This window comes from Vigna unguiculata, chromosome 6 (assembly GCF_004118075.2).
Source record: "Vigna unguiculata cultivar IT97K-499-35 chromosome 6, ASM411807v1, whole genome shotgun sequence".
Classification (NCBI taxonomy): Eukaryota; Viridiplantae; Streptophyta; class Magnoliopsida; order Fabales; family Fabaceae; genus Vigna; species Vigna unguiculata.
In genome coordinates, this window is record NC_040284.1 from 32,499,570 (window position 1) to 32,623,380 (window position 123,811).

The 123,811-nt window shown below is 32.6% G+C and overlaps 18 protein-coding genes and 1 non-coding gene across 23 annotated transcripts; 4 read left to right on the forward strand and 15 right to left on the reverse strand.

Annotated features, from left to right (window-relative positions):
* Window positions 1-1,322: 1,322 nt before the first annotated feature.
* On the reverse strand, window positions 1,323-2,007 carry LOC114189033 (pathogenesis-related protein 1-like). Its single transcript, XM_028077731.1, has one exon. It carries the CDS (start codon window positions 1,981-1,983, stop codon window positions 1,492-1,494), a length of 492 nt encoding a protein of 163 aa, XP_027933532.1. The 5' UTR covers window positions 1,984-2,007; the 3' UTR covers window positions 1,323-1,491.
* Window positions 2,008-8,392: 6,385 nt separating this feature from the next.
* LOC114189050 (basic form of pathogenesis-related protein 1-like) lies at window positions 8,393-9,140 on the reverse strand. Its single transcript, XM_028077747.1, has one exon. The coding sequence runs from the start codon at window positions 9,111-9,113 to the stop codon at window positions 8,622-8,624; it is 492 nt and encodes a 163-aa protein (XP_027933548.1). The 5' UTR covers window positions 9,114-9,140; the 3' UTR covers window positions 8,393-8,621.
* Window positions 9,141-12,212: 3,072 nt separating this feature from the next.
* LOC114188869 (basic form of pathogenesis-related protein 1-like) lies at window positions 12,213-12,890 on the reverse strand. Its single transcript, XM_028077525.1, has one exon. It carries the CDS (start codon window positions 12,837-12,839, stop codon window positions 12,381-12,383), a length of 459 nt encoding a protein of 152 aa, XP_027933326.1. The 5' UTR covers window positions 12,840-12,890; the 3' UTR covers window positions 12,213-12,380.
* Window positions 12,891-19,151: 6,261 nt separating this feature from the next.
* On the reverse strand, window positions 19,152-20,879 carry LOC114188626. Its single transcript, XM_028077193.1, has one exon. The coding sequence runs from the start codon at window positions 20,877-20,879 to the stop codon at window positions 19,152-19,154; it is 1,728 nt and encodes a 575-aa protein (XP_027932994.1).
* A 3,765-nt stretch (window positions 20,880-24,644) lies between these two features.
* On the reverse strand, window positions 24,645-25,327 carry LOC114187358 (basic form of pathogenesis-related protein 1-like). Its single transcript, XM_028075596.1, has one exon. It carries the CDS (start codon window positions 25,272-25,274, stop codon window positions 24,795-24,797), a length of 480 nt encoding a protein of 159 aa, XP_027931397.1. The 5' UTR covers window positions 25,275-25,327; the 3' UTR covers window positions 24,645-24,794.
* Window positions 25,328-27,873: 2,546 nt separating this feature from the next.
* LOC114188799 (probable pectin methylesterase CGR3) lies at window positions 27,874-33,023 on the reverse strand. Of its 2 annotated transcripts, none has more exons than XM_028077445.1 (7): window positions 32,879-33,023; window positions 31,941-32,087; window positions 31,666-31,705; window positions 30,765-30,806; window positions 29,144-29,518; window positions 28,841-28,896; window positions 27,874-28,365 (listed from the first exon to the last, which is right to left on the reverse strand). In XM_028077445.1, exons 2-7 carry the CDS (start codon window positions 32,061-32,063, stop codon window positions 28,213-28,215), a joined length of 789 nt encoding a protein of 262 aa, XP_027933246.1. In that variant the 5' UTR covers window positions 32,064-32,087; window positions 32,879-33,023; the 3' UTR covers window positions 27,874-28,212. The 2 variants fall into 2 exon arrangements, with proteins under 2 accessions (XP_027933246.1, XP_027933247.1); XM_028077446.1 differs by having other exon boundaries at window positions 32,755-32,890.
* A 3,983-nt stretch (window positions 33,024-37,006) lies between these two features.
* On the forward strand, window positions 37,007-40,729 carry LOC114186738 (DUF21 domain-containing protein At2g14520-like). The gene is made up of 11 exons (XM_028074726.1): window positions 37,007-37,444; window positions 37,824-37,900; window positions 38,037-38,120; window positions 38,414-38,527; window positions 38,657-38,743; window positions 39,040-39,179; window positions 39,265-39,352; window positions 39,563-39,636; window positions 39,715-39,839; window positions 40,016-40,287; window positions 40,375-40,729. The coding sequence occupies exons 1-11, from the start codon at window positions 37,267-37,269 to the stop codon at window positions 40,417-40,419; spliced, it is 1,284 nt and encodes a 427-aa protein (XP_027930527.1). The 5' UTR covers window positions 37,007-37,266; the 3' UTR covers window positions 40,420-40,729.
* Window positions 40,730-42,349: 1,620 nt separating this feature from the next.
* On the forward strand, window positions 42,350-45,099 carry LOC114189195 (DUF21 domain-containing protein At2g14520-like). 2 transcript variants are annotated; one of them, XM_028077909.1, is made up of 11 exons: window positions 42,350-42,527; window positions 42,631-42,707; window positions 42,800-42,883; window positions 43,192-43,305; window positions 43,426-43,512; window positions 43,754-43,893; window positions 43,981-44,068; window positions 44,266-44,339; window positions 44,457-44,594; window positions 44,720-44,975; window positions 45,055-45,099. In XM_028077909.1, the coding sequence occupies exons 1-11, from the start codon at window positions 42,350-42,352 to the stop codon at window positions 45,097-45,099; spliced, it is 1,281 nt and encodes a 426-aa protein (XP_027933710.1). The 2 variants fall into 2 exon arrangements, with proteins under 2 accessions (XP_027933710.1, XP_027933711.1); XM_028077910.1 differs by having other exon boundaries at window positions 44,457-44,581; window positions 44,722-44,975.
* Window positions 45,100-45,676: 577 nt separating this feature from the next.
* On the reverse strand, window positions 45,677-49,353 carry LOC114188186 (pre-mRNA-splicing factor 38B). Its single transcript, XM_028076741.1, is given in 6 exon segments — window positions 45,677-46,130; window positions 46,133-46,407; window positions 46,512-46,908; window positions 48,480-48,656; window positions 48,887-48,960; window positions 49,143-49,353. Coding segments are annotated over 5 exon segments (900 nt in total). The 5' UTR covers window positions 48,897-48,960; window positions 49,143-49,353; the 3' UTR covers window positions 45,677-46,089.
* A 1,774-nt stretch (window positions 49,354-51,127) lies between these two features.
* On the reverse strand, window positions 51,128-58,119 carry LOC114188185 (squalene monooxygenase-like). Of its 2 annotated transcripts, none has more exons than XM_028076740.1 (9): window positions 58,020-58,119; window positions 54,028-54,295; window positions 53,485-53,596; window positions 53,155-53,329; window positions 52,892-53,060; window positions 52,375-52,596; window positions 52,023-52,298; window positions 51,600-51,878; window positions 51,128-51,456 (listed from the first exon to the last, which is right to left on the reverse strand). In XM_028076740.1, exons 2-9 carry the CDS (start codon window positions 54,268-54,270, stop codon window positions 51,343-51,345), a joined length of 1,590 nt encoding a protein of 529 aa, XP_027932541.1. In that variant the 5' UTR covers window positions 54,271-54,295; window positions 58,020-58,119; the 3' UTR covers window positions 51,128-51,342. The 2 variants fall into 2 exon arrangements, with proteins under 2 accessions (XP_027932541.1, XP_027932540.1); XM_028076739.1 differs by lacking the exon at window positions 58,020-58,119 and adding an exon at window positions 54,391-54,448.
* An 818-nt stretch (window positions 58,120-58,937) lies between these two features.
* Window positions 58,938-61,977, forward strand: LOC114187452. The gene is made up of 10 exons (XM_028075714.1): window positions 58,938-59,211; window positions 59,286-59,350; window positions 59,452-59,513; window positions 59,635-60,531; window positions 60,618-60,696; window positions 60,794-60,883; window positions 60,978-61,091; window positions 61,169-61,252; window positions 61,342-61,472; window positions 61,564-61,977. The coding sequence occupies exons 1-10, from the start codon at window positions 59,055-59,057 to the stop codon at window positions 61,754-61,756; spliced, it is 1,872 nt and encodes a 623-aa protein (XP_027931515.1). The 5' UTR covers window positions 58,938-59,054; the 3' UTR covers window positions 61,757-61,977.
* A 2,406-nt stretch (window positions 61,978-64,383) lies between these two features.
* LOC114186986 (proline iminopeptidase) lies at window positions 64,384-68,487 on the reverse strand. Its single transcript, XM_028075082.1, has 11 exons — window positions 68,234-68,487; window positions 67,816-68,018; window positions 67,358-67,456; window positions 67,175-67,285; window positions 67,018-67,080; window positions 66,718-66,811; window positions 66,383-66,480; window positions 65,795-65,896; window positions 65,083-65,196; window positions 64,939-65,013; window positions 64,384-64,712 (listed from the first exon to the last, which is right to left on the reverse strand). The coding sequence occupies exons 1-11, from the start codon at window positions 68,340-68,342 to the stop codon at window positions 64,608-64,610; spliced, it is 1,173 nt and encodes a 390-aa protein (XP_027930883.1). The 5' UTR covers window positions 68,343-68,487; the 3' UTR covers window positions 64,384-64,607.
* Window positions 68,488-68,953: 466 nt separating this feature from the next.
* Window positions 68,954-72,510, reverse strand: LOC114188266 (receptor-like protein kinase 7). Its single transcript, XM_028076854.1, has 2 exons — window positions 69,828-72,510; window positions 68,954-69,750 (listed from the first exon to the last, which is right to left on the reverse strand). The coding sequence occupies exons 1-2, from the start codon at window positions 72,367-72,369 to the stop codon at window positions 69,401-69,403; spliced, it is 2,892 nt and encodes a 963-aa protein (XP_027932655.1). The 5' UTR covers window positions 72,370-72,510; the 3' UTR covers window positions 68,954-69,400.
* Window positions 72,511-82,884: 10,374 nt separating this feature from the next.
* Window positions 82,885-84,561, reverse strand: LOC114189047. Its single transcript, XM_028077744.1, has 3 exons — window positions 84,394-84,561; window positions 83,957-84,295; window positions 82,885-83,862 (listed from the first exon to the last, which is right to left on the reverse strand). Exons 1-3 carry the CDS (start codon window positions 84,478-84,480, stop codon window positions 83,050-83,052), a joined length of 1,239 nt encoding a protein of 412 aa, XP_027933545.1. The 5' UTR covers window positions 84,481-84,561; the 3' UTR covers window positions 82,885-83,049.
* Window positions 84,562-84,825: 264 nt separating this feature from the next.
* TRNAV-AAC lies at window positions 84,826-84,899 on the reverse strand. The gene has a single exon. It is a non-coding gene; the product is annotated as a tRNA-Val (tRNA).
* Window positions 84,900-88,557: 3,658 nt separating this feature from the next.
* On the reverse strand, window positions 88,558-91,312 carry LOC114186947 (transcription factor bHLH25-like). 2 transcript variants are annotated; one of them, XM_028075031.1, is made up of 5 exons: window positions 91,113-91,312; window positions 90,814-90,892; window positions 90,114-90,662; window positions 89,108-89,479; window positions 88,558-89,025 (listed from the first exon to the last, which is right to left on the reverse strand). In XM_028075031.1, exons 2-5 carry the CDS (start codon window positions 90,862-90,864, stop codon window positions 88,957-88,959), a joined length of 1,041 nt encoding a protein of 346 aa, XP_027930832.1. In that variant the 5' UTR covers window positions 90,865-90,892; window positions 91,113-91,312; the 3' UTR covers window positions 88,558-88,956. The 2 variants fall into 2 exon arrangements, with proteins under 2 accessions (XP_027930832.1, XP_027930831.1); XM_028075030.1 differs by having other exon boundaries at window positions 90,989-91,244.
* A 4,450-nt stretch (window positions 91,313-95,762) lies between these two features.
* On the forward strand, window positions 95,763-99,000 carry LOC114187762 (soluble inorganic pyrophosphatase 6, chloroplastic). Its single transcript, XM_028076118.1, has 6 exons — window positions 95,763-96,085; window positions 96,772-96,932; window positions 97,274-97,374; window positions 97,470-97,651; window positions 98,105-98,203; window positions 98,583-99,000. Exons 1-6 carry the CDS (start codon window positions 95,855-95,857, stop codon window positions 98,673-98,675), a joined length of 867 nt encoding a protein of 288 aa, XP_027931919.1. The 5' UTR covers window positions 95,763-95,854; the 3' UTR covers window positions 98,676-99,000.
* A 229-nt stretch (window positions 99,001-99,229) lies between these two features.
* LOC114187761 (probable sphingolipid transporter spinster homolog 2) lies at window positions 99,230-107,301 on the reverse strand. The gene is made up of 16 exons (XM_028076117.1): window positions 106,973-107,301; window positions 106,582-106,713; window positions 106,068-106,169; window positions 105,542-105,646; window positions 105,357-105,432; window positions 104,583-104,657; window positions 104,057-104,159; window positions 103,919-103,981; window positions 102,940-103,021; window positions 102,693-102,790; window positions 102,432-102,508; window positions 102,213-102,326; window positions 101,083-101,202; window positions 100,471-100,599; window positions 99,948-100,026; window positions 99,230-99,517 (listed from the first exon to the last, which is right to left on the reverse strand). Exons 1-16 carry the CDS (start codon window positions 107,026-107,028, stop codon window positions 99,375-99,377), a joined length of 1,554 nt encoding a protein of 517 aa, XP_027931918.1. The 5' UTR covers window positions 107,029-107,301; the 3' UTR covers window positions 99,230-99,374.
* A 2,800-nt stretch (window positions 107,302-110,101) lies between these two features.
* Window positions 110,102-112,707, reverse strand: LOC114186539 (peptide methionine sulfoxide reductase B5-like). Its single transcript, XM_028074474.1, has 3 exons — window positions 112,326-112,707; window positions 110,927-111,083; window positions 110,102-110,544 (listed from the first exon to the last, which is right to left on the reverse strand). Exons 1-3 carry the CDS (start codon window positions 112,607-112,609, stop codon window positions 110,389-110,391), a joined length of 597 nt encoding a protein of 198 aa, XP_027930275.1. The 5' UTR covers window positions 112,610-112,707; the 3' UTR covers window positions 110,102-110,388.
* Between the last annotated feature and the right edge of the window lie 11,104 nt (window positions 112,708-123,811).

Consider the following 123,811-nt stretch of genomic DNA (forward strand, 5'->3'; position numbering starts at 1 on the left):
AAGTATGTATTCTATATAATAATAATAATAATAATAATAATAATATTATTATTATTATATTTCCGTTTAAATAAAAATTCAAAAATAAGTAAAAGACATCTCTCAATTATAGTGAAACCACATATCATTCACAAGATATTTTTATCTTTCTTTTAAAAACAGCTGGCAAGCAAAAAGCTATGCGTCTATGAAATGGTAAAAAGAATAATAGTATTTTAATTTTTTTTTATCTGTTTTTAATTCATCATTTTATTTACTTTTAAATTATCACATCTCATCGTTAAAAATAAATAGTTCATCTCATCGTTAAAAATAAATAGTTGAAATGATAAATTAAAAATAATTAAAATATCTTTATATATTAAAAAAATTAAATTATAAAGAGACGATTAATCTTCATTTCTCTCTTCTTCTTTTTACCTTTATTTCTTCTCATCACATGTTGTATTTATCATTTTTTTTCCGATTTATCTCTCTCCTCTTTCTAAAATGATGTGGATGTTTGAAATTTTCCCTTTATAATAATAACATTTTCATCTCAAAAGTTTTTTCCCAAATCATTTCAAGAATTACATTTTTGTAATATGAAAACAATATTTTCAAACTTTAATAGTTTTTAAGAAATAGTTTATTTTTATTTTTTCAGCTAGTACTTTTTTAACCCAATGTTTATATTTTGAAAAATATAGCTAAGAACAATTATTATGTAGAACATGTTCTATATGAATTGGCATATATTTTTTTTTCTCTGTCTCGCATTTAGATTTTTAAAATAATTCTATTTATTAGGATTTTCATTCATTTTCTTTTATAATTATTATTGTTAAATTAAAAATATTATTTTTTAATTTTAAGTTTCTAAGAGATAGTTTTTTGTTATTTTTTCAACTATTACTTTTTTAACCAAATGTTTATATTTTAAAAAATATATCTAAGACTAATTATTACATTATACTAAAACTAAATTACTTACTTTCATTAGTTTAATTAAATCATTCAAAGTTGACTTTTTAAGAAACCAGCCACCCTTTTATTAAATGAGACCACTTCATTTTCATTCATTTATTTTTCATATGAATTTTTCACTTCTCACGTCCCAACCAAACAAGTGTTAGTTTCGTAATTCCTATGTTAATCACATAATATAATATATATATATATATATATATATATATATATATATATATATATATATATATATAAAAATAAAAAAGCGAGTGATTTTTTCCATGCTTGCGCACCTGAAGGAAAAATGCAGTACCCGATATGAATGTTCAAATGTAAGAAAATAAAATAAAAAGATAGATAGAAGCACACCCTCATTATTATAACACTTTTATTATTATTATTATTTCAATACAAGTTACTCCATGAATTTAATAATAAGGTGGACACGAACACCTTAAATTCATGCACGATGGATGCAGTAGTACTTGCATGTTATAGTGATTTATTCGAAAGTGGTAGCTTTTATCTTAGAGAAGTAAATGCTTAGTAGGGTCTTTGACCTTGATAGTTGCCAGGGGGATCATAGTTGCAACCGATGAAAGTGCCTCCATTGTTGCATCTTACTTTCGCACATCCAACGCGCACAGAGTTTTTCCAAACAACCTGAGTGTAGTGTCTGCACTCTCCACCCACACAAGTGTTGGAACCGTAGTCATACTTTGGTTTCTCATCCACCCACAATTTCACTGCATCTTTCCCACTTAGGTCACCACTGCTTCCTGCAAGATTTTCCCCATATTTCCCATCACCACCAGAGTGGATCAGATTGCAGTCACCTCTGCGTTGGTTTGCGTAGTTTTGTGCGAAAGCAGCAACTGTGTTGTCCCAAACAATGTTCGGAACACCAACCTGCGACCTTGCGGCGTTGTGTTCGTTCAAGTAGTCAGCTTCTGAGTCTTGACCGTAGGCTACATCACCCACGCTCACAAACCCTAACACACACAACATCAGAAATGAGATCTTGCACAACTCCATTTTGTTTGATGAATCAGCTTGGAGCTCTTGCGAGGTATTTATAGGGTTTTAACATGGAATTTTTTGGATAGGAAGGTTCAGTAAGCAAGCATATGTGGTAGAATTTTCAAAATGGAAATGCGTGGATGACCAAGAAACTAAATTACTTGCTGCTGAGGTTGTGGTCTATGTTTTTTTTTTAATCACACAATAAAAAATATATTAATCGGAAACATTTGAGTTGTTCTAACAAAAATATAGGCTCAAAAACACTAATATTTAACACAAAGAAGCTGAGGATAGAAATGTAAAGGAGCTGATTTCGTACAAAGGTTTCGGCCTAACTATTATTAATGGATTACACTACGGACACTCTGCTTAACACCATTTTTTATTGAAAATAATAAGTTGAACAGAGAAATAAGTTGAATAGAATTATCTTTAGAGTGTGTTTGGATAGAGTAGTTTAATGACGCAATTCATTTTTTTGAAGAATTTATATTTCTTTGTAATGAAATACTTTGTTTGAATAGAGAAATTAAAAAGCATTTAAAATGCAAGCATTTTTTTTGAAGGATTTCAATTAGCTAAATTAGTAGAAATTCAAATACCTTCAAAATAGATGGAATTTGAAATTCTCCTCTCTCAACCTCACATTCTAGACGATCCGGACGGGCACGACGACTCGGACGTACCCGACGACTCGGACGGGCCCGATGACCTGAACGTGCCCGACAACCCAAACAGGCCCGATGACCCAGACAGGTCTGACGACCCAAACGGGCCCGACGATCCAGACGGGCCCGATGATCTGGACAGGCCTAACCTAGACGGACCAAACAACCTGGACGAGCCCGACGACCTGGATAGACCCGACGACCCAAACGAGCCTAACGACCCAAACTAGCCCTTCCAAATCATTGGGCCCGACAACTCGAACGAGCCCGACGACCCGAAAGTGCGGGACAACGCGAACAGGCCCGACGACACGAGCGAGCCCGACGACCCGAACGGGAACGATGACCCGAACGGTCCCGACGATCCAAGTGGGCCCGACGACTCGTACGGGCCAGACTATCCGGACGGTCCCGACGACCCGGACAAACCTGACGGTTTGAATGGACTCGTACGAGTTGTTAGGCCCGTCTAGATCGTCGAGCCTGTCCGGGTCGTCGGACGTGTCCAAGTCGTTGGGCCCATCCAAGTTGTCGGGCCTGTCCGGGTCCTCAGACCCATCCTAGTCGTTAGACCCGTCCAGGTCTTCGGGCCCGTCTGGGTGTACGAGCTAGTCTGGGTCGTCGAACCTGTCCGAGTATTCCGCCCCGTCCGGATTGTCGGGCTCGTCCAGCTCGTTGGGCCTGTCCATGTCTTTGGGCCCGTCTAGGTCGTCAGGCCCATCTTGATCGTCGGGCCCGTTCAGGTCGTCAGACCCGTCTAGAGCATTGGGCCAATGACCTAGACGGGTTGGACCGGGCCCTATTGACGAACTTGACGGCACATTCGTGCAGTATGGGTCGTCAGGTCTTTAGATCATCGGGCCACCCAGCCTGTCTGGGCTTCCCAGTCGGTCCAGCTCGGGTGGGTCTTCGGGTCTAACCAATCTGGTTGCATAGTTGAGTCTGCCCGACCCATCTGGGTTGTCGAGCATGTTTCTAAATTTATCATGAACTCAAAACATAATTAAGCGTAAAATAAATATTATTAAAATTAAATTTATCTCACAATGAATTCAATTTTTTTTCCAAACAAGAAATTGAATGTCAGGTATTTTAATTTCCTCATCCAAACAAGTTATTTAAAAAATTAATAAAATTTAATTACAAACAATTCAAATACAAAACATTTCAATTTCTAAGCATTGTTGAAATGATCTATCCAAACACATAATTAACATCGTTGTGGAATTACATAAACATGTTTTTTATATCTATCAGTCTTTCACTACATGTGTATCAGTTGAACGGGAAAATCACAAATGTTAATTAAAGAAAAGTTAATAAAGGATGGTGGATATATATGATGGTAGATGATAAATATACACTAAATTGTTATAAATAAGTTTTATTAAAACTTTCATTTTACACTAAATAAAATAATAAATAGTTTAAATTTTACAATAAGATCATACAGGTTTACAAGATATCAAATTTATTCTTATAAAATAAATTATGTTTGCAAATTTTTTTGTGAAAATATTAAAATAATACACATACTTGAAGCTATCCACAATTTGGAATTACTTAACTAAATTTAATTATATACTAAGTTCTCTATTTTAATATATATATATATATATATATATATATATATATATATATATATATATATATATATATATATAATATGGAAAAAAAATCGTTATCAAGACAATGGATGGATGGAAAAATATCCACTGTAGTATAATTTTCTCGATATATATGAAAAAAAAATCGTTATCAAGACAATGGATGGAAAAATATCCACTCTAGTCTAATTTTCTCGAGATATATAGATATATACTAAAAATACAAATTTCATTACAATAATAACATTAAATAAACATTATATATCATATTTAAAAATTTAAACTTGTTAAAAAATAAATTTTAAGTACAACTCAATCTTAGTATAAGATGAGGTTTGCAATTTGTCTTATGTATAGTAGATGTAAATATTCAACAAAACTCTTTATAGTTTAATATGGTGAGTATTAAGACAAATATATTTACAAATTTATGTAGAAATACAAAAAAATACACTTGTTTTTATTTCTATAAAGATAAAGTGTTGTGAAAGAATAGTTTGAAAACTATCATGTAGGTGAACTTATTAGAAAGGAGTAAAAGCCACGAAGATCAAAATTAAACATCAAACAAAACATTATTGGTAAACTTAAATGAAATGCTAATAAGAACTCTTTGTAACAAGGTCTGACTATTCTAAAATGTTTTATAAATCTAAAAATTTGAACAAATATATAGAGAACATGAAGGTTGAAAACTATTCTTTTGAGTCATTATATGTATGAACTCTTTAAATATGGAATGATTTACTAATTATAATCTATAATCATAATGGTATTAAACTGTTCATTTGTAGTGTAAATTGTAATCGAACATCATAGTGATATTAAAATACATTGCTCATGTCAATGTAATATGGTACTCATTATATATGATAAAAAACAAATTTATGTATAATAAAAATATATTTATTTATTAAATATTTAATATTATATATGAATCAGTTCATGCTGGTAAAAAAATAAAATAAAATGCATTACCCGTATACACACGAAAAATAATATTTTAGTGTCTGAAAGACTGAAATAGTATTACAGTATCGTTGTTCTGCAAAACTTAACACGTATAATAGCGTGGTGATGTGTGCTTGTTTTTGAGTATGACAAGTTCTCAATTGAAATTAGGTTCGGATTAAGTCAACAATGTTTAATTAGCTTTAGTGGTGTTGAGTCTATATACTACTTCCACAACGTTCATTAAACGTGTGTTAGGACGATAGCTTTGTATTTTGTAGGTGTAGTTTTTCTATTACCTTTTGTTGTAGCTATGTAACTAAAATTTTAATCAATATTTCTTTACTCTGGTACATATTTTTTGCAAGACATAAATTTGACCGAGTCAGCAAAACTTTTCATAATTAATTAACTGTATTACAAATTTATTTTTAAAAAAATGTGATTTTTTTCCCTTAATAAAAACAAAAAAGATTATCTAAATTTTTAAGTTTTTGTGGTCTATACGTACCTATTTTGTATTATTAGATGAGTCGACATTTTTAGTCTAAATAAAATTGGAATATTAGTTTATTTCACATTATAAGATAGGGAAAAGTAAAATAACCATAAAAATGAATGAGTTTTCTCTACATTTGTCATTGTTTCCACTATGTATGGGATTTGAATGTGATTGGATGACATAATGTGGACTATGATGTGCGGTGGTCACCATGACCATGGCCATACAATAATGATAATAGCGCCGTGTAAAAGAAGGTCCATGGAAACAAAAGTTAGAAGATTTCTAAGATGCATCCCTTCTGGTTAGTAAAATTGGTGATGCATGTGCCAAACCCTAGTTAGCTACAAAATAATAATATTATTATTTTTTATGGAAAAGTCTTTGGAATTTTTATAGAAAATTACTACAAGCAATTGTAGCAACGAAAAAACATGCAAAGACGACCTGTGATTCATTAAACACGACCAACTTGTTAGATAAAACTTAGACTGAATTTTCTTCTCTTGAAAGGAAATTTTTGGCTTTAATTTTGTCACTCAGCTTCAATCAAGGCGGGTCAAATGTTTTGATGATGAATTTAACAGGAAAGAAAAGTTAATCCGTGCAACACCATTTTTCTGCTCTTTTTTTTCCCTTTGTCAATGGATATGCACCACAAATAAATTTCCCCATATTTTCTAATACAAGAAGAGGATATCAAATAATTATTATTAGAATTTTAATCGTGTACATGAATGGAATAACTTTTTGTATTTGATCATATATACAAATTAGTATAATTTTCTTATTCTTTCAATAAACCAAACCGATGTCAAAATTTAAAATAGAAAATTTGAATTAAATTTTCAGAGTGCACTGTTGAATGTTTCAATGAAAAATTTGGTAGAAAATTCAATGAGGAGAAACATATAGTAAACCACAAGTACGTTATCAGACAAATCAATCTTTAACGTCTGATGATATGGTATAATTAATCTTTATATTATTGGGAAGATATAATTAAGATATATAGGAAGACTTAAGGAAAAGATAAAATAAATAAATATAATTTTAGAAAACTTAGGGGATGAGCAGAAGGATTTTTTTTTTTCAGAATTCGATAATTCTAAATTATTAATTTTAGAAATAACTAGTATTTTAGTCGAAAAGAAAAAACATTTACATAAGTTTCATAAAAATCATAGAAAAGATGTTTTCACTATATTTGATATCTCCTATACTTGGTCCGAAAAAAGTGGGTAAGGTCGACTTGTTCCACATGAAAAACACAAATTAATTTATTTGTCGATTCATTTTACATGATATTTATGTGGATCGGTCCTGTTCGCATAAAAAAAAATCATTTGTTTTATAATTTTTTCTTTCAGGTAATATGTAAATATTTGAGTATAAGATTTTAATAACATTATTTTTTTATTAAATTTGTAAAAATAATAAATTCTATAAACTTATTTTGTAATATAAGTAATATTCACAATTTTATAATTTTTAATTTTTAACTAAAAGCTTTTTAGAAATTTTATAGCAAATGTATATAATTAAAACAAATGAAAACTAAATTTCAAATAAGTTATCAAATAGAATTAATAACTTGTTAAGATTTTTATCAAAAATAAATTTAATTAATAATAAATATATTTAATACTCATCTAAGTGAACACATCATAAACTACAAATATATTTTGAGAAAAAGTATATATGTTTTGAGTGTAGGGATCAAATGTTCACTTAAACAATTTTTAAGTTCTTCACATCTTCTGTTCTGTTGTCCATTCAGTGTATGTTCATATAATGATCGATATGTACTTTTTAAAGGTACTATGATCTTAAAGTCAGTGTAAAATCTTTCAATTAAAATAATAAAGATTGTAATTAATTTGATATAAAAATTCCAATAACCTATATGTATAATTTTTCTTATGTACTTGTGATTAGGATCAACTTAATTATAGTCAAATCATTTTTAATCAACCTTGTCCTATATATATATTTGCCCACGCAGACAACAAATATTAAAAATAGGTCTAAGTGGACGAGCGAACCAAAATAATTAACTTATTTTATCTTATTAATATCAAAGTAAGAACCAACATAAAAGAATTAGCGGTCCACATAATCTACATGTAGTGATATTCCTAAACCGAAAGACAAGTTAAACTCAAAAAAAGATAATTTGACTATAAGATTGAGGGCTTCCGTTCATAACCTATCTTTTTTGCTCTATTAAAGTACGATGTGTTCGATCCTTCTCATTTTACTGTTTTATCTTAATTAATTATTTCTTGTGTTACCCTCTAGAATGTTTATTTTCTTTTTATGAATATAAATTGTACATCTTTATGAGATATAAATCTAATTTTGATAAAGTAGATTAATATTTTATAGTTTTCTTTCTTTATTTTTATATAATTCTTCTTTTTCTTTTATGTAATAGGTTTGTTTTGTTACCCTGACTAATGAGTGGACAAGGAAGGGAAGATAATATAATTATTAATCTATTAACATTAATTATTAATATGACATGTGAATAATAAATATTTTGGAATAACATTATTAGTTTTTTTTAAAATATTAATTCTAAAGTTTCAGTTTTTTGGAATAACTAATATTTAAGTTGGACAGAAGTATTCACATAAATTTTAATCATTTCATTAATATGTTTCTCCAAACATACCATGCCATTAATTAAATTCAAAGAGAAAAGAAATTAAAGAAAAAACACAAGCAAACAAAAGAAATCAAATACTCGCAACACTGAAGACAAGCATTATTAACTACGTGAGTTACAAACTCACATATGAATTCTGCTACAATGAAAAACATGACGAGATCAATGAAAATTCATATAGATCACAGTGATGTTATACTTCATAGTCTTAATATGTAATAGATCTGATGTAACAGCTACGATGGAGGAAGTTAATAGGGTCTTTCGCCGACATAGTTGCCGGGAGGAGAATAGTTGCAGGTGACGAAGGTGCCTCCATTGTTGCAACTTACTTTGGCACATCCAAGATACACCGATTTTCTCCAAACAACCTGAGTGTAGTGCAGACACTCCCCACCAATACAAGAGTTGGAAGTGTAGTCGTAGAAGGGTTTCTCATCCACCCACAATTTCACCGCCTCTGCAACACTCATCTCACCGGAGCTCATTGCAATATTCTCCCCGTAGATGCCACCGCCACCTGAATGAATCAGTTGGCAATCTTTACGCTCATTAGCATAGTTCTTTGCAAAAGCAGCAACTGTGTCATTCCAAACTATGTTCTCGACACCAACCTCTGATCGTGCAGTGTTTTGTGCATTCAGATAATCTGCCGCTGAATCTTGAGCGTTGGCAACATCACCCACAATCGCCAACCCCAACACACTCAGTACACAAAACCAAACCTTAATGCATAGCCCCATTTTGTTTGATTGCAGAAAGTAATACTGAGAGAGAGGTGTTTGATGAATACGATCAAGGCTCTGGTGAGGTATTTATAGGGCTTAATGGAAGGTTGGTTGTTAAAAAAGGTGGAGCTAAAGAAAACTACAATTTTCAAAGTCATCTCGGTTTACTGGAAAAGTAGATAACTAGCTTACGAGCAACTAAACCTTTTTTCTTTTGTTTTTAATTATATTTTAAAGGATTTAATTAATTCTTCATAACCATAATCGAAACTTCAACTTTACTACAAACACATCTTCTCTTCATAATCAATTTTCAACACTCAAATATTGTGACATTTTTTTATAGGTTAACGTAACATAAAATTAAAAAATTTAAGACTTACATTAAATCTTTAATTATGAAAAGAATATTTATCTTAATTACATGTATATTTATATGAATGACTAAATAAAACATCAAGTAAAATATGAATTTTGCAAAATGTTACATTGACTTCATAAGTTGTTTTATTTAATAAATAATTAAATATTTACATTAATTTTATTTATTACTTAATTTTAAAAGGACCTTTCATATTAATAACTTATGTTCTCATGGGTCTAGATATGCACAAAACACAATCCACAAGAAACATTCTTTAACCTCAAGTTCTCCTGCATTTCGAAATGTATTAAGCTTTCTTACACGAATCATTAAGATCTTACACAAACAACCAAGATGTTCTCTCCAATCCGGGTACATCTAGGGTCATAGTGTTAGGATCCTACAGTGACACCCCAACACTCTAGTCAAATGTGTGTAAACTAGCAATTAATACATAACGAGTTGTGTAAATATTATCTCTGAATAATGTTATTTATAATATTCTCATAGACTTTTACCTATGGACCTAGATTACATAGGTCAGGACATAGATAATCTCAAGATTTTACTAACATGATTTATTTACTTAATCCTTGTTTAATCGTATTAATCTTATTATACATGATCTAGATATTTTGATATTACTATCGCCAAATATAATATCGTACTACATTGACAACATTATTTCGGACTCATGTAATACAACTTGATATATTTATTTTTTTACCAACAATAAATAAATGAATATAAAAATAAAGTATTTGGAATGATAAAAAAAAATGTGTAAGGTATCACTCCATAGTACAAGTATTGATGGGTCCGGAATTTCCCACCATTAGCTCCTATTTATGTACAAAGACATAACTAAATGCTTGTTGATGAATAACATATCCGATATTCAAAAGTCAGCTTGAAAACAAATTGGAAATTATCACAGCCACATATGCTAGTAATGATGAACTGTATAAAGCAACTTAATGTACCAATGTTTTTATAAATATATCAATAATATTTTTATTTAATATTAACTATGGTATTTATTAAATATACTAAATTTAATTGAATCTGACATAAATTTTTAACATGTTTATATAAAGGATACTTGAACGTATTATAACCGTTAATTGCATTTATTCTAAACTTCACAATAGCAATAGCAGTTGCATCTATAATAACTTTAATGACATTTAACGAAGTATTAACTACTTTACAATAATATTCACATTTTAAAGGTGCCGAATAAAATTATATATTTTTAACAAAAAGAAATTTTTTTATTCTTTTAATTCAAGATATTATTTAAAACTTGATTATTTGTTATATTAGTATATTATAACGGTAAGGTCTTATGATTTATCATATGACTCATACAACGCATGTGGATATTCTTAGAATTACAAATTTTTATACTATTCTCAGTGAATTTGCACTATGGATCTTGAGAATAAATATTCATATTAGTTTTAGTATTTAATTAATCATTTTATACTATCAGTAACAATAAAATTACGATATACATAAAATTTTATCAGTATATATGTCAATACCTATAATTAATTGTTAGTTACAAATAAAAAAAAATTGATTATATATATATGTGTGTGTGTGTGTGTATATATATATATCTGTAAAGTGACTTTAATGAACTCTTATTCTTGCATGCATCAACGTCATTAAGTTCATTTTGAAGGTTTACGAACATAAAAAAAAAAAAACCTTTTTAAATTGTATTTTATATTATTGAATTTTAATTAGTTTTATTACTTTTTAATAACAATGAAGGTGTAATGTTATATAAAGTGTTTAACGAAATTAAGTAATTACTAAGCATATTTTGTACATTAATTATGTAAGAAAACAATATTGGAAAATCAACTTTTTTTTTATACTGACCATTTAAAACGCTAAATGGGGGCTAAGCGATAAAACACCCCACACTCACCGAAGATGTTTGATTTAAACCATAAGTTCTGCTGTGAGGGTAGGTGCATATACATTTATGTGAATGACTAAATAAAACATTAATTAAAATATGAATTTTGTAAAATCTTTACATTGGAGTAAAGATTAATACGTTGTTTATATTTAATAAATTATTAAATATTCACATTAATTATATTTATTACTTAATTATAAAGAGACATTTCACATTAAATATTTACATTAATTATATTTATTACTTAATTGTAAAGGGACATTTCACATTAAATATTCACATTAATTATATTTATAGGACTTAATGGAAGGTTGGTTGTTAGAAAAGGTGGAACTAAAGAAAACTACAAATTTCAGTCATCTCGATTGACTGGAAAAGTAAATAACTAGAGCTTACGAAGCAACTAAACCTTTTTTGTTTTTAATTATATTTTAAAGGAAATATTTAATGCCAAAGAAACGTTGCCATTACTGTTTAATGCTGACAATTACAAGATGTTATAAAAGAAAATGTTTTTTTAACATCATCTGCGTTGACAATTTACTTTTAAGAATACTTTATTAAAAAGATTAATTTTTATCGAGTGTGCACCATATTTTAATTATCATTATTGTCAAAATGCATCAAATTTGTATCACTTGAATGGAAGTGATTGTTTCTCTGATACATGCTCCCTGCACCAGACCCCATTAATCAAATATTCTTTTGAAAAACAATGCCATCAACTTCTTACTTCAAAGCAAGAAACCCAAAACCAAAAACATGCACACACCCCAAATAACAAAGTATAATAGCAAAAATAAGAAAACTAATATAATTACGATTGTACTGGTAAATGTCTTCATATGATAGCTAAATATATTTGAATGTTACACATGGTGATTTCCAAACAAAGACATAAAAACAGGAAACTCTACCAGGTACCAGATATTTTATTTTTTATTAGTGATAAGAAAGAGAATGAATAAGGTCGTTCTCCTTCCTAGTTCCCCGGTGGAGAATAGCTACAGATGACAAACATCAGACCATTGTTGTTACAGTTAACTATTGCGCACCCGAGATGAATACAATTGCGGCACACAATCTGAGCATAATGCCTACACTCACCGTGAACACAACTATTGGAACCAGGATCATAGTTAGGCTTTTCAGTGAGCCAGTATTTCACATAATCTGAACCCTTCGTGCCGTACCCTTCTGCGAGATTCTCGCCATAGGGTCCCATAGAGTGTTCAAGCTTGCATTCAGGGATCCTGGAATTGGCATAGCTTTGAGCATAGGCTTCAAGGGTGTGGTTCCATGACATTGGACCAACGCCAACCTCGGCTCGAGCCTGGTTGTGCACCTCAAGGAAGTCTTGTGGAGTGCTCTGAGCCAGGCTCGGTGTTGTTGTACACACCAAGAGAACAATGGATAGGATCACATGGCATGGGGACATCATTATTTTTGTTGTTCTTTGTTTCGGAGAATGAATGTGAGTGAAGGAGGTGTTGTTTAAAGAGGTATTTATAGGAGAGTGGAGCACTTGAGGCCACACAAACCAAAACAAAATTATGTTTTTTAATCAAATGGGTGGATTCACTGCATGTCCAAGCATGTCTAGGGCCACACTGTTTGGGTCATGTAATGATACTCTAAAGTCAAATATACATCTGTAAACAAGCAATTAATGTATTAAAAAATACATAAATATTATCTCATTAACAATTAGTTTATAGTATTATTATGGATTTTTTTTTCTTGTGGTCTAGATTACATAGGTCAAGACCTAAATAATCTCAATATTTAACTAAAATTACTTGTTTACTTAATCTTTGATTAGTTGTTTTAATCCTATTACGAGAAATCAATATGACCTAGATATATGGTATTATTACTGCTAAGATAATGTTATATTACATTAAAAACTTTATTTCAGCATCATATACAACTTGGTATTTTTATTTTTCTTTATCTACAATAAATAAATAAATAAATATAAAAAGTAAAGTACTTAGAATGCTCTACTCTACATAAAATGTATAAGGTACCATTGTATTGATGGTTCTGGTATTTCTCAACATTAACTAGAGTTTGTCAAATTAGTTCAACCCAAAAGATTTGGTCCTGACGCACATGGATTGGGATCAAAAACATCCACAGAACCAAAAAACCTCCAATTAAAAAAATTGATAGGGTCAAAAAATTCACAAAAACCTTCTGGGTTAAGACCAACTCATAAACTTTCTTTTTAAACATAAAAAATATATATTTTTTAAATAGATTATTAAACTTTCTTCACATTGTACTTGGTCTCTTTCTTTTTCCTTCAATACAGTTAAGGTTAAAATACTTCATTGGTCCACGCTTTTTACCAAAATCTCAAATAGGTTCTAAGATTTTTTTAGTCTCAATTAGATTCACATTTTTATAAATGTGTACCAATTAGGTTCATTCCGTTAGTACGATGTTAACGGGGTTAAGGATGTGGCACATGTCAATTCCTCATTTTTTATTTATTTTTTATTTTTTAAATTTTTTTGAAAATTATTTATGTCACGTGTCACGTCAATATTGTGCCACGTGTCAATTCAGTATGACGACACATGTCAAGTCATTATCTAAATCTCAATTTGGTCCATATATTTGTTATTTTGATTCCATTTCATTTCATAATTTTTTTAAACTTTTCTAATTTCATCCCTCTAAATTGAGACCAAATTTAACTTTTATATAAATGTTATAGTGATATTTTTATTAAATATTTTAATAATATTAAGTTTATTTAAATTTATATTTTACATTAAACTTTACCTATATTTTGTTTTAAAGTTTTAAATATATTTCTTTGAACTTGTTACAAAATTGTTTTAAATAATTTATATACTTATTAAAGTTGGTTTAAAAATAAAAATTTTATAAATGAGAAACTGACACGTAGCGCATTCTTAACACCGTTAACACCATACTAACGGAATGACTTAATTGTTAGGCATCTTAAAAAATATGGACCTAATTGAAACTAAAAAATAATCTTAGGACCTATTTGAGATTTTGACACACAAACATGGACCAATGAATTATTTTAACCTACATTTAAATAAAGTAAGAGCTTTAATCACGCTTTTTAAATAAATACCATCAGTGAGGTGGATGTTGTGTAGGGACGTGGCTTAAATTTTTTAAAAAAATTTAAATTGTTAATATATATTATATTAGTGAAAATTAAGTTAGGTAAATTTTTATTTCTTTTATAAAATATAACATTTAGTGTTGATAAATAATAAAACATAAAATTAAATACAACAAAAAATAAACAATTTTTTTAGATATTTTTTATGTTTTTTTTTATTATCTTTTTGGTTACTCACACCATTCTCACTCACATGTTTTTTTGGTTTATGAAAAAAATAGGAAGTTGGACATAAACTCACACTTTCTATTCTTATTTCTCATATATATTTTTATATTGTTGAAAATAAAAAGTAACTCACTTGAATACTAATTTAATAGATAGTATTTTTTATCTTATGATAATTTAATATATAATTTAATAAATATTTTTCTGTATATTTATTATTTTATAAATTTAAAAAAAATTATATTATATATATATATATATATATATATATATTTTAATTATGATTTAATTATCATATATTTTAATATGTAGTCTCTCAATTTTTATTAAATTTTAATAAATTATTTGGTGAAATCCACGAATTTGGGAGCATCAAAAGTTGTGTAGAAGTCTTCGTCTATTTCTATTTCTCCTTCGAATAAACTTAACCAAGGAAAAAGTTCTCGTAGAAATCATCAGCTATTTCTATTTTCCCTACAACTAAAGGTAACCACGGAAGACACTGAGTTTCTGCCATAACATTTTCTTTATCCTCGTATGAGGTTATTGTATTTCTTGTTGTCTTTGTTTTATTTTTTCGTGGTATTTCTCTAGCCGCGTTCTTTAAATAAATACACCATAACACTTTCTTACTCCTCGTCTAAGGTTGTTGTATTTCTTGTTGTCTTTGTTTTGTTTTTTTCTCTATGAATGTTGTGGAATTTTCTCTAATCGCGTTCTTTAAATAAACACTAGCTTTTAGATCCCTTCAACGAACGGTAACGTGTACACATAACATAAGATGAACAAAAGTATTGTACTAGATCTTGATAAGAAAATTAAATCATCATCATTTATATTATATGTCGAAACTAAAATACATATAAGACTCTCAAATATCAATGTCCATTAAAATTAAATTAGGTTTCTATAATTTTACATAACCTCAAAACTTTATATTGATATCAGAAATAATTTATTCATAATGAAGGTTTATATCGATATTTTTCATATGCAATTAATCCACAAAGTAACTTAATGTAATTTTGATAAATATACCTTATAATAAAAATAAAACTTAAAATAAAAATGTATGTATACTTTTTCTTATTAAATGTTGTAAGTTTGACCTTTTTAATAAGATACACACTTGATTTCCTATTTGGTTGTTAACAAAATTATATATTTTTAATAAAAAAACAATGTTTTATTTTTATAGTTCAGGGTATTTAAAACTTGAGTTTTTCGGTTAATCAAAGAAACAAAGCGAAGAAGAGCTTTAAAGCTCCAAGACTTTAGTTTTGATGATGTCCCAGGGAAGAATAATCACATGTAGTAGTATCATAGTTAAAATCGTTGTGTGATTGAGTCTAAAGATGTTGTGAGTCAAGCTAGATGTCTTAATACCATATTAATCACAACAAAATTGATTTGAAGTATCCTTTGCACGAAAGGAATACTAAACTCTGATAAACTGTTATATTAATCAATTAGAGCTTCTAATGTAATCAATTGTGTAAGTCTGCTCAATGGGCAATGAATTCAATATCGAATTAATCGAATTACATTAAAATGATGTAATCAATTAATTGCGACAAAAACATAGTTTTAAGAACCCAATGTCTCTCTAAATTGAACAAACCTAATTTTCATAATTCTAAAAGTGAAAAAGAGAGATCAGAGAGTTCTTGGAACGTTCTTGAGTGAACACTAATCAATTTCAACTACTTCATCAAGATTTGTTCAAAGATTGATTGGTGGGATGATGTTCTTGCTGGGCTTAGGATGATCATGTAAATTCAGCTTGATTTACAGGTGTATCCGTTCCTTAGCCTATTTTATTGATTTACATTTTTATGTAGGTGTTGATGTTCTTGATGCAATTGTGTGTAGCATTGCATTAAGAAGTAATTGTTGATAGGATTATCAAGATCTTGATATCTTAGGATTTAGAATTATTGATGAGTACTTGTAATTCTTGTAAAACCCTTTGATATAGTGGAAACCTTCTAGCTCGAGTTGTTAGAAGAAGACTGGATGTAGATTTGTGTAGACTCGAACCAGTATAAAATCTGTACCTGATCGATACTATTTCGGTGCGGAACCAGACGATCTCAAGAACCCTCTGTGTCGAACCTCCTCCTGGTCCTCCCTGGACTCCTCCTGGATCTCCCTATCGTCTGCACTCCGGGGGTGGGGGTACCTGCAGGCACTCCGACGCTCAAGTTAGAGAGTGATCGATATGGGTAGTGATAGGTTAATCAGAAAAGCGTACCTTTACCTGTTCACTTAGGCCTTAATTTATACTAATTTCTTAATGGACCTGTTATTATTATTTGCGGGCCGTTCGTATTCGAGGATCGATTCTTTCCCTTTCCGACTGAGGTTGCACGCATCAGTTCTTTCCTTATTGGCTGAGATTGTTCTTCTGTGTCTTTGTTAAAGATCAGCTCTTTCCATTCTGAGTTTTGTCCGTCTGTACCTCTCAAATATCAACTCCTTCCTTTTTGGGGTTTGGCCGTCTGTACTTCTCAAATATCAACTCCTTCCTTTTTTGGGGTTTTGCCATCTGTACTTCTCAAATATCAACTCCTTCCTTTTTTGGGGTAATGACGTCTGTACTTCGCAAATATCAACTCCTTCCTTTTTGGGGTTTGTCCGTCTGTACTTCTCAAATATCAACTCCTTCCTTTTCTGGGGTTTTGCCGTCTGTACTTCTCAAATATCAACTCCTTCCTTTTTTGGGGTAATGCCGTCTGTACTTCACAAATATCAACTCCTTCCTTTTTGGGGTTTGCCCGTCTGTACTTCGCCAAATATTAACTCCTTCCTTTTTGACTGAGATTGCACGCTGCTCCTCTGTACCTCTGCGCCATAATCATATGTTCCATCTGTCACTCCCTTGGGCCGGGATGCACTCGGCCAAAAGGGGCCGAGATATATCTGGCCATCACACTTATTGGGCCCTCTGTGTTGTGTTGGAGAAAAGGTGAAAAGCAGTTACCCCAGTGACTGGGCCACAACGAATGTGCCTCGTACTTGGGCCGGGGTGATCTCGGCCATTTCTGTTTTATTGGGCCGGGATGTACCCGGCCATACACCAACACCAGCCCCCCCCCAGTCTCGTAGTGAACGAAGTGAAACAAGAGGCTGAAATGTGTAAAATCGAGTATAAAGGAAAGAAAGAGTGTGGTTGGCCGAGATGTACCGGGCCATTCCTGGACGGGATATACCCGGCCATTCCTGGCTAGGATGTGTTTGTGACGCTGCCAACATGTGTCTTGGTCGAGATGTACCTGATCTTTTCTGGCCGTGATGTACCCGGCCATTCCTGGCTGGGATGTGGTTGTGATGCTGCCAACATGTGTCTTGGCCGAGAGGTACCTGGCCTTTCCTGGCCGAGATGTGGCTGGCCTTTTGCCCTACGAGGTTAGTAAGTCCGCTTTGGTGTGTTGTTATGTGTCATCTTTGTCATATTTATTTTATCAATATGGGGGGATCATCTAGGGCGATGAAGCTTCCTTTCCCATTTATATAGATATGAGGGGATCATCTAGGGCGATGAAGCTTCCTTTCTCATTGATACAGATATGAGGGGATCATCTGGTTTGATGAAGCTTCCTTTCCCATTGATATAGATATGGAGGGATCATCTAGTTTGATGAAGCTTCCTTTCCCATTGATATAGATATGTGGGGATCATCTAGTTTGACGAAGCTTCCTTTCCCACAGAGAGAATGCTAAGAAAGTATTTGATTGATGCACTTGATTTAAATGTCTGCGTGCTTCAGCGATGGAAAATGTAAGCGTAGAGTAATAATAATGAAAAATTATGCTTTATTTATTGCTACGATGCCTCATTAAAACCTTCTTGACCAAAACCATCCTTAGGTTAAAAAAGATCAAGGTAGGAAAGAGTACACCACTTATTATGCAATCAATCCACAAATCGTTCGTAAGAAGTCTGAAAATAAAAAATAAGCATTTAACAAACTAATTGTAATACTTCAGATGTGAGGCGTTCCAGGTTGTTGGAACAGAGACACCTGATAGGTGTTTCCATCTGTATGTGTATTTATCCACAACTTCCTTAACACAGAGTGGCCCTATTCCCAGTTGGGAGAGAACTTCCCCTCGTGTTTCCGGGCAGCACTTGCCATTCGCCACACTAGATTTCCCCGGTGAAAAGACTTGGGTTTGATTTTGGTATTGTAGCGGTTTTGGGCTCTCAACTTCGTGTAATGGTCTTTCTCTCAAGCTGTCTGCGTAGCATATGCGCGCAGTTGGCTGGTCCACATGTACAGTGACTATGTCTCCCGAAGTTGACGGAAATTTTATAGCTAAGTGATATGTGGATATCACCGCACCAAGTATGTTCAACGAAGGTCTCCCTAGCAAAATATTATAAGAGGTGTCAGCGTCAACAATAAGGTATCAAATTTTTACCGTTCGCGTCGTTCTCCCTACTCCGAATTTGGTGAACAAATCAATGTAGCCCTTTGTATTCACTCGCTCCCCTGAGAAGCCCACGATCGGTTCTGAGTACTGTTGGATTTTCCCTTCTAGAATTCTCAACTTTCTGAAAGTGCCCCAGTATAGGATGTCCACCGAACTACCTGGGTGGGTTTTCCTTACTGTGAAGTCCTTGATCTCTACTGATATCACCATTGGGTCGTCATGCTGAGGGTCAATCGCTTGGAAATCATCATCTCGGAACGTGATGGGTGGCATATGCCGCCTGGGACATACTGTTACGGCATTGACGCTCTGAATTGCTCGTACGTATTTCTTTCTTGCGGACGTAGTGGCTCCACCTCCTGCAAAGCCTCCTGAAATATAGTTGATCACCCCTCTCAATGGCTTCTCCCTCACATCTTGTTCATCATCTTCCTCGGGCTCAACCCTCCTTCTAGTGCCTTCCTCTCGCATCTCCTGGTACCTTGACGTTCTTTGTGGTCGCTCCTCATATCTACCTTTTCGCTCTTCTTTGGAAGAGAATTCCCCTTCCTCCCGTTTGACAAATCTATTTAGGTGTCCTGCTTGTATAAGCTCTTCGATTTTATCTTTCAGGGCAAAACAATCCTCCGTTGTGTGCCTATAATTCTGATGATACTGACAATGCTTAGTGGTATCCGCGTTTGGGGGAGTCGGGACCCTTTGAGGGGTTGTTATTAGGTCGGCATTCAAGGCCTCCTCCAAAATTCTCACTCTATTAGACACGAGGGGTGTGTACCTGTTGTACTTTGGTTGTCTAGAGTCCTTGAACCTACTGTCAGGTCGCGGCGCTAACACCCTTTCTCTGTCGATGTATTTCTTTTCCCGAGTGTCTGATTGGGTCGTACTGCGAAACTCCTTTAATTCTTCCATCTGCATAAATTTGGTTGCCCTGGTTCGGAGCTCGTCCAAATTGCTCACGGGCTTCTTGCACAGACTGTCAACGAATGGGCCAGGCTTTAACGCTGTTATAAGGTGGTGCATGGCGACCTCAGGATTTAGATTAGAGATATTCAACGATATCTTTCCGAAACGCTCCATAAACTTTCGCAGAGATTCTCCCTTCTCCTGTCGTATATTTACTAACGCCAGAGAAGTGAGATGGTGTGGCTTACTGGTGGCGAACTGAATGCCGAAACGGGTGACCAACGTATCGAAACAATCAATAGAGTTAGGTGGTAATCGTGTGAACCAGTTGAGTGCCGGACCCTTCAGGGACGTTGGAAACACACGACAAAGAATTGCGTCCTCTGAAGTGTACAACCCTGCTTGGGTGGTGAATACGTCCACGTGCTCCTCTGGATCAGTAGTGCCATCGTATTGGCTCATAGTCAATCCCTTCCAGCGTGCAGGAAGTTCTACCTCCATGATCCCGTCCACGAAGGGGTGGCGTCTGGCTGTTCTGGGTCTCGCTCCTGTTTGGTTGGTGGTTGTCTGTACCTTGAATCCATCTCGTCCTGTGCCGCCCTCTCCTTCTCCATTACTGTGAGATTCTTCCCTTTGTTGGAAATTTTGCTCAAGTTGCCTTCGCAACCGCTGGTTCTCCTCTCTCAGGGCATTTATCTCTTCTTCGTTCTTGCGTCTCAATTCCTCCAACTGGCGGTTCATCTCTCGTTGCATCTCCGCTGCTATTGTATTTTGATCGACTGCTGCTCTTGTCGACACCATCCTTCTTGAGAATTGTCTGGCCCCACGGTGGGCGCCAATTGTACCTGATCGGTACTATTTCGGTGCGGAACCAGACGATCTCAAGAACCCTCTGTGTCGAACCTCCTCCTGGTCCTCCCTGGACTCCTCCTGGATCTCCCTACCGTCTGCACTCCGGGGGTGGGGGTACCTGCAGGCACTCCGACGCTCAAGTTAGAGAGTATCGATATGGGTAGTGATAGGTTAATCAGAAAAGCGTACCTTTACCTGTTCACTTAGGCCTTAATTTATACTAATTTCTTAATGGACCTGTTATTATTATTTGCGGGCCGTTCGTATTCGAGGATCGATTCTTTCCCTTTCCGATTGAGGTTGCACGCATCAGTTCTTTCCTTATTGGCTGAGATTGTTCTTCTGTGTCTTTGTTAAAGATCAGCTCTTTCCATTCTGAGTTTTGTCCGTCTGTACCTCTCAAATATCAACTCCTTCCTTTTTGGGGTTTGACCGTCTGTACTTCTCAAATATCAACTCCTTCCTTTTTTAGGGTTTTGCCGTCTGTACTTCTCAAATATCAACTCCTTCCTTTTTTGGGGTAATGTCGTCTGTACTTCGCAAATATCAACTCCTTCCTTTTTGGGGTTTGCCCGTCTGTACTTCTCAAATATCAACTCCTTCCTTTTCTGGGGTTTTGCCGTCTGTACTTCTCAAATATCAACTCCTTCCTTTTTTGGGGTAATGTCGTCTGTACTTCGCAAATATCAACTCCTTCCTTTTTGGGGTTTGCCCGTCTGTACTTCGCCAAATATTAACTCCTTCCTTTTTGACTGAGATTGCACGCTGCTCCTCTGTACCTCTGCGCCATAATCATATGTTCCATCTGTCACTCCCTTGGGCCGGGATGCACTCAGCCAAAAGGGGCCGAGATATATCCGGCCATCACACTTATTGGGCCCTCTGTGTTGTATTGGAGAAAAGGTGAAAAGCAGTTACCCCAGTGACTGGGCCACAACGAATGTGCCTCGTACTTGGGCCGGGGTGATCTCGGCCATTTCTGTTTTATTGGGCCGGGATGTACCCGGCCATACACCAACAAAATCTATTGTCTTTCTTTCCTTATCTTCTTTACGGATATTCAAGGATTAGAGGGTCATAAACTAAGCATCATATTAATTATTTTTTAATTGATTAGAGAAAGTTTTGAAAGTTATTATTGAATAAAAAGAAGTAAATTTTTGTCACAATCAATTCACTCTTGTTTATTTTTTGTGAGTATTAGTTTAATCTATTTTAACATTTTTATGTCATATTAACGGAAAGATCTTAATATAAATTTTAGGATTTTAATATTTTAACAAATTAAATGGAATTTTATTAGTATTCATCAATATTTTCTGATTTCATTTTATATGTTTAAGAAAATAATAAATATTTTAAGTTATTCTTTTAAGAAAAAGTTTAAAACAAACATATAGACTTGCCTGCAAGTTTTGGTTGCTTCCTTAAAAAGCAGTTTGAAAATTCTCTCTCTCCTTTTTTTTTTCTTTTGTTCATGTTTATGCTTTTAAGTCTTGCACCACCACAAATTAAGCAGTAAATTCTGCCTATTAACCTCACTGGACCCACCATTCATGTCCTTTAGTTTTGGATTTTTTATTAAACCATTCAGCAAATTAGTAATATATACTCTAGTTGATTTAGTTTCATCACCTACTATTAAAGCAATTGAGATTTTAGAATTTTAAATTTTAATTAAAGTTTTCAAATATTTTTTGTTTAATACTACAAATATTAAAAGGTATTTAATCTAAATATATTATTAATAATAATATTTTACATTCATGAACTTTGTTTTAATTTGTGTACATCAACCTTAAACATCTGAATGAAGACATGGAGACGTGTAATAGTAGCAGCACATTAATTCTTTAAATATACTTACTTATTATTATTTATTTTTTTCTGAATCACAATTTCATATGAGCCTCACATCCGATTTGGTGATCTTCTTTCATGATCCTATAAATTATTGGTGATTATAACACTTGAATTATAAACCTTGCCACACTAAGTTGTATTTCGTATGCACCAATATTTTTATTTTAATTATCTTTTTTTTTTTGTGTGTGGTTTGAACACAGCATTTCCTTCAATTTTTTGACTCACACAAACCTCAGAACCACAATATCAAATATAAACAAAATATTAAACTAATAGTTTAATTAAAGACTAAATTTATATTTTAATTAAGCATGTATGTATTAAGAGTATATCAAACATTCATTTCACTATAAACTTGATTGTTTATGAAAGGCTATTACGTTTGGATACTAAAGACTAACATACGTCACTTATGTTTAAAAAAATACGATGTTGGAAAAAAAAAATGTGGTATTGAAAAATTGTACTATGGTGGTTTGTGAGCCGTTCGCAAAGAGAATGAAATGGAACATGTGTTTGCTTCACACAAAAGTGATCCGTGAACAAATTTTGGCATCACTCTAACTTCCTTATACCAAATGTCAATATCATAAAAGATAAAATAAACATTGTATTAAATAAATCAATCATATATTGGATGCAACGTGAAATCAACAAAAACAGGGATTAATTTGAAACTTACAACAACAATAATAATAATAATAAAAATTTTACAAGTCAATCATGTTAATAAATACTGGTAAAACAAACCTAATACAACCATTCAATGTTAATGTGAATATTATCTTTTCATTAATTTTTTTCCATCATCTTCATCATATGACATTCATTACATTATTTTGTCTTATTTTATTTATTACTCTATATTTTTAAGTTTTGTTTAACGTTATTTTTGAAAAAAATAAATAAAAAACTATCTAAGTAAAATATTAATAAACAAATATTATTTTATCATTTTCATAACACCATAATAAATAAAAATAATAAATTATATGTAATATTATTTTCATTTAAGAAAATAATTAAAGAAAAAAATATGTTCAGAAATTCAATCATTAAATATTTATTTTAAGATAGAATGGTGAACCATAACTTAATTAATTATAATTGCTATTTAAAAGAGCATTGCAAAATTAAATTTATAATATCTTGATTTGATTTAGTTTTGCATTGCAAAATTATTTTTTATTAATATTTTATTTGGTGGTTAATATAAATATATATTTGTAAAGTTAAAAAACAAAATCATTATTTTAAATTTTTTATATCATATTTATATGGCAGTAGAAAAGTCTTGTAAAATTCTTGATCTTATAACCGACTGCATACCTTTGAAAAAATCCTCTTATACGAGCATCTTGGACCCGCAAAAGTCACCTAAATGCAAAGTTGGTGAGTAATTTTGAATTTATTCACACTTTCAACAGTGTGACATTTATCTTATATTTATTTCTGGCATGTGTAGGTAATAACAGTTACAAAATTACAAAATTGATATAACTGTCCATAACAGAAGCTGTCATTAATGTTTAATGCTGACATTTTTTTTTTCTCGTGCATCTGACAACATATTTTTATGAATATTTAATTTATTAAAAAAATTGATTTTTATATTTGTAAAAAAGGAAAGAAATTAAAAAAAAAAGGTAAGATAATAAATAAAAAGTGTTTGTAAAATTTGTTGAGTAAAACATGTTTTAATTATCATTACTGTCAAAATATGCATCAAATCTGTGCCACATGAATGCAAGTGATTGTTTCTCTGATACATATGCTTCTTGCACCACACCCATCAATCAAATATTCTTTTGAAAAGCAATGTCATCTACTTACTTTAAAGCAACAAACTAAAAAAAAACTAATTATACTGATAAATGTCTTCATATGATAGCTAAATATATTTGAATATTACACATGGTGATTTCCAAACAAAGACATAAAAACAGGACACTCTACGAGGTACCACATATTTTTTTTTATTAGTGATAAGAAAGAGAATCAATAAGGTCGTTCTCCTTCGTAGTTCCCCGGTGGAGAATAGCTGCAGATGACAAACATCCAACCATTGTTGCACTTAGCTCGTGCGCACCCGAGATGAAGAGAATTGCGCCACACAATCTGAGTATAGTGGCCACACTCATCGTGAACACAACTATTGGAACCGTAGTCATAGTCAGGTTTCTCAGTGAGCCAGAATTTGACAGCATCAGAACCCTTCATTTCGCCGTACCCTTCTGCCAGATTCTCGCCATAGGGTCCCATAGAGTGTTCGAGGTTGCAGTCAGGGATCCTGGCATTGGCGTACCTCTGAGCATAGGCCTGAAGGGTGTGGTTCCATGAGAGTGGACCAACACCAACCTCGGCTCGAGCCTGGTTGTGCACCTCAAGGTAGTCTTGTGGAGTGTTCTGAGCCAGGCTCAGTGTTGTTGTGCACACCATGAGAACAATGGGTAGGATCACATGCATTGGGGACATCATTATTTTTGTTTTGTTCTTTGTTTCGGAGAATGAATGTGACTCAAAGAGGTGTTGTTTAAACAAGTATTTATAGAGAGTGGAGCACTTCAGACCACACAAACCAAAACAAAATTATGTTTTTTAATCAATTGGGTGGGGAACACTTTTCTCCGTGAAAAAATTGTTGATAAAATTCTTTTTTATCATTGTTGGTATTCAGTGATTTCAATTTTTTTGAGTTCAACTATTTTGATTTAATACATAGTCAATATATATAAGGTTTCCACACTGTTGATTAATTAATAATAACCTTGATATGTGACTTTAAATTAATTATTTCAAAATCAGATTTCTATATTTCAATCTTCAAATTCAATAACTAATTATCTCTGTCAAGTAGTTCGGGAAAACACGTAACCGGTAAAAACAAACCGGTTACTGAATTATTGAAAATTAATAATCAACACGATTAAACTAAATCGAGTTAAATACTTACTCAAATGATAAAGAGTTCCAATACATTTTTCCCACTTACTATATTTGTTCACAATATTATTATATCACTGTAGAACATTTTTATTCAAGAATGAAAATATGGACGGAAATATCTTTAAACCTTTCTTACTCAAAAAATAAAGTACAAATTTATATTTATATTATTAAATAAAGTAAATATCAGTGTAGATAAAAATTGTATAGGTATTATTAATTGATCTTCTTTAATTTGCGACAAAAAAGATAAAAGAAAATGAGCTGAAAAAAAGTAAAAGGGGAAACCTGAAAAGATAAGCACCGAATACAAACAAAACGCGCGTGTGATTCTGTATGGCTTAAGTAAAAAAGTAAAGTGTGAAATTAAAAGGATTAATATTCTTTATTGTCACTAGTATTATATATACCATAGTTATAACTTTTGCTGGATTCCACTGTGCCTACCATTTCTTTACTAATTATTTGGATTAACTATATTTACCCTATTGTCTAATTATAAAGTCTTATCTTTTTTGGGGGAAAGCAATATGTTAAATTACAATTCTGCTAATTATGTTATAACAATCTTTTTACTTTCACAATAATTCTGCTAAGGAAGGGTTTAAATGTATTTACGTGTTTTTATGAGATCGACTTTTTCTTATGAAATATGCTTTATGCGATCATAAGTAAACATGATCCTTTTCCATTATTGTTAGAAGTAAGTTTTAAGTCTAATTCAATTTCACAAAACTAATTTGTAAGTTAAGTTTTAAGTCTAATTCAATTTCACAAAACTAATTTGTAAGTTAAGGATCCACTTGTATATTATGAATTGGTCTTATTTATAATCGATAGAAGACTTCTAACAATTATTTGTATAGCTTAGAACTTAATAAATTATATAAAAGAAAAACTTGTTGTTGCGTGATTACATTTTGCATTTTAAATAATGATATTATTTTGCTTATTTATTGAAGCAACCGTTTAACAGTAAAGTGATGCATGTGAGGAAAGTGAGTTGGTAGTATTGAAAGTATGAGTGAAACACATCGCAATCAGTACATTTGCATAATTGATAAGTTCACATGTTATGAATCTCGCAGTGATGTGAGGAGAGGACCCAACCCAAGACTTCAATCACTTCTTACCATAAATTTCGGAACTCTTACACCATCAAACTTTGGTGTCACATGTCCTCTGAACTTTCTTCTTCCCTGTTTGCTTTTCGACTACACTTTATCTTTCAGGTATATTATATTAACATGTTGTATGAATCTTCATTCTCGATACACATGAAGATGAAATAGAAATAGTTATCACTTAAGCTTTAAATATCTCTTAAAAATTTGAATATATATTTAGTGAAGATTTTTACTAAAACTACTAAGTGTCTGGAGGATTTTTATAAGTTATCAATTAGTTTACTACTTTACTCTTTAATTACTTTTAACTTATTACTGAACTCATTCATACTTAAAAAACAACAAAACATCAATAAATTAAAAAAAAAAGACCACCACGTCACATCTTATTAACAATAAAATTATTTGAATAAAATATAAAAATATTTTAAACATTCAATATAATAAATTTTCTAATAGAACTTGATTTCTTCATTAAAACTTAAGCATGTCAATAATTATGTCTCTTGAAAGATAAAATTTACACCCACTTATATACTCTTAAATGATTTTATCTTTATCAAGTTTAAGACTTCCAACATAAATATTTGTTGAATATCATGTAACCTTTTATGGCTATGATTAATTTGGATATAATTTATGGTAAGAGAAATTAAGATAAAGTTCACATACACAATGTATTAACAACTAAAATATTTTATTTACATGGTGTTGTTCCTCCTTTTCTCGACTATTTTAACTTTTAAACTTTCGGAGAAACCACTATTCATGATGAATTTAAAATTATATATATATATATATATATATATATATATATATATATATATATAAAATAAAAAACACATTACTATTTTAATCATAAAAAAAAGTTGTGATCTATAAACTACAAAGTTGGTCATAAACCTTCGGTGACAACAAACTCTACATAAAAGTAAAACTAGATACACAGAAATTTTTCTGAAAAGAGAAAGGAATATGTTTATCCCCGTCAGATATTATAGAAGAATAAAATAATACAACTTTTGCTAATAAAGTAAAATTATCTGTAATAGCCATAAATGCGTCAAGTCAGTGAGTTTCCTAAACAGTACATACTTTACCGAAGAAACAAAGAGCATTTGTGAACAGAAAACATGTGGAATACTATGAAGACAAAAATAGTTTACAATGGATTGGCAATAAAATACATAATAATTGAATCTAACATATATGTGGTCACATGGGACTATAATTTAACAGAATAATGTATGGAACTTTACCCTTCGGGTGCTCAAGATGGCCATCTCAACAGCATAGCTTGTAAGCATTAATTAAGTGGAGTATAAAAATAAGAGAGTGAAGTTTCAAGGGAATGATTTCAGGTGAAAAACTTGGCATGCTGATTTGTATGCCTTCTTCACTGAAGCCTGTTCAAACTTCTTTCCAGCAGTTTCATTTTCATCTAAACCAGTCTGAACAAAAAATCTTATCCACCAAGACGAACTGCGCAATTTGGCCTTCATAAAAACAACCAAAAGGAATTAATGACAATTTTTTGGTGATACTTAACACTAGTCAATAATTACCGCTATTTACCATGGCATGTGCAATATGCTTTGGTTTTTTGAGGTAACATAACTAGATTTGTTCTAAATTTCAGGAACTAAACATAATTAAACTTTCCAATGCATTGTGATAATTTGACATTCTCTTTCTACTCATCTAAGCTTCCTTCACTTCAATCTAGGACTAGAATTTTCTATGTCCTCTCTGTACTTTCTTTCCTGTCCTTCTAATAAAATTATTTTTGTAACCCTTTCCATCTTTGAATTTATACTAACCAACCAGCACCTATAGATTTCTCGTATGTAGTATCCCAAAAAAATGCAGAATGGGCAAGTTTGCAATCAAGTTGATAGTGAACATCAGTCATTAGCGTAAATTACAATGTTGTCAAGAAAGCATCAAGTTCAATAAAATACAGTCACTTACTGGACGACCAAATTTGGCCACTTCTTCACCCCTAGTTCTCTGCTGACCTGGGTAACCTATGCACGAAAATGAGATTCAGGAGAAAGAAATCAGAAGTGAATTGATACTCAATTTTCTATCACAGCCAACATGAGTTGTTGTTGTCTTGTGAATGATAAAAGTAAAAGAGCATGATTTGAAGACAATAAAAAACTTGAAAGATCATCAGTTTATTATGACTGGAATAGCTTAGGTCTTGGCAAATATGAACCTCATCGGCCAAATAATATGCCAAATCCAGTTCTATATTAAGTTTCAATGTACCTGCAAAGATAACAACGCCATCAGCAGATACCCTTGCCAACTCAGGCAGGGTTTTATTCAGGTATTTTGGAGATAAGTAATCCAATACATCTGACACAAGGACCAGAGAAAATGACTTTGCTCGATAAGGTAGAGGAAACTTTATATCAGCCACTCGCACAATGCCCTTGCGTACAAGACTTTTACACTTAGCACCAGCATCATCTAACTCATAAGGTTCTATTCCCCAAGCCTCAGTATCCTCTTCTTCTAACAAACTAGATACCACAAGACAAGAGTCAGGGCCAACATGCAAAACCTTATGCATGCTGTCTCCATATGCTTTCTTCAAAACGGGCAATGCCTGTAGGACTTCTGATGAGCATGATGCACCACCTGCATATGCACACCAGAGGTGTTGAATTGAAAATAATTGCTTAAAATTTGAAATCTACAATTCTATATACTAAATGTCAATGAATGAGCACATACTTAAAGTACAAAAAGATGTTGATAATGTCTAACGTTCCCATTATCATACCAGAATCATATAGCTCAGTAAGAGAGTAAAATCAGTCATAAGATATAATAAAGTACCATCAATTAGTCAAGTCTTTATTTTCGCATACATTTAGAGCAATAATATAAGAGTCTATTTGGTTTCTGCATTTTCTGTTCCATTTTCGTTAAATATAGAAAATTTTAACAAAATTAGTTAAATTGAGTTTAAGAGAAAAAAATATAAAGAAAGGAATTTCTATCTTTTATTGGAAACGGGAAAAACAAAATTTCTTGCCACTTGCTCTTTGTAGGCTTTTCTCAATGCTGACAAAGACTCACATTTATATATTATCCACTTTTCTCTTTCTGATGATAGACACTACCTCAATCCAGTCAGCCAAACCACAAGGCCCATTTCTATGCTTGACTTTACTGGGAACAGCCACTGCAAAATTGCAAGGCTTTAAAGTTTTTTATCTGATCAAAATAGTTCTTGGTAAAGCCCAAACAGTCGCAATTTCTTATGTTTGAGCATGAGCTATTCCATTCCGATGGTGTAGACAGATATTATAAACATGATTAATAAAACTATTCTAGTTGAGAAGATTTGAAAACAGAAAATAGAAAACAGTTATTAATTTCACAACACACATTTTAGAACATGAAAATGGATACAAACTTAAGGAAGTGATAATTGAGGATGTTTCCAAAAAAACGGTAGAAGTTATTAACAAATTGAAAATCTGAAGGTAAACTACGATGTATAATTTGATAATCCTATCTATAGTTTTATACTTGTATGTCAATAGTGATACCAAAACAAACAACAACTTTCTAGTTTTAAAGCAAACTATCCACCCTCAATCAAGAGCAAGCTATGGGATGAAACCACAAGGTCAAAAATAAAAATGTGCATCTTTTAGAGAGACACACAAATGAATTGAAAAAATAAAAGGAGACACAAATGATTTGAAAAATAAAAGGAGACACACAAAGGACTAACTAAATTAAAGGAAATGAATCATTTCAAACATTATTTACTTTAGTTTCATATAAACACTCCTAAGCTTCCTTACAAGGGAAATTCTATGCGAGTAGAACATTTTCAAACATAAAACAGGATAAAGTTAGTTTTGTTTACCTTCAAGTTTACTAAAATCTTTAATATCACTGCTAGCTCCACCTAAACAAATGAAAGTCAATATCAGTATCAATAGAATTTTATAGCACGCGCAGGTTCATGAAACAGAATATCTTCTTGTTAGTTTATGCAGTGATGTTAGCCACTTTTCTTTCTGTTTTACAGAAAAAAGAAAAAAAAAATTCTAGCTAAAATTCATAATTGAGTTGATAGAATGATCAGTGAGAGAATGACTAGGATCTATGAGGCTGGTATAATATGTATGAATCAACATGCTGAACGAACTTGTATTTGTTTAGTTTACAATGAAGACTGAACCGACATTAAAGCTATTCACTGCATTTTAAACGATGAAAGAGGTATTAAAATAGTTCCATTAATGAATTTGATTAATTCACCAAATCTGATAGATATAAATTCAAAGAAATTAAGAAATTAGCCCAGTTCAGAAGAAAATTTGTGTTCTCTTCTAAACTTGACTACCGTGCCCTTTTAGCTACCTCAAAATTCTTTCCAAATATGACTGTTTACAAAGAAATTTTCTTAATTTTTACTTTTAAAGCATGACCTCCACAAATCTCTACATATTTTTCCTCTAGCTCTCTCTGCTACCGCTTGGACAACTTATTACATTTATACTCCATGTTGTACATCAGTTGCAATGTTAGATCAATCGCTCCTTAACCACATTTTTTTTAATGACCAAAAAGTCACGATCCAAACTTAATAAACCCAAGGAAGTTGTACAGTAATCAGGTCTAAATGACTGTATCCAAAATAAAAAGTTCACTCTGGTGGGTAGCTTGGCATTTGGAACACAATATTTGGAGGACGATAAATTCAAAATCCTTTTATTATTTCTCCAGACTTCAATTGACCAGATTGGTGACAGAGTACAAACCTGAACTGCTGTAAAAGTAACCAATCAACAAGATTGCACCCTGAAAATTTGTAAATGTCAACTTATCAAATATAATGTATTGACATCAAGCTGACGAATATAGTAAATTGAGAAAACTGTATATTGATTTAGGTACAGGGGGAAGAAGTAGAAAATACCACAGATGCAGGATCGGGATTGGGGCACTCATGGTATATCAAACAGAAACATTGCAAATCAAATCAAATGAATCAGACTATTTCCGTATTAAGATACATCTTTCAAAGAAAACATACCACAATCACAAGCCCAATAGATAGGAGGGGAGAGTTTTGAGATTTGGACTGGATAGATGCCACAAATGGTATACTTCCTTCATCAGCAAACCGACGTGAAGGATTTCCTGGCCTCCTTGACATGATAATGGCAATGAGCCTTCAGACCTGCCACAAGTTATGGAAACAAGATCGGTTGTATGTTTCAAATAAGTAAAGTTGCAAGTATCTGCTACCTATGCTGCTTTCTCCAAGAGATAAACTTTTCTTGAAGCCAAGGCCACCCATCTAGCTTTAGTTGAGAAATAAATAATACAAAATGCATAACAAATGCTAAAAGGCTCCACATAGTATGGTCATTTATTAATACAATCAGGATACAGTACACTTGCAACAAGGATCTCGTGCATATCTCAATAGTTTTTATTTCCAATTAAACCAATGCAGTGACCATAAGAAAACAGTGCATTCTGCAGTGTCAAGTACCAAAGTTACACAGAAAAATTCACCTAACAATCCCATCAAACTCAGTACGGCAAAACTCCTTTCTAGAAGTTTCATATCACTTTCTAAAAGTGAGAAGTTGAAAGTTCTACTTAACAAACACATCAACATAATTGATTCCAAAAAATTCCAATACATTAAGAAAACTATGCTTCAAAGGACCGAATACACTAAAGCTTAAGCTCAAATAGACAACACCCGTTTCAGAACATAAACAATGAAGCATCAACAAATAAAAGCAAATCGATCCACTGTAACTAAACCCGAAAAAGGGGGTTAACTTAAAATGGAGTACAAGTACGAAACAGATCGAATTGAGTGAGGGATATACCTGTGAAGGTAGTAAAGAATGAAAATGATAAAGGTTAAGTTGAGAATTGAAAGTGTGATCTTGTACCACATAGAATGCATGAGAAGCAAAATGGGTAAAAGGGAAAATTAGGAAAAAGGCTTACCCAACAATAGTGATGAGAAATGAAAGAGGGTAGATCCCTTCGGTCACCACCCAGATCTGTGCAGTGTGCTCTTTGTCTGTGTGCTGTGACTGAAAGAGACTCACAATTCAAAGCGGTGGATTCGGGTTCATGCATTAATATATTCTTCTTATTTATTTTACTTGTTTTGGATTAATTTTTGTATTATTATTCATTATTTTTATTACAGTATTGATTTCTCTGTTCAGTTGGGTTAGTTATTTGTGCACTCACTCACTAGTCAATCACTACCTTCCCAAAATTACTTTTTTATATATATATATATTCCAAAATTCCGTTTGATATTTTTGAGTTATAGGAAAATGAAAAGAAAAGTATAAAATTCAAAATCAAATTAATTTACCTATAAATTATTTTATAAATATCTGTGGCCCTTTAGTTTATCATAAAGAAATGTTCAATTACGTTACTGGCTTTTAAAAATATGCAGTAAATTATTAAATTTAATCTATGTGGATTAAATGTTTATTTTTCACTTAACGTGGATCTAAACCATAATTTTTGTATGTTTTGGTGGTAAAATGATAGACATTTTTGTACTAGAGGGAATGAAGTTTGAAGTATGAGAAGAGATAATATTGAGATATTTTATCGAATTGAAGTAAGTTTAACGGTGGATCATGACAATGCTAACAAGGATTGAATGGATCAAAGTTAATGTAATATGGATGGGTCTCTCCAAGGAAATTGGGCTGACTGTGTGGTGTGGTTGGGATAATTTTCTGAAATAACATAAAGAAAATCAAAGAAGGAATAAACGTTTAATATATTTTTAGTCTTTAAAATAAAACAAAAATATTTTTAATGTCTTTCCAAAACATTAACTTTTTTAAATTTTTTATAAAATATAACATGGATTATTTGTGTTTCCTTAAATCAGGAAAATCAAATGCTGCACTAAAACACAAATTTAAAAAAAAAAAAACTAAACCCATTTTAAAATATAACAATAGACCAGCACTATTTCACATAAAAAACAAAAACAAAACTTACTATACACAAGTTAGTGGTCTTAAAAATTTGAGACTAGAAAGTTATATTTTTTATATAGTGAGGGGTAGACTATAATATAAGCTTAATTCAATTATGACTCTTATGTTATATTATAAAATAAATTTTAAACTTAATTTAATTTTAAAAAATTGATAAAATTAATTTGTGAAGTAAAATTTATATTCTATTTATATATTATTTATATATTATGAAATTATTTTAGTACGAAACTTTCAACATATATTTGATTTAATTATTAGGAAGAATATTTTATTAGAATGATTGTTATCTAAGTTATGCTTTTTTGAGTTGAAAAAGAAAAACATAATAATATATATCATATGATTTTTATCTAATTATCTACAAAATGACATATAATTCTTTTGTTATCTAATGTTTAGAAAAATATTCAATGTAATGCTTTTATATGATTCGAATAACATTAAAATTAGAAGATTAAATCGATTATTTTATATAATTAAATGGAACATTTTAAAATTACGAGAATACTAAATTGAACAACTAAAAGAAAATAGGATAAAAAAATAATTACATATTATATACATATATCAAACCATAACTATAATTCTTATATAATTAATAACTTCATATACAAAAAGTAAATTGTGTTAATCTAACTATTGAATTACAGTTTTATATATTAATTATTTATGTAATTTGAATAATAATAATAATAGTAGTAGTAGTAAATTATATGGTTGGAAATGTAGTAGGATCTAAAATTATATCATACATCCATTTTTATTTACACTAGTGATGAAATATTGAATAACTTTAAATTGATACAATTTTTTATATGCATTATGTTTTTGAAAAAAAAATTAATGTAATAAAGATAAATTGTAAAAATATATTATCAAAATAAATGTTGCTTACATGATAATAATTGAAAAAAAAAATTGAATTCTACAGTTCGTCCTCCCACCCAATCGGAGTTCAAACTGACTTAATTAGTTATTAATCATGAGATGATAGTTTTCTTCTTCATCTTTTCTCCTTTCTTGAGAGTAGCAGTTAAGAAATCAATGAAGCACAAGAACATCAAAGAATAAATAAATTCAAATCCTACCAACTTGAGCTAGTGCTCATCCACCAAAATAAGGGTTAAATTCTTTTCAAAATTTATTGCTAGATTACAAAAATTCAAAGTATATATACTAGTACTTTGTCAAATAGTATATTACTGTCTAAAAGTATTTATACTCTATATTTAAATTATGTATATTTTAAAATTTATAAAAACAAAATTCATTTGATTATATTTTCCTAATTTCGACAAATCTGATATAAACAAACAAGAAAAATATATAATTCAACAATAGTGTAAATAAAAACATTTTTACACAAATTATTGGTAATTATTTTAGAGATTATATACGGAAGTTGATGGTGATGTAACATTGTAGAATTTCTTGTTGTCGTTTAATTTATTTTCTTGGCCTATGTGTAGATTTGATTCAAAGGGTTTAATTGTTTTTTGTTGGCTCTTGTGTAGATTTGATTCAAAGGATGAAACATAGGTTGTTAATTAAATCATTATTTTGAATAGGGATGGCTCTACCTCTTTCATCTTACCTCATCTTTCATGCACATTTATTGTTTTTTGAAAAAACAAATAACCTCATCTTTCACATTTAATAATTGTTAGCGGAAAGTAAAGAAATATTTACACTTGGGTGAAATATATGTAATCTTAAAAAAGTGTGACGAGTATTTTTAATAATAAACAACATTTTTAACATCAATTTATTCAAAAAATAGTTAGAAAGTTTTTTAAATTGGTCTATGGAATCATGATTTAAAAGATTCACTTTCTATTTAAACGTTCTTTTCTAGAAAATGTCTAGATCAATTGTAATTGTAAAGTAAATTAATAAAGAAAGTGATTTTTTTTTTTAATTTTGTCACTTCCAATATATATTTTTTAATTTCTTTAATATATATGTGTATGGTTATTTTACTATTATTTTCTAGTTCTTTCAATGTCATTGTCAATGTTCTAATAACACCTTCCTTCTGCATTCCTCCATCAATGACATTTTTCTCTTTCATGTTAATCAATGATGTCTTTTGCCTCTGTGTGTTTGTCAGTATCGTCTTCCTCCTCTGTGCTTCCATCATCAACACTTCCTTCCACTCCTTCCCTTCATCACTCTGAAATGTGTTATATTGACGATAAAATTGTTCTGAATAAGTATGCTTTTTGGATGATAGTGCTCTTGATTATATGATAAACATATTGATGGTAGTTGATGATTTTCTTAAGAAGTAATTTTATATTTGTATTATTCATACATTACTAGTTTTTAAAGGGTATGATTAATTTTTGACACTCATGCCAATTTGGGGGTATTCATCTATTATTTTTATATTGATGACTAATTTAGATATACTTTATGTTATGAGAAATTGAGATCAGATTTATTTACATATATAATTTATCCTTTATTTTAATACAAGACATAATTATTAATCTTAATTAAGTTAACAGCAGACGCATAAGTTATGAATATAATTAAGAATGACGCTTTTATCAATTTTGTTCAGAAGAATATTTTTAACCATAATGTGAATTGTTTTATGTCACCGCAGAAAAATTATTTAGATAAGTTATATGTATTTTTCAAAATTATATTGGACTTAAATAGTATAAGTTATATGTTTCAAATAAATAACTCTCTGTATCCACCCCTTATGTATATCACCAAGAAACATTTCAATTTCAAACACATGTTTTAAAGTAGAAAAAGGAAAAACATTCTTTTTAAAGAGCACGTACAAAAGAAAGAAGCATCCCCTCTTTCTTGTTTCACTGTTGGAAATGTCTGTTCACCAGTTCTCTTTATTACATCTTCTTTCCAACGAGTAGTGCGAAGAGGAACATTAATTTACCAAAAAGGAAACAGAACAAGAATCAGAACCAGGAACAATCTCGTATTTGTGTTGTTCGTGTCTGCATGAGTAGTAAAGGGGCATTATCCAACGCAAGAACACATGGCATCTTTATTAAAATGCCAACTTGTGCTGTGTGGGTCCCTTCTTTCGCAAGCTACATAACGATTCGATGACTATGATCTCTCACCGACCTACCCACATAGAGTGTTGTGTTTCAGCAACTCTAGTACTCATTTTGGCAACAGTCTTCTTTCGGGAAAAAAACACTCTCAAACAAACCCAACATTCGTCTACCTTCTATCGCATTCCATTTATCAAACAAAACCATCCTTTCAACATAACTACGACACCCTTTAAAGCTATGGAGGTGTTGCAGTAACTCTTGCTAGGATTGAGACACAACCACATCATCATCAACAACAAGTTAGAGAGTGGTTTCAATGGCGGTGGAATACAAGTGCTGTGAAACTCAGTTTTTCATGCGGTTACTGATAATTGTGCTGCTTGTGTTGTTTGCTGGATTGATGTCAGGGCTCACTTTAGGACTCATGTCCTTGAGTCTTGTTGATCTTGAGGTTCTTGCCAAGTCTGGCACCCCTCAGGATCGCAAACATGCCGGTATTTTCTCATCGTAATCATCAGTTCTGAGATTTTTGTTTTTTTTAAAAAGTTCAAACCATCTACTTGAATCAAAGAATCAAAGTTAGAATATTTCAACTTTAGTTCTTTACTGAATTGAAAAACTGAAGCAAGGTCGGTTTATCCGGTTTCTTTTGACACTTTAATATTGGGAATGAGGAATAGTAATCAAGGGTGCTGCGGTGATTTTTAGTTTTAATCATAGTGTTAAGTCTTTCCCCTCCTAAGCTACTTGGATACTGAGTGTCATTCCTAATCTGTGAAAGCTTTGTCACCGAAGAAATAGAAATAAAATTGTTACAGACGTTATTATTGAATCTAGAGCTGTTTTAACTTGTGTTTTTCTTGTCTTTTACAGCGAAGATATTGCCTGTTGTCAGAAATCAACATTTGCTGCTTTGCACCCTTCTAATTTGCAACGCTGCAGCTATGGAGGTAGAACAACAATCATGTTTTTAGTGTGTATTTAATCAAATGTTTTGACCCCTTTGATCACACATACACGAAAAGAAATTCAAATATTATGCCAAAAGATTCAGCTAATCTTGGATGTGGGTGTTTTTTTTGTCAGGCACTTCCTATCTTTCTTGATAGTCTTGTTGTTGCATGGGGTGCTGTTCTGATTTCAGTAACATTAATTCTCCTGTTTGGCGAGGTGAGAAACTTTTCTTCTCTTTGTATGTTACATATAACACATGCATCTGGTTGGGAAAATCAGAAGTTCATGTTCCATCACGATTCCTTCATCAGTGGAAATAATTCAGACCATATCATTAGAAGAAGTCGATGTTTTTGATTTGTAAATTGGACTTGTTATGTTCCAACTCCTAGAATGCTGCATTTATAGCATATATTTACTAAACATGTAACTGTCTTAAGAATATCTTTGGACTTGGCTACTCTGCTTGCAATGTAAAATTGTTCTGACATGTGTTGAATTGTATGTAGATTATACCACAATCAATTTGTTCTCGGTATGGTTTAGCAATTGGAGCAACAGTGGCTCCAGTTGTCCGTGTCCTTGTGTGGATATGTTTTCCTGTTGCCTATCCAATTAGCAAGGTGACATACAATTGTTAGTACTTTTTTAGTTAGTTTTGTTCTAATAAACATGGATCAGATTTAATTCGTTAATGATTGATGTTCTTTATGTTCTTGACTTTCTTTTGTTCCCTTTATTTGGTTTTCCAGTTGTTGGACTATTTGCTGGGGCATCGACATGAAGCACTTTTCCGTAGAGCTGAGTTGAAAACACTTGTAAATCTGCATGGAAATGAGGTCTGTATCAGAGCTTTTCGATGTTTTTGACTGAACATGAATCTACTCATTCTAAATACATTGATTCATTTTTTTTTGAAGTTGAAGGCTTGTAGTTTTCTGTGCTTATCTTGTTACTTCATTAGTATGCTGCAATTTACCACCTTTTACTTCCAAATTCCTATACTGTGAATAATGTCACCAAGGATTACCCTATATTCTTTTGTGGCTATATATATTTAGATTCTTTCACTTGGACAGTCATGCCTCTTCTTTTTGTTGTTGTTGTTGTTCCATGATGAATTTTATTATATTAGGCTGGAAAAGGTGGGGAACTGACACATGATGAAACAACAATCATTGCTGGAGCACTTGAACTCACTGAGAAGACAGCCAGTGACGCCATGACTCCCATAACTGAAATATTTTCCATTGATATTAATTCAAAGCTTGATAGGTAAATGTGACTCAAAAGCTTATAAATTCCAAACTACCTTTTGTATCTTATAGAGCATTTTGTCACCAATGCTTGTTTTAAGCAGGGAATTGATGAATCTAATATTGGAGAAAGGGCATAGCAGAGTCCCTGTCTACTACGAGGAGACAACAAACATTATTGGACTTATCTTGGTATGAATTGAGTCTCTTGTTTTCCTTCAATCCTTCATTAAACAGTCATTTTCAATTATGGGAAATTTGCTGCAGAAACTACACTCGGTTTTGCACCAATTTCTGAGCTTCAGTCTATAATTTTGTTTCCAAGAGGATTATTACGAACTTAATAGGATTCATTGCAGCATTTTTGCTTTAACTTTAAGCATGCAAACCTCTAACTTTCAGGTCAAGAATTTACTGAGAATTGACCCAGAAGAAGGGATACCGGTGAAAAGTGTGACCATACGGAGAATACCAAGGTATTCATTCTGTTTATGCTTTGCAAGTTTTAAGAAGGACTATTACAACCACTGAAACTACATTACATATAATTACAGGGTTCCAGAAACAATGCCACTGTATGATATTTTGAACGAGTTCCAGAAGGGCCATAGCCACATGGCTGTTGTTATCAGAAACACTGACAAGACAGGTCAAGACTCGTCTAACAATAATGCCAATGGTAATCACATTCTCAAATTAGGTTAAACTATTTATCTATACATAATGCAATCACAACCAGTGATTATCAAATGCTTAATATTAAGAACTCGTTTTCATGTTGTTTCAAATTGAGAAATTTCTTTCACATCATAATAAATGCACCCTTTCTCTGTAATGCATGTGAAATGAGTTCAGTGAGAGATGTGAAGGTAGATATTGATGGCGAGAAGACTCCCCAAGAGAATAATAATAATAATATGTTGAAAAGCAAGAGATCACTCCAAAAGTGGAAGAGCTTTCCAAACTCGAATAATTCGAACAGGGGAAGTTACAGGAGCAGAAAATGGTCAAAAAATATGTATTCAGATATTTTGGAAATAGATGGAAACACACTTCCAACGCCACCAGAAAAAGAAGAAGCTGTTGGAATTATCACCATGGAAGATGTCATTGAAGAGCTTTTACAGGTACTAAGTTCATTAAATCCACTCTGAATGAACAATTTTCTTTGCCCTTGAAATCTTGTATATATTAACATCAGTTTCTCTTTGTAGGAGGAGATCTTTGATGAGACCGATCATCACTTTGAAGACTCATGACAAAGACCTTAATTTCACATACTTAGATTCATAGATGATTACGTTAGATAATCAGAAAAACTGTTTGGGGGAGGTGAATAATTGATGTGATAAGAACGTGAGAAGCCCTTGTCCATGGTAGAATCTATTTTTGTTAATACGTTTACATCAGAATTATTTTCCTTTTTCTTGATGTTATGTGTATCAACATCATTGTATTTTGTTGGAAGACAGTGGAGAATGACAACAAATGCAGTACGCGACATACATACATATACGTACGTTGCTTGCATTGATTTGGGCTTAGAATAATTCATTTGGGCTCATGCTATTTATGGTGTTTAGTTTAAAAATCAGAATCTTGATCTGTATATTCAAAGATGAAATTTTTTTAAAGTATCAATAATTTTGACAATATCATGAATCTATGACGTGGTTCAACGTACTTTAATCAGAATGTAACAAATTTTGGTGTTGTGATTAAAACTACCACACTTTCTAAAATAATTATATTATCTTAAAATTATTGAATTGCATTTGTCTTCTCCTTTTGTTTGTAATATTACTATTGGTATCAGGCCTGACGTTTTCAAATATTACTAATTGTAAATATCAGTGTATTGAATACAATAGTTGAATTCAACATTTTAAAATGAAATAAATTAGAAAGCATGTACCAAAAGACAAAGACACACGTTTTATAAATTTAAAATATTAATCTTAAAATAGAAGAATGTATTTTTTCAAACTGAAAGTTGAATTCAACATAATTTAAAAATTTATTAAGGAAGTCTAATTTATTAAAAAAATAATAAAATAGAGTAGGGATCTATTTATTCCCAGATTTAAGTATAGAATAACTTGCTCTTGATTTTCTTTTTTTCATTTTATTTTATATTGATTGTTGAGATTAATTATATAATAAATGTATTGAATTTCTTCCAAGAAAATATTAATGTATTTTTTTTCTCTCCTCTTTATTAATATATATTTAATATTTATTTTGTGATGAAGAGAATATTATAAAAAAATAGTAAAGAAATTATACTCCAAACAAAAATTCATCTTTTTCTAAAATGATCTCTCTTTATTTTATAAATATTACAAATAGGTAGATTCAAATATATTTAAATATAATATTATTATAATTAAGTTTTAAAATAACTGTAACGTAATTATATTTAATATATATCTATAATAAAATATAGTAAATAATGATTGATATTAATAAAGAAGGAAGAGAAATATTTAGTCTCATAAATTTCATATTTGAAATATTTCTTTGTGGGTAAAAGAAAGTGTGTGAGATTTTACATTTAGTAGTAATATAATCAAATTAAGATATATCAATAGAAGACATATTTATCTTAAAATTTAACTTTGAGATTAAATTAGCAGCAGCCAAAATGTTAAAAAAAAGTACATAACAGTATACAAGGATAGTTTCTTATTTAAGCCAACGTTAATTACAAACTCTGAGACAGTGTTCTCTATTTTAATAGTCGAAGAAACCACTTGATAATTTGATGCTTTAAGCCCATAATTAAAAAGGAGTTAAACAACTATCATGATTTTTGTAACATTGGATACGTCTTAGTAAAACACGTAACCATATTTGGAATGTCCTGTTTGAAAAAACAAGAACTGGTTGGCGCGAGTAGCATTAATATGTTTAACAGAAGGGAAGCAGAATAAGAATCAAGAAATACCATTCCACAGAACAATTCTTGTGCTTGCATGGGCATATCCAAGGCAAAAACACTTGGTTGGTTGGTTTGGTGTTTGTCCCTACCCTGTGAAGCTACATTATCGATGACCAATTAACCATGACAGTGATCATCATCATGATCATGGCCATCATCATGATTCCTCTCTCCCAACACAAACATATAACCATACATTTGACGACAACAACAACAAGGAGTGTGTGTTTGTGCGTAGAGGGGCTTCAATGGCGGTGCAGTATGAGTGCTGTGATGTGGAGTTTTCAAAACGCGTACTGATAATTGTGGTGCTCGTGATGTTCGCTGGATTGATGTCAGGGCTCACTTTAGGCCTCATGTCCTTGAGTCTCGTTGATCTTGAGGTCCTTGCAAAGTCTGGAACCCCTCACGATCGCTACAATGCTGGTGAAATTTCTCTCCTTGCCTTATGGGAAACTCAACATAAAGTTTCTTTCAATGTTGGGACAAGTTTGTTTTTGGTTTTTGAATTTGTGTTTTGTCATCACAGCAAGGATATTGCCTGTTGTCAGGAATCAACATTTGTTGCTTTGCACCCTTCTAATTTGCAACGCGGTAGCCATGGAGGTACAACTAAAATCATGTGTTAGTATGTGCTTAATCACACGAATACACAGAAAGATCCAGCCAATTGTATATAATGGTGTTGGTTTTGTCAGGCCCTTCCAGTTTTTCTGCATAGTCTCGTTGTTTGGTGGGGTGCTATACTGATTTCGGTGACATTAATTCTTCTGTTCGGTGAGGTGAGAATTTTTTTCTGATATCTTAAAACAAATGCAATGCACACATATATCACAGGTTTAAAGCCATCCCTTTTGACAAAACGTGTCTGTGAAAGTCAGAAGCTCATCTTCGAGAACCATGATTCGTTCAAGTAAAAAAGAACTCAGACCAAATCGTGAGAAGTAGTTAACTTTTGTAAATCAGACTTTGTACTAGCACATTCAATCTTTCGGCGCATATTTTTACTGAATATTTTATAGGAAATCTTGGCATGCAGTTATTGAACTTGTTACGTAATATTCTCTAACCTCTGCTTACTTCTGAGAAGATTATACCCCAATCAATCTGTTCTCGGTATGGTTTAGCAATTGGTGCAACAGTGGCTCCAGCTGTTCGTGTTCTTGTGTGGATATGTTTTCCTGTTGCTTATCCAATTAGCAAGGTGACACAAATTAAGCAGACTTTTTATTCATACTTCTTCAGTTTTATCTCAGTAACCACGAACGAATTTCATTTGTTATCCATGGTCTTTCTTTTCTTTCTCGACTTTTTTCACATTCAGTTGCTGGACTTTTTGCTGGGGACTCGACATAAAGCCCTTTTCCACAGAGCTGAGTTGAAGACACTTGTAAATCTGCATGGCCATGAGGTCTGTATCAGAGCTACATGATGCTTTGGATTGAAACAAGGCATGCACTTATGATTTATGAGTCTGTTTGTTCATTTTCTCTTGAAATTGAAGACTTATCCTCAGTGCTCTTCATTTATTTCAACAGTATGCCGCAGTTCTAAACCATTTATTTTCCAATCTGAATAATGTAACTGCGGATTATCTTCTTCTCTTCTAGTTGTTTAGACTCCATTTGAACACTCATGATGATTTGTGTCAGGCTGGAAAAGGTGGGGAATTGACACATCATGAAACAACAATCATTGCTGGAGCACTTGAACTCTCTGAGAAGATAGCTAGTGATGCCATGACTCTCTTAACCGAAACATTTTGTGTTGATATTAATTCAAAGCTTGATAGGTAAGGACAAAAGGTGTCTCAAAAGCTTTTGTACTTCTTATAATTTTCTGTAATTAAGGGTTATTATTATAATTTTCTGTAATTAAGGTATCTGATGAATCTGATAATGGAGAATGGACATAGCAGAGTCCCTGTATATTATGAGCAGCCTACAAATATTATTGGACTTATCCTGGTATGCATGAAGTCTGTTGTTTTTCTTTAACCTATCGATAACATTTATTTTGCATTGACAGCGTAAAATCCACATAATAGTTTTGCATCAATTTCATTGAGATTCAACTTGTATATCGACTTTCTTCCAAGAAGACTATTTATGATTTTACATTAAGTTTGTTTTTAACTCTAAACAAATATACTATGGACTTTCAGGTAAAGAATTTATTGACAATTGATCCAGAAGATGAAGCACCAGTGAAAAGTGTGACCTTACGAAGAATTCCAAGGTATTTTTGTTGTATGTTTAGCAAATTTACTGTAACTTGAAAAATGCAAGCACTGAAATTAATGGCATTATATTATGTTAAAATACGTTCATATATGAAAGTTTACTTGATTAACAGGATTCCAGAATCGATGCCATTGTATGATATTTTGAATGAGTTCCAAAAGGGTCACAGCCACATGGCTGTCGTTGTTAAAAACTGGGACAAGACTGAGCAACAACCTTTCAACAATAGCGCCTATAGTAAGCACGTCCTGTAATCAAATTAAACTATGTTAACATTTTATTTAGATTTCCTCTTCAAAACTGAAAAAAACTTTATCACCTCACAACAAGTTCTCCTTATCTCTAATAATAATGGCTTGAAATGCACTCAGTGAGAGATGTGAAGGTGAATATTGACGGTGATAAGCCTCACCATGAGAATAGTCTAAGAGCCAAATTGTCACACCATAAATGGAAAAGCTTTTCAAACTCAAATAATTCGAAGAGGGGTGGTTCCAAGAGCAGAAAGTGGTCAAAAAATGTGTACTCCGATATTTTGGATATAGATGGAAATTCTCTTCAAAAGCTGCCAGAAAAAGAAGAGGCTGTCGGAATAATTACAATGGAAGATGTCATCGAAGAGCTTTTACAGGTACTAAATTCATTGAGGTCACTTCGAGCAAATAAATTTGCTCACGGAATCTTGAATTGACATCAATATTTCTTTGTAGGAGGAGATATTTGATGAGACGGATCATGATTTTGAAGACTTGTGACAGTGATCCTTCCATATGATAATGTAGATTAGTCTTGGAGTTTAATAGCTAAGATTACTATTCCTTCTCATCCTTTTTACAGAAAACAAGTGACAATATCACTTCCTTTTTTATATAAAAAAAAAAACTGTCTATACACGTATTTAAAAAGTATATAACAGACAAGTATACATTTGCAATGCGCTTGAATTTAAGAACTATTTCTGCATATGCGGTCCCCTTTACTACATATCGTTACTTATCAAGTACTTAAATTTAGCAAATAATCTTGTTAGTATTGGGAAGCGTAATGAGGCCGTGGCTAAACCTTGAAATGTCATCAACAATTTCAATTATAGTCTTAAAGGACTGTAAAAGGACTTGGACGTTTTCTTCCCGTCAGGGTGTATATTATTGAAACGAAGTTTACTCCTTTGGTATGAGTGTTAAAATAATTTTCTAGATAGGAAAACCCACAACACAAAAGTTGATATTTGTGCCATCATACAGTTAAAAAAGTGCCATCATTGAATTTTCTGCATGTTACATATTTTCTGGTTTGTCAGTTTGGAAAAATTCCATGACTCAGAATGGTATGGAAGGAATGCCACCAACGAAGTGGGGTGCTGCTGTAATTTTCAAGAGGTTGACGAAGATAAGATATAATGTTTATAATAACACAAGATAAGAAAATCTCCATGATATTCATGACAGTGAGATTGACCAGATGATGATGAAACACAAGGTGAATTGCTCCAAACAAGCTAATGAGGTCAAGACAAGCAACTGATGAAGGATTAAGAAACCTAATCGCTTGCAAGAGACCTACGTCCCCAAACTGAAGTTTAAAAGGTTTGATAGTTGTCTAAGTAACCTTTTCTGTGGCCAAACAAGTTCGATTTGCATTTGATGTTACAGAAAATCATCTGTGCTAAGTACAAACACGAGTTTCATCCAAATTGACTGTATCCGCAAGTTTACCTTCGTCTGATCTCAAGTTACGTTAGAGCCTTAGTGATGATGTTTACTTCTTTTCTCCTCCCTTTTCTTTTCTTATGCTTAGATTTATCTTTTGACTTGTGCCTCTTAGAATGCTCCTTGTCCGCGCTCCTAGAGTGAGACTTTTTACTCTTTTTCCGCTTTTCTTCATGAAGCTCCTCCTCATCAGAAGTATCATATGACCTCAATGACAAGGGCTTCTCCGGACCAAGAATAACACGGCGATGCCTTACATTCGGACTAGTACCAGGCTCCCCATCTGAATCAGGAGGAAGGTAAGGTCCAGTATCGTCCATCCTCGGACCAACAGCACCTCTGCCTCGTTTGGTCCTAATACAAAAATGGAGTTTCTTTAGTTCTAAAAAATATTAGAGATATTATACTATTAGTAAGCACACACATAAACAACAAAAGCCATAAGAGAGATATAATACCTTGAGTGCAGAAACTCTTCAAGCTCTTCATCCTTTAAACCTTCCACACCATGTTCATGTTCTCTTTCACTCGGGCATGAAGTATAGACACTAGAGCTTTTATCCACTACAGCATGTCTTCCTGGTCTTCTTGATGAGTTATCATCCTTATGATTTCTTTCACTGCTGCTTTTATCATTTTTATCCAGCTCATATTCTCTATGACTTGAACGTGAGGCAGAGGTTCTAGTGCTGTTATCAATACCAAAATGTCTTCCCGTGCCTCTTGATAAGTTATCATCCCTATGACTTCTGTCTTTACTTCTTTTATCAATTGATTTTTCTTTAATCCGTTTATCAAGCTCAATTTCTTTTTGCCGCAATCGCCACATTTCATTCACTTCCACTGCTCTATTTGCTGTAGAGAATACCAAAAGAAATTTAATATGATTAATAATAAACTAACAGCTCAACATATAGACATCATCTTGGATGAAAAAGATTCAGAACCAGAGGTGAAGGATGGTGATTTGTCAGTCACAAACAATCAAAAGAAATGAAAGTAATTCCAGTATTCAACTTGGGTAAAGTAGTCATGACTCATGAGACCCAGGGTCATGCTAGTCAAAACTTGAGGCATACCCTTTGATCAAGGTTATCAATGATAGAAAGCTGAAGGCCACAATTCTGCCATATAAACATTTTGAGGTTTTCAATATAGCCGAGGGAATGCTATGGCAATGCTGTAATGGTTATTTAACAACTTTGTCCAAAATCCAATTCAATTCACCAAAAATTGTCATCCAAAAAAAAACTGCACTATCATTCATTCATCAGTAAATATTATGGTACTCTGCCTATTTCGACAAAGTAAGAAAATGTCATTAAATCTTTATCTTAAAGAAGAACTATACTAAATATATGGATAGATCAGTTATGATATACAAATTCTGTAAATGATTTTTTCTCGTTTTATTTTTCATGTACCTTTTAACACTCAGCAAAGGAACAATATTGGGTATTTTTTGCATTCTTTTCTATTTTTCTTATGTGTTCATGCAAAGAAAAAGGAGAATATATGGAGTCAGCCAATGCTAACAATAACTTCTATAATCTGCACGGTTGTCTTTTACACTTTACGATAATAGTTTCGATTATCCCCAAGTCATATTATAATGTATTAGTAGGTATGATAATGAGGCAGCTGAAGATGACATCTACCGCTCCACCATTACCTTGTCACTTTTTCTGTGACTTTTCTTATTTCTCTCGGACAATTTCTTTTTAATGCACAAATTCTCCAAAAGAAAAAACTATACCACGTTCACTATCTTAAAAGTGTTCACCATTTTCTTCTTTCTCCAATTGCATTTCCCAGTTCCAAAATGCTATGCAGTACTATTTCCTGCCGAAAATTTTCTGCACTACTCAGTGACCAAACTCTGGTAGGTTCCATTCTAGTCTCTCCAGTTTATGCAAATCTTATTTTTTTTAAGTTAGCAAATTACGGAATATTTATTAGAAATAAAATATTTCCTCCCTTCCCTTTCCTTCCAAACATACCTACCCCAATCTATCTAACAAATCTGCATGTCCAATTCCCACATAAAGCCATGAGCATTCTTCTTAAATGGTGGTGCCATGGACAACATGGCAGATTTTTGGCCAACCGCCATAGGCAATTTGTTGCTAATGGCACCATCGGCCGCAATGGTGTGCTTATACTAAGGACTTTTAGCCTTCCTACCCACCATCCCCCCAAAAATTAAAGTTGAATAAGAATTGTTTTAAACTCATGGGTACACTCAGCATCCACACAAAATCAATTGTAAGACAGGCTATTAATACAATCATCAAACAGTGAAACTAATATAAATATCATTTCCTAATTCGAACACAACTGACAACTTTTCTCAGAAGCACAGCCATATAACAAGCCAATAGGGCAGTAGTAATGAAGCTCTGTCTAAATATACGACTAAAAATAACCTTGTTGAACTCCACGTACAGTAGCAGTGAGGAATCGCGAATTTGGCCGAGTCCGTACGTCAGGCTTTCGAAGATAAGCTAGAACACCTTCCCTTTCAGACTGCCGCCGTAATTCTGCTGCTTCCTTCATAAGGAGAGCAGCTAATCTATTTTCAGTCTCCAAATCCATTTGAGTGTCTGACCATATTATCCAAAAACAAAACAGAAAAACAAAAGAAATGAGACTTCAATTGAACAAACAACCTTAAAAAAGAATTAAACAACTCCAGAATGCTGTGCTGCTTTGTGTCCGCAAGGGGAAAGAACCAAAATATGCAGTGAAAAGCCAAAAATAAAATATGATTTCACATATCACAGACATTGCTAAGTTCCCAACACCCTCTCGATGAAAAAATGAATCAAATAACCTAAAATCATGTGGTCACAACAACAAACTCCATCAAGTGTTTTTTGTTCAATTGTACTTCAAAAGTGAAAAACCCTGCAAAAAAGATTTCTGAATTTCAAATTGAATCCCAAATTCCCAATCCCAGAGAAACTTTATGGCATGAAAAGTAACGATCAAGACTTAAATCCCTAAAACGCACAAAAACATGTAGATGGTGGGATTTCAATCACAGTTCAGAAGATGATGATGGTAATGATGGATGCAGCAGAAAGTACCGATTTTTAGCTGAAAGAGGGTTGAAGTGCAGGGTGACCAATTGAAACTTTGGTGGTGGCAGTGGCAGGCTCCGTCACCGAAGTTTCTTTTCGATCAGTGACGGTGGTGCTGGAAGTCGGGATCCCTGTCTTGGGGAGGACGACGAGGGAGAGAGAGGCGATGGAATTTTGTGTTGGTGTAGGTGTCAAGAACAACCAGATTCTCTTCTTTATCCTCAGTTGAGTTGGGATTAAATGTATGCTTTTCTTATCTAATTAAAATTATTATTTAACTTAGACCCTGTACAAAATAAATAATTAACTTTATGTGATTTAAAATTTACAATAACAAATATTTTTGTGTATAAATTATTTTATAGTCAAATTTATAATAAATAGACATCTTGTACAAAAACTTAAATCCCGGCAAAAAAACATAAAATGTGATATTAAATTATTTTTAACGATTCAACATTTTTCTAAATTATTAAAATTTAATTTAAGGATAGAAATAATAAAATGTCTATTTTGGAATAATTTGTAAGAAAATGAAAATAAGAATGTAATACTCCCAAATTTAATATAAACTTACCGAATACTTTTGATATTTTTTTATAGCACTTTCCTAAAGTATAAAAATAAAAAATTAATTAAAATTTGATGTTATTTGATTAATAATACTTAATAGTATATATTATTCGTTTAAGTGAATATTTTGATATGAAAAGTTTGATGTAGACTTATTTAATAATATATATTGATTTAAGTTAATATTTTGATCTGATGCAAATTTATTTGGCATGCGATAAAAATCCTATAATTACAATGTGAAACATTATTAATAATATAATTATATTATAGAATTTGGATTTAAGAAATTTTATGGTTATACAAATATGAGATATATAATATATAAGATATATATTTTATGAAGAAATTTGTTATTTTATCTTATTCGTATGTTATTTATTATAATAAAATGTAACAGAATATATAATATTTAAACTATCCCAATTTTTATTTGTTAATTCTAAAATAATAATTAATTTTTAGATATTTTTAAAAAACATAAATATTTCCTTTTGTGGCACATGAAAATACTTTTCATATTTGGATGACAAAAAAAATTAATTAGTGAAAGTTTGAAAAAATTTATATAAAAAATAGAATATAACTCCTACTTTTGTTCATTATCTCTCACATATATTTCAAATCAGACTTGTCTTTCTTTCCTTTTATTTTCAAGTCGGTCACCAATGTGAATGTGAGTAATTTTTCTGAAATTGAAACATTCACAACCATCTTTAGATACTTGTTAGTCCCAACAAGGAATTCAACGCCGTGAAATACACCTCGGCAATAACCAAATAAAAAAAAAAATCACTTTTGGTAGATTAAAGGAGAAATAGAACGACCATAAACTTCTTTTTCGTTGCTGATTGTAGATGTGAGGTGGGTTTTTGCGGAGATTCAAAAGGTGAAGAAAAACACAAAGAAACCGATCCCGGCACCAAGTGATGCAAAACATCAACTGATTCATCGCCGTTTCATGCAAAACAGAACCTAACGAACCAATGCAGCACGGAAATGGAAGGCACACACAACCAAATGAAAGACGCATATGGGAAGTCACAGCGACTCGGTACCAAGTACCAAGTGCCTTTCAAAACCATTATGAAAAAATGAAATCCTAGTTAACATAAAAAAACAAATTAAAATTTATTTTTTAAAAAAGCCAAGTAGGTCCGTGTCAAAGTGTGTCTAAAGATTGTGTTAAAATATCATTTCTGAAAATAAAAACTTCTAAGTGCGTATATGTGTCTTACATTCCCTTTTTGTGTGGCCACTGTCACGCTTCATTATCACATCACATTTTAAATTTTTATTTATACTAAATATATTATTGGTGTCTTTTATATGAAAGTACAAATCAGTGGATATACTAACCAACAAAGCGTAACATTTTGTCCTCTTTTGCATGGAAGATTGATCTTGGAAATTTGGTATTGTCCTGAAGTAGACACAATACATTTGAAAATTGTATTCATAAAAAACATGTATATTGCAGACAGACAAAACCAGTGCCCTAATATATGGAGCCTTCACCAAAATTCTCTTCTAGGCTCACTTATTTATCCTTTTTGGTTGGTATAATCACAGTTACACAGAATGCAGGCACAGGTTATATGTTCATGCATGTATTTTCTTCCAAGATCTGTATTTAATCATGCAAATTGGAAGGAGGTGTTCTGTAATATGCTGGCACAGTCACAGGGAAGAACACTTGTCTAATTCCTTCAGCCCTGATAATGGGAAAAATGATAGCAGAGGCACCCTGCAAATCTCAGCAACAAAACTTATTCAAAATCATAAGTTTTAAGGTACCATTAACTAATATAATGTTGCAGCAAGGGACATGGTTGATATGTGAAAGATGGTGCATGTTTAACTGTTAAGAAAAATGCAAGAAGTACTCACAGAAATAATTCTAGCTCCAATCCACAAGCGATTTGGAGAAGGAAATGGTATGAGTAAGCGAGCAACACTGTATATAGCCACAGCAAAGAAATGAAGAACCAAGCTTAATGGACGAGGATTTAGACCTGAGAGTAGAGATATTGGTCCATCTGAGAAAACCCCTCCAAGGCTTAAATAATCAAAACAAGCCTGGCGCATTTCCTTACTAGCTGGGTCAGGAGATGCACAAAACACCTTGTATAATGCCCCAGCTAAAGTGTTTATTGTAGATGCCATTGGCTGCAAACACAATCATGAACCACCTATGTCACATTTTCTCAAACCAATACTGGTATTTCATTAACGAAAAGTTTAACTGTTGGTTATTATTCACTATGAAATTAAAGAAGATTAGTCATTTAGGAGGAAGTAATGTATATTAACCTTGCGTAGGGTGTAGAATGATTCAAGATATTTGCAAAGAGCATTAGCATCATGCAGATCATGGAGGGGTCTAAGAAGGTTCCTCAGCAAAACAATGTCAGACAAAGCCACAGTCATTCCTCCTCCGGTTAAAGGGTGACGCATGTTGAAGGCATCTCCCATTAGAAGGGCACCAGGTGTAGGGTACGGAGATGCAGGCATGCTTCTGTTTGGCATGCTTCTTATGTTTCCTTTGTCAACTGCTGCTATAAAAGATGCATGCAACTCTGGGGGAACCTGAAACACACAAATTTCTGTTAGTTGATAGTTTGTAATGTTATGTCAAACCAAAGACTAGGATATTTGTTTGTACCTGTGGAGCTACAACTGTTTTCAAATAACGAGCCATTTCACCATTACCAAGGGAAGGTAATTTTTTGCCAGCAGGCACATCAACCAGACACCGAATCTCAGTGCTACTTATGGGATAAAACAAAATGGGAGAAGGATCACCCAAGATAACGTGTCCGTGGTTTGCATATGGAAGATTGCAGTTCTCTAGGACCAGACCAACAAAATGAGATGCTACATCAACCTGAATAAATAAAGAAATAAACCCATTTCACTACTAGGTAAGTTAAGCAGAAAACACACTGTTAAATTATTCTTAACCATTACTAGTGATGCACAGGTATGTTTTGAATATAGGATACAATGTGTGTCTTAATTCAGTTATCTTAAAGATAACAAGATAGATACAGTGTGTATTAAGAGCAAAATCTTTATTATTAAAAGTGTTTGATCAAGTTCTTCAATTGATCATCGATAAAACTAATGAATACTTTGGGTTGGTGATATGATAAAGAAAGAGAAAAACTTGGTGTGTTTACCTGTGGGTTGCAAAGAGAACGTCTCAAGTTGGAAAAACAACCATCACATACTATAGTGAGTGGAGCCTTAGCTGTGACCTCTTGTCCGTTTCTGGTTTTGTAGTTTACCCCTTTGACGATTCCATTTTCTTCTAGCAGAGATGTGACAGTCCCTTGTTCTAATTTTACACTGCACAGAATTTGGAACAATTAGGGCATGCAAAGGAAGGAAATGACTCAATAAAAATAAAATCCATTTCAGAAACATTTTTTTCATGTACTACTTTGGAAGAGTTGAAGCCTTTTCTCGCATTCTCTGTATGAAACGGCCATTGTGGAAGCTTCTTCCGGAAACATCAGAGTCAAACTTTTCCAAGGGATAAGAAAGTTTAGTATTTTTCCCATCCTTGTAAAGAGCATAGCCAAAGACTTGTTGAGCATCAATCTCACCCACACAATCTGCAACAACTCACAACATTCATCAGTTAATAAGATTCTTGAATTTGACCAACAGAGGAAAATGGATTCTTTACACCTAAAAATGATTGATTACAACAATTCTCATACAATTTTTCATCCATCAATAGTTTGGTACAAACATGGTGCTTGGTTACCTTGGAGATCCAATTCAATTAGCTTGAGATAACCTCCAGGTTGTAGCAATTCCCCCACAATCCTGTCTTGTTCAGTCAAGTCCCTTTCGATAACATGCACTCTTCTTCCTTCCTGAAACAACAACCATATATCAACATCGTTCATATCCTCTTACAACAATAACTGTAATTAAAAATCTTTTAGTCCATCCAAAAATATGACCCAGAACATGCACAACTATACATATGAATCTGACTACATATGTTTTGTGGTGTGGTTCTAAGAACATTCAGAGGAATACAAAATATTCAATTCTTTTTAACTTTTTATGTTTTTTTTTTCTGGTTGTAAGAAAAAACATTCAAGAAAAGTAGAAGTGTATGAGATATAATCTTTAGAAGAAATGTTTTATGAAGTCTGTATAAATTAAACTTGAAGAATATTCTTCTTTCTTTCTTCCGACCTCTTGAACCTTTCTTGCTCTCAAACATGTGTGTGTGTCAAAAAGATTTTGGCAAAAGACATTACACATATGAAAAGAAAAGGTTTCCACTTTGTTCTACCTTGCCAAGTGTGTAAGCAAGGGCTGCGCCAGCAACTCCAGCACCGACAATGATGATGTCGGTGGTTGGTGAAATTTCTTGATGTTGGTTTCCAGTTTCTGGTTTTGCTGTTATCATACTGCTACCATTGTTTTCTGCATGTACTAAAGCTTTGGCCTCCTTCTTTGATGCAGAACTGAATAGAACAAACAGAAGAACCATAGTAGAAGCTGTAATTCCCCCCAAAATATATTCAAAATCCATCTTCAGTAAATCCGTGGAACTAAGCCTGAAAGGTAAGGAAAAAACAAATAAAAAGGAGAATGATGATGGAAAGAGTTGAAGGTGGAAAAACTAAGTGTGGATTTTAGAGTGAGGTTTTACATGTTAGATTGTGCAACTTTAATGCAAACTAAATATTATAAGGACCATTAATTCTTCCACTCTTCATCTTATTTTATATATAATTTTCCTTTCTCATATGTTAGGAAAAGTAATAAATAAGAAAATTTTACTAAAATGTTTACCAAACAAAACCTATGAGAATTGTATAGAAATGATGTGATACAGTGAAATTATTTGAATAAAATTTGTGATTTTTTTATAACTCTTCCTTTTCTTTAATATTTTTTTTATTTGTCAGGGTTATTTCATTTTGTTTAATAGGGCAATTCTAATGTGAAATTAAACTTTTTTTTTTTAAATAAGATCTTGGGTTTAATTTTGTACATGAAAGATATAATCAAAGAACTTCACAGGATAATTAGATTAATAATAACATAATTATAAAAGAGTTAAATTACTAATAACATGATTATAAAAGGATTTTTTGTAATTCTAATCAAGTAAAAATTAACAATGAACAATTCTTCAAACGTACCTTTTTTAAAATGGATAGTAATCTTATATTAAGGATAGCTTTTAATCTATTATTAATAGATAATAATTGATAACATTTTTTAAATACATTTTATATAATTGATTATTATTACAAAAAAAAATGAAAATATAATGATTTACACCAGAGACGTAATCCAACCGATTGGTAATTAAATAAACAATTATAAATGTTTAAAACTAATAGAAAAACTAAATTATAGTTACTCAAAAATATATCATATAAGAAATATTTTTATTTTCATTAAATTAGTTTAACCATTTCAAATTTTAAATAAGAATTTTAACTATCAACAAAACGTTTAATTTTCACTTAATTTTATTTTTAAATTCACTTTAATTAATAGTTGTTGGCATGCTATTTTTTTGTTTGAATTTGTTTTTCTGTTTTCCTTTTATGATTTTTATTTATTTATTTTTAATTAAATTTTTTAAAACAATTAAAAAAATTTCATCAAAATTAACATTAAAACTATATTAATTATTCAAATCAAACAAATTTTGTTTAAAACAATTTAAAATATATATATATATATATATATATATATATATATAATTACTTAAATCAGACTCAAATTAAGACTTAAAAAAATAGAGAACAAAATAGTTTAACTAAAAATATAAGAATGGATCGATCTTGTAAACTTTCTCTGTTGGATAATAAGTAAGTAGCATCTCATCAATAGGTTTGACTACGGAAAATTCTTGATATGAATATGACAGTTAGTTGTGAATCGATTAATGACCTATCTAATACCAACCACCATGTTCAAGGCTAACTGTCTCCCAATCATCATTTATTAACCTAACTTCAATTAATTAAGCTTATATAAAAAAATTTAATTATTCTTGTCGTTTCTGCCTTCAAATATAAGTTGGTGTTTCAATTCTTTTTACTTTTAATTTGATTTTAATCTTTTTAAAATTTGAGATAAAATTAAAATTGAAAAATTAGAAGATAAATTTAACATTTTTGAAAAAAACAGAGAAAATAGTAATTAAACCTATATTCTTTATCCACCCCCAATCCTTTATTTATTTTTTCTTCGATTCAAAACCTCATCTTCAAGAAGTCTAATTCCGAGTTGGTTTGTGTTGTGTCAGTGGAGCTCACATCTCAATTAGGCTAGTTTTTCCTTTATTTTTCTAGAGAAAAGAATGTTTAGAGTTAGAATTTTTTAAACATATATTTATAGTTAATAAATTGAAATTTTTTTCTCAAATAGAAATTTAAATATTTTACATAATAAAGCAATTTTAGTACTATATTAAAAATATTTTTATTTTTAATTTAAATAATATTTCAAAGTTACTATTATTAATAATTTAAGTTTGTATCAGAATAAAATTAATAAGTTTTAACTTTAAATAATTTAAAAAATAACCAAATGCTATAAGTTAATATAAAAGCTTTAATTTATATTAAAATTAATGTTATTTCTTTGTGTATTATTAATTTCAATTATGTTTATATATTTTTTTAAAAAATGTAAAATATTGATCATAAATATCAATTTTAAAAAAATGAATTATTATTTTCAGTGATAATAGGTTGAATTCTTATTAATAATAAATTTTATTGTCTTGAATATTTTCACAAATTATATTAAATTAGTTGATTAAAAGAATTTTTTAAACCTATTTTTCAAGATGTAGAATTTATTTATTATTATCATATTATTTATGTCAATTAATATATATATATATATATATATATATATATATATATATATATACCAGTTAGAGGTTTATTATTTATAATCTATTTACAAAATAAGATTCTGAAATATACAAAATAAATAAAAAGATTTGTTCTAAGAAATATTTCATAAAAGATTTAGTTTTTTTTAGTAAATCTTCATACAATTAAATAAAAAATATCGTGGCAAATGCAAAGCCATTAATTTTGCATGGCATGGCATTCAATGTAGGCAAGTAGAGAGAAGACAGACACCTTTATTGTTTTTATTAGCATTGCATTGCCTTTGTGAGGGGACAAAAACACTTCTATTTATTTTTGCACCTAAATTTGGTTTCTCTCTTTATCTGCTTCTTAACACTTTCTTGTTTTGTTCCATGTTCCTTATTTAACCCCTTTAATATCTTTATTTAAAAAATTAAATTAGGATTACCTAACATCACACTTTGAATCTATTTCTTTTAGTTTTTTACATTCTTAAAGATTATAGAAATAATAAAATCATATGAAAACGTAAATAAATATAATATAAATGAAATTAACATTTATAATCTTTAATACAGTGTTATTCTTTAAACTAGACAGATAAAAGTAAAAGTAATATTAAATACATTTCTTGGAGTGCCTACAAACTAGTTATATACAATTTTACTACATCGTATAAAATTCAGTGTAACCAATATATATCTTATAAACTAGTTATATACAATTTTTCTTACCCATCTATTTAAGACAAAAAAAAATTCCATTTTATATCTTTTAAAATAAAAATAACATTAATTATCATCTTTTTTTTAGTTATATAGTTACATTGCTGTCAGTTCCTAATATTTGATAAACTCATTATAAATTATAGAAAATATATATATAATTAGGAAAATAATTTTTTGACAATTAAATTTTAACAATTTTTTCTTATAACATTACTCTTAAGTAACTATTCATTCTTCCATTTTTTATTTTTTCATTTTTCTATATTACAAAAGATATCAAATTATAAGAAAAAGTTGTCAATAATTAAAATATTATTTTCCGTATAATTAATTAACGACAAGTTAAAAGTTTAGAATACCGTATAACGTATAACATAAGGATTGATCCTTAAAGAAACAACATGCACAGTCTCCAATAATAAGCATCTATGATATCTCATTCCAATAGCAAGAGTATATATCTTAGATTAGTATTTATGGTATAAAGTGATTCATTATTTTTGTATGACACACAGAATGAATATGAAGGATTGTATAACCCATGCTGTGAAACAAGTTGCTGCTGTTGAATCAAGTCAGACTCAAAAGAGTACTTCTATAATCTTTTTTTCTTCTCTCATGTCATGTATTATCTTCAACTATCTTAAACATTTCATAAATAATAGATCCAACACAATTAAAAAAAATGATGCAGCAGCACGTACCTTTTTTTGGTTTTTTTTTTCAGCTGCAAGGTTGAAGAAACGTTGATGATGATGGAGTTGCAGTTTCGGGTAGGCGATGAGAGAGAAGATGAGAGAGAGAAGCAATAAACTACAATGGATTCTATTATATATCCCCAGTTGAGATGGCTATAATTTTATATATTTTTTATTCAATTAAAATTAGTATCTACCTTATACACTCTACAAAATAAATAGTAAATTTTATGGGATTAAAATTTATATTAATACATATTTTGGTATATAAATTATAATTTTGATGATAAATGACTAGTATGTTTTAATAAATAATATACCTAATATAATTTAAAATACATAGAAATCTTTTATTGTGAAGCTTATATTTTAAATTCCCAGCAAAAATTTAAAACTTGATATTAAATTTTTTCAACCATTTTAAAATTTAATTTTAAATCATACAAAAATGTATATATTTAAATTATCTTTAAGGAAATAAAAATAATTAGTCACTTTTACACATTTGAGAAAATAACACTTTCTCCAAATATAAAAATTAATTGGAACTCATTTTTATTCAATTAAGAATACTTAGTATAAAGAAATATTTATAATTTACCATTAAAAATTATGACTCACGATTTATCAACCAAGTTATCTAACCAATTAATCTTACAAAAAATAGTTATATTAAAAATACCTTAGAATTTAAATCTCTAGAAACCAAAATATGAAATAAAAATTTTGGATTTTTAAGAAAAGATTTTGAAGTGTAATTTTGGATCTTACAAAGGGTAATTTTGGATTTTAAGAAAAAATGTTAGGGGTGCAGGAAGAAAACTCCATGGGACCCCTTTGATGCCGTTTCTCTAACCGGCTGTTGAAATCATAACGGCTAGTTACTGACAATTTTTATTTAAAAGCGCGCCTAGAGGACCAACCTCTCATCTTATTACAATCCCACGATATTCGCAACAGAGAGAAAGCAAGACGAAAGACAAAAGCAAGACGAAAGAGAAGAAAGAAGAAAGAAGAAAGAAGAAAGAAGAAAGAAGAGTTATGGCAGATACTCTATCGTACTTACGTTTATTCGAAGGAGAATTGGAAATTGGTGATGATTTCTACGAAAGCTTCGAAGCTCCTAAGTACGTAGATTTCACCAAACCGGATTCTTGCCATCCCGGCGAGGACCGCCACTGGTTCTGCTCACGTGTTGGTAACTTCTCATCTGATCTTATATCAAATCTTTTACCTCTTCTTTATTACCAATGACATGACTTTTTCTAATAGGGTGCGATCTAAAGCATGAGCAAGAATTGGATCCTGAGACAGTTGAGAAGAATTTTGTTCTTCGGGTTAGTTCGTCTTTTTTTCTTCATCTTTGTTTCATTTCGTTTCACTCTACGTATGAACGTAAATATGATGGTGATTGGGTGAATGGATCTTGGATTTTCAGGTTATGGCTGCAAGAAGTCCCAATGTACGACTTAGAAAAGCTTTGAAAAAAAAAGAAACAAGGTAGTAGCCATCCTTCAACCAAGATCAATGTTGAACTTGTAACAAGATTTATTTTCCTTCTTTAAAATCTTCAAGAAAGTTGTATTCATTATGAGTGAGTGACATTTTGTTGTTTTTTCAGCGCAAAGTTGAAATGCCCCCTTACAGCTCCTGCAAAGTCAAGGGTTTCAAGGATGGACTATATTTCCTCGTTATCACACAAGATGACCGACAAGAATGTCAAAGTTAAACCTCTTTCTAAGGTTGCAGCAACCCCCATTGCTAAAGTGAGGCCATCACCTTCGGTGGCCAAGGCTTTGACCACTCCAAGGAATCATCAAAAGAAGGTTTCCAATGCAGAATCGTTTAGGAGTGTTCAGAGCAAGAAAGTCTTGACTGTTGGTGATCCTAAGAGCAGAGTGGTGTCTAAGCCTCTTGTTTTTCAGTCGCCCAAGAAGGTCATAAAGATCAAGAGTTCTATGGAATTAAAAACACCAATGAGAGCACTGTGTTCAGCAATGAAAAAGCTTGAACTCGATGGAGTGAAGAAGAATGAAGAAGGAGGAAACAAGTCATTGCCAGTGACTGCCTCAAAGAAGCAATTGAAGGGAAGAGAGGTTAAAAGCCGTGTGTTTGATTCCTTGTGTTCTAATAAGCGTAAGGAACAAGAAACTAAAGCAATGTCAAGTTTGAAGGAGAAGAAAGTGAAGAAAGGCACTCAGAAACGACAGGTTCATCAAAATGAGTCTAGTGATATGGAGATAGATGAGAAATCTAGATGTGGCTCTCTAGGAGTATGCCTTGAATCAGAAATTTCATCTCTTGGAGATGAAATTTCCCAAGAACCAAAAAGAGGGGAGGAGAGCTTAGTTATGGTTCAAGTTTTGTCAGAGGCTTCGAAATGTGACACTACCTCACTGTCAAAGGGAAAAGTTTCTGAGAAGGCTGAAGAAAATTCATTGGTTTCTTCTGATGACAAAGAAAATAGGAGGCAGCTCACTGATGACAAGGAAAATGCTTCAATCTTTCATGAAAATATGTAAGGAATTTGATTTGTCTCAAAATGTCTGTTTCTCCATTGTTTTCTTAAATTTGGTGAAATCAATGAATTCTTGTTGGCTGCAGAGAGATGAGTACTGACGTGCCCAAAAGAAAGGCTATTCTTGAGAGCAAGCATGAGGATGATTCGAGAAGAACACAAAAGGTTTGGTCTTAGTTATAGATTAATGATTACTTTCAGTCCCACTTTATTGAATAATTTGACTGTCTGTATAACTTTTATGATTTTGACCTTGAAACAGAAATCTTCATCGACCACAAATGCTTCTCCAGTTGTGAAGCACAGAAAACTAAAGCCCACAAACCCTAAGCCTTTTAAGCTGAGAACTGATGTAAGTAAGGGAAGGGGATTTTTAAGCTTGTTTAGTTGTCAAGAAACAATTTTTTTTAATCAAGTGTGATTCATGTTATTTTTTTATGCTGCAGGAAAGGGGAATTCTTAAAGAAGCAACCTTGGATAGAAAAATTCTCTCACCTTTGAAAGAAACTGCAATTAAAGTTGGTGGGACGGCAATGAGGAAACATCAGATTGTAAACCAAGTGAGTTCAGTTCCATTGTGAACCTTTCGTTATTATTGAATATTAAAAATTTGACCTTTCTCTTTATTTTCTTTCAGAAAAGTGAAACTTATGAACCAGACACTGATTATTATAGCAGTTGTGATGAGAAATCACGCCCAAAAGCACAGGAAAACCAATCTGTAAGTTCATGCACTTATGTTCACCTATAAATATTTTAGCAAAAACAGTATTTTAGACAGTGACTGAGACTTCCCAAAATGTTACGTAGGGTGGCACTCAAATTGACAACTCCAGCTGCAAGGTGCAACGAAAGTTATCTGCTACAACACCTTATAATGTGAATGATAAATTCAAAAGAAAATCCGAAATGACGCAGCGTAAAGATCTGAGGCCTCTGAGGTAAGTAATCGTGAGATTGTAAAATACGTTGTTGTGTTTGTTTGTTGTTGTAAACAACTTTGATTCCAATGAAATACGTTGTTTATTGCAGTGGTTTACGAAGGAAGAAAGAAAAGGTTGTCATTGCAACAAAGCTTAGTGCTATTATCGAAAAGCCATCAGATATTGTGAAGCCAAAGGCAGCAAAGCCTAGGAAGGCATTGACTGTTCCTATTGAACCAAATTTTCACCGTTTACATGTGCCAAAGAATTGCTCCAACAGGAAACGCACTATTGGGGACTGAGTGGCATCATTGAATTTATAGTTTAGAAAATAGTGTATTCTATTCTTTTTTTCTTTTAATCTTGTAAATGTGGTAAATTCCAAGTTCAGAGAACTTTTTTTTGTTTACCACATCATAGAAAATAGTGTATTCTATTCTTTTTTTTTTCTTTTAATCTTGTAAATGTGGTAAATTCCAAGTTCAGAGAACTTTTTTTTGTTTACCACATCATAGAATTAAAAGTTGTGTTTATTGTAAATGTGTTCATTTGTACTATTTGTTTTGAATTATGAATAACATTAATTCCTTTTGGTGCAACTTGATTTCTTTTATAAAGCAGCCCTCTCAAGATAGGTCTTGCTTATACAATTTTTTTTAATAAACTCTTACAATGAAAGAATATAGAGTAAGAAGATAAAATATTAAAGTCCCCTTGACATATATCTTGTGTTTAATTTTGTAATTGACTATGTTCCTGAACTAGAGAAAGGTTTCTTGTTTATGTGTAAACAAGATGACGTTAATCTGTTAACAACCATACATTTATTGACCATACATGTTTATATGTAAACAAGATGATGTTGAAAAGCTTAAAGATGTTAAAGAGCTGATGCAATAAAAAATCCCAACTGGAATATGGGGAAAAAGGTAACTGTGGACTCTGCTACACTCTTTAACAAGGTTTCTTTCTCTTTTATGTCAACATATCTGATGAAAAAAACCTTTTTATAAATCTGTTTGATTATGTAGTATGAATTTCCTAGGTAAAAGTTAAATTTGTTTTAATTCTTTGCAGGGTCTAGAAGTAATTGAAGCACATTAATTCTTTGCAGGACTTATCTGTTCTTGCACAATTAGGGTGGCCTGATATGCGACTGCAGATCCTCTATACATTATCATGGCCTGACAGGGTTTATTATTCTGAAATTACTTGGCCTCGCCTTTATCTTTGCAAGTACTATACTTTTTCCCTGCTGCTTACTTATTTCAACTCAATCAAATTTTATTTTCCATCCATACTAAAAGAAAATAGACACTTTTAAAGCTATAAATTGCAGGGCTTACAGTGCTTCATTGACGGATTTTGGTGGTGTTGGAGATGGGAAAACATCAAACACAAAGGCCTTTAAATCTGAAATCAGTCATCTGAGTGAGTATGCTTCAAAAGGGGGGTCTCAGCTCTATGTTCCTACTGGAAAATGGCTTACTGGGAGTTTTAGTGTTATCAGTCATTTCACTCTCTATCTCCACAAAGATGCTGTTCTCCTTGCATCTCAGGTATCTCTCTCATTTTGGTTCATTCTTTGATGAAAATGTTATCACAAATATGAGATTCATGACCTGGTCAACGTTGAATTTCTTGATTTGCGGCTACTATAGTCCTGTTTTACTTGCTGAGATCAGTTACATAGATTACTTGACACCATCAGTTTCAGTTAAAAATCAAATCCTCACAAATATTGCTTAAGATCCTTTTTAATACAATGCTTTTCTTAGTCTTCTTCTAAAGTTTTACACAAAAATCTTGCAATATATACTTTTTATTAGTGTTTCTATAACCTTCTGTTCACATGTCCAGATAATGTTAACTGGTTTTCTGACCAAACCACAAATATCAGTTTCTTTGTATGTTCTCAAGGTGTTATATTGGTCCTGTATAGTTGAAAGAACTATTCTACTGATTCTGGTATTTGAACTATCTTTTTTTCACCTAGTTACTTCTTTTTCCCTTTCTTGCACCTTTCCTTGTGGCAGCACTTTGGGAGAACTATCTTCCAAATCTGGTCAAAAAAATCAATAAATAAGTCAAGGAAGTGGTGCTTATTAAACTTTGTTTCGGTGCATGGGAAAATAAGTTATGTTAGTGGACTTCACTCATGGAAAATTAGTAATATGTTCTTAGTTTCATTTGAAAACTAAATGAAAAACAGAACTAGTTTGTTATTTATCGCTGTCATAGTGTCATAGACTCGTGACTTACTGTTGGATAAATGAAATTCAAACGTGTCACAAGGTTCTTCACTTTCTACTAGAAAAAGGCTATCAAATGTTGTCAAAGTAACTCGTGCAAGCAATTTACAAACTCCCAAACCTTTGATCAACAAAAACTGTTCACAATGGAGATTGGGGTAACTACTTCTACTATGGTGGTCGGGGTAGAAGCCCCAATTGCCCTTGATCATTCATTTTAAGCAAAGAAAACTGAAAAGAAAAAAAAAAAAAAAAAACGGGGCAGGAAGTAGGTGTTCTTTTTGGAGAGTTGTGGTGTATGAAGCTCTTGATCCTTCAAAGTCTCCAAAAATTTGTTGGAGAAAAAGGCTGTGAGGGTTTCTTAGATTTACAAGAAACAAGTTTCTTCATTGGTTTCCCTTTTTATATAAATATATATTTTGTTGTTTTTGTTTGCTCCTCTCTCTGGAGCTGTGAATGTGAACAGAATATACTGTTATGTTTCATGGAGACTATTTTTTCTATTTCACAACCCATGTTTCATCAGTGAAAAGCTGTCTCAATAAGGACATTTGTTTATGTTTATCAATCGTTTAAAATATTTAAACGATTTAAATATTAACATATTTATCAATCCTATTATATCACCCTTTATTGGATAATCAAGTAAAGTTAATAGATTTTAAAAAAAAAAACAGTGAACCTGAAGAAAACAATCCCATGTGTCATTATGCCTACGTAACCATGACAATTTATTCCCCTGATGTAACACAAACAAGAAATTGGGTTGATCTGGGTGTTTTTGTTATGACAATGACAAAGACAACCCGAGTTTACAAGATATACTAAAGATTTTGAATACATGGCCACTTGAAATGTTTTGCTTGTAGACATCAAAGTCGTAGATTTTGCAGCATTCACTTCATTCCCCTTTGTTCTTGATTATGTTCTTTAATTTCTCATTTGCAGCCACAAGTTCAGCAGTTATGCCTGGTTCATTGGCTGAATGCCCTGCATCTGGAACCACCTGTTTCATCGTATGATTTATTAACTTGACCATGCTATGCATATGATTGTGTGGAAAAAACTTCTTAGTTCCTAATTGCCAGTGAGTTTCTTGATAAGAAGAAACCAAATCTAAGAAAATATCACTTTAAGATCTCTACCCTGAAACTTCATTGGTAATTAGCATAGCATGCAGAAAAAACAGAACACAAAAGAGCAAATGATCAAAAGCAACATTTTAGTCTCACCCTAAAATCTGCCTCTGGCCAAGCTTTATGAAGATCCCAGGCTGACATCATAGGACAGCAGATATCATATCTTCCCTACAAAGTTAAGAAAGAAATACATCAAGAATCTACATTTTAGAGGCAACAGTATTAAGGTTATTTTACCTGCACGATTGTGGTGTGGATATGCCTAATTTTATCAATTCTGTTCAACAGGTATGAATCAGTGGGGAAGAATCCCTTGTTCACAAAATAGTGGTTTTCAATCCTTGCAAAAGCCTGATAGAAAAACATATTTGTTATCACTCATCAGCAAATGTTAAAGAATCTCAACCACAAACAACTATAAAACACAAATGTAAATTAATCCCAAACTAAAGAGAAAAAGGTTTGTAGACTCCTTTGTTTATTATTTTCTTGTATGTATATACAAAAAGCAACTCTAATTGACTAGGGATTGTCTGACTTTACAAATTTTGACAAGAGAGAAAACAAGTATAAAGTGCCTAAGGAAGAAAAGGCAGTGCTCGTCAAAAACACCAGTTTGTCACTCTGTCCACTTATTTTCCTCCTTTCAGACTGCAAAAATTATTAACTAATTTTCTACAAGAGAAAAATGTTTTCCATAAACTAATAACGGAATTCAAGAATACCCAAAAGGCCAATAGCAACATCTATATGGAACAGAGATTTGTAAAGTTGTGCACTTCAAACTCTAAAAAACACAAAATATCCATATAATTGGTATATGTTAGTGTTTTTACACAAACAATGGCATATTATGTAAGTTACACAGCACAGTGGGATGGGATTTGGAAAGTGAATAGCAAACACTTTTCAGACAACAACCAGGTTATTCTTAACTTGATGAACTTACCAATGAAAAGTAATCATCATCCCCTTTTTTGATGTTATCTTCATTTGGGAGAAGATGAGCAGTCATCATTTCCCATTTAGTCCATGCTCTAGCAGCTGCATACTAAGAACAAAGACATAGATAAGTAAGCAAGAAAAAATCTTGAATTCATTCATAAATCACATTCAAACAAGTACTGTTCTAGAAAGGGGTTGATATCTTTTGTCAGCAATTGGACAGCGGAAGAGAAAAGAAAAGTTTAGGGCTGTCCCTTATACATTTAACAAAGAAACTGTGCCCCAAACCTCCTCAATCAAATAGAAAACCCCATGTGCGGTGGCATTGAACGTTTCAATATATGCAAAAAAGCCACTCTAGACAATCCAGTCAGGTAACATACTCATAGGTAAGCTCATTATTCCTCGTTTCATATACGAGGATATGTTTGTAAAGGATAGATTTCTAAACTAGTTCTAAGAAGAGTTCAGGCCAAAAAGAGGGAGCAGCAGCTCTGAAACCAAACTAGTATTTAAAGAAGTCTTGTTATGATTATGGGAGGACAAGATTCAGAAAGGCATGCTGAGATAAGAAAACCACAGAGACACTAACCTGAGTTTCGATATCATTGGAGTTCAATCTCTTATTATAGGCATCAACGAAACATCCTCTCTCACTTTCAGGAATAAGATCTCTAAATGGCTCCCAAGCTGACATGAGACAAAATGCTTAAAAGTCAAGATTCTAATGAGCAGAAAGCCAGAAATCACAATCAAATCAAATATGAGATTATGCAAAGCTACAACGGAAAACATCAAATTATTATACATCATTTCATACATCAAATAAGTCAAACCTCTTCAAATCATTAAAAGGAAAACTAATTATGCATGGAAAATATTCAAACTTAATGCACCAGAAAATTAGATGAAAAGACAGCTCCATACCATCAGGATATATTGCAGCAGCGCCACCCTCATAAAACCAATCAATTTCTTTCTTCCTTAGGAGGAAAATTCCCCTGAGGATCATGCCAGTAACCTTGTAACAAAATGATAATAAGGTATTTTAAAAAGTGAACAACATAGCATGAAATAAACTCCTTAATTATATAGAGTACACAATCTTGAGCAGTACAGGAAAAATAATAGTAATAATAGAAATATAACAATAATAATAGTAAAAGAAGACATCATTATGACATAGTAAAAAAGAAACCAATCATAATGAAGAACAGAGTTAAACACCTTGTCTGGGTGAGATTGGCTATATGCAAGGGCAAGGGTGCTTCCCCACGATCCACCAAATACCTGCAAATCATACAGGTCAGAAGATCATATCTAATTACATAAGAATATTGAATCACAAAATGCCTACTGAACACAACCGATGGTGTAAAATAACCTGCCATTCTGGAATTTCCAAATGTTCTCTTAGCTTTTCAATGTCATCAATGAGATCCCATGTGGTGTTTTGCTCTAAGCACGCATGTGGTGTGCTTTTCCCTGCACCTCGCTGATAAAGATAATAATTGTCAATTTGTGTCATAGCACAAAAGCATGGGAGACCATTATTGCAGAAACTAACCTGATCAAATAGAACGACACGATAGAAGTCCGGATCAAAAAATCTTCGGTTGCTCGGGGAAGTTCCTCCTCCAGGACCTCCATGAATGAAGACAACCGGCTGTCATAAAATGCTTAGAAAATGATGAACCAAATTTCCTTTTTACCGTTATTTACACTTTCTCCTCAAATTAAATAAATATAAAACAACCAGAGTGTTAATGCTCATAATTTAGCTTTCCCAAATGATGTAAAATGCTTAGATTCATCCGACCACACATGCATGTGTAAAGATAGGTTTTAGCATTACAGTTCATACAGCTGCATTAATACTTAGAACCACTAAAAAACGGTCTATTGCCTTCCATTCCAATCTTGATCCTAATATAAACATATAAGCCTAATGCATGTATAGAAAAGATAAAAAATTTAAAAACGCATATTCATTCCATTGTTGGAGGCGAGTCAATTGCTACTCACATGGCCACTGGGGTTTCCAGATTGCTCCCAGTAGATTGTGTGAAGATCTGAAACCTTCAAAAATCCTGTACTGTAGGGTTCTATTTGCGGGTAGAGATTTCTGACAAGTTTTTCGGATTCCTTTTCTGAAGCCATCAAATTACTAGAAATTGGTTCAATTCTATGATCAATGCTTTGAATGCGAATAACTAAGCTCTTTCTGCCTGCGCATCACACCAAAACCGCAAATTTTAGAAGAGCCTTGTGAAGATATAAATTTATTCAATATAATAATGCAGAAACAGATTCAACAGTAATGAAACACAAACATACATTTGACGAGACAAGTGACCCACATAACTCTATCATTGTATCACATAATTAATAAACTATCTAAACAAATCTGGAAAGTGGAGGAAGAGAGAAAGAGAAAGGGAACCTGAAGAAGGGATTCCTGGGTGAGAGAATGGAAGTGAAATGGGAAATTTGAAAATTAGGGAAGGTAAGAACGAGGTGACGAGGGTGTTTGGAAAAGAACCCAACTTCATTCTGTTGGGTTTATTAAGAACATGTGACAGTGATTATGTTATCCAATCAACACTTGCCAACGTAAAGATCGTGTGCGCTTCCACTCACTGAATTGTGTCACCTCGTAATTGGTGATCTTGTCGTGTCTTTTGTTTGTTATCATCCGTTAATTGCATCTAAAGTCACCTGTTCGATGCAAACGAGGCAGTTATAATTACAGATTTTTTTTTTCGTTTTTTATATTTATTATTAATCAATCTTCCCTGTTTTTGAAATGGGTTTTAATAGGCATAGGAGAAAAAAAAAACTGTACATAAAATTCAAGTAAATGAATACAAATATAAATTCCTTAAACCGAAAAGGATAGTAAAATTTTAAAAGTAATTTGCCACCATAAATACATCAGATTTAAGATGCAAAAATAAATTTTAATATAAAAATAAAAATTAATGTGATTAAGTAGATTTATGGGGGAAAAAAGAAACTTTAACATAATTTTTTAAAAATAATTAATGGCTTAAGATCTTTTAAAAGAATACATAGATAATTGCTAAGTATACAATAAGAATTTATGTGTCATAAATGAGATAATAAAATAGGAAAGCTCATTTTGTCAAATGGAGACTTAGATTCCATACTTAAGTCCATTACATACAATAATTCAAACAGCACTACCAGTGTTCATTGATTTTTAGGTAACATAATATGTTACAAAGAGAAAATACAATTCTATTGAGAAGAGAATTCCATTACTACTACACATATGCTACAAACCTACAACATACAACTTAATCCTCCTTTGGTTTATCACTCACAGATGGTTCATAATCGTACACAGAATTTTTATTTTCAACAAAAAATTTCAAGTGACAGGAGATAACCCCATTCTAACTGCAAGACATTTTTCAATTGATAACAGAGGTCACAGCCTTGCCAAAATTTCACCTAATTTGATCCAATACGAGTGTTTATCACCCTTTCTTAGCCTCAATTTTTGTGCTGCTTAGAAATGAGGAAAACTCAAATGTCTGCAGTTGAGAGAAAAAAATTCCATTCTTTGGAAATTGGAACACCTTATTTAAGCACCAATGGTCACAATCATTTTGTTTGGGGTACATGGATCTGCCTCTTCCAGCATATGAACTAACATTCTCATTGATGGTCTTGAAGCTGGAATTTTGGCAGTGCACAATAACGCAATTCTCAACACCTTCATGGCATCCTCTTTGAAATGCTCTGCAATAGTAGGATCCACCAATTCAAGAGCCTCTTCTCTGCTCCTATTACTGCTGCATACCCAATGCACAATGTCATGATTGTCTCCAAACTCAGCCTCCATTGGCCTCTTCCCTGTTACCAACTCCATCAGAACAACCCCAAAGCTATAAACATCACTCTTTTCTGTCACCTTACAAGTGTAGGCATACTCTGCACAGCAATAGATAGAAAATTAACATGACATTTTTTTTTTTGCCTAATACAAAATAAAGTGATTTAAAGCTTACCAGGAGGTAAGTATCCCAGTGTTCCAGCAATGACATTGGTCCAATTGCCTTGTCCTCCATTCAGAATCTTGGCAAGGCCAAAATCTGCAATCCTTGGCTTCCATTCTTCATCCAGCAATATGTTGCTGGATTTGACATCCCTATGTATAACTGGTCTATCACAACCATGGTGCAGATACTCCAATCCTCTAGCAGCACCCAATGCAATGTCATACCTAACCTCCCACCCCATCTCAGACTTCTTCTTACTGGTGTGCAACCTGTCCCACAAACACCCATTTGGTAAAAACTCATAAACAAGCAAACTGCTATCTTCACTTGTGATGCTACAATACAGCTTCACAACATTCACATGCCTTATAGAGCTAAGAGTGGCCACCTCTGCATCAAATTCTGGTGACCTTGAACTCCTTCTAAGCATAGTTGAGGTGCTCCTGCAACTTCCCCTGTCGCTTAGATTTGAAGTCCATATGTGTTTCACTGCAAATTCTGCCCCACCTTTGAGCACAACCCGATAAACATTGCCGGATCCTCCTTTGCCAATCAAATTCTCAGCCTTGATCCCGTTAACGATTTCACTCTCGTTGAAGTTTAACACATGGTACTGCTTGACATCCCAGGAAGTAGTCTTCAGTGGCTTCTCGGACTTATTCTGCCTTAGTTTTGTGAAGAGGAAAAACACTCCAAGCAGAACCATTACAGCAGCAAGGAAACAGACTAAAAGATTTCTTAGTCTCCTGGAGCTTCTGGATTGCATTGAACATGGTGTGATACCTTTCAAAGTCTGGCTGCATAAGCCAGGATTTCCCATGAATCCATCTTTGAAAACTGAAATAGACAAAGGTTCTGGTATGGAACCAAACAACTGATTGTTTGATAAGTCGAGAAGGCTAAGTCTCAGAGATGATAAACTGGATGGAATTTCACCAGAAAGTCTGTTTGAGGACAAGTTCAATGAATTGAGAGTTGGAAGAGAACCGATGCTACCTGGTATAGCCCCAGAAAGAGAGTTACCAGCAAGGTTTATCTCATTAAGAGAAGTACAAGAACCAATGGAATCTGGTACGACACCAGAAAGATTGTTCCCATCTAAAGTAAGACTTGTTAGTTTCTTCAACTTGCCAATGCTTTCTGGGATGTTACCAGAAATTTGATTTGAACTTAGCTGAATTTTCACCAATGAAGAAGCTTCTGAGATTTCCATCGGTAACTCCCCTGCGAACTTATTGTTAGATAACAACAGTTGAGCCAGAGATTTTGCTTTGGCTATATCTGATGTCACTGGACCTTCAAACTGGTTCATTGCAAGATCAAACAGAGACAAATTTGGCAAGCCCCATATGCCTGAAGGAACTACACCCGAAAGTGAGTTCCTGCTCAGAGCAAAACGAACCAAAGATGTGCATTTTGCATACGTTTCTGGTATTGTTCCATTGAAGCTGTTGTTCAACAGTGCCAGTTCACTGATTTGGTTGTTCTTGCACAGAAAAGGTGGTATTGGGCCAGAAAGAAAATTGTCAGAAACATCAATGTATTGCATGCCTTCCCAAGAGCCAAGATTTTGAGGAAGAGGACCAGTGAGATTGTTCGCATAAAGAGAAAGCTCTGTGAGATTCTTGAGATCTCCAAGCTCCTTTGGAATTTCTCCTGACAACTTGTTCCCAAAAAGCTGAAGGGATGCAAGGTTTTTTAAGGACCTTACCTCGAAAAGATCACCCTCAAGTTGATTATAAGAAGCATCAAAGTTAACTAGACTAGTAAGGTTTCCAAATCCAACTGGGATTTTCCCACTCAGATTGTTATCATATAACTCAAGCTGCCACAGCTTCCGAAGCTTTACTATATCGGCAGGAATCTCACCATATAAATGGTTGTCAGAAAGCTCAAGATTCTGAAGCTGAGTCAGATTCCCAATCCCCAATGGAATATTCCCAGTGATGCTGCAATTTGTGAGGTAAAGCCAATACAATTTTTCAAGTTTTAACACCTCCAAAGGGAAAGAATTTCCCTTCAACAGGTTATCCCCAAGACTCAGGAACTCAAGACTAGTTAGATTTCCCAATGATTTCCATGGAAACACGCCTGAAATTCCACTGGAGTTTAAGTTCAAGAACTCCAGCTTGTACAGACTCGACAAATCAGGCATTGCTCCATTGAATGAATTCATACCCAAATCCAAATGCTTCAAGTTGGTGCACTTCATCAACCCCTCAGTGATCCTTCCATGCAAGTTGTTAGACCCCAAAGATATCTTCTCTAGCGATTGAAGCTCACAAAGCGAATCAAAGGGAACAGTACCCTCCAGCTGTTTCTGCGGAAGATTGATTTCTGAAACAAAACCTTTGGAATTGCATACAATCCCAGTGAATAGGCAGGGAGAACTTGCTTGTTCCCATGAACTAAAAACAGTTACATCTGAACTTTGTACTGAGGACTTTAAGGTCATGAGTGGTTGAAGTTCATCTGAGAGGGAAGAAGCAACGAGGCAGAGGAATAACAGGGCAGTAGTGGAGCAGTACCGGAAATTCCCTCCGGCGAGCATACCGGCGGCGAGGGGAGGTTGTTAGTGTGGAGTAAGTGCAAGAGTCGGTGGGAGAAGAATGGACCAAAGAGGCTGGTTTGGTTTGGTTTGGTTTTACGTTGAATTTTGGGTTTGGTTTCACACGGAGAATGATCCACGTGCATGGAAACAATGCAATTATGGGCTAATAAGGACAAAGTCGGTTTCAACTTTGACTATGCTGCCTCATCATGGGACTCTTCTTAATTGCACGTGTTGACTCATCATTTATATATTAACTGTAAAGTATTTATTACATATTTCTGATTATAATTCAATATTATTGATTTTTTCCCTAATATATTCGGATTAAAAATATTACAGAAAAATAAATAAGCAAATATTTTATAATTTATAATTAAATTCTAAATTTCTTTAATTGATATCATATATATTTCCATGAAAAAGAAAAGTATTAAAGAATTTATTTATACTTTAAAATTGTTTAGTATATTTATTTTATTTGTTTCATTATGTTATATTCCTTTTAAACAACTTTTTTTTTGTTAAACGATATATTTTAAATAAAGCCGAAGTTAAAAGAAAATCAAAATAACTTCTAATTCGGAGGGTTTTAATCTAAAAATGGAATTTGACACACAATTTCTATTTTTAACTTTTTTTTTTAAATTAAAAATTACTTTTAAGACATGAATTTGATGTAAAATAAGTTTTTTTAGGAAAAGGAAGAAGAAGAAAGTAGTGGTGTATGCTTGGATTATTTATTCGTGTCATATATCATTTTAAGTATAATACAAATAACAATTGATATATAATTATATAATACTAGAAGAAAAATATTTATATAAGCCAAATGTTCTGACTCCATTGATTGTGGTAATGTGTTATTTGATTGAGATTCGTTTTTCCAATCTTTGGAAATTATTTTTGACGACAACTTTTAAGTACGCGAGTTGTCAAATTAAAATTTGATAGGTTAAAGTAGTAATATATAATAATTTTGGCTTAAATACCTTTTAATAATTTATTATTAAATAAAGATAAACTGTCAAATAAATTATTACATTTTAGAAAAGATCATTTAAGAGGGTAAAATTTCTAAGAAAAATAGTTTAGTTTTAAAAAAGGTTAAGGGTAAAATTGAAAAAAGTGACATTTGTACACGAAAATGGTAGATCTCTTTATATAATGATGTTTGTAGATATATTTTAATAAATATTATAATTACTTATTTTCTATATTTATTATATTTCTTTACTTGTATTTATGTCATAAATTGTTGTTATGTTTACTTCATGAAAAAATTATGTTTATTATGCCTAATTATATTAGATATTATAGTGACAGTAGACTCTGATCTATAATTTTGATGTTACGTTAAAACGTAGATTTTAAATCTAATTTAATTTTATAAAATTAATTTATAAGACTAAGTTTATATTTATTTATATTTTAAATTGATCTTAAATCCAACTAATGTAAGAATTCTAACAATATTTAAACATTTTTTAGATAAAACGTGTTATTATTTTAGTCTTGAATTCTTTTGTAGAGAAGTAAAAGTTTGATTAATTGGAGATTGAACTCCAAAATCACTTCCCATTTCAATCTTATCACTTTCTTTTGTCGTTTCTTTGTGCTTCACGTTTAAAAATAACTAGCTTCCTAATCACTGAGGTTAGACGTAATGAATTTTTTCTTGATATAATTTTATCTTTGTTATATAATTTTTTTCATGATTGTTATGTTATTTCTTTGTGTTTAATGTTATATAATTGATCATCTATACTTTTAGTTGTATCTAAACATCAAAAAATATTTTAGAAGTCGGTTAAAGATTAAACAACTTAAAAATTTGATTATAAATAAATTATTATCTCTTACTTATTATAAACACCTCTTAATGCAAAATTCTGTAAAAATAGATTGTTATTTTAACTTGTCTCTAAAATATTACGTACATCTATTGAATTTCTAGTGTAAATGTTGGAAAATGTTGAAATTATGTTATATATATATATATATATATATATATATATATATATATATATATATATATATATATATATATATATTTATTTATTTATTTTGGCCACAATGAAAGTATTTAATAAATTAATACTTCACCACCTCATAGCAATCTTCTATTTAATACCGTAAATGGTATTTCAATTTAATATTTCTTACTTAATGTTATTTCATTTTACCACTATTCATTTTGTAATTACTTGTTATTGCATTAATTATTTTTAATAGAATATTTGTGAATTTTATGATTAAATGAAAATATATAGGAAATATATAGCGGCTAAGGCTTTTTTCCATGTGATGTGACCACCACCGACTGAGTTTTGTTTGGTTTATCCAAGCAGTTTCTGCAAAGTATTTTTAAAATGTTAATTATTGTATAGAAATAAATTAGACGCAAATTTTATTTTATAAACCATTTTTGTCAGTTGAATTAAGTAAATCATATTTTATAAGATTAATATGTAACCAATTATTTTATTATTTTATTAGTACATAATATTATTATAATTAAAGAAACATTAGGTCTTTAAATATATATATATATATATATATATATATATATATATATATATATATATATATATATCATATTGATCTACTATACCACCTTATAGAATTTAAGCATATAATATAAATTATATTTGAAAAAAAATCATATTTTATTGAAGACGAGAGGAAAGGTCCAAATAGAATACTCAGTGAAATTGTTATCTTAGATAGTCCAGCAAAAAGAATGAAACCATTGAAAAAGAAAAAGGAAAGCGATGATAGATACGTCTATCTAATTCAAACTATTTACTGACAAATTATTCAAATTATTCTACAACTTAATGTACGTTTCACTGTAAGTGTGATTTAGAACACTAACAAGCAACACTATCCATGGTTGTAACTTTGAAACATTAGAAACTTATATGTTTATCTATTTCTTGGATCCAAGGAAAAAAAGTTGCCGGATAAATATGTGTCTAAAAATAATCATTACTTTTGAATTTGAATGTACAACTATATTAAAAGTATATTCTTTATTAAAGTTAAATATATTTATAATTTTTAAATTTGGATGTATTAAAATTTGTTTATGTCTTAAACATAAAAATAAATGTATATTGTCTTGTTAATTTAATAATATTATTTTTCGTTCTGTATTTTAAAAAATATTATAAACTAATACTTAAGTTGAAGTATGTCAAAATGGTTAGGTTAAATATGTTTTTAGTCTCTTAATTTTTAATGAATTTTGAAATTAGTCCATTTTGAAACTTTAGACCAATTTAATTATTTATCTTTTGAAATACATGAATTTAATCATTTTAATCAAACTTTATTAAATTTATTTGACATTTTAAGCGCGTTTTGTAATAATATTTGACTTAACATTAAACTAAAAATGTGTCAAATAATATAAATAACTCAAATATAAAATTTTACGGAAAGTTAAGAAATAAAAAACATATTTAACTCAAATAATTAATCAGTATAAATGATAATTTGAAACGATATTTGTATTTGACAAAATTTAACACAAATGATTTATTTATTTTTAAAATTTAAAGAGTAAATTGTATGAAAGTTTAAAATACAATTAAAATTTAATTTCAAATTATAATTTATGAAGTATATATCTAATAAAAAATGATGATTTCCAACAAAATAATTGAATCAGTAAACAGTGGAAGCATGTTAAGAAAGTGAAGATAATAAAGATAACGTCAACGTCAACGATGAAGTGGTTACATCAAATATTTGATCGATCGACACGTAACATAAAAATTCATGATATGCCTACCATCTTTGAATTTCATGCTGAAACTGGTCATACTGTAAGCTCGTGATGTCGTATTTTCAAAAGCATGGTGAAGTGACTTTTTCGGGCTTTGTCCCACTTAATAAATTTTACACAGTTTTCACATTTTACTTCTTGTAAGTTAAGCATGGTGGAAGTCTATTATTGGTGTTCTTTTCGTTGGGAAGACCTAAAAAATAACAAATAATAAACTGCTCAAGCAAAATTTAGATAATTTTTTTAAAAATAAACAATACGTAAAATAATAAAATGTATAAAATAAATAAAAGAAGAATCAATAAATACTAAATTTTTTTTATAAATTCATGGAACTTAGTAAACTTCCACTTATAAAAATTAATATGTAATAGAGTGAAACTTAATGAGAAAAGAAATAATTTTTTGTTTCAAATCTTCGTATAGGTTTGATCAGGATAAAGGTGCTCATAATTCTGTGTATCTGTTTCTCATTCTATTTTTTTTTCTTCTCGTCACAAACCTAATATAAGAGTTACATATTTAAATTACATAATAATGAATTGAAAGCTCATAAAAAAGATTTATTTTATTTTTCTTAAATAAATTGGTGTGAGTCCAATAAACTATTATAAATTTCTCTTAAATTTATTAACTTTTACTTCTAAATCCATCTAAATAAACAACACAAATTTTATTTTTAGATTCACTTAATTTCATTCATTTATTTTCTTTCCTTATCCAAAAGGATTGATTTATTGTTGTCTAGTACAATTTTCCTTGAATTTTAACTAAATCTTCATTTTTGTTTTTAATATCAATATCCAATTAACATAATACAGTACATAAATGATTAAGTAATTACAAATAATAATATTTAAAGTGAAACAAACTAAAAATGAACTGGACATAACTAATACGGAAAGCTCTCAAATTCAACCGACACACAGTATATTGATTGGGTTAAGTACAACTATGATAATGACATGTGCATGCATCTAAAAACAGTGAATTTGCAATTATTTTTTCTATAAAATTATTTAACAAAAACTATATATATATCAACTATAAATAAATTGATAATATATAAATAGATGTAATTTTATTTTACATATTAATTTTATAAGATTAGATTAAGTTTATAGTTTATTATATATTTACAAAATTCGTTAGATAAAATTTTCTTATGTCGTTAATAAATATATAATGTCATGTTTAAGATATTCAAAATTTTAATATATTAAATATTTTGTATCAACTAAAAATAAAAAAATAAATAATACAAATTTAATTTTACAAGAATTTTATATATATATATATATATATATATATATATATATATATATATATATATATATATATATATGCTTACAGAACCTCTCTTATAATCACAACTCACTTGGGTCTTGGATAATGAGAATGTAACAGGTTTTAATGCACATATTTTAAATCTCTTATGCATTTACTTGCGTTATATAAATTATCTATTATTTTTTAAAACACATATACACAAAATGCCTTTTACCCTGGCTATAAATTTTGCTTAACATAATATTATTGACCACAACAATAATAACAACAACAAAAATCATGTAAATTAATCTCTAGATCTTACTAAAATATATTAACTTGGATTAATCATGTAACGAATATTAAATACTAAGTTACTTAAATAAATGTTATTATTTCAACAATAACATTTATTTAAAATAAAAAATATGATTTAAATTTTAATCTTATAATATTTTTATCTATTAAGTCATTATTATGTAAGTCAACAATAGTTATAGAAAGGCTCAGCCCAATAATAACCTAAGCCCAAACCCAAATCATTATTAAACTAATAGTTTTAACAAGATTTGATATTCTTTAATTAATCAGTGTGGGATAAACGGTCTAAATCTTACAAACACGTTTACATACATGCATGCATACAAAAATGCATACATACATATATACATACATACATTCATTCATACATAAATACATACATCCATTCATTCATATATACATACATATATGCATCCATTTATACATACATTCATACAAAGATATATACATACACCCATACATACATACATTCAAACATACATACAATCATACATACATCTATGCATGTATACAAAGATACATATATACATACATCTATTCATCCATATATACATACATGCATCCACACATACATACATTAATACATACATACATACAACAATACATACATCTATGCATCCATACAAAGATACATATATAGATACATCTATCCATCCACACACACACACACACAGATATATATATATATATATATATATATATATATATATACATCCATACATACATGCATCCATCTATACATATATCTATCCATCCATACAAACATACATACATACATTCATGTATCCATCCATGCATTCATGCATACATACATACATGCATATATCAATACATCTACACATTCATCCATTCATACATATGCACATACATACATCCATCCATATATACATCTATTTATCCATCCATTCATACGTAGAAATATACATACATATATGTATCCATTCATACATACATCTATACTTGCATACATACATACATGCATCCATCCATCCATACATACATATATTCATACATACATCCATTTATCCATACATCTATCCATCCATACATATATGCATACAAACATACATACATATATGTATCCATTCATACATACATCCATACATGCATAGATCAATTAAACCATGCATGCATGCATACATACATACATGCATAGATCAATTCATCCATCCATGCATGTATACATACATATATACTACATACATACATAAATACTACACACATACATGCATAAGTACATACATTCATTCATACAGACATGCATCCATCCATCCATACATACATACATACACCCATAAATACTTACATACATACATTCGTACATACATACATACATCTATCCATTCATTCATCCATTCATACATACATTCATTCATTCATTCATCCATCCATCCATCCATCCTTACATACATACATACATACATATATACATCTATCAATCCATATATACATACATGCATCCACACATACATACATTAATACATACATACATACAACAATACATACATCTATGCATCCATACAAAGATACATATATAGATACATCTATCCATCCACACATACATACATACATACATACATACATACATCCATACATGCATCCATCAATACATATATCTATCCATCCATACAAACATACATATATACATTCATGTATCCATCCATGCATTCATGCATACATACATACATACATACATGCATACATGCATAAATCAATACATCTACACATGCATGCAGACATACATACATACATACATTCATCCATACATATACACATACATGCATCCATACATACATACATGCATTCATCCATACTTGCATACATACATACATACATGCATGCATAAATACATACATGCATCTATCCATCCATGCATGCATCATGCATATATCAATACATCTACACATGCATGCATACATACATACATACATACATACATACATACTACACATACATGTATTCATCCACACATACATACATTCATACATTCATCCATACATACACACATACATGCATCCATACATACATACATGCATTCATCCATACTTGCATACATACATACATGCATGCATAAATACATACATGCATCCATCCATCCATGCATTCATACATGCATACATGAATACATATATACATACGTACATACATGCATCCATTCATACATACATACATTCATGTATCCATCCATGCATTCATGCATACATACATACATACATATATAAATACATCTACACATATACATGTATTCATCCACACATGCATACATTCATACATTCATCCATACATACACACATACATGCATCCATACATACATTCATGCATACATACATGCATTCATCCATACTTGCATACATACATACATACATACATGCATCCATTCATACATGCATACATGAATACATATATACATACATACATGCATCCATACATACATACATCCATTCATATATCCATCGATGCATTCATGCATACATACATACACACTACACATATACATGCATTTATCCACACATGCATACATACACACATACATTCATGTATATATGCATGCATTCATCTATACTTGCATACATATATACATGCATTCATACATGAATACATATATACATACATGCATCCATCCATCCATACATACATTCATGTATCCAACCATGCATTCATGCATACATACATACATACATATACCAATACATATATACATGCATGCATACATACATACATACTACACATATACATGCATTCATCCAAAAATACACACATACATGCATCCATCCATACATGAATAAATATATACATTCATCCATTCATACATATGCACATACATACATTCATCCATACATACATCTATTTATCCATCCATACACTCATACAAATATACATACATATATGTATCCATTCATACATACATTCATACTTGCATACATACTTACATGCATGCATTCAACCATACATATATACATACACCCATAAATACTTACATACATATATTCATACATAGATACATACATCCATCTATCCATACATCTATCCATCCCCATACATCTATCCATCCGTACATACATGCATACAAACATACATACATATATGTATCCATTCATACATACATCCATACATACATGCATAGATCAATTCATCCATGCATGCATGCATACATACATACTTGCATAGATCAATTAATCCATCTACTACATACATAAATACTACACACATACATGCATAAGTACATACATTCATTCATACAGACATGCATCCATACATACATACATACACCATAAATACTTACATACATACATACATTAATTCATACATACATTCGTACATACATACATACATTCATACATACATTCATCCATCCATACATATATACATTCATACATGCATACATATATGCATGCATACATACATCCATCCATGTATACATAGATACATATATTCATATATCCATACATAGGTACATACGTCGATCTTACGACATACATACATACATCTATACACACATAAATACATACATCCATACATACATCTTGCATACATATAACCGTAGATATATGCATATATACATATATACATGCATCCATACATACATACCTCCATACATACATGCATAATTACATACATACCTCCATATATTCATATATCCATACATACATTTATACATACATACACGTATACGTACATACATTATGTTATAAAGAAAAAAGTATTTGTGGAGAAATTTATCACCTTAGTATGTTTGAGTCTACCTGATTTTAGTGAGTTTGGCTTTGTTTATAACATTAGTGGTTGATGTATGCCTTTTCGATTCGAATTTTTCCTGGTTTCTGCAATGACTTTCAATTTGATACCTTTAGTGATACTATTAATATAATATAGCAGAAATTTTGATGAATCTAGTCAGGGCACATTTGACAATAACAATGATTTGGACTCGGGTGGTGCTATACAAAAATTCTAACTTTATTCCAAACAAACGTGCTGACTTATTTTAATTGTGTTTGAAGGTAGTACATGCAATAGAGCTATGTTAAATCAAACCCCTTTTTTCAAGCTGTTGTTACTTCTTGGACAACTGTTATTTTTTCAATCCTACTAAATTAACATGGTCTTAGCCAATTTATCATAACTAGTGGCTAAAGTAGACCTTAAATAGACTGGTAGATAAATACTGTTAAAATTTAAAAACAAAGCAAACACAAACGTATGATGAAAATTAGAAATTTGTTTACTGTTTGATAAGTTTGTAATTAACAGGGTCCTATTACTTCCCCCTACACTACACAAATCAATTTTGTAATTAACAGGGTTCTTTAACATTCCCTAAACCAACACTAGTGAAATCACACACAAACAAAGAAAAAAAGAAGACAGAAAGAACATGATAAGCATGCTTGAATAAAACGTATTTAATGTTCTTTTTTTCTAAATTGAAATCAAAGAACCAAAGGAAGTGAGAAAAACAATACTTTATGCAGAAAAAATGAAGAATGGAGCTTGGAATGAGATTTCTCTGATTCAAATTCCTGATTGTAAGTTGCAATCTGCTGCTTAAACTAGTGAAGAAGAATCAAACTCTGATTGGAATGGAAGAATACCAACACAGAAGTGACAAATCTCGCGAATAACTGCCAACATAATAAAAGAAAATAAAAGGAATGAGCAAAAGCAAAATAGTAAGAGAAAGACATCAAGTTAAAGAATGTCTAAGATAGCAGCAGTGGACTCACCAACAACAGGATTTTGCAATAAGTAAATATGAAATCATACAAAATTTTGAGTCAGAAAAGCTTGTTAAAAATAAATTTCATAATGCATTAACAATATCAATTTTGAAAAGCCTGCTGAATTTAATCGTAGTGAATTTGCTGTTGCTAAAAAGAAATAAATGACGACAGATTGAACTATTTGGACAGAAAAGCGATTAGATGAACCTGAGAGACCAAGGAGAAGTGAACTTCATCTTCAAACAGTCTTTGGCTCATAATGAACTTTATCGTCAACCAGTCTTTGGCTCATAATGGAATTTCTTTGGCTCATAATGCAAAGTTAAAACATGTAGCAGACTAACACACAAACAAGGGATTGCATCTAATAGATTCAGTAAAATAGTTGATTTAAAAAGTGCAAGATGCAAATGTAAGGGTGCCAAAATAAACAAATTTCCCTTTATACAATTTTACATGTGTTAGCTGTTGTATATACCAAAATCAAAAAGTGAAACAAGACGTTACGTATTTCTCTCTATTATAATTACCGAGGAGAGTATACAAAAACAACCAATCCCTTTTCCTTTTCACAATTTACAGGTAAAAGGGGTTAGGAGGAGGATGCACGTCTTGCATCTTCGACATAGACACATTCCCAGCGAGCAAATTGGGCGCCACATTATCCACCGGAAGAACAGGTTTCAACTGCATAACTTTCTCCGGAACCACTTTCTCGCCATCCACCTTAGCCAGAACCTCAAAATGTGTCGTCACAGTTTCAGGCTTTGTTCTCCACGCAGGGTAATCCTCCAACTCCTCTTCATTCACCTTCTTCTCAGCTTTGAAACCAATCTTCACGTAAGTCTGAGCAGAAACATCAGCCTTCAACAACCTAAAGGAACCTTTCTTGTCAGCCTTGTGCCCTAACACAGAATGCAACAGTTTCTCAAACCCCAACAAGTTCGCATTCGACCCATTAATCGAAGAAAGAGGCCACAAAGTTGAAAACTGAGTGGGTGTAAGAATTGTGGGCGCTTCACCGTCGAGATCAACGCTCGAAAATGACTCAACCTCTTTGGTCTTCAAGGGCGAAGACAATTCCACAAGACCAGGTGCAAGACGTTTAAGCTTCAACGAGGTTGATGTTGTTGAGTCGGAAGGCGCTGCTGCGATCGACGTGGGACCAACAATTCTCAGCGACAAAATCGGAGAAGCCTGGGTTCTAGAAGCATGGCGAAGATGTTCAGCGAGAGCCAAAAGACCGTTAGCGAAACCATTCTCCGTGCGATTTAAAGGAAGAGGAAAATCAAGAGGTTGACGGAGACTAACGGATCTTGCACCTTTAACGGTAACCGCCGCCCCATCCGCCAAAATCACTTTCTTCAACACACCAGCATCCACGTCATGCTACACAGACAAATCACCATTTATCAATTCAAAATTACAAATTACAATCATCGATCAATTGAAAAAAATAGGTTGAATTGAAATTAGGGCTTACAGGGAGAGAGAGTCTCATATCATTGGCGTCGTGAATCCAGAGTTCCATCGGCCCAGCGAGGACGAAGGGAGCCAGAACTGGAAGCCCGTTATCCGAGGCCCGTTTCTTGACCAAGCCGGTATGGGCCTGGTCCTGGGACCGGAAAATGGGAAGATCCACATAATCCCAACGTTTGACGTCTTCGAGAAGTTTGAAGGGAATGACCTGATGATCGATTTCTAAGTCGAATCGGTACTCCACGGAATGCCCAACTTCAGCTTCTCGAGGATCGAACCCCGTAATCTTCACTTCATCCTCCCCCGTAATCCCAAATCCTTTCACAATTGAATCCTTCAAATCCTGCGCAAACCAAAAACGCCCAAACACGAGATTCAGAACCTACGATAAAACCATTTATAAAAAGAAAAAGAAAAGAGGATCGAACGAATGCGACGTACGGAAATGGCCTTGGGGTACGGGATTTCAGAGGCAAGACATGAATGAAAGAGGAGGACACCGATTCCGAAGAGGAGAAGCGAATTCATGGTGCGATTTGAAATTATTGGTTCGACGATGATGAAAGAGTTTTCTCGTGTGGGTTTGGGAGAAGAAAAGACAGAAGCATGGGTATATATATACAGTTCTTTGTTGTGTGATAGAAGGTTCTGGGGTGATGACGTGGACCAATGAGGATGGAGAAACTTATTTCGGATAAACGTGATTGGTTGCTATTCGTGGAGGTCCGAAATGTGGCGAGTATATTTTCCTACTTCTTTTCCATTAGCCGTAGCTTCCAAATCACGCGGCTTTTATTGCGGAACGAATTCAACCTTAAACGACGACGTTGCAGCATTGTGCGATTTTGCTAAAATACGAATCCAAAAACACTATGGCGTCGCCCGGACTTGAACCGGAGACCTTCAGTGTGTTAGACTGACGTGATAACCAACTACACCACGACACCTTTTTGATAATATTGAAACGTTTTAAAGATTATCTACGTGTTTTAAAATCGAAAGTTAATAATGTATCCTATAAAAGTTAGCTTGATATCTTCTATTTTTGTAATTTATATAAAGTATATCTTTCGATTAGTCTAAGCAATAATCGGTTTCAAAATATATGTAGATTTTTATCCGAGAATTTATGATATTTATTTGAACTTCGATAATGATTTCTAGTTTGAGGTCCGATTAAGTAATGCTTAAAGAGCAATTAAGTCGTTGACAACATAAGTCCGATTCTATTTACTGTGGCTTACGTAAATTGATTATTTGCGGGATTTTTTTGGTAGTGAGTATAATTATTAAACAGATAATACTAATGTTATGATGTATTTTTAGTAACGAGTTATAATATATATCTTAATTTTTATAATAACTACTTTAAAGAAACATAATGGACATTAAACTCATAAAATAGTTAATGTTGAATTAAAATGTATACAGTGTATCAAATATTATTCAATAAACATAATATTTATAGCAAATTACATATACAATTTTATCAACAAATTGACATCACTTCTATGTTTTATGGTTCACTTTTTTAAATAATAAAGCAATATCAAATGCTAAAGAAAATCATTTTGTGTATTATTTGTTATGGCAGAGATCTCGAATTAATTATAAATGAGACAAGCTCATAATATGTATAGGTGAGTGCAAACCTCACCGTACATATCAATTTTGTGGGGTAAAATTATGTGATTTTGTTTTTAATATTTTTTATGTTAGGAATCTCGTGTTGATTATAAATAAAGCTAGTTTACCCTATATATAACTGATACAAATCTCACCTTACAAAGCCAATTTTGTAGAGGTTGTGTTAGCTTAAAATTTATTTCTTAATATGGTACCAAAGTCATCAGTTAGAACTTAAACATGGTATAGAGTTATGAGTTAAAATTTATCTTAACGAGATTTATCGTTTGTTAGGCCTATTGTGCCATCCGCTATCAAAAAATTTGTTTTTTGTTGCGTTTATCATGTTATTCGGTATGAAATTTTGATGAATGATAGTGCTTATTCACTTGAACTAGACAATTAAGTTGAAAATCAATAAATCAAAATTGAAAATTCATTTGTCACGTGAACAACCATTTTTTAAAATGATATCATATTCATGAATTTTAGTTTATCTTGATATATTTGTTTTTTGTTGAACCCTTTGTATCACTCACTATTAGAAGATTGAAAAATTTGTTATTTATTGGATCTATCGTGTTATTCATTATTAAACTTTAAATTTAAAGTTCATTTTTTAATAAATTAATTGAGAAATTAATAATAATAGTGCCTAATTCATTTGAATACTGAAAATAAAAATTCACGTATGTTGAATGTAAAAAAAATGTATTTTGATGTTATTTTAAAAACTTAGGCAACAGTGTTACTAATAATTTTTAGTTTTGGCCTAATAATTTGAATAATAAATACTATAGTAAATTATTAGTTTTGGCCTAATAATTTCAATGACAAATATTATAGTAAATTTGTATTTAGAATTTATCATTTTAAATTATCTTTTGATAACCCTCTTCCTCGTCATGAGAAAGAAAAAAATAGCTAAATGCTAGGAATATATGAGTCAAATATAAAGTTATCATACGATTTAAATCTTTTATGGGACTATAATTATAAAGAAATCCTGACAGCGATATACCTTATATTGTTAAGAAATAATATATCGATACCATTTGAAGACAAAACTCCTAAAGATTTCTGGGTTGTCTGGATCAAGTTGTAATTTAAATAGCCCCTTGACTGGATATAGTTTTCAAGTGACATTTTCTCTTCATTTTAATAAACATTATAAGCAATGTCTAGTTGCAATATATTATATATATATATATATATATATATATATATATATATATATATATATATATATATATATATATATATATATATATATATATATTCAGAACTTATTTTATATTCAGCCGCACAAAGATATTACATTATGTACTTGATTTATCCATTTATTCATATCTATATATATCTAACTTTCCTTTACTCTCCGTATGTAAATAGAAATATAGAAATATTTTAAACATAAGGGCAATCAACAGACGAACCAGCTGTACATAAAAAACAAAAGTAATGACGGGAATCGAAATGATCATTAATTTAATTAGTTATTTTTATTTGATCTGGTTCTTATTTTTATTTTGTATTTAATTAGATTTTATTTGTGTTAAATTTTGGTTAATTTTGTCCTTTTTATTAATAATATTTAAATAGTTAATATTTTTTAACAGTACATGTTACATGTTAACTCATATTTTTTTTAATTTTTAATTTTTATTTAATTTTTTATTTTTTTAATTTTGTAAATAGTTGTATTATTTATTTTTGTTCAATTTAGTCATAATATTCGTTATTTTTATTCAATTATGTTTATATATCGTTATTTTTATTTAATTTAATCACCATTTATATTAAAATGAAACAATTTTTTCCTTTTAAATTGAGAGCAAATTTAATCTTTTATAAATATTATATATATATATATATAATTGACATTATTATTAGTTATTTTTGAAAATCAATTATAAATTATTATATTTAATTATAAATTGAATATAATTCTTATGTTTAATTATTAAATAGAATATAATTATTTAAAATATTATTAAAATATAATTATTAAATGTTTTCAAAATATATATTAACATTTGTAAATTTGACATTTAAATCTAAAATATTTAATATTTGTATTTCATTTTAGATATCAAATTAAAATCTAAAATATTTTATATTTAAATGATAATTTTATAATTATTAGTTTACTTTTCTAAAATATTTCTAACATTTGAAAAAAAATTAAATATTAATTTTAGAAGTATCAATGATTTAGAGCATAAACATTTAACCAAAATTGGAATAAAATATAAAAAAATAACTAATAAAAAAAATAGGAACTAACACATAGCATATAATGTTAAAAAATGTTAATTATTTAAATACCATTAATAAAAAAAATCAAATTAACTCAAATTTAACGAAAATATGAACACAAAACAAAAAAATAGAACCAAATTGAATAACAAAAACGAAAATAAAAACCAATAATATATTTAAACCATTTAATTAAGACTAAAAGCAACATTCTAATTAACAATTATAGCACTTTAAAAAAGTGATCGGTTTAGACTTTCCAAAAGGAACAACTTAAAATTCCTCGTCTTGTGCTAATATCTTTGTCTTTACACGTTGGGTGGATTGGTTTTATATTTAAAAAGATAATCATGTCTAGCTGTGGTTGAGATCGAAGCCATCAAATTTAGAAAACTTCATTTTTTCAAGGATTTAAGGAAATCAAATCTGTCAGAAAAAACCCAAAATAATATTAAACATTGAAGAGAAAAAATTTCGAACTCGTTTAAATTTATTTATGATATATTTTTCTGAAAGATGGTGGGATCGGAGGAAAATCATTTTAAATAGCAAGGACTTTCAACTACCGAAATGAAAAATGGATTAGGAAGACATAATATAGTTTTGGTGTGATAAAAGACAATGACATTTAAAACTCAATATCTATTTTTCTTTGAATCATTTCTATATTTTTTGTAAGATTTATACGTTGATATCTAAACTAAACCACACCTTGTAGAATATCATGTTAAAATTTTGCAACATGTAAGAGGTAAAAATACCATTATTCCATCACTAACGATGTAACCAAAACCTATTTATTTCAATAAAGGAAAGTAACCCATAACACTTGGAAAACAAACATAACAACAAGTGACTCAACAAAGCCATGTAAGAAATAGATGGAAAACAGGTGCAGTTGATCTTCTCAACTTCCTGCAAAAAAATGCATAAGAAGCTCTACATTCACTCATGAAACAAGAGGGTGATAATAACACTGCCAACAAGTTAACCATGGAAAAACCCTCCTGCAAAATGAACCTCAGAGCAATGGTAAAGGTGGCAGAGACATTGCAGGCCTTGAAAACAGAGTTATTATTGAAGAACATCATAAACTTGATAATATGAAACTTGTTCATACTAATATGAAAAAGCTGAGCGTAAACTTCTCACGAGATCCTTCACTGTCATGCAGAATTCCATATCCATCTGCAATTTTCAGAAACGGGTTTCCTTACTGAAAGAAATGAACACTTATTGATTATTTGAATGGAAAATGTGCAGAAATTACCTGAGCAATAATGGTTATATCAAGAATGAAACTCCCAAATGACAACGCACTGCTATTGGTAACTTTTAAATGGAGTTTCTCAATTTCGCTGATCGTTTTCTCTATGATTCCTTTATTCTTCTCACAGTGTATTCTTATGAGAACATTTCTTTCGCAAAATCTTGCTTCGATTTCAGGTAGTGCCTCGTCCAATGTACCACCGGTATCTGAACTAGAAGAGTCTTCAGCATCATCGGATAGCTGAGATTTCTTCACAGTTACGACAGATTCCACAGTTCTCTTTCTGTTTTGTTCCTCCTCAAGAGTACCCACTTTCTCTTGCAATTGCTTCAAGTACTTGATTGCTTCTCCAAGAACAGAAGCTTTGTCCATCTGTTAGTAGGGAATTGAAAAAAGACAGAAAAAAGAAGACTTTAAACATTATTTCGGGTTAAAGGAATCATAATCTAAGAAAATGGATGAAAAAAAATAAAACAGTAACAACTATGACAGCACAAAAACTATTACTGTTCACTAGCATATAATGTTACATATTCAATTCTAAGAGCTTTCTTTCTGTCTTCCATTCAAAAGATTTCATATATCCTAACCGAGTTCATGAAATAGCAAAGGAAGATATAAAATCTTCAATTGTTTCTTACAAGACTAGGTGAAAACATGCTTAGACAAAAGCAAAAGATCTTTTTCAAGAATACATTACTTTTTAACCTAAAATCTTAAAAAGGATGATGTGTTTTTATCGACTGTGAAAACACAGCACTGAAACCTAGACTAAATTAAGGTAAAAGAATGATATCAGTTTCGATCTAAAATCTTCGCATAATGGATTTACGAGTTTTCTTCATACTTAACTTTCTCATCTATCCAATATGAGATTTAGGTTCATATTTGAATTATGAACAAAAACTTCAAAATGTTCAAACACATTTCCTTTATAAAAGACATAAGCATTAACCTCAAAATCATGTTGACAAAATGAAAAAGCATTAACAACATTATTCAGCACCTTCTTCAGGCCAGGAACGAGAGCAGATAGAGCAATGAACCGCTGGCTGAGCTTCTCTCTCCGCTTCCTTTCAGCTATTATGTGGTCCTGAGGCTGAGAAAGTTTGGGACGTGTTTCAATCTTTATGGCCTCATGGTTAGCCTTGAAGTGATAGTTCTGATTTCCCAAGGTTCCTTGAGAGACCAACATCTCAGCAAGAGCACTGTTATCAATTTCAGGACACACCATTTCCACCTTAGGCTTCCCTAGGCCCAATTCATTTGAGAAATTCGAATTAACAAATGAAAGAAGATTTGAGCATGAAGCATATTGCGTCTCTGGTGTCTGATGCTGACTTTTCTTGCTAATCCAGTTGTTGTTTCTGAGCTGTTTTGTGGGTCTTTCGTTTCCATTTGGTGATGTTTCCATCGATGCTTTGGGGTTGAAGTTTGAGTTACCAGAAAATGAGACCTTCTGCAAACTCTCACCAAAAGCAGCTCCTGTTAAACAACTTGTATCAGTTGGGTTTAACTGCCACTGATGAAGAAAGTTAGGATCCTCTATTATCCCCTGAAAATTCAGAAAACATCATTAGGAAGAAAGAATAACCGTGAATTAAATGATTCCAAATATAAGAATGTAACAAATGATTCACCATCAACTTCCATATGTTTATTTACCTTGTAGTTCCAACTAAGAATAATAATTATATGCATCTTACCAGTTCAGGTAACCCTCTGATTGATGAAATCTCCATATGAAAACTCCTCATGCAATGAAAAACGGCTGAAGAAAATATCCTGGAACAGAAGTAAGAAGAAGTTCATCAGTTTGGTACCTAAATGGTTGCTTAATGGCCACTAGCAAAAACTCATGGAAGAAATAAAGCCACATACTCAGACTATAACATCCCATGAAGTGAGAATAATTCTTGGGAACTTGCTTTCATGTTCATGCATATATATACTACAAAAGATCTTAAAAATATTGGTTACTTATAATTCCTTTTGCATACTCTACCTTCACAGTGTTCCAATATAACACAGTTGCACTGTGATGGTCACAGGTTGTTGATGTGAATGGGATTATACAGAAGCACAGAAGGGTATTGTCAACTAAGGATAATAGACAACACTCATCCTATTTTATATTTTAGAGCCTCCTTCATGCTGACAAATAAATACCTCCACCGATTGTTATTTTGTGGACTTTGGCATTGTTCTTCACCAACTAGACATTGAAATTTTTTGATGATAGCTTCGCAAATCCAAGGATGCTTCCTCGTCATGTGGTCCCTCACAAAACCTATTTGCCTAACTCACTTTTACCCTTTTGTGCCTTTTTTACGTTCTTAGATCCCTCCACATCAATTATTCATTCTCTGGGTCAAATATCATTGGAAAATCATAGTAATAAACAAGCAAGATCTTGGAAATTGATTAACAAAATAGTGCAATCATGTGTGGTATATGGTAAGTCATTCTTGCAATCAATTACCAGTTGGTAAGTTGTCATTTTCCAAATATGAATGAAAAGGTTGGTCATAAACAACAGTTCCAAGTTTTCTTTTTTTGTTGAAACACAACAAAGTTTCCATTGACTAAAGAAAATTGAAGCCAATTGCGAAAGGGCATGTGTGGAAGAGGAAATTGATGGTTCAGTGATAGTGTGGGCCTCAGAACCGGCTTATTAAAGAGTCCACACAATAATTAAAGGGATATTCAAAATTGCAGAGATGATAGTTTTGTCGTTTGCTAAGGAGTGTGAATACAAGTTAGGCAATAATTAGAGAAAAAAATAGTGGTGGTGTTATGATCAAAGGGTATAAAATAATAATGGTGGCGAGATTTTCAAATAATTCTCCAACTTAGTTGACGCCAATCCTAGAAACTCGGAGCCAGAGTGGCTAGCAAATGCTGATTCATGTTGGAAATTAATGGTTGAGTCCAGTTTTGGATATGCTGGCTTAGAAATAAATGGTGTGTGCGTGTGTTGAAAGTTGAACTATTTGGGACACAGTACTTTTATAGAAATCTTGCATCATAAACGTGGATTTGTTACTCTCACTTTTTCATTTTGGCGGTTCCCACCTCTTAAAAACCAAAAGTAAATTGAAGATGATAGCTTGTTAATTTCAAAGTGATCATTAAAAGGGCATTCCAAGTCTAAAATAAGGAAATTTATTACATGTGCAGACTAATTTTATTAATATAGTAACTTTAATTAGAGTTGTCAAAATGGGTAATCCGGTATCACTACGGATTGATCACTTAGTGAGTCAATCTAATCCAACTCACTTATTACAAGCAAAAAAAATTTGAATCTGGTCCTACCCACCACGGATTAGTGAGTTAAACAGGTTGACTCAAGGACTCGCTTAATTAAAAAAATTATTATTATTTTTTTTAGTAAAACTAAATTCTAATTCTAATTAAAATCTAAATAAATTCTAATACAATCTAAATATAAAAAAAAAATCACAAAAATACAAATTATTTATGTGTTGACTAAAAAAAACAATATAATCTGATCCAAATGTAAAATCTAACTTAACAAAAAAAAATACTTGTGTGACATTTTATTTGAGGGTTGGTGAGTCAATCCGATTCACCACGAGTTCAACCCAGGTGAACCGAGTTTTAGGTAAGCCGAGTCAAAAATCAACCCTATTAAAATTTGTAAAAGAATTTCAACCCAACACAATCTAACCTCATAATGACTCAGGTTAGCTCACAAATTTGAACCCATTTTCACATCTCTAAATTTAATCATGAATTGAGTTCAGATTCAAGATTAAATGTTATACAATTAGACGTCTTTGCACATGAATTTTAGGATTTAACTGTTTTTTAGTTAAAAGAATTGGAAAATAAGTTTTGTTTAGAACTATTACTAAAAGTTGTATTTTTTTTTATGCGTATACATTTTTTAGGTTATGATTAAGTTTTAGATTTTTTTTCCTTTTCTGTTTTTATGTACTTTGTTCACTGATGTAAAAACTGGTCTTTTTTCTTGCATCCAAAGGAAATTAAAAATCAATTTTCATAAAAGTTTAATTATTTTAAAGTTATATTTTAGTAAACTTACTCAAACAAAAATAATTTTTTATCATATTTGTTAATAATAATAATAACAATCAATTAGACATATTATTAAATTACGTTAACCCCATCAATTCAAGTTCAGTAAATCTTTGTTAGGTCGTCATTCTCAAAACCTAGTTTTGGTCCGACTTAATGGGCTGTTGTTTTTTTAATTGCCTTTTTAGCATTGGTCGTGAGTTTGAGTCTTAAATATATAATTGACTTAAATACTTAAAGGAAAAATTTAATTCATTACTTAGTTCATGCAAGTTGTCGAATCAAATCGATTGGACTCGGTTCTTTTTAGTTTATCATTTTCAAAACCCAATTTTGTTCCAACTTGGGCTACCAAGTTGAACCAATACTAACGTCTCAGTTTGGAGGCAAATAAGTGAATCATCACAATAGAAAAAACGAATTTTACGTAACATAAGAAGGTAACAAAATTAACAATACTTTTGAATTATTAAAGTTAGTTGAGATTTTTCTGAAATAACTTTTTTAGTTTCACTTATTAGGTTTGACTCATTCTTTCTCTTTTGTTATTCTTCGTATTTCTTAAACAATAATAAATTGTGCTAAAAAGACTATCCTAGAGAGGGTGACTGACTTTTTATAAAAAATAAAAAGTAAAATATTTAATTTTATAGAGATAAGAAAACAATTTCATATATATAAGAAATCAAACCATACCAAGTTCTAGTCAAAATTGTTCGATGATAAAATGTATTATATAGTATAAATAAATACAAAATTATTGTATGAAAATTTTAAAGGAGTGATCAGTATATTTGCAAGGTTAAGTGCAAGGCTCATCAGTATTTGTGTAATACAATTACAAAAGTTGAAGATAGCTTGAGGATTCAAAAATCAAGAGAATTTTAGAATAATGATATTTTGACATATATTTTTTTATTCACTTTTAATTCATCATTTCAATCATTTTTAAATTATTATATCATATCATAAAAAAAAAAAGATTATTGAAGGGTGATTGGAATGATGGGTTCAAAATGAATCAAAAAAAATGGGTCAAAATATCATTATTTCAAGTTCGTTCGATCGCTATTATTAAGAACAACCACCACATTTTCGAGGTATTGTCCGTTTTGAAACGTTTGAGCTCCATCACGATTTTGTCCTTAAAAGACGCCTCAAAAGGGATGGTGGAATGAGGTATGAGTATTTCACTTCACTCTCGATTCCTAAACGATGTGAGACTTATTGGTTGTACCGAAACAAAAATAATTTTATTTATTTATTTATTTGATATTGAAGTTCTTACTTGCTTTTTTTTTTATCTCCATGTAATTTTAAGATTGTCACATGTATGATCATCAAAGAAAAAAAATGTATTTTGTTATTCTAAATTTATAGTGGTGTGATTATTTGTTAAAGTTGACTTTTGAGGAGTAACCTAACACACTCAAGGGTGTTACATAGATTTTTCTACCCTTTTTTTAGTTTTTCGTCCAAATTTATTGCCAATTTTTTGCAGAAGCTGTTTAGAAATGTAGTACAAGGCTACTTCTAGGTTGAAGTTACAAATGTTGAGAACAACTTTTCCAAACCTTCCTATAAACTCGCGAAGGAGTTATTCTTTCACCTACTTGTTAGTGCCATTGGTGCAAGATGGTGAGGTTTTCTTATAAAAATTTCAAACAATCGGAGAAAGAGATTAAGACATTTTTTTTTCTTCAATTTACAAGAATTAAATATATTAATTTTAAATTTGAAAAAAGATATTTTAATTTAAAAAGATTGAAATCATGTTTAATCCTTTAAGTATTATAAACGATAAGTAAAATGAAAAAATAACAATCATTCTCAAACACATCACACACATCTTTGTTATTATTAATATTGCGAGTATGTATTTTTTAAATATACGTAATATTATATTAGTAGGGAATAATATTGTAATGTTATTAAGTTAATATATAAACTAAACTTATATTTATTAAAAATAAAATGAAATATATCAGAAAATTTTATAAAAAACTTGTAAAAGTAACAGTTAATTTTTAAAAATTTAATAAATTATTATATTTAAAGGATAAAATTGATATTTTGAAATGTGGACATAAAAAGGAGAATCTCCTTTATATATTGTTATAGATAATTAAAAACCAAAACTTAACGATCTAGCAGTAAAATTTGACACAATGCTGTGATTAGTTTTTTTTTTCTTTCTCAAAACAATATCATACATGATTTATTTATTTATTTATTTAAGAGTATATCTGTATATTAAAATTTGATTATGAATTTACGACTTGAGTCTGGGACCAATTTTACCTCAGTGAAGAAGAATTTTCCTGAATAATACTTTTTAAGGGTATATAAAATTTGTTACTTAATAATTACTTGTTAAGAGTCGAATTTATAGAGCGATTAGAGGATCATTCAGATTATCCGCAATAAAAAAGAAGAGTCATAAAAAAGAAGGATCATTCATAACCATATTGTTATGTTCCGCTCACGTGCGCTGGAAGGCAATGGTGGTATTGAGCAAATGGTAAATGGACACCTAATAGCCAAATTTGAACCAGAAAAAAAAAATAATAATAAAAACCCAACACACTCAACACTACAGAGACAGTGCCACAAAGGGCAAGAGGCCTATCAGCAAACAAAGTTTGTGCCTTTAGAGTGTGTGAAGAAGGAAGAGCATCATCCATGGCGGCTACTAGAGCAATAACCATAGCGAGCAACTCCACATGCACTCTCCTTAGAAAGAAACCCTTTGTGGGTGGCACTGCTCTTTCCCTCAACAACCTCAAATTTGGTCGGACTAGGAGGTCTTACACCTGCAGGGCCATCTACAATCCCCAGGTTGTCGTCAAGGAAGAAGGCCAGCCCGAAACCCTCGACTATAGAGTTTTCTTTGTCGACCAATCTGGCAAGAAGGTACCTTTTTTATTGGGTCAGTTTGGTTTTTATATTTTGTTATTGAATGGGAATTGATTTCTTTTGTGGGTTTTGCTTTCCACTTGAATAATGAGATGTTGGGTGTTAAAATTTTTTTCCTGTTTTTGTCGTTGTTGTTGTTGATGATGGTGAGTGGTCTGTATTTGATTGATGGAAACGTGAAATTGAAATGCAATAATTTTCAGTTTCTGTGTGTTTGTTTGTTATTTGTGTGATGGAAGTGTTAGAGGTAAATAGGGTACTGTCTGGTTTAATATTTATGTTTTCTGTTAAGGATCAATAGCTTGGTAAGTTGTTGAGGATGGTGTTTGTTTTGGCTGATGTTGAATAGTTTTGAATATTCTTATACTTCACTAGCTAATTGAGATATTCTGTTTCACGCATGTGTATATGTTTACTTATTGTTACTACATTTCCTCTGCTCTTATGAAAGGAATGTAGAGCAGGAGCCTAATTGCAATGTTTTCTGTTCTGGGGACTCATCAGGATTTATATTTGCTTAATATGATGGAAGCTAATTACATATAGCTATGTAATAAGAATCACCATACAATGAGATATTGCGCTTTTCAACTAGGAAATGGAAGTAACGTTCAATGAATGAGTTTTCTGCTATCTGGGCTACCTGTTACTTGTACCTAAAATGTAATTTGCAAAATATTCAGATTTCTCCTTGGCATGATATTCCATTGCGATCGGGTGACGATATCTTCAACTTCATTGTTGAGATTCCTAAAGAATCCAGTGCAAAGATGGAGGTTGCAACTGACGAGGCTTTCACTCCCATTAAACAAGATACAAAAAAGGGAAAGCTCCGATATTACCCGTGAGATACAATTTCTGAGCTCATACTGTTCCTTTCTTATTCTAAATTACATTATTTGTCTTTGGCAGTTCATTTTTAACGTAAATCCATTCTCTACATTGTTTTATTGCTTTATTGTCGACATAAATGTGGTGTGGTATTTCTTTTTCACTGTTGTCTATTTACTACCTTAAATCTACTACATGTAGGGTTCAATACCCATTGCTGACCTTTGATAGTTACCCTTCCTTCTTAGATGCCATCTTCATGTTAATTTTTTTATCTTTAATAGTTGATCTAGCTAGATTGTTTTGGTTCCATATTTAGCCTATTCTGAAACACATCTTATTCATGTTCTCCAGCTACAATATACATTGGAACTATGGCTTACTTCCACAAACATGGGAAGATCCATCTTTTGCAAACTCTGAAGTTGAAGGAGCACTGGGAGATAACGATCCAGGTATTCCATTAATAACTATTGTAGACTTCCCTCTCTGCCATAATGTTATATTACGAATACAACACAATATGTCTGAAATCATTGTAATTCTGCAGTTGATGTTGTTGAGATTGGTGAAAGACAGGGGAAAATAGGTGAGGTTCTCAAGGTCAAACCCTTGGGTGCATTAGCCATGATTGATGAAGGAGAACTTGATTGGAAAATAGTTGCAATCTCATTAGATGATCCAAAGGCATCATTGGTGAATGATGTTAATGACGTTGAGAAGCATTTTCCTGTAATATCTCTATCACCTAACTGTCTGATAATTTATTTCATAAATCTGTTCTTGTTCATTTTATAGTTTATGATTATATTGAGCAGCTAGGCGATTTTTTAACTGTTTGATCCAAACTACCTAGTTACGGCAGTCAGCTTATTTACTATTACTGCATATTGACTAAAAAGACTTCTGAGTCAAACATAAATAGCATTGGTTGTACAGTAGATATTAGGAATTTTCAGCTTAAGTGATTATATATGAGAAGATAAGTTCAAATAACTTTTGTAAAAGTTCTTCTGAGCACTCCCCCTTGATCTGATTAGGAGCAGTAGATATAATGCGTTTCTCTTGAGTAATCAATCATCTATGTTGAAGCTGCTTTCATTAGGATGCTAATTTTGTGCGAGATGCTCAGTTGGTGTCATGGATAACAACTTTCTTTGTTATATAATCTTTGGTTGTCTTCAGGGAACTCTAACTGCAATTAGGAACTGGTTCAGAGACTACAAGATACCTGATGGAAAGCCAGCTAATAAATTTGGGCTCGGTAACCAGGCAGCTAATAAGGTATTTTTGCTGTATGAATCTCTTGAATAAAGTATTACAAGGAATTCCCTACTCTGTACTTCATGAAGGAGTTAGCATTTTACCTTTTAGTTAAAATGGTATGTTAGCTGTTCTTATGTTTACTGATACAGTGTCTTTGGTTGCACTTTTTCTGGAAGAACTTGGTTACCTTGATAAACTGTATAAGAGGGTGTTTTACTAAAGAAGTGTTATAATTAATGTATTCTTCTGTATTCAAGTACCAAAATAGATTCTTGAAGCAAAGGAATTAATCTTCGGCAGTGTGTTATCATTATTGGTGTTTATGTGAGTGTGTGCTGGTCACGGTCTCAATTTGTGTCTACTGATTCTTACCGCTCTAAACTTATATTTGTGACAGGCATACGCGCTTAAGGTTATCACAGAGACCAACGAATCCTGGAATAAACTTATTAAGAGATCAATTCCTGCAGGAGAGTTGTCCCTTGCGTAGAGATTTGGGGAGGGTCTGTTGTTCATGCCATTGCTTGCATTTTGTACAATTCTATATGAAGTAGCAATTTCTTATGTTTAGCTTACGGGTTACATCTTCGACTATGTTCATTTGGTCAGGCGTTAGTTCAATAAATCCAACTTTCTTGTGTATTCTACGTTTTATTGTCTCTCTTTTCCATATTTCTTTATAAGGAGGCAACTCCATCTGATTCTCGAATTTGAGTGCAAATAGACTGATAGACTTTGGTTTTGGGGGATAAAGTAGAAGAATGTATGATAAACTTAAACCAGATATAAATAATGGATGGTTGTATTGTACCTGATCTAAGTAAATGGTAATTTCTTATGAATCACATTCAATTTCGTACCTGGATGAATCTTTCAGTTCAGTGGTCATTCCTACTTCCAGGAGCTACTGAGTTCAACAAACAAACGTTTGGTTTATTTTTAAAATGACAACCATTAGTTTATTATGCTTTGGCTAAGAGCCTACAAAGATAACGGCTAGCAATTTTATTAAAAAAAATTCTAGGGACGTTATGCACATGATGATGGAGCATAAAACTGATCTATATTATTTGTAAATAATTTTCATCAACCAAGATCAAATACATACTTCATAAGTGTACTAAAAGATATTGCTATTTACATCATAGCGGCTACCATTGTTCTTGGACAGGCATAAAAAAAAAAAAAATCAATGATCTTGGGACAGAGAAGGAGACGCTGATGTTGCTCCAGTTTTCTCTTGAAGCAACGGCATGGTGCTTAACCTTTCAACATTTGATACTTGATGTCCACTGTCTTCATCAGATCTATCCACACTATGCAAAAATATCCCTGACATAATATCCATGAATACAGCACATTCAAAAACCTTTAGAAGTTTTGAGAATTAGACCTTTTAAGAACTGATAACGATTACAAAATTTCAATAGTTCATCTTGACTTTTAAGATAATAGACAAGTTACTTTTTATCTGACCTAGTAACATCCATAACAGGTATAATTTAAAGATTGTAATATGCTTTCATTTTAATCTGAGTTGGGTTGGACATGATTTTAAGGGTGAATTAGTAGTGGAATTTGAACTCTTTATTGAGTTTTTAGTGTTATCTCTATGTTATAACTTTAAAATAAACTGACGTACACTGATTTTGATATCTTAATATACCAAAATCATTCTTGCTCTGACAAGTATGTGTAAAAGAAAATTACAAACAAGGACTCTAATGTTGTAAATCAATAAGAAATTTCCGTGGTGACTTACCAATGAACCATATTCCAGCTGCTAGAAACAATATTGATGTTAGAATCAATGCTGTCGTTCTCCAGTTGTTAATGCTATCCTGCATTATCATTATGTATGAACAACCATTTGAATCTTATATATCACATCACAATACATTCTGTGACCTGTAAATGTCTCTGTCCGTCCCTCCCTTTGGTAAGTAATGGACACAACATTTACGGCGTAATTTGAATGAGAACAGTGGAACTTTGGGGATGAATTTTAAGCCATGTTGGGCTTAAAATAAATAGTTTTGACTTCTTCAGTTTACATGCAAAAGCATAATTTCTTATCATAAGCAAGCATTTGGCTTAAAAGCTGACTATTTTCTTTTTATAACAAACAAATTTTATGCACCCGATTTCGCATTATGTACTTGTTTGACATTTTTTTCTCACAAACTAAGACAGCATGTGTGTAAAAGTCCCAATTTCCACCAAAACACTAAGAACTTAAAAGTGTTAGCAATGGCACTACAAGTAACCGTTTGCAAAAGAATAACCTGCAGAACTCCAACAAGAGGTGAGGAAGGTACATCTCCAAAGATATGAATTGCAACAGTAGACATAGCCATAGATAGAGGCCTCAAACTTGGTTTAACACAACGTAGACATACGTAATTCACAGGACCCTGAAAAGAAAATTGCAAGCAAACATTTAGCGCTAAACTTCCAACATTTGATCTGGTTCCAAAATGGTCTCTAAGGAACAATAATGTATTAGTTATAGTGATCACATTTCATTCTAACTCATATAGCAGAAGTCAAGAATTTTCTAAGCTAGGCATGCTGTACAAACACAGTAGTTACTTGTTAGTACCATACTACGATTAAAATATTTTCTTTCAAATTTCAGGTTAAAATTAAGATAAAATTCAAATGACAACAAACAGCAGGATGCCTCCTTGTTCTTGAGAGCAAGTATGCATGTATTTTCCCAAATGTATAAGTAATTTTACTTAAAAACACATAACTATCCATCAAGAATTTAATTTGGCAACATCAATGTAACAAAAAAGTCATTTCCTAAAATATTCATAGATAGTAATTGATAAGCATGTAAAAACGATACTGTTTCAATATAAAGAGAGATTCCTTGCATAGAACGGAAATACCTGAGTGGCAAAAATAAGAAGTTCACCAATAGAGAATAGAGCAAGGAAGCCATACATGCTTCTGAATAAGAAAGCACCAAAACAAAATGCTGCACCAATAAATGTAGTCGTTGAGAGAAGCTGCAAAAGGATTGCGTGTTTAGTACAAGAGAACAAGGAGAAATCGAATTACATTAGTGTAGGTTACATTCACTCTTACATTATTCAATACTTTTTTATTTCAAAACTTTATCCTAAAACCTACCATTAGATTAAAGTTCCTTTAATATAGACCACGTTAACAAAAATTTATTAATCTTCTGATACCCAATTCATGTACCTCAAGATTAGCAAAATGTTTACTTTTAAAATATATAAAAATATGAACCATCTGATTATCTTTTTATTGTTATTCAATTTGGAAAATTTTGAATAAATTAGTCACAAGCAATCTAGGTGATATTAGTTATTATTCAATGGTTAGAGTGATAAAAATCACATTGTATATGGAGCAATTCAATCAATTTATGGCTAGTTGGCTACACTTTTAATCTGTTCAGCATAATAGGGCCAATCCAGAGTATTAGTATTATACAACACTTTTTCCAACCCTGTCATGTACAATTTAAGAATCACAAAAACTGCAACCATGATGCTCAAAACTTGTTGTTACACAGGCCTCACGTAAGAGGCTGGTCAATACCCAAGTACCTTAGGTGAAGCAATTTAAACAAAACATCCTTGACATTAAAGTCTTAATATTTCAAATGGTAGCCTCCAATTAAGGTAGCATCTAGTTAGTGAGGATACATAATCCAAATGCAGGAAAGTTTATTGACAATAGATCGGCATAAAGTGATTCATCATACTAAAAAATGAGGCCATTCATTGGGGATGGTTTATAGGTCATCAAATTCACACAAATACGGTGTTAATTGGGTCCATGTAAGTTATCAAAGACCATATGGCACAAGAAACCATGACCCTAAACATAATTGGCCTGTCCCAACTGGAACATGCACTCATAGTCTATTACCATAATCTGGTCTTAATGACTTTTATATAATAACATGTATAAGATTACGTATTATTATAAGGAACACTGAAGTAAAATAGTTTGCAGGAAAGAAATAATGAATATAAATACCAACTTTAAATGCATTTGATAAGGTGTTATTCATATAATCCAGAACAAAGCCTCCAGCTAAAGTGCCGACTATTCCACATACAATTGTAACTCCTCCAAATATCAAATCTGCATCAGCCTACCAAAGCAATCCAACTTTAATATTACAGTAATACACACTATGTCATACATGGAAAGTGTATTTTCTGTCTATAAGGCGTGATTGGATGAAGCAAATTCTCACCATGTGATATATATTATAGCCAGCTTTGGGCCCCCAATACGAGTAAGCACCTATGACAAAGTTGTACGCTATGTAACCTGAAAATACCCAAAGTAAAACAATATGACTGCTAAAAATAAAATTATAGGATATTAATATATGAAAGTTCACAAGGATGCAAGCTATCCACATTGCAGTCTTTGAGTTGAATCTCCCAACAAAATATGGTAAATATTACGAAACACAGTAAATGAATAGAGTAGTTGGTGGGAGAAGAATTACCCATAACATTGATAACATAGACCTTATCAAGCAAAAGTGCTTTCATGTCTTTCAAAAATCTTGAAAACTTCTCATTAATTAGGGTTGCAGATTTTGACCTAAGGGGAGAATCAATCAGATAGAATGTTCAATATTTTCAGACACTAAATGATAGATGCCAAACAGTAAAAGATACAATAAATCAATAATGAGAAAAAAACAACTATTTCAGAAGGTAAGTGTTCTCTGAATCAGAGTAAGTGCTTACTTGGAATGATGGTCTGAGCTTTTATCTCTATGCTCTGCTTTTAAGGACAGTGTCTCATCTTTACCATGGGAAGCCTCCATAACTTTGAATCAAACAAGTGAATTTTATTAAGGCTAAAATAAAGAGACATTGTTAATTAGAAACCACTAACCAGCCAACAATTCGGAAAGCTAAATTTTCAGTGCATTGCAATATATTAGAGGCGATGTGAATATTAGCTACCAGCTCTACCTCCTATTTGAACCAAAACGAAAAGAATATTACTTCCCACAAAATAGGATTTGAAGGGTGGTGATGGAATAGACAATGCAAACATGGACGCTTTTAAGCATTATAAAAAAATTGTAGATTTTGTTCATATCCGTTAAATATCTTTCTTAAAAAGTAAAACTTCTAATCTCCCAGTTGATTTAAATAACAGGAAAAACTGAAAGAAAGCTGGAAAAGAAACAAGCCTAGTTTTACACAGAACATTAATCTGAAAATGTGTTACATAACCAAGGTTTTTTACAATATAAATTGGATTTTTTATTTACTCAGATATAGGAAGAGACAATAACATGTGATATAGAGAAATATTTAGCAGAAGCATAAAGATTCCTCTCCTTAATCTGCATGGAGTCTCTTCCCTCTAGATAGTTTCGTTTTTGTTCTCTTCTAGTTGTTCTACTATGTTTTATCTTATATTAATGCTCTTGTAAATTTTGCATTGTAGCTTAAAAGTATTATTAAAAATAAAATAAAAATGCTATTTATATATGTCAAATGGAGAAATCTCCATTATAGAGTTATGCATGTATTGTTATTTATTAAAGATAAGCTGTGCCTCTCCTCAACTTCCTTTACAATATTTCGCTTTCTTCTTAGTATAATATTTACCAAATTTCCTATCTATTTGGGCCTGAGACAGATTTATATTTTGGGTTTTATTAGATACTTTGAAAAAGAGTGTGTTTAGTAGTGCATAATTCTTAGATACCTTGAACTACATCCTCAATTCCTTCGGGTGTCGGTCCCTGTTCTGAACCAGCAGGAACAAAACCTGATCCAGAAGTAGTTTAGAGATGAAACATAGTAGTAGGGGTTCACAAGGAATCTATGCAAAACAAAAGTGAACCTCTCAATTGTAAAGGCTTCATAAAGAATCCAGAAATAGCAAATGGAACCATCAGAAAAGACTCTACCCAGAATGCATAACGCCAGCCAAAATGACTTCCAACCTGTTAATAAACACATGATGAAATCAGAAGTAAAACACTCTGGTTGTTTCTGTAGTTCTGAGTATCTAAAGGGGGATTCCCTCACTTGCAATCTTATGTTCTCTTTGATTAAAAGGCCAATGTTTTGCTTCTAATGTAAATAAATGAAAGGGAAGGAAGAAATTTACTATTCCAAATTAATTATAATGCAGTTCCTACTCGTAGCAAAAATATGTTTTCAACCTACTTACAGTTTTAAACTCAACTTTGTTAAGTTTCGCGTTTTTAAGATTTAGAAAGAAAACTGTGCTGCCATCCTATATTCAAATTCCAGGGAAATAAGTCTACAAATAAAAATTGGAATAATGAAACTGTACATTTCCACTAAACACACGTGTTAAAATTAGTATTTAATAGTGGTACAAAAATCGGACATCGACATACCAGACCACCGTAGACATAGCCAAGTGCATATCCTGATGGTATACACATATAAAATATTGCAAGCCATGCTGTTTTCTGATACATAAACCCAATATGAGAAAAGGTTCTTCAACAAGGAAATAAAAAATCAATCAATCATAATGAAAAATGACATTCCAACCACCAAGAAGGATTCAGTTTTCTAATACTACATCTTTAAGAAAACATAGCACAGTTTAGGCAGATCATGTGACTGCACTGATTAGAGCTAATATTCTTTATGAATGATTAATAGCACTAAGTATCAGTAAAAGTGTTAAAGTCTGATTAGTATACAGTACTAATTTTAAGGTTCTCAACAACATTGGAGCAGTCTTACTTTCATTTATGTAGTCTCTCACCAGGCTTAATTAGGTTCTTGACGTTAGTAATATAAAGGTATTTAGAAAATTATGGTTTTGCTCTAAAAGGTCAGCAGCCAACCCACTGACAGCTTAATAAATTAAAAGAAATAGTTTCTGAATTTTAACTTCAAGAATCTAATCCAAATCATCACTGGATGAAGCAAACAACAATCTACTACACAGGGTAATTGTTTATGATCCCCCAGACCAGTAGATACTGTATGTTAAGATCAAATCATACTTGCAGATTGATCTTCAACCCACCCAAACTTCCACAAATCCATTGCTTTACAGTCTAATAAAAGGAGACATTTGAAAGCTTTATATTGAGCATAACAGAGTGACAGAGTAGACATTCTTCAAATCTGAATTCCAGGGGAAAGAAAGAAACCTGAGTAACAGGGGCATTGTCATCAATAAAAGGTGCTGCAAGGCTTATAAATGAAGCCTCACCAACGCCAACTAGCCTATAAAGAATATTGAAAGCATAAGAGAAAAATATAAGAAATTATGTCACTGTTTAACTACACAACCAAAATTGCATAACTTCAAAAATAAAGGAATTAGACTACTTACATGCGGCAGAGTGAAATGGACCAGAAATTAAAAGAAAAACCACAACATAGGGTTGCAAGTGTCCAAACTGATAATCCAATTCCTATAAGTCTAAATGGATTTACACTGCAAAATATAATAGTTGTGTTAGGATTAATATTTAATCTAATAAAAGTTATTATAAATCACAACAACCATGCAGTACATGTACAAGGCAATGATAGGCTAGAAATTCTTGTTTTGGAACAGTAATGTTTGTAAAAACAAAAGAACTTTACTTATTAAATTGTTCTAGATGCACGATCTCATTGATTTTAAAATTTGAAAGTCATAACCATGATGATTGTCCTGGCTACATATTAAATTGTACATAAAGAAAGACAATTTGAAATTCAATGCAGCACATCTATGTGGTTCAAAAGCTGGTTCAACATTCAGAATTTGTCATTTACAATTCTTCTTCAGAAGCATTAATGGGTTGAATATTTAAGGTTAATAAAGTACAGCAGTTAGAGTATTCAACTAATTGCAAGATAACCATTTTTACCTCTTTGCTAGAGAAGCAAATATTGGAGAAGCCACAAGAAGTCCAACCATAAAAGCAGAAGATAAAACTCCATCTTCAAAATTGTTCAAGTTAAAATCCCCTCTGCACAAAAGAAGAAAAATATATAGACAAAAACTACTATATTTGGCAAAATCTTGTCATATTATGTGAGAACTGTCTTTTAGTATATATGGCAAAATCTTGTCTTCGTTTTGAATCAGCTTATATCTTTGGAGTTTCATATATCAAGAATAATTTGATGGTTCGTTTTTATGATTCATTGAATTAATAATAATCTCCCAAACCTCCTCCTTCACAACCCCATTTTTGGTTTCTCTTCTCCCTCCCCTTTTCATTTATCATTTCTACTCTACTCTATGAGAATCTCTGACTTTGAAAGGGGAAACATCAACAAACCCCGTTCTAAAAATTGGAATAAACCCAAGAATTTGAAAGTGTAATAAAAGTTAAATGCCAAGCAGCGAGAGAAATGATCTTCTTGAGTATATCTTACTGTATTCCAGAACCAGAAGAGCAACTACTACCCTCAGTGCACGTTCCCCTACTTCCGTTAACACCATTGCTTGCTATGGCACCTCGATCCACGTAGTTTAACAAGTTAATCACACAAAATATTGCAAGTAGCCTACAAAACAAGATAAAAGAGATAAAGTAATCAAAATACAAAACATAGTCAAAGAACACAAAACATTTCATAAGAACGAAAATTTGGTCTCCACCACCACCACCAAAGAAAAGATGAAAAATCAAAAAGACCCAGAATTGCTTACAACTTTTCTTCCCATACCCACATAACCAAAACTGAGAAAGACTGAAGTTTTCTGACCTTTACTAGCACGGATCCTAGTGGGGGAAAGGAAACAGAAAAGGAGAATTACATTTACCTTTTGGGTGTAAACCATGAACTTGTGGGAATCATGGAGGAGATTCGAGGCTCCATAGGCTCAGGTGAAGGCTTTGGTTTCACTTGAGAGTGGTCATCTTGTTGTAGTACTTTGAGACACAACACTTGAACTAAAATTTAATATAGTTGAATGGTAGTTAACCTGTCTGAACTTCAGAGGTTCTTTACCTTTCCTTCTTCTTAAGCTATGTCAGTTTTTTCTCTCCTACATTTTTCAAAACAGTGAATTGATTCTCATTCTTCCTTTCTTTTAGTTTTTCACAAAAGAATCCGGGGATTATTGCCTCGTCTAAACCTTTTACTTTGACTTTCTTCGGAAATAATTATGCTACTCTGGATTATTTATGCCTTAGTTGTAATTTTGATTCCTGGTCACATCCATTATCTTCTTCTACCTTTTTCTTTTCCTTGTGTTTATTTTAGCTAAAATGAACACTCAAAATTGAGAGAAGCCAGAAAAAAAAAATACAGCAATTCATATATTAAACTCTTAACTAATTTATTATATGAATTTTTGGATAACAAATCTATTCTATACAATTTCCATATTTTTTTCAATTAAACTAAATACTCTTAACATTCAATCTTGTAGAGACTACTTAAAGTAATTAGTAAAAATGAATTCTTTCAATATCTTTAGATTTATTCACTAAAAATAAGTGAGAAATCGGCTTCTAACTGATAAATTATTGTACAGTTGATGATTAGTTCTTTTTTGAACTGAAAAGCTTGTTTATTGAATTAAAAAGTTTTGATCAAATATAACCAATATAATAATTAGTAACTATAAAATGACATAAAAAAATATCATTATATAACTTCTATTACATCGATGAAATTTGTGTTTCCAAATAAAAAATATATTATTGCGTAATTATAATTTTAAATTTTTAATAATAGTTAAATTTTTTAACACTTTTAACTACTTTTAAAAATTCTACATTTTTTGTATTTCAATAATTTATCTTGTTTAGATGAGATTTGATCTAATAAATATTGATCAAATTTATTTCTTTAATTTCTTAATTTAAATTAATGTTACACTGAATTCTTCTTTTAATATTTAATAAAAACATTTCTAAATTCAAATTATAAAATTAAATATTTTTTAATTTAAAATATAACAATATAAAAATTAAATTTAATAAATATTGAGATATTTCATATTATGTTATGTCTATAAACTTAAAACAATTATTAATAAGTAAAACAAAACTATAGACAATAAAAAAATATTAAAATATAATAAATAGTAATGAAATAAATTATGAAAACTTATAAAAACTCTTAAAATAAACTATTTTGAGATTCTTATTAAACAATTATGTATTACTAAAATTAACTTATAAGCTAGTAAGTAACTTATTTGACTTAATAAAGACACTCTTAGTTTATTAATGTATTTGATTTCCTTAATCATTTATTAACTTTCACTGTATTTTATTATTTAGATTTCAATACTTTTATTTTAAAAAGATTTGTAGTTAAAATAATTACTTCTCATGATTTTTTGTATAAATTAAAACAATATTATTTATTGGATAGAACAATACTTACCTTGTTTAATACGCCACAAACTAAAAAATCATGAGAAATAAATTGTAAATTGTGCTAACCAAAATATAGGTTAAAAGAAAAAAGATTGTAACGTCTGCTAAGATGTTATAAAGTATAAAATCCAAAATAATTAATCTCACCCAAATTTATTTGTGGCCAAATTGAGGTTTCAAATTTTGTTATCGACATTCAAACTGACTTCAAGTTGATCGGCCACGCATCTTCAAATTTTCTTATTGTACCCCTCCATGTAATGAATCTTAATGACCTAAAATATATATATTTTCTAGAATATATTAAAAAGTTTTTAAATTAAAACACTTGAGAAACATTATAGAAAAAATATATCGGAATGAAGATTCTTAAATTGATACACTCAAGAAAAAGAGAAACTAGTCTTTACTTATAAATTAATAGTTACAGCAAGTACATTATACTTTATTTTTAAGTGAGATAACTATAATATAGCTTAAAAAAGATTAACTTGTTCATTAATATATGTGTAAACATCCAAACTAATGACTTTTGTCTACCAAAGTAAACATTGCTCGATTTAAATAAAATATAAACTATTTTTTTATTTAGTTTGATTTAAAAGAAACACTTGATTTTAATTATAATACAATTTAAATATTTTTTTTATTTTCATTTATCAATTTCTGATAAAAACTAGTAGTTTGAAGAATGAGGTTTGCAACCACGTATATATACTAATATGTTAAACAATGGGATTTAAGCCTAATTAAGTTTCACAAACCAGCTTATCATAATAAGTTTTGCATCTACATCTAAATTTGTCTTATATTTAATTAATGTGGACTTCCGACATAAAATTTAAATGCATTTATATTAATTAGAGATATTGGTTTGGAATACTTGATGGCTGCTTTCCTTGCCCCCAATGGAACAAATCATAGAAAGGGAAAGACAATTAAACGAAGAATAAAGTAAATTGAAATGAAAAATTTGCAACTTTAATTCATCTCACGAATCACGATACACTTAATATTACATAATTCTTGTGCAGACATGTATCATTCACTAATGACAGTTACGTTAAAATCAGGTAAACTCCCAACATATAACGAATGTCCTCTAAATGTTTAATGCAATTACATATTTACAGCGTCAACTTAACACTAGCGGTTAAACTTGTACAATTTTCTGTATGATCTCATATATATATATATATATATATATATATATATATATATATATATATATATATATATATATATACACACACACACACACGCATACATATAAGCCCCATTTTGAACAACCACAATGCACAACTTCTGATCCACATTATAACGAATGTTAAATCAGATGATTTCATATGACCTACAAACATTATAAAATTAGCCAAATCTGAGCTTACAAAATTGTCAGACTTTACACACTTAATATTTGAACATATTTTAGATATTATAATTCACCCAAACGAGAAATTATAATCCGCTGCTTACTGAAAAAATGTCAGTTAGGCTCTTTAACATAAAAGTAAGATCCTTAAGGCATGGAGTATCACCAAAGGGTAACAATTCCAAAATATAGAAATACACTTCATTATTTGCATACTTTAGAACAGCCTAAAAATCTTTCCCACATATCAAATAACATTAATTGTCACCCAAACACAAATGGACACGTTAGAATGTTGCACAGCAGAGGAATAAAGAATAAAGGTTCAAATCATCAAATCACTATTTAATTATGTGACATTGTTATTTTGTCATCACTTTTATGAACTTCACTCGCAACATAAGCACACCACATATTATTTTACTGATAGATATTAAATACTAAAGCAGTCATGTCCAAACCGCACACTCAATTTTACCGAGAACTGGCTGGTACAAATTTCAACGAAATGCTATTGACACAATGGCGTTCGTCAGTGGGTGTTGGAAATCCTTCACCTTTAAAAACGTGACCTAGATGTCCCCCACAAGCAGCACAGGTTATTTCTGTCCTCATCCCATCAGGGTCCGCCTGTTGATGATACGTCACAATGTTAACAATTTTGTATACATTCCTTCATACAGTTTAAGATACTTGTTAACAATTCAATACAAAATTAGTTTTAAATATAGAGTAAAGCTTTTCCAACATTAAAGCACAAAAACATTGATGTAGTTCCGTAGGTACTAATAGTACTATTGTCCAATTAGAGTTGAAGTTTTATGTCTGTAATACTACACATAATAATTTGTATTAAAAGTAAGCATATATTGCCAGAATGAAACTCAAATTTTGTGTATGTTTTGCCTTGTATTTAAATCCTACTTTTCATTTTCTACATTTCTTAATAGGTGTTCTTAATTAGGCACTTGTTGAAAAAGGCTGTTATGATAATACAACTATACTAACTTACATTGCGATTTATGGCCCCGGGAAGACCCTCATAGAAGGCTGGCCAGCCACAACCAGAATTGAATTTTGTGATGGACTTGTAGAGAGGAGTCCCACAACCAGCACAGTTGTAAACTCCCTCACCATAGAACTTGTCATACTCTCCAGTTCCAGGGAACCTGCATCAGATCAAAACATTTTCTTACAACAGAAACATAATTTCCAATCTTGAATGAAACTAGTTACCATCTTCAAACTAACTCTGTTGCCATGGACTTTGTTGCTAAGAAAATCAAGAACCACCAAAAATTCGGTGCAGACTCAAAATTACTCAGATTTGTCCATTCCAAGCATTATTCTCTCCCCTCGTTTTTTTCTCTGTGCATCTCTAAGCATTCATTCAAAGTGCCAGACTCACATATGGGAAATTAGTCACAGCATTTCTTGTGAGGGTGTTATCACAGCCAGGACCACAAGCATATAGACAACATACTAATGAACGTATCTAAGAGGAGATTACATTGTAGCCCTCGACCCAGCTGTAATACTATAAGTTACGGTCGCCAGTGATAGTTAAAAGACATTTACTGTTAGTTAAGTTTGTTAACTAGAGTTTTGACAGATTTACAAGTATAAGAAGATCAAATATTGTATCATGAAATCAGTTAATGTAATATCAATCTCTCTCCACTCAACTGTCTCTTTCAAGATGTACTTCAATGAGCTAGGACAACCTATTACTAACAATCCCTCTTATTACTGTGATCATAAAAACTAAGCACTAAGATTACAAATTTAAACAACTGTCCGCAACCACAACAGAAGCCATATTTGTTCACAATCTTCCATAATAACAAACATCTCGACTGCAACTTAAAATCTTGATCACACTTTCAAAGGATTAACCTTTAGCATGCGCAATAACTCGGCATATACCTTACATGATCCAGGAGTAAGTGAATTTGTGAAATCAAACCTTCCCAATTTAGACTTACTTGGATAAACTTTTATGTGAGCCCTTATAAGAGAAAGAAAAAAGGAGTAAAGAAGTAAAATGCATTTAACTTCAGCATAAAGGTAAAATCAACTTACACACTTCAATCTTTGGTGGAGCTAAAAGAAAACATCTTCACACAAGTCAGGTAAAGTTGATTCGGTATAATGCCAAAAACTCAATTTATTTTACTTTCTTTTTTCTTGTCCTATCCATGTTTAGAGAGAAGTTTATCCAAACAGCTTTTAATAAAAAAAAAAAATGTATTTTCATGACTTCATTTCATTCTTGAATTTTGGAATAGAGGGAAATCCCGGGAAAGAAAGTCAAGATTCGGAGAAACTTGACATACCCATTAATTGTTTGACTCGATTTCAACGTTCGAGAAGCTTAATCGGTAAAAAAGAGAAGACATAATGGTTCTTACTCGGTGCCCTTTTGCCTGAGAATGCGAAACTGATCAGGGGAAAGAATTGCCTGCCACTCTTCCTCGGATTTTTGGAGTGAACCAGGTGCGGCCATGGCGACAATCCCACCTCGAAAACGACGTTTGGGTTGGAGAGAGGGTGAGGCGAAAATTGAAAGTGTGGGAGAAGGAATGGGGTTTGGGTAGGAGAAAGATGTGGTGGGAGGAGAAGAAAGGAGAAAATTTGAGAAAATAGGTTTGGAACAGATTGGAGTTGAAGAGGTTCTCAGAATGGTGAAGGTCATGGCTATGCTGTTGTGTTCACTGGGTCACCTTCAACTTCTACATTATCCCTATTTATTCGCCTTTTTTTCCTGTGTGCTCGGTGGCTGCATAATTTTCAATTGGATTTTTTCACTCTCAAAATTTCTAGTAAATTCTGTTTAGAAAATCTGCCTCCTAAACTCGTGGAACACGCTTGTTTTAAACTTACTTTATTCTTGTCAATGTCTTTCCTCCCCTATATAGTATAACAAATGTATCTCGAGCAAGATTCTCTATTTTTCACGAATCAATACTTTTGTTATATTTTCTATTGATTATCTTATCTTTATTTTATTTTATCTTATTTATTTTTCTCTTAATAAAATGTTGGATTGACTATTTATTATTAGGTTAAAAGTTATAATCATTAGTTATAGTGTAACTCTTTTTGTTTAAGAATATAATAATTTAAGTGTTACAATTCAATTATGACCTGACCCATTTAATCTAATTGATATCATATGCAATCATCTCTCCTTCGACCATTATCTTATTATAAATCTTACTCTTACATTGTGACTTACCCCAGAGTCCACTTTTTTTACTGAATTTTTTTCGTGTTATTCTTTGTTGAACATTAAAACCATATTATTTTGGTATTTTAAGAATAATTTTAATATATTTTAAAATTAAAAAATTAATGACCATCAATTTAATTTGAAGACACAACATAAGAACATAAAAAGATCAGTAGAATCCAAACTCCTTAGTCCACCTGCTAAGGGACAATTGTACAACCTGCAGCATAAAACATTTAACTAAATTCCTCCGTCTTAAGAGTTTAAAAATATTATGAAATTTTTTAAATTTTAAAATGGTTAAATACGTTATTGATGCTTCAACTTTTAGTGAAAAATAGAATTAGTATCTTTTTATAACGTTAAATGTAACGTCCCATTTAATTAATAATCTAAATTAAAGGAAACGTCACGATGATAAAAGCATAACAACGCGGTTCTGGGGTCCTTAATATCACCCCTACAAAACTAGGCACACCACGATGCCGATAAAGGAAAGCGGAATACAAACACATCGTAGAATGAAGCGTAGCAATACGGAAAGAAATACATGGGCCGTGGCCCTAAATAACACGAGGACAGACTCCAGCCCAGATGGCTAAGCTACTGGATCACCGCTCCCTTGCTGACCACGAGGAACTCGCCCATCTGCTCCCATCAACCCAAGTTGATGATCATCGCAATAAGAATAGCCACATACATCACAAACATACAACAAAACGGGTAAGCTAGAGCTAACAACATGCATCATGCAGTCAAACATACTTTCATCATTTCATATCCACATAGCAACCAAACATGTTATGACTCTTCATCCATTACACTACGACTCGACTCGACTCATCCGGATACGTATAACTTGGTCGGATTCAGCGGATGCTTGCACTTGTGTGGGTACCCCTGCTCGAACCTGAGCTGCTCGATCCTGAGCCATGTATTACCAGTGTTACTATAAATCAAATCTCTCCCACCACAAGGTTAGCCCTTAATGAGTTTCAGGCCTCCTGCTACTCCCACCACAAGAGTCAGTCCGCTCTAAGTGAGACTAACTGACTCCTCGGAGCGTCAGGATGCAACCTTACCTTGAATCCTTACCTAGTTATACAGATGGGGCACCACCATGAACACCCACTAACAGGGGCCATGGAATTACGTCCCGACCACTGAAGCGCAACCCCGGAGGTCCCACCTAGAGACCCCAAGGAATTATACGCTGACACGGACCAACGTTCATAAATCAGTAATTTAGGGAATATTAAATTACGTTTTTCAGTTCCATAACCATCCATGAGATTTACTCCTCATACGCATCACATTTGAGTCCATACCACTAATCATCGTCATTCCATGAGTCCAGAATCTCCTCTCATGTCAATACCATGTTCCTTAGATTTCAAACCACCCATTCATTTCGCATGCTAAGTCTCATACCAACTCATTCATCCACAATTCATGAATCATGTCAAACATATATTTCATGCTCCATTATATACATATACATCATCACACAATCATACCCAATCAAAACAGATCACACGGGAACATCAAAAGTCCAAAATCACAGCGCAGCCTCGCCCAGCATCTCGCCCAGGCTGAGGGGTCTCGCTCAGGCGGGATGTCTCGCTCAGGCGAGCCTCCCCTCGCCTAGGCGAGAGGGCAAAAACAAGTGTGTGGCCATCACGGGATCTCGCTTAAGCGAGATCCCTCTCGCTTGAGCGAGTGGCCTACTCGCTCAAAAGGTGAGCGAGTCGCCTGGGCGAGATCTCGTGCAGAGATCTCCCTGTTTCATCTCGCCTAGGCGAGATTGACTCGCTTGGGCGAGATTTACAGGTCTCGCCACTGTTCTTCACTGTAACAGCCATGGAAATGAACCAAACCACACATGCAAGTCATTTTCACACATCAAAACAACAGATCCCACCATACAAACAACAAATAACGCATAAACAATTCAAAAAGAGACTCAAAACCAGAACCCTAACTTCCCGTACCTGGGGTTCAAGCTAGCAAAACGCTCCGCCCCGCGCAACGAATGGTAGACTGCTCCTAGGACGTTTAGCAGCTAAACTGAGCGGCGGAACAGAAGAAGGAGCGGGTTATTACCAAGCCCTAACAATACAGTGGACACAAACCATGAAAGGAAAGAGCGTGAGCTGGGGGGGTGACTTACGTGAACAGAACAAGGGCCAAGTCGACGTAAATCTGCAGATCGTCGGAACCCTAGCAGAGGATGAGTGTGTGCGGCGGCTGCTGCCCAAGGCAAGGACAAGGGATTCTGAAGAGTGTAGGGTACCCCTTAGGTTTAGGGCAGACCTAAGGGTATAGGTGTTTGGGCTGGCCTTAGGCCCAACTACAAGGGCGGCCCACCTATATTAGGGCTGAAACCAAAAACAATTAAAATGGGCCTTACATTCTCCCCAACAAGAAAATTTTCGACCTCGAAAATAAAGACTTACCAGATAAACAAGTGCGGGTGTGATTTTCTCATGTCCTCCTCTAACTCCCAAGTCGAGTCACCCGTCCTCCGATCCCAGATAACTTTGACAAGGCTGACGGTCTTTCCACGGCGTTCCTCGACTTTGCTATCCTCAAGAGCGATGGGTGGTACTTCCACCGTGAGATCTTCCCTGATCTGTATATCCTCAGCTTCCAACACGTGAGCCGGGTCGAATACGTACTTCCTCAGCTGTGACACATGAAACACTGGATGAAGGTTCGCCAACTGCGGGGGTAAGGCTATCTCATAAGCCACTGGTCCAATCCTCCTCGTGATCTGATACGGGCCAAGGAATTTGGGTGAAAGCTTCCTTGAGCGGAGAGCCCTTCCCACGCCCGTGGTTCGGGTCACCCTCAAGAACACATGATCTCCGGCCGCAAACTCCAAAGGCCTCCTCCTGCGATCCGCATAAGCCTTCTGCCTGCTCTGTGAAGCCAACATCCTATCTCTCACCATCCTCACCTTCTCGGTGGTCTGTGCTAATAACTCTGGTCCAACCAACACTGCCTCCCCATCTTGATACCAACAAAGAGGAGTCCTACACCTCCTGCCGTAAAGAGCCTCGTATGGCGCCATGCCAATGCTCGCATGAAAACTGTTGTTGTAGGTGAACTCTATCAAAGGCAATACTTCGTCCCAAGCTCCCAGATGATCCAATATACATGTCCTCAACAAGTCTTCTAACGACTGGATCGTCTTCTCAGACTGGCCATCGGTCTGAGGGTGATACGCTGAACTCATGGTGAGCTTGCTGCCCATAGCATTCTGCAGTGTCTGCCAAAACCGGGATGTGAACCGTGGGTCTCTGTCGGAAACTATGCTCGAGGGAACTCCATGAAGTCTTACTATCTCCTTAATGTACAACTGGGCTAGCTTGGCCATAGACATTCTCAAGTTCATCGCCAAAAAGTGAGCGCTCTTGGTCAACCGATCCACTATCACCCAGATGGTGTCATGTCCTCTGAAAGTCCGTGGGAGATGAGTCACGAAATCCATGGAGATGCTGTCCCATTTCCACACCGGTACCTCCAACGACTGTAAAACGCCACCGGGTCTCTGATGCTCCACCTTCGCCTTCTGACAAGTCAGACAGGCGGATACAAACTGAGCCACATCCTTCTTCATTCCCTGCCACCAGAAAGTTTCCTTGAGGTCCTGGTACATCTTAGTCATGCCAGGATGCAAGCTAAGACGACTCTTGTGTCCTTCCTCAAGGATCAACTTTCTCAACTCAGCATCATCCGGTATACATACTCTGCCTCGAAACCTCAGGATGTCATCATCACTCACAACAAAGTCTCTAGCCTCATCTGATCCAAGCTGTTCTCTAACTCTGTTCAGACTAGCATCCAACAACTGTCTCTCTCTGATTGAGCCCAAAAAGTCACTAGATATAGTAAGGGTACTACACCTAATGGACTCGGACTCCAACTCCACCTGTAGCCTCATATCTCTGAACTTCTCTAGTAGCTCTGCCTCTTTTATCATGAGATGTGCTGTGTGTACCGTCTTCCTACTCAAAGCATCTGCCACTACATTCGCCTACCCTGGGTGATATAGGAGCTCGAAGTCGTAGTCCTTCAGGAACTCCATCCACCTCCTTTGCCTCATATTCAGCTCCTTCTGATCAAACAAGTACTTTAAACTTTTGTGGTCGCTGAACACCCGAAACTGAGCACCATACAGATAGTGCCTCCAGATCTTCAAGGCAAAAACTATCGCTGCCAACTCAAGGTCATGAGTGGGGTAATTACGCTCATGCACCTTAAGCTGTCGTGAAGCATACGCCACTGCCTTCTTTTCCTGCATCAAGACGCAACCAAGTCCAAGATGAGACGCGTCGCAGTAAACTTCAAACGGTTTTCCGACATCCGGGATCACAAGTATCGGTGCACTGGTCAGCCTCCTCTTCAGTTCCTGGAGACTCTCCTCACACTGATCCGTCCAGATGAAGGGTTGATCCTTCCGGGTAAGCAAGGTCAAAGGTGCCGCAATCTTGGAGAATCCCTCTATGAACCTCCTGTAGTATCCTGCTAATCCCACAAAGCTCCTGATCTCCGTGGCTGATTTAGGACTTTCCCACTTCACCACTGCCTCGACCTTCGTCGGATCCACTGCAATTCCCTGTGCTGATATCACATGCCCCAAAAACTGAACTTCGTCCAACCAGAACTCACACTTGGACAATTTGGCATACAACTGCTTCTCTCTCAAAACACCAAGCACCAACCGCAGGTGTTCTGCATGCTCCTCCTGAGTCCTGGAGTAGATAAGGATGTCGTCCATGAAGACCACGACAAACTTATCTAGGAAAGGTCGGAAGATCCTGTTCATGTAGTCCATGAACACTGCCGGGGCGTTGGTCACGCCAAAAGGCATAACCACATACTCGTAGTGGCCATACCTCGACCTGAAGGCTGTCTTCTGTACGTCATCAGCCTTTACCAAAATCTGATGATAACCTGATCGCAGGTCTATCTTCGAGAACACCGATGATCCATGCAACTGATCCATCAAGTCATCAATCCTCGGGAGCGGGTACTTGTTCTTGATAGTCGCCTTATTCAGTTGCCTGTAATCCACACACAGGCGTGAACTCCCGTCCTTTTTCTTCACCAACAACACTGGTGCTCCCCAAGGTGAAGTGCTGGGTCGGATGAACTGTTTCTCCATCAGATCTTCTATCTGTTTCTTGAGCTCTACCAACTCTGCCGGAGCCATGCGATATGGGGCCATCGAGATCGGCCCTGTTCCTGGGACTAGGTCGATAGAGAACTCCACTTCTCTACTGGGAGGCAACCCTGGTACCTCCTCTGGAAACACATCCACAAAGTCCTGGACGACTGGTATCACCGACGTCGTCTCTCCCCTCTTCACCTCCATATGCGTGAAGATCACGTAGCACTGTGCACTGTCCTTTAGTTCCCTCATAACGTCCTGGGAGGATACCAACTCATACTCCTCCGAGTCGGGAAACAACAGCTTCTTCTCCCGACAGTCTATCAGAATGCGATTGGCAGAGAGCCAATCCATCCCTAAGATCACCTCCAAGTCCTGTAGAGGTAGGCAGATTAAGTTCACCTTGTACCTGCGCCCATCTACCTCCACTGGAAGCCTAGCACACAAGGACGACGTCCTGACCAAACCCGACGCCGGAGTAGACACCGCAAGCTCACACTGTAGCTCGCGCACCGGCAAACCCAACCGTTCCACACATGCAAAAGACACAAAAGAGTGTGTCGCTCCAGAGTCATATAACACACAACATCTCATCCCAGAAATCACACAATAACCCATAACAAGGTTACCTGAACCTGCAGCCTCAGCTCCGGTCATGGCATAGACTCTGCCCGTCGCCTGAGGCCTGTTGCCCCTGTCTCTCCCCTGATGCTGCTGGGGTGCCTGAACTGGAGGTCGTGTCGCTGCCCTAGCAAGGTTGGGACAATCTCTCCCGAAGTGGCCTTCCTTGCCACAGTTATTGCACCGACGGTAACCCTCCCTACGCGGACACGCATACCTCGGGTGGGGTCCTCCACACGAGTAACACCGGACTCGACCCTGCTGCGGAGGAAAGCTCCTAGACTCCTGAGGCTGATGGTGTGGTCTATCATACGGTCTCCTCCTCTCCTCCTGTCTGGGCCTGGACCCTGATGGTCCACCAATCCTCTGAGGCGGCTGCGACTGCGGTGGGCGCTGGCCTTCCACCTCGCGCTTCATCTTCTCCATCACCCTGGCCTTCTCTACCAAAGCGGCGAAATCCTTGATGGACAAGGGTGCCACCATCAAGCGAATATCACCGCGAAGCCCGTTCTCGAACTTCCTGCATCGCCACTCCTCATCGAGTGGTAGGGTGTAGAAACGGCTGAGGTGTTTGAACCTCTCAGCATACTCTGTGACAGTCTTCCCTCCCTGAGTCAACTGGAGGAACTCCACCTCCTTAGCGTATCGGATGCTGTCTGGGAAGTACTCGGATAGAAACCTCTCCCTGAAGGTTTCCCATGTCACTGGGTCATCTCTCTCCTCCAGCATGGATCTGGTGCTGCTCCACCAATGCTCCGCCTCTCCCGTGAGCATGTAGACTGAGAACGCCAATCTGTCCTCTGCGGGGCACATCTTGGCGTCGTAGATACGCTCCAGGTTCTTCAACCATTGGTCTGCGGCGTCAGGACTAGCCTTCCCATCAAACTTCGCCGGGTGGTGTTTCAGAAAGTCCTCCAAGCTCCACTCCCTGACCACAGGTCGTGGCTCAGGACCAAACACAGGTGTCGTCGTCCTGCTCTCCTCCATCTGGCGGAGGGCCTCTATATGCTGCCTATGGGCATCCTCAGCAGCTACCCTTGCAGCCTCCATCTGCTGCATCACTGCCTGCTGCTGCTCGAGCGACGCCGCCTGTCGCTGCATGGATGCCTCATGCTGCTGCATCATCACAGCACTCTGCTGCGTCATCGCTGCTACCATCGCCTCCATAGCTCTGGCGATATCTGATGTGTCCCCCTGGGATGACTGAGAAGTCCGGCGAGGAGGTGCCATAGTCCACTGGCACAGAGAAAATCACTTGGTTAGACTCGATAAAGGCAAGAATTTAACTAAGACTACTCAGAAGACACAGAGAAAACTAAGCGGACATCCAAGTCCACAGACCTAAGGAACGACCGCTCTGATACCATAAATGTAACGTCCCATTTAATTAATAATCTAAATTAAAGGAAACGTCACGATGATAAAAGCATAACAACGCGGTTCTGGGGTCCTTAATATCACCCCTACAAAACTAGGCACACCACGATGCCGATAAAGGAAAGCGGAATACAAACACATCGTAGAATGAAGCGTAGCAATACGGAAAGAAATACATGGGCCGTGGCCCTAAATAACACGAGGACAGACTCCAGCCCAGATGGCTAAGCTACTGGATCACCGCTCCCTTGCTGACCACGAGGAACTCGCCCATCTGCTCCCATCAACCCAAGTTGATGATCATCGCAATAAGAATAGCCACATACATCACAAACATACAACAAAACGGGTAAGCTAGAGCTAACAACATGCATCATGCAGTCAAACATACTTTCATCATTTCATATCCACATAGCAACCAAACATGTTATGACTCTTCATCCATTACACTACGACTCGACTCGACTCATCCGGATACGTATAACTTGGTCGGATTCAGCGGATGCTTGCACTTGTGTGGGTACCCCTGCTCGAACCTGAGCTGCTCGATCCTGAGCCATGTATTACCAGTGTTACTATAAATCAAATCTCTCCCACCACAAGGTTAGCCCTTAATGAGTTTCAGGCCTCCTGCTACTCCCACCACAAGAGTCAGTCCGCTCTAAGTGAGACTAACTGACTCCTCGGAGCGTCAGGATGCAACCTTACCTTGAATCCTTACCTAGTTATACAGATGGGGCACCACCATGAACACCCACTAACAGGGGCCATGGAATTACGTCCCGACCACTGAAGCGCAACCCCGGAGGTCCCACCTAGAGACCCCAAGGAATTATACGCTGACACGGACCAACGTTCATAAATCAGTAATTTAGGGAATATTAAATTACGTTTTTCAGTTCCATAACCATCCATGAGATTTACTCCTCATACGCATCACATTTGAGTCCATACCACTAATCATCGTCATTCCATGAGTCCAGAATCTCCTCTCATGTCAATACCATGTTCCTTAGATTTCAAACCACCCATTCATTTCGCATGCTAAGTCTCATACCAACTCATTCATCCACAATTCATGAATCATGTCAAACATATATTTCATGCTCCATTATATACATATACATCATCACACAATCATACCCAATCAAAACAGATCACACGGGAACATCAAAAGTCCAAAATCACAGCGCAGCCTCGCCCAGCATCTCGCCCAGGCTGAGGGGTCTCGCTCAGGCGGGATGTCTCGCTCAGGCGAGCCTCCCCTCGCCTAGGCGAGAGGGCAAAAACAAGTGTGTGGCCATCACGGGATCTCGCTTAAGCGAGATCCCTCTCGCTTGAGCGAGTGGCCTACTCGCTCAAAAGGTGAGCGAGTCGCCTGGGCGAGATCTCGTGCAGAGATCTCCCTGTTTCATCTCGCCTAGGCGAGATTGACTCGCTTGGGCGAGATTTACAGGTCTCGCCACTGTTCTTCACTGTAACAGCCATGGAAATGAACCAAACCACACATGCAAGTCATTTTCACACATCAAAACAACAGATCCCACCATACAAACAACAAATAACGCATAAACAATTCAAAAAGAGACTCAAAACCAGAACCCTAACTTCCCGTACCTGGGGTTCAAGCTAGCAAAACGCTCCGCCCCGCGCAACGAATGGTAGACTGCTCCTAGGACGTTTAGCAGCTAAACTGAGCGGCGGAACAGAAGAAGGAGCGGGTTATTACCAAGCCCTAACAATACAGTGGACACAAACCATGAAAGGAAAGAGCGTGAGCTGGGGGGTGACTTACGTGAACAGAACAAGGGCCAAGTCGACGTAAATCTGCAGATCGTCGGAACCCTAGCAGAGGATGAGTGTGTGCGGCGGCTGCTGCCCAAGGCAAGGACAAGGGATTCTGAAGAGTGTAGGGTACCCCTTAGGTTTAGGGCAGACCTAAGGGTATAGGTGTTTGGGCTGGCCTTAGGCCCAACTACAAGGGCGGCCCACCTATATTAGGGCTGAAACCAAAAACAATTAAAATGGGCCTTACATTAAACAAATATAGTCTCACATCTTCATAAATGCATAGATTTAGTATTTTAAATCACATTTTTTAAAGTTTAATTTAACGTTTAAAACGCATATCTCAACTACCATTAAAGTCATGTGTCTCTCAAATAGTGTAAACAAACTAAAATATTACACTAAAATGTTTGAAACGTTGGATAAATTTAAGAAGATCTAGTTAAAAGAACTAGATCTATATTTACAAAGAGATCGATACCTAGATTGATTCAAAATATTCGAAAATAACTTTAAAAAAAAACATATTTAATCATTTTTAAAATCTATAGTTGAAATTAATTAGTTATATAAATTTTTACTATAACTTGTTATAAATTGTATTATAATTAATTTAAAATAAATTAATATCCATTTATCAGCAATTGGTTATTGATTATATTATACTTATTTTAAAATAAATTAATATCTATCTGCGAACACTTTTATTATTAATGAAATCAAAAGTAACTCTATTGTTCTTTTAAGGATTGAGATACTTTATTAAACCTTTTATCGAGAGTTAGATGAAACTGAATTAACTGGATAACTAATAAAAATAATTATATATATATATATATATATATATATATATATATATATATATATATATATACCATGTTCTCTTACCAACAAATAATTTATAATAATTGTTAATAAATTATAGTTAAGAATTTTTTAATTTAAATAATTAAAATAAAATTATAAGTGACAAATATATTAATCATATTTAAAATTTAATTTTATATATTTCAATTTATTATATTTAAGCATATGGGATTGAAATTATTTTATAAAAATTAAATTTCTAAAATCGATTTATATCTTTACAGGACTTATTTAAATTTACAAAATTTATCTGTGTCAATAAATAATTTGATTTAAATCATAGTTAAAAATATACTGTTTTAAATTCATTTTATTTTAAATAATTTTAATTAAAATTTAAAATAAATAAAATATAAAAGTATTTGTAAATACTTATTATTGTCCACAAATATAAAAAATTCATAAATATATTTTTAGAGATACTCAACAAGTAATGAAACACATGTTTCTGTATTCCTAATCAAATTCCTAATTGTAATTCATATTGTTTTCTTATTTTATCTGATAAATATTAAATATTGATATTTTAACATCACATTTTTTTTATTTAATATTTTCTTACATCATTATTCATTTTCTCTCTCTTACAAAAATATAAAAAATATTTTTAGTTAAAACTATTTTATCTTTACAAAAATTCTTAAATAGTTGCATCTAATATCTTCTTTTATATTTAAAAAGATAATAATATTTTAATTCACTTTTAAATCATTACTCCAAACATTTTAAATTATCGCATTATATTATTAAAAAAATAAAAATACTGGTGATAGAAATAATAAATTAAAAATGGATAAAAAAATTAAAATATGGTTATCTATTTAAAACCATTGAAT

What these genes read in the sequence shown, in the direction of transcription:
- LOC114189033 (XM_028077731.1), bottom strand. Translation starts at nt 1,983, where the DNA reads ATGGAGTTGTGCAAGATCTCATTTCTGATGTTGTGTGTGTTAGGGTTT.
- LOC114189050 (XM_028077747.1), bottom strand. Translation starts at nt 9,113, where the DNA reads ATGGGGCTATGCATTAAGGTTTGGTTTTGTGTACTGAGTGTGTTGGGG.
- LOC114188869 (XM_028077525.1), bottom strand. Translation starts at nt 12,839, where the DNA reads ATGATGTCCCCATGCCATGTGATCCTATCCATTGTTCTCTTGGTGTGT.
- LOC114188626 (XM_028077193.1), bottom strand. Translation starts at nt 20,879, where the DNA reads ATGGTGTCGACAAGAGCAGCAGTCGATCAAAATACAATAGCAGCGGAG.
- LOC114187358 (XM_028075596.1), bottom strand. Translation starts at nt 25,274, where the DNA reads ATGATGTCCCCAATGCATGTGATCCTACCCATTGTTCTCATGGTGTGC.
- LOC114188799 (XM_028077445.1), bottom strand. Translation starts at nt 32,063, where the DNA reads ATGTCAAGGAGGCCAGGAAATCCTTCACGTCGGTTTGCTGATGAAGGA. An exon ending in CTATTGGGCTTGTGATTGTG is followed by an intron (nt 31,706 to 31,940) that starts GTATGTTTTCTT and finishes ACAAATTTTCAG; the next exon opens with GGTGCAATCTTGTTGATTGG. An exon ending in TTACTTTTACAGCAGTTCAG is followed by an intron (nt 30,807 to 31,665) that starts GTTTGTACTCTG and finishes TCATTTGTTTAG; the next exon opens with GTGGAGCTAGCAGTGATATT.
- LOC114186738 (XM_028074726.1), top strand. Translation starts at nt 37,267, where the DNA reads ATGGCGGTGGAATACAAGTGCTGTGAAACTCAGTTTTTCATGCGGTTA. An exon ending in GCAACGCTGCAGCTATGGAG is followed by an intron (nt 37,901 to 38,036) that starts GTAGAACAACAA and finishes TTTTTTTGTCAG; the next exon opens with GCACTTCCTATCTTTCTTGA. An exon ending in ATTAATTCAAAGCTTGATAG is followed by an intron (nt 39,180 to 39,264) that starts GTAAATGTGACT and finishes TGTTTTAAGCAG; the next exon opens with GGAATTGATGAATCTAATAT.
- LOC114189195 (XM_028077909.1), top strand. Translation starts at nt 42,350, where the DNA reads ATGGCGGTGCAGTATGAGTGCTGTGATGTGGAGTTTTCAAAACGCGTA. An exon ending in TTGCTTATCCAATTAGCAAG is followed by an intron (nt 43,306 to 43,425) that starts GTGACACAAATT and finishes TTTCACATTCAG; the next exon opens with TTGCTGGACTTTTTGCTGGG. An exon ending in ACCTTACGAAGAATTCCAAG is followed by an intron (nt 44,340 to 44,456) that starts GTATTTTTGTTG and finishes CTTGATTAACAG; the next exon opens with GATTCCAGAATCGATGCCAT.
- LOC114188185 (XM_028076739.1), bottom strand. An exon ending in AAGGCTTCAACTCTTCCAAA is followed by an intron (nt 53,061 to 53,154) that starts GTAGTACATGAA and finishes AATTCTGTGCAG; the next exon opens with TGTAAAATTAGAACAAGGGA. An exon ending in GTTCTCTTTGCAACCCACAG is followed by an intron (nt 52,597 to 52,891) that starts GTAAACACACCA and finishes TTATTTATTCAG; the next exon opens with GTTGATGTAGCATCTCATTT.
- LOC114187452 (XM_028075714.1), top strand. Translation starts at nt 59,055, where the DNA reads ATGGCAGATACTCTATCGTACTTACGTTTATTCGAAGGAGAATTGGAA. An exon ending in ATTCGAGAAGAACACAAAAG is followed by an intron (nt 60,697 to 60,793) that starts GTTTGGTCTTAG and finishes ACCTTGAAACAG; the next exon opens with AAATCTTCATCGACCACAAA. An exon ending in AAGCACAGGAAAACCAATCT is followed by an intron (nt 61,253 to 61,341) that starts GTAAGTTCATGC and finishes AATGTTACGTAG; the next exon opens with GGTGGCACTCAAATTGACAA.
- LOC114186986 (XM_028075082.1), bottom strand. Translation starts at nt 68,342, where the DNA reads ATGAAGTTGGGTTCTTTTCCAAACACCCTCGTCACCTCGTTCTTACCT. An exon ending in CTGGAAACCCCAGTGGCCAT is followed by an intron (nt 67,457 to 67,815) that starts GTGAGTAGCAAT and finishes ATTTTATGACAG; the next exon opens with CCGGTTGTCTTCATTCATGG. An exon ending in CCAATGATATCGAAACTCAG is followed by an intron (nt 65,897 to 66,382) that starts GTTAGTGTCTCT and finishes CTTTGTTCTTAG; the next exon opens with TATGCAGCTGCTAGAGCATG.
- LOC114188266 (XM_028076854.1), bottom strand. Translation starts at nt 72,369, where the DNA reads ATGCTCGCCGGAGGGAATTTCCGGTACTGCTCCACTACTGCCCTGTTA. An exon ending in ACTGGGATACTTACCTCCTG is followed by an intron (nt 69,751 to 69,827) that starts GTAAGCTTTAAA and finishes ATTGCTGTGCAG; the next exon opens with AGTATGCCTACACTTGTAAG.
- LOC114189047 (XM_028077744.1), bottom strand. Translation starts at nt 84,480, where the DNA reads ATGAATTCGCTTCTCCTCTTCGGAATCGGTGTCCTCCTCTTTCATTCA. An exon ending in CGTACCCCAAGGCCATTTCC is followed by an intron (nt 84,296 to 84,393) that starts GTACGTCGCATT and finishes TGGTTTGCGCAG; the next exon opens with GATTTGAAGGATTCAATTGT. An exon ending in ATATGAGACTCTCTCTCCCT is followed by an intron (nt 83,863 to 83,956) that starts GTAAGCCCTAAT and finishes TTGTCTGTGTAG; the next exon opens with CATGACGTGGATGCTGGTGT.
- LOC114186947 (XM_028075031.1), bottom strand. Translation starts at nt 90,864, where the DNA reads ATGAGGAGTTTTCATATGGAGATTTCATCAATCAGAGGGTTACCTGAA. An exon ending in TCAGAGGGTTACCTGAACTG is followed by an intron (nt 90,663 to 90,813) that starts GTAAGATGCATA and finishes CTGAATTTTCAG; the next exon opens with GGGATAATAGAGGATCCTAA. An exon ending in ATATAACCATTATTGCTCAG is followed by an intron (nt 89,026 to 89,107) that starts GTAATTTCTGCA and finishes TGAAAATTGCAG; the next exon opens with ATGGATATGGAATTCTGCAT.
- LOC114187762 (XM_028076118.1), top strand. Translation starts at nt 95,855, where the DNA reads ATGGCGGCTACTAGAGCAATAACCATAGCGAGCAACTCCACATGCACT. An exon ending in TCGACCAATCTGGCAAGAAG is followed by an intron (nt 96,086 to 96,771) that starts GTACCTTTTTTA and finishes CAAAATATTCAG; the next exon opens with ATTTCTCCTTGGCATGATAT. An exon ending in ACTGGGAGATAACGATCCAG is followed by an intron (nt 97,375 to 97,469) that starts GTATTCCATTAA and finishes GTAATTCTGCAG; the next exon opens with TTGATGTTGTTGAGATTGGT.
- LOC114187761 (XM_028076117.1), bottom strand. Translation starts at nt 107,028, where the DNA reads ATGGAGCCTCGAATCTCCTCCATGATTCCCACAAGTTCATGGTTTACA. An exon ending in TCTTCTGGTTCTGGAATACA is followed by an intron (nt 106,170 to 106,581) that starts GTAAGATATACT and finishes TCTTTTGTGCAG; the next exon opens with AGGGGATTTTAACTTGAACA. An exon ending in CTATGTTATCAATGTTATGG is followed by an intron (nt 102,509 to 102,692) that starts GTAATTCTTCTC and finishes GGGTATTTTCAG; the next exon opens with GTTACATAGCGTACAACTTT.
- LOC114186539 (XM_028074474.1), bottom strand. Translation starts at nt 112,609, where the DNA reads ATGACCTTCACCATTCTGAGAACCTCTTCAACTCCAATCTGTTCCAAA. An exon ending in CTCAGGCAAAAGGGCACCGA is followed by an intron (nt 111,084 to 112,325) that starts GTAAGAACCATT and finishes GATCTGATGCAG; the next exon opens with GTTCCCTGGAACTGGAGAGT. An exon ending in CCGGGGCCATAAATCGCAAT is followed by an intron (nt 110,545 to 110,926) that starts GTAAGTTAGTAT and finishes TATCATCAACAG; the next exon opens with GCGGACCCTGATGGGATGAG.